This window comes from Bidens hawaiensis, unplaced genomic scaffold, assembly GCF_021521415.1.
Source record: "Bidens hawaiensis isolate Kalapana, Puna unplaced genomic scaffold, B.hawaiensis_p1.1 tig00016838_1, whole genome shotgun sequence".
In the NCBI taxonomy this organism is placed as follows: Eukaryota; Viridiplantae; Streptophyta; class Magnoliopsida; order Asterales; family Asteraceae; genus Bidens; species Bidens hawaiensis.
The window spans coordinates 138664-282842 of NW_027492554.1; the positions used below are offsets into that span (position 1 = coordinate 138664).

A 144179-nucleotide genomic window follows, 5' to 3' on the forward strand; every position below is an offset into this window, starting at 1 on the left:
AGCTGTCCACAGTAGCTGGTCCATGAAGTATTCGATGATACGCATCCTTATTGATGAGTAGGTGTTTGGTTGTGACTAATTGTTGATAATAGTACATTTTTAGTTCAATATATTGTTAGAATGTAATTACATTAAGTGGTTTTTATATTTTATAGGTTCTAAACATAAAATATGCTTAAACGATATAACTTAATTATTTATGAGATAATAATATTCAGGAAGTCACCAACACTTTAAATCTCTTAATAATTATCCAGACTTAGCAAATCCTCATAATTTTCATAAGTGTGCTTTTCTTTATTTTCCTTTAAACAGAAACATTGAACTTAGTATCAAAACACTTAGCATTGAATAACCTTTCTATCCAATTACAACCTTTAGCAAAAATTGGTTTGTGTTGGGCTATGAATGAGAGTGAAAATTTATATTAGATTGAGTTGTGTAGGTTGAAGTAGGGTTTTGCGCGATTTGGTTATTATCATTATCCAAACCGAACCGGTCGGTTAATTTCGGTTAATAACCAACCGATATCGAACATAGGCTAAAATTTTGCTTAAAAATACATAAAATGAATGCTTAAATACATGAAATGAAGGTATATATATGAAATTGAGATATTACTACATGGAATGGAGATATAAATACATGAAAATGATAGTACTAAACTATTATTACGTATAATACATTAAATGTAGGGAAAAAAGCTGGAAAATATGAAAAAAAATGAAGAGTTCGGTTCAGTTCGGTTAATTCGGTTCGTTCCCGTCGGTTTTCAATTCGGTTTCAGTTAACGATTCGATTATTACTCACCCCTAGATTGACAAAAAAAAATTAGTTTTTTATTAAAGGTTAAGTTGAATTAAGTTGTGAATAAAGATCGTCTAAGAGTTAAAATAATATGAAATTCTGTAATAACTTTTATCGTAAAATAATAAACCATCGATCATCCACCGCCTCTAACATTGACCCGGATCCATATAATAAAAATAATCCCACATATCCAAAAAGAAACCCAAAATCAAAATAAAGTCAAAATTAAAAATTAAAAAAATAATAATAAATCAGGCGTTCCGGCGATGGCAGACGACGGTGAGACGACGGTGGCGGTGGTGGTAGGGTTAATAGAGAAAGCAACCAACTCAACTGGACCCGACTTGGATCCGAGAATCCTCAAATCAATCAAATCCGTTGTCCGTGACTCGGATTCGGAGCTCCGGATAGCGGTTGAAAACCTAATGAGCCTCATGAAACGAGATCACTCTCAGGTCTGTATGTTATTATATGTTTTCATGTAATTTGTCAATTAGTTGTTAATTGCGTATACTCTGTTGATATAATATTTGAAGCTCATATATTTATATTGTTAACATATTAGACCTAAATATCTGTGACATAAGTTATTGAATAATTAGTTTGTAAGTTTAAGACTTAAGTTAGAAATATAGGTGTAGATGAAAGCTAATACCGGATGAACAAACGGTTCACGAACAGATAACACAACGAAATTTCTTGTTCTGTGTTTGTTTATTAAGGAAATGAACGGTTTACACGAACGAGTACAAATAATTTTTTTTTTTACTTGGCTAACCGAGAATGGTTCGTGCCAACGGTTCGCTTACTCTACCAAGTTTGCGTTGGTGTTTTTTTTGACATTTATATTCGTATTGTGATTTTGCATATTAATTAATCACGTAATACTCGTATATATTTGTTTTATAGTCTATAATTTGGCTTAAATATTTATAATGAGATTAGGAAAGTCATTAAAAAGTAGTAAAAGACCTTTAATGAACAATCATTAACGAACACAAACGGACGTAAACGAACACATTATCGAACGTTCACGAATGCAAATGAATGAACATAGTCTCTGTTCGTGTTCGTTCATTTAGTTAGGCGAACGAAGTTCCTCGTTCATGTCTGTTTACTTATTAAACGAACGAACTTCCCGCCAAACGGTTCATGAACAGTTTGCTGAACGTTTGGTTCATTTGCAGTCCTATGTATTAGGCGCAATCTACATTGACCTAAACTTCTGTGATGGTTCATTTGCTGAACGTTTTGAATAACTAGTTTGTAAGTTTTAAGTGTTTAGCAATGGTTATGCTTATGTGTCGATAATTTGTTACAGCAATGGTTAATGTTTAATGGTTAAATGCCAAGACATGTATTGCTTTTACTTTTGCAGGCATGAATGCAATGCTTCTTTGTTTTGTTAGCTCTCAAATAGTGGTTGTTTTCAAGATGAAATTCTGACATGCAGTTACATTACAGGTACGGTATCTCACACTAACTATAATCCATGAACTGTTCATGCGGTCAAAGCTTTTTAGAACCCTAATCGTTGAGAATTTGGACCAATTGTTGACTTTGAGTGTCGGGTTCAGAAGCAAACAGCCACTCCCTGCACCTCCAGCCATTGCATCCAAATTGCGGTGTAAAGCAATAGAGTTTTTAGAAAACTGGAACTTAACATATGGAATCCATTACAGACAGCTTAGATTAGGTTATGATTATCTAAAGAACACCCTTCGGTATCAGTTTCCAAATCTTCAAGCAAATGCAGCAAGAATTCAGCAGGAGAGAAGAGAAAGAGAGTTAAAAACGAAAGAGATTTTGTTAAAGAAGTATGAATTGTTAAAGTCCAATATCGCTTCGATTAAGGATGAAGTTAATTCAATAGTTGATGAAATTAGTGAATGCTTAGATATTATTATAAGTAATAAAGAAGAGAACGTAGCTTTAGATCCTATCGATGAAGACGAGTTGGAAGTGTTTCGTAACCGGGAACTGCGCACGATTCGTGAAAATGCGTTGACGGAAGCAGATAAAGTACAAGAAAACAGTGAAAATAAAGTGGTGTTCGATGCGTTAAGAGAACTTTACAAGGTTTTAGTGACTAAACATTTAGTTGCAGTTCAAGAATCGGTTTCGGTTCTCATAAGGGTAGAATTGTCAGATAACCGACTTAGAGATACCATGTTAAAAGAGTTTATCGATTTTAGAAATAATCTCAAATCAATAGAAAAGAAATGTGAAGAAGTCGGATGCGTTCTGTCAACTCCTGAAAATGATGACGAAGAAGATATATGGGAAGATGGTGCGAGTATATCGTTTAATATTCCAAATTCCGTTACACTCGCTAAACAAAACGATTCTCCCGAATGCAGTAAAAGTAGAGAAACAAATTCTAATTTGAAGGTGAAGGTGAATCCCAATTTGGATCCGGGAAAAAGAAAGCTTATGGATGAAGCTCCGGTGATGAAATGGGGTTCGTTTTTGGATAACTGGGGTTCGAACCGTGTTCATATGGCTAACCAAAGGGGGTTAGAGGTCGAAGCTCATTGGGGTCGGGTTGACCATGACGCGGTTATCCCAGCTAATAAGATCGCTGAATTAAACGTGCAAGCAACCTTATACGAAGAAGAACGTAAAGAAATTCAACAATGTCGCGCACCTTTAAGAAAGGGCGGGTTATGTGAGAGACGGGATTTGAAAGTATGCCCGTTTCACGGGCCCATTGTTGCTCGAGACGATAAAGGAATGATAATAAATCAAGAACCGGATATTACTAACTTCTCACAAGAGGATTTGTTAAAACAGGCGGTTAAGAACGTTAGAGAGAGAGATAAAGAGGTTATAAAGAAAAGAGAATATGATAAAAAGGAACTAAAGCGTGCTAAACTTGCTAAGGTTCGGGAGCATAATGATGCGGTGTTACGTGATGCAGCAATGGCTTCGACTCCGGTTTCGTCTGCTGCTGGAGAGTTAGATTTGGGTAGAGAAAAAGCGAGTCTTGCAAAGATGTTGAAGAAGAAAGTAACTGCAAAAGATAGATTGGCTTCGCGGTTGTTGAGTAGGAAGGCTATTGCAAGACAGGTGAATCTTGCAGGTGATGATTCAAAATACAGAGAAGCTTTTCCTAATCAATGGTAAAACTTTTTTTTATGTTACTTAACTTGTTTCTTGTGTTTTTTTTTTTACTTTTTTAAGTATGTTTTATGTAATAAGATATTTTGAAAATGTGTTGTATATAACAATGGGTACAAATAATAAACTTTAGTGATGATGTACGTTTCGACCAAATCGAACTATTTTTAAACTGGCTCGGTTTGAACTGTTACCGATCCAATCATTTACCAGGCCTAATTTGAAAGTTCTTAAATACGCTCCGGTGGATGATGTGTCAAGCCACATTAAGGTTTAAACCATGTTCGTACTAAACTCTGTAGAATGTCGCGACTTTACAGTTTTGAGATAAATACGCAGGTTCATGAAAATTCATTTTGAGGTTTACACTTTTATTTTGTAAATTTTGATCACTTAAACTTTTTACTAAAAGTCTAAAACGACCTGTTTTGACCGGAACCTGTTTAGTTATAACAGTGTTTGACCCGACCAAAAGTAAGCTACTTTTTAAGCGATCAGTTCTGACCCATATCCATACTAACCAACCACCCGCTCGACCTGACCCATCTATTTTACTAGGCTCAGTTTTATAGTACTTGATATCGTTTTCATATGTCGCTAAAAATTTCCGGTTTGTCGTTTGTGTCTGCATGATTGAGGATTTGACTCATCATATGATACATTGATACTACTGGTGATGTCTTTTCATAAGCCTACCACTTTTCATATGATACTTGTGGTGTCTTTTAAAACTTCAAAGTCTCATCACCAAACAATGTGACTATTTATGTATTTATGTGATGATAAATAAGTTTGCTCTAATTAGAATAGACAATTCTTTAAATGATGGTAGTTAAGGTACCTACTCTATTAGTTTCTTAACTGTTTGAAAGATCATATAATTAGTTTTTATCTTGTTATAATTTTCATGGATCTTAGGTTGATCAACTAACTAACTACCAACCAAGATGTCAGTGAGTGGTTTAGAAGATATCATAATTGTGCATGTTGAATATTATCATGCTGAAATTGCAACAAAGAAAAGTGTTTTTTTTCAACAGCCAACAAACAGATACTAGGTTAGGAATTTAGGACACTCTATGCCAATGTTCCAATTCATTTAGAGTGTGATTCATCTGTTAAAGTTTGCATGTAGCATGTCTTTCCATATCACGTGTCGTGTGTTATGCGGGCTTGGGTGAGAGAAAATATTTAAAGACGTGTAAACATTTTTTTTCTTACTCAAAATACCCAAAAGGGATGTAATGGAAGAGACTTGGTTAGTGATTAGATAATCATTATTCCCGACACAACCCAATGATTCACAAGTAAAGCGCTTAGATTTAATCTCTATCTGGTCAAAGATGGCCACCCTATTTACTGCCAGCCCCAATGGCCATGCCCCGTGCCCGTGTGTGACGGTGTAGTAAGGTGTTTGCTTATGTGGATGCTCTTCCGTGTCTTGGGCGTGATGATAACATATGCTCTAATATCATATGAGAGGAGATGCGTGCGTGCTTGATACGAGAGGACTCGGAATACCCAACAACTTCGTACGAATCTTCTATAGATTTTGTTACATGTAGTAGTTACCCTACGGGAACACCGGTTTGACTTACTATTTCATACGTAGTTGGTTGAAGTTACACAATTATGTTATACAAGATAAAATAAGAATCCGCTTAAAACCCGAAAATTAGTCCATATTATTTAAACTAACTACATATTTTCATATTATGAAAAAAAAATATATGACTATGAACCAAAATACCAAACATTGTTCTTGATGTGGATAAAAAATCATAATATCATATATTTCCTTCAAACTTGTAAATAAACATACACACACATTAAGATACTTTATATTATATAACTAAATATAAAAGAATTTAAAGATAGGAGAGGTTATAGAAGTGATTAGATGCGTGCATGTAGGGGACGAGGTTGGAAGTTTATAAATGCATAACATGCTTGAAATTAGGTATGTAAGATAAGAAGATATATGTTAGGCAGCCATCACAATCAAGATGGTTATGGGCGTTGTGACATTGCTCAATACATTTTCTCATTTTATTTATAACCAACTAAAATTAAATCCTTTTATTTTTCTATTTTTCTTATCCCTTTGAGAGAGAGGGGGGGGGGGGGGGGGTCGGTGTCTTCGAAAGATTTGCGCTAGGTTGGTTGGTTGGTTGGTTGGTTGTAAGTAGGTGGTTTTGGGTTTTGGTTGTCGTGAGTTTCTTGCTTGATTTTTCTTTTATTGAGGTTATTTTGTTGATAGTTTCAAATTTTTTTTTTTTTGAAAAAAGAAACTAACTCCCTTGACAAAGATAGAACAATAAACAAATCATTGACATGATGTAGTGATGTGTCCAACAGTGTTTTTCAATCATGTCATAATTTTCTATCCTTTGTATATCTTTAAAGTAAGTGAGATTGTTTAGCAGATCAGGTCATAGAAATAACTATGGGTGTAAATGTGTTGAGTTAAATTTGAGCTTGGTTTGTTTTAATTTAAAAGCGCTTGAGCACAAGCCCAGTTAGTTTAGAGTTTTATTTCTAAAATCCGAGCTCGATTTATGAGTAATTCGCCAAATTCATGCTCGTGTCTTTTATTATTTATATATTATAATAATAATTATATACATATTTAAATATACTTAAAACCTTTTTATCATATGTTTATGTATAAGAAAAGATATTATATAATTATATCAATAAAAATTTATGTAAATAAACAGCTCATTTAGTCTCGTGAGTCGGCTCACGCTAATATATGAAGCTTAGACTTGAGTCTGTCTTTAAATGAGCCTTAATAAAAGCTTAAGCCCGTTTAAGCTTAACTCGATTTGACCTTTTAACGAGAAGATCTTAACTAGCTCACAAGCTGCTCAACTCGTTTACACTCTTAAGAATAACAATAATGCAAGATACAAAAAGAGATAGATACATTACATTCAAAATAACATTATTTTTCTTCAAATAGAAATAATATAATACAAATTTACTTCCTTAAGAGTACCAAATTTGATAAGCCCATCTCAACCAACCACACACACACATATACATACATAATTCAATAATCCATTAATCCAACATTTTGTAATCTAGTTCACAATTTACAAATAATAATAATAATAATAATAATAATAATAATAATAATAATAATAATAAACCCTATCCACTGATCTCATTTCACAAAAAAAAAAAAAAAAAAAACTATCAAGAAAAGCAAAGCACATCCTGTTGCCCATTCTTGCCTTCATCTCCCTCCCCTGATTTCATCATCTTTAACCTCATTGGGGAGGGAAAAGCTTTCATCTTTACACCAACATCTTATTATTATTATTCAAATCCCACTATTATTATTATTCAAGATCCAATCTTTTTGCTTCAAGGGTGTTAATCTTTTTCCATTTCAAGATGGAAATTGATAACATTGAATGTGTTTCAACCTCTGATGGTGATGAAATCCCATATAATCACCATCATAATAATATTAATATTAATAATAATAATAATTACCACCACCATCATCAAAATAATACCCAATTTTCATCTTCCAAGAATCATCATCATCAACATAAAAATAATAATAATAATAATAATAATAATAATAATAATAATAATGTTGTTGTGCCTTCTATTAATCCCACAACTAGTGTTCATGAGCTTCTTGAATGCCCTGTTTGTACCAACTCAATGTACCCTCCTATTCATCAGGTTTGTTTTTTTTATTTTTATTAATTTTAATTTTATTTATCTTATTGATATGATTTGATTCAGGGATTTTAGGATTATGATATTGGTTTTGACTTTTTGGTCAAACATATTATTTTGTCAAATCATATTAATGTGAATTTTTATGATTTTATCACCAGTTTGCAGTGTTGTAGAAATTGCTAGACGCTAGTATGGCGGTGGGGTAGGGACTAGCGATTAATCAGGATTAGTTGGAATTAATCGGATTAAAATTTATATGTAAATTTTCAAATATACAATAATTTTGGCTGATTTTGGACAAATGGGGATTAATCGGCGACACGTCAGTGGGGTAGCGACTAGCGTTTAATCGGCACCTAGTCGGGATTTTTTACAACACTGCCAGTTTGTAATAATATATCATGACTTCAAGAAACAATCTTGAGTGTTGAAAACTTGAAATATCATGTTTGACTTTGAAAAGTCAATTTCATCTCTATGCAAAGTATGCAACACATTTGTGTAAAAAATTTATTTTTATGATTTTGTGCAGTGTCACAACGGGCACACGATATGCTCAACATGTAAGACACGGGTCCACAACAGGTGTCCAACGTGCCGTCAAGAACTCGGGGATATAAGGTGTCTTGCTTTGGAAAAAGTGGCGGAATCACTCGAGTTTCCTTGCAAATACAACTCCCACGGGTGCCCCGGATTCTTTCCGTATTACAGCAAGTTGAAACATGAATCTGTCTGTAATTTTAGGCCATACAGCTGTCCATATGCTGGATCAGAATGCTCGGTTGAAGGTGATATCTCGTATCTAGTTTCTCACTTGAGAGATGATCATAAAGTCGATATGCATTCAGGGTACACTTTTAATCACCGTTATGTGAAGTCTAATCCTCGTGAAGTTGAAAACGCCACATGGATGCTTACGGTTAGTATCATTCACATTCTTTTTGGGGTGTAAACGAGCCAAACCGCTTGTGAGCTACTTGAGATCAGCTTGCTAAAAGCTAGAATCAAGATGACACTTATTGAGCTCGAGTAGGCTCACAAGCCTAAATGAGTCCATTATCTTTATGACTTTTATTTAATGTATTAAATATATATTTACATAATAGTAATAATAACTATTATAGATGAAATTATGATCAAAGTAATTAAATAATATATCATGTTGAGAAAAGATGCAATACAATAATTGCTTAACGTACAAGAATACTTATATTTCATGAAATCATATCACAAGATCTCGAAATCGTCAATATATATCCAATTAATCATTGGTTCACCGAAATAAACAGTTTTGGATCGTTAATCGATCAATTTTTTACTTTTCTTCACCAAAACCGTTTTTGAGCGTTTTAGCTTTTGGCTGAGCGTTTTAGTATTTTTTTGCCTTTGAGCGTCTTGCGTACCTATCGTACGTTAAAGCATTATTGTACAGTATCTCGACACATATAATGTTATGTATAAATGTTTTAATTATAAACATAAATTTATATAAAACGTACAATAAATAGTAGACTAGCCAATCCGGCTCGAGCTTAAAAAACTACTTATGAGCTCAAGCACTAGAAATAGAGCTCCAAACGAGCCGAGCTCTTGTAGAGCTTGGCTTGGCTTGGCTCAGTTCGTTACACTCATAGGTAACGCAAAATTTTACTATTTTTTGATATGATATTGTTATTAACAAAAATTCTTAGATTTTCGAATAGTTTAATGTTGTTTCTTACCTACATATGTTTAATTTCTACTTGAGAGTTGTATGTTTGACTTAAAAATGGTCAAAACTTTACATATTCTAAACATTATTAATATTTACAAGATCTTTACATTTAAAAGTAAGTTCTTGTAACTTAAAGGTGGCTAGATGGACGACTTGCGTAGCATGTCAAAACGAGTTTGCGTTGAAATGGGTCATGTTTGTATGGCCTGAAATGGGCCGGGCCGGGTCGGGTCGGCCCATAAACCCTATGTTACAATTTTATTATTACACGCAGGTGTTCAACTGCTACGGCCAGTATTTTTGCCTCCACTTCGAGGCGTTCCAGCTCAGCATGGCGCCGGTCTACATGGCATTCCTCCGGTTCATGGGCGACGAAAACGATGCACGTAACTACCGATACAGTTTAGAAGTTGGCGGGAATGGCAGAAAGCTCATATGGGAGGGTACCCCTCGGAGCATAAGAGACGGTCACAGAAAAGTTCGGGACAGTCATGACGGGCTCATAATACAAAGAAACATGGCCTTGTTTTTCTCTGGAGGTGAAAAGAAAGAGCTCAAGTTGCGGGTCACGGGTCGGATATGGAAAGAACCACCTAACAATGATGGTACTACTGTTTACGTTCCAAATATGTGAGGTTAACTTGCTTGGTTTTGTTTTGTCGGTCCCGTTTGTAGACGGGACCATAAATGCATACGAAAGTAAACAGGAAACGGTGAATGGAGGCGCGTGTTTTTCTTTTTTTTTTGAATGTGTGGGAAATTTTATGGCAATGAGATTGTTTGTGCCTTTGTGTAAGTGATCTCTATGTAAAGCTAAAGCACATGACTTATGATGGAAATTTTTACATTATTTACATTGAATTACAAACCTCCGTTGCGACTGACAACACCAACACCAACACCAACACCACCACCGCCTTTACCACCGCTACGACTGACATCACCACCACCACCGCTACTGCCAACGCCACCCAGTTACAGTGATTCTCTTTTTCTTTTGTAACAAATACTACTCTACAGTTTATAACTTCAATACTAATTGGAAAATAAAATGGTCTAAACTTAACTTGATTAAAGTGTTAGCAAGTGAGCTTATTGCTTAGATAAGTATAGGGTAAAGTTATCGTACAATAATTGCGCGTACGATAGGTACGCGAATCACGCTCAAAGGCAAAAATACTAAAATGCTCAGCCAAAAACTAAAACGCCCAGCCAAAATATTAAAACGCTCAGCCAAAAATACTAAAACGCTCAAACACGGTTTTCGTGAAGATAGTAAAAAATTGATTGATTAACGATCCAAAACTGTTTATTTCGGTGAACAAATGATTAATTGGATATGTATTGACGATTTCGAGATCTTGTGATGTGATTTCATAGATCGATTTCATGAAAATAAGTATTCTTATACCTAATGTACGCTAAACAATTATTGTATTCTATGTTTTCTCAATAAGTATAATACTAATATTAATTAGATACAAATCTCCATTCCAAGCTATTTATAGAATTTAATCGGATTTTTGTATTAAGTTTACGAGAATGAAGAGGTAGGTCCCAGCAGAGCCCAGTTGGACCCGCAAGACTCACCTTCAACAGGGACGTCTGCGCAAAGGATAAACTCGCAACCCCTTGAAGAGGGACGTTTGCGCAGAAACCAACTGGGCCAGCAGGACCCACCATGCTCAGAGACGTGACGTCCTTACGCGCAGTACGCAAGCTTTTCCCGCAGGAAATGCCTCCCAATGGTGAAGTACTCCGCCTGTTCCCGCAGCTGCGGATACAAGCCATCAGGGAAGGCCACCCGCGCAGCAAGGGTACACGCACAAGGCACTTAACTCTCAAAATAATTCAGTAGTCACCTGAAGGAATGAGCAAAGCCGGGAACACTCCCGCACAAAGGCGGGAGGGGGAGTACTCCCGCCCAAAAGAGCCAGTCCGTACGATACGGGAGGATCTTTTGTACTGTACCTGACGAGGTATGGACAAAAGATCTGACCAAAGATACGACAGCTCACTGACAACAGTACAACAAGCAGCATGCTCTTGTACCTAATGTCACTATTAGCCGCTGCCTACTCACCAACTCCTGTCATACCACGTGCATAGCCTGCAGTTGCTGGAAAAGGAATAGTACACAGCCGGCCTGGTCACTATCAGCCGCTACCTACCCACCAACTACCAGCATGGCACGTGCGTAGGCTACAGTTGGTAGAACAGGAATACTATTCAGCCGGCTATACCTTCTTGGAAACCTACCTTCGGCTATAAATACCCCAAAAGGTATGATCATCTCATCTTATCTTGTATCTTATATCTTATATCGTATACCTGATATCTGCTCTAGCAATCTCTTAATATACATTTATATTCAAGAGCAATCTAGTCTGATTCTCACGCCGGAGGGTGGTCACAAGGAGGTACCCCCCCCCCCCTTCTCAGTGACGAGCTCACGGTGTCTGTTTTGCAGGTTATCAGAAGAACCATCTTTGCCGGATCTAACCCCTCGTGGGAAACATCTATTTAACCCCCCAGATTATCCGTAATCTGCCCGGGGTCAATTAGTGTTTCTTCATTGGCGCCATCCGTGCATAAAAGCTAGAACTTAATCTTTTTCAGTTTTCTCAAAACTTCTGGAAAGATGGTTAAAGAAACTCCGGTAACCACAACCCCAGCTACTGGGGGGAATACCGGCGACTACACAGTTTTTACGAACACTACCCCGGTTACCCAAGCCGGGGCAAGTGCAGTAAATTTTACGAACACTACCCCAGTTACCCAAGCTGGGGCAAGTGCAGTAAATAATCGCTCACTGGGATTCACCGATACCCAGTTAGAGAGACAACAAACGAGGCTCCCCCGCCAAACACTCGATGAAGTTAAAGCGTGGGCGGAAGCACGTCAAAAAGAATTCCAAGCTGAGTTGGATGAACGCTTACGTTCACTCCAACAGGCTGACGAATTCGTAGAGTACTTTGACGATGATTCGGAGGAATCCGATAGTGACGCAAACCCTCGTCATAGGGCGAAAGGGAAGCGTAAGGAAACGGACTCCCAACCGAGAAGGCATTTTGGAGAAACCTTCAAACCAAAAAACGCGGGTGGAAACCCACGTGACTTCTCCAAAGCATTTAGACCAACTGCGGCAAATGCGGGAACGTCCAAATTTGCAAGGGACATTGCGGAAACAATCGCCCCGAAAAGTGCCAAACAGATGTCCAACATCGGCACTTACGATGGTATATCTGATCCAGACGATCATTTGAACAGATTCATAGCGGGAGCAGCCGTCAGTAATTGGACGGAACCTACGTGGTGTTACATGTTCCAAATGACGCTTGTTGGGCCAGCTAGAGCGTGGTTCGATCGTCTACCGGTCAACCACATCTACGATTGGGCAGACTTCCAGCAGAAGTATAGCCAACACTTCAGCCAACAAAGAAAGTATACCGAAGAGCAATGGACAATCCTCAAATGCATTCGAGAGGAAGATGAATCTTTGCCAGACTTCATCACTCGCTTCAACTCAAAGAAGCTAAGTCTGGGTAATATTAGCGAAGATCTTGTTCGCGCTGCTTTTATCCAGGGCGCGAACGACCCAGAGCTCATCCGCACCTTAACGGGTAAAGATGGCATGCCATCCACATGGGATGCCATCATGACAGCAGCTAAACGCTTTGCGGAAACGGAGAAGCAACTGGGTAGAGATCTCCCCCAGAGCACAAACCTCTACACCCAGAAAACAAGAGAAGACAACGTCCTTACCGCCCGACTAAACAAAAAGCGGAAGCTAGGCATTTGGCAGTCAAGGGTAAACTTTGACACCTCATCCGGCTTGCAACATCGGTTAGGCGGAAGGGATAACGTACAGTAGAACCAGAACTCCAGATGGACGTCACTCACCAAAAGCGTCACCGAGATATTCGCCACTGAGGAGCTCCCATGGCCAAAGGCTCCAATAATCCGACATCGTCACAATGCTGATCGGAGCAAATACTGTGACTTTCACAGGACAAAAGGCCACAACACTGAAGAATGCACAGACGTGAAGGACATCGTCGAAGCATTTGTCAGAGATGGGACGCCCGCGCACCTCGTGGCGTAACGAACGCTGAGCAGGCTGATGCGTGTAGAACCCCAGTTGGGGAAAACACGAATAAAATTGCAGCTTCAATGTTGGAGACTACATACTGCGTAAACAACGAGATCCCGAACCATGTGCATATCGGCTCGATGGCACTCCCATCCCAACAACATGGAAGGGAGCTCAATCACACAGTTTGCATGTAGATCAATTCCAAACTTGTAAAGAAAAGGCCCAGAGCCACTTCTAATGGAAATGATTCTCCTTAGAACATTGATGCTGATGATCTTACATTTATACTAACTTTCCACACTGATATGCCGGTCTTCACCGCATACATAAGTGGGGAAGTCGTTGCTAGTGGAAGGCGGCAAAACCCGCATAAACACAAAAAACGGCAAACCTTCACGCAGGTCAGTCATAGGTAAAGTTTGGTGATCCCACTAAATGAAAGTGCCGGTCCTAACCGCACAAATCATGATAGAGGAAACCGAACTAACCTATTGACAACCGCGCGTCGAACGGTTAATTTATTCAAAACACTGATGCCGGTTTTCACCGCATAAATAAGTGTAAAGAAATCGTTGCTTGTGGAAGGCGGCAAAACCCGCATAAACACAAAAAACGGCAAACCTTCACGCAGGTCAGTCATAGGTAAAATTTGGTGATCCCACTAAATGAAAGTGCCTGTCCTAACCGCACAAATCATGATAGAAGAAACCGAACTAACCTATTGACAACCACACGTCGAACGGTTAAACTATTCAAAATACTTAGAAAATTCCTAACGGAAGGACGAGGAAAACCTCCACGCAGGTTAGATATAGGTGAAGTTTAACCATCCTACCAAGTGCAAGTGACGGTTTTACCCGCACAATCACGAAGGAGGAAGCAAAACTTCAACCTATTATCTACCACGTTCAAAGGTTAACTTATTCTAAAACCTTAGAAAATTTCTAACGAAAAGATGAGGAAAACCTCCACGCATGTCAGATATAGGTAAAGTTTAGCCATCCTACTAAGTGCAAGTGACGGTCTTACCCGCACAATCACGAAGGAGGAAGCAAAACTTCAACCTATTATCTACCACGTTCAAAGGTTAACTTATTCTAAACACTTGGAAAGTTGCTAATTTAAACTAAAGTATGCATGAGCAAGTCATATAACGTTTATAAAGCAAGTAATCCAGTGAAAAAAGATTTATATTTCATAATAATTCAAGTATTACAAGAATGGCCGGGTAACTACCCGCCTACAAGAATATAAATCTATACAATGTAAACCTATCCTAACAGTGGGAAGGGATCTTAAGGTTCAAGCTTCAGGACCACTCCCCCCAAACCCACTTGTACCCGCACCATCAGTTGGCTGTGGCGGTTCAAGGAAGGTCTTTAGAATGGCTAGCCCATCATCAGCAGCAGCAACTTCGTTCACCTTCTCCACCACCGGATGCGGGAATGCGGCATACTGATTCACTGCTTGGTCATATACAGCTTCAGTATCAACATCATATAAAGGGAAGTTGGAAGGCGGGATGCCTTTCTCAACGAACCCTAGACCAAGCAGGAAGCCGGCCTTTTCCCCATCCTCATGAGAAGCGTTGAGGGCTGCGCTCATAGCATTGTCATAAGATGTATCCGTGAAGACCCGATGCACAACCTACAAAAAGAAAATGTGTCAAAACCTTTTCTAAGTACAGAGAAAAGCGTAAAGACATTATGAAATTACGCATACCTGAGACAACGCTTCTCGAAGAAGCCATTCCTTGGCAACCAGAGCCTCCTGGAGGGCGGCTTGAGCTTGGTTACGGGCGCGTTCGGCTTCACTTTTATTAAGGTTGGCAAGCAACACTTCCTTTGCAGCAGCCTCTTCAACGCCCTTTAGCTTCCGCTCAGTGTGGTCAAGCACGCCCCTCTGGTCCAAGATCTCTTGGAGCTTCTTGGCGTCTTCCATAGCCAAGGCATCATGAGCCTGCTGGAGCCTCTCTAGCTTGGCTTTAAGCTCCTCGTTCTCAATGCGTAGAGGCTCAGCGACAGCTTCAGCCTTGGTGGCCCTCTCAGTTGCGTTCCGGGCAGTTTCCTTAGCCAGCCGAAGCTGTTCATTAACAGCTTGGGCAGCCTTGGAACGGGTCTCGAGACGGGCCTGAACTTCAACTTCAAGGGCCTGGAAGGCCTTCTCCTTTTCCGCAGCCACTGCGGCAAGCCTCTTGTTCTCCTCCCGGACAGCCCGCGCCTGAGCTACTTCTTGGATACGAGCTGCTTTTAACTTGTCGTTTTCACGACAAAGCAGCTCGACGCGCGGCTGCATCCGGGCCAGGAGAATCCGAAGCTCATTGGTTAGCCTACCCTCCTGGTTGCTAGCCATTGCTTCCCCCAACGCACCACTGGGAGCTGCGTGACGAGCCCACTCCACGCACTCCACAGACGTGCGAAGGGTTGTTCCTCGGCGGATGTTCCATCGTGGAACATACACTTCATTGGAATCCAACACTGCAAAAAACAAAAAGCAGTTAGGAAAAGATGATATAAAAAAAAGGCCAAAAGAACCCTACGCACCTGTAGGGTCGACAACAGGCCGATAGCCGCTAAACCCATCACCTGAACCCAAGGGAAATCCATCCAAGAGGTCAGGCAGATGGGAAGGAGGCAGAGGTTGGCGAGAAGCCCCAAGCATACCTGAGGGATCGGCCGTAGTTGCCGACGTCGGAGGAGGCATGGAGGCCGCCGCGGTAGAAACCAACGGAGGTGAACTCACCGGAGGTGAACTCACAACCGTGGTCGCCGCTGCGGAGGAGCCCGCAGAAATACTCACCGCCGGCTCAGTGAAAGATTCAGTAAATATGGAACTGACAGCCGGCGGAGATGTCATCACAGTTGGAACAGTTGGCTCAACTGGGTGAGCAACTGAACCAACTAAAGCAGGCGCAGCCGCCTGGGTCATCACCTCAGGTAGGTTGACCAAGCCTACCGTCATGGGTCCGGAGGTGCTCCTCCCCGCTCCACCCTGGAATGCGGTAGCATCCACGCCTGCACAAAGAACATATAAGTATAATGGCGGAAAGATATGAAGTTAAAAAGTAAAGGAAGTTTGTACTTACGGGTTTTCTTGAGCCTAAAAGTGCGAACAGGCGGGGACGAACCCGATGGAGCCGGCCTCTTCACGCCGCTCACCGTCGTTGTCCTGGGCTGCTCGGAGGTGAGAGTCGTCTCAGCCTCCGGAGCAGTGGTCTTATCACCACCAGGGTTCCCCGCCACCTCCTCGCTTTCGGTCTCTGAATCAGACCGATGCACCGGATCGGCTGTGGAGGCAACCTTCGCCTTACCCTTCCCGCCGGCAGCCTTCTTTTTCCGCACTAACGGAGGACCATCTGCGTATTCCTCATCAGAAGACAAGATTAGAGGAATTCCAGCAGAGGTTTCAGCATTGAGAGGTCGAGGGTTGAATAACGCCTTACCTGGCCGCGTGGCGCTCAGAATAGGGTGGCCTGGCGGGTAGACCTCCACAAACCGATCCCTCGTTTGCTCCAAGATGGGCAACTCGTTCTCATCGAGAGCACGAGTACCCATCCGAGCGGGACCATCAGCCTCCCGCGGCTGCAGGAGCGACTGCAAGTCATTCCCCTCTGAAATAGAAAAAAAAAATAAATAAACAGTTTGAAGAGAAACCTATATCAACAAAGAAGACAGAGCATACCGTAAGGGACAGAGTTCAAACCGTATTCGAGGACGATGGGAATCTGGGACGCCTCCTTCCACACCCGGCTCATCCCAAGCATCACCATCCCAGACTCCGCAAAGCGGTACACCGGAGTCTGGACCCGGGAGATCTTGGCGAACCTCTCCGCCTCCTGGTAGTTGAGGGCGTGAAGGGCTGGGAGTGGTCTCCCATTCTTAAACGTCATCGCAAGGGGGACGACGCGAGCGGAGATATAAAAAAACTCACGCTTCCACGACCGAAGACTGCGCTCGATGGCGCAAATCTTCAACCCCTTGATCCGATTGACCAAGGTGTACCACCCCTGGATGCACCTCTAAGAATAGAAGGTCATCAACCGGTCAACATGGGGCTCCACGCCCAGAATGAGGCACACCCACTCAAAGTGGCGAATCTTGGCGATCGCTATCGGGTGTACCTCCGTCAGATGCACACCGTGCCTCTCCAATACACGGTATACAAACTTCGTCAATGGGAATCTGAGATTCCCATAAACGAAGAATGCAGCGTACACCCCTATCTTGCCCTTGGGGGCATCGTACACCGTCTGGTGTGGCTCCGGAAACTCAGGCTCGTACGGCTCGAGCATGAACTTCCGGACGATGTACTGAAAAAGCTCGGCAGGAAGAGCGCACTGGCACTCGCCAGCAGTGCTCTTGTCGTCCTTATCGGAAGTGGACGACGGATTCTCGACGAACACGTCAGACTCCTCGGCAAAAGAAGACATGTTTGGATGTACAGAAAAACGATTTCAGAAGAATGCTCGACGGAATAGTGAGTATTCACCGGAAATCGTTTAGAAGATGAAGAGAGAAGTGAAAGTGTGGATTGCAAAGGACCCTCTCCCCCTTTATATACTCATCGCAATTAATGCGATGAATTTAATGCGGAAGAGAGAGAAATCGCAGGTGCAATGAAACTATGACACGTGGCAAAGAGCAAGCTGGCAACAGCTGTTGAAAGGACGCGTGCCATTAATTTCGCGGCCACGCGCCCGAAAAATCGCGCCCACGCGCCTGAAAAAGCGCCTGGAATGACCATATACTGTCACGTCGCCATAACTTCCTGCACGTCCTGACACTGTCAGAAGAAACCGTCGGACGACGTTTCAACAGTTTGGACTGTTCTTATCCTTTCACCAACTCTTCGAATTTCAAAATTTCAAAAAGATTCAAAAGTAAGCGGGAAAATACCCCTTACCTTGGCAACCAAGTAACTATAAGACAGGTGCGGGTACAGTGTTAAGGCAAAACCCTTCACATACTTAGCACCTGCAGGGAATTGAACCAAGAATACCTCGGCGACCAAGTAACTATAAGACGGGTGCGGGTACAGTGTCAAGGCAAAACCCTTCACATACTTCGCACCCGCAGGGAATTGTTGCCAGGAATACCTTGGAAGTAAAGTAACCATAAGATGAGTGCGGGTACAGTGTCAAGGCAAAACCCTTCACATATCTAGCACTCCGCAGGGAATTGAAACCAAGAAGGATCTTCTGGGCCATGCTTGCGGAAACGGGAATAACATCCCCGCATAGCGGGAACGTCGAGAACTATATTGTTTGAAGCTCCAAGATGGAATTGGTTGTTTTAACATAATTGATCACTATGTTCAAAACTACCAAAACCTCATGGAGAATCTACACAAGTGGGACTCAACGCTCCTGACTTGCGAGGAGGTTACAGACCTACCCGCATCATACCCAAAGATCAAGCAGGAAAGTCGGGAATTTCTGCACGTGACATTAGGACTTCCGCGGGAAGAATCCCCATGGAAAACCTAAAAACTAAACCCTTTTCAAAACACTTTGCTTAAGTCCAAAAGTTCACTTCACTTATTAAACATTCATGAAAAGAACATTGGACTGGGGGGACTTGAAGAGGTAGGTCCCAGCAGAGCCCAGTTGGACCCGCAAGACTCACCTTCAACAGGGACGTCTGCGCAAAGGATAAACTCGCAACCCCTTGAAGAGGGACGTTTGCGCAGAAACCAACTGGGCCAGCAGGACCCACCATGCTCAGAGACGTGACGTCCTTACGCGCAGTACGCAAGCTGTTCCCGCAGGAAATGCCTCCCATTGGTGAAGTACTCCGCCTGTTCCCGCAGCTGCGGATACAAGCCACCAGGGAAGGCCACCCGCGCAGCAAGGGTACACGCACAAGGCACTTAACTCTCAAAATAATTCAGTAGTCACCTGAAGGAATGAGCAAAGCCGGGAACACTCCCGCACAAAGGCGGGAGGGGGAATACTCCCGCCCAAAAGAGCCAGTCCGTACGATACGGGAGGATCTTTTGTACTGTACCTGACGAGGTATGGACAAAAGATCTGACCAAAGATACGACAGCTCACTGACAACAGTACAACAAGCAGCATGCTCTTGTACCTAATGTCACTATTAGCCGCTGCCTACTCACCAACTCCTGTCATACCACGTGCATAGCCTGCAGTTGGTGGAAAAGGAATAGTACACAGCCGGCCTGGTCACTATCAGCCGCTACCTACCCACCAACTACCAGCATGGCACGTGTGTAGGCTACAGTTGGTAGAACAGGAATACTATTCAGCCGGCTATACCTTCTTGGAAACCTACCTTCGGCTATAAATACTCCAAAAGGTATGATCATCTCATCTTATCTTGTATCTTATATCTTATATCATATACCTGATATCTGCTCTAGCAATCTCTTAATATACATTTATACAAGAGCAATCTAGTCTGATTCTCACGCCAGAGGGTGGTCACAAGGAGGTACCCCCCCTTCTCAGTGACGAGCTCACGGTGTCTGTTTTGCAGGTTATCAGAAGAACCATCTTTGCCGGATCTAATCCCTCGTGGGAAACATCTATTTAACCCCCCAGATTATCCGTAATCTGCCCGGGGTCAATTAGTGTTTCTTCAGAGAAGAAAGCGAAAAAAAAAAGTATTTGAAACATAGCAAATGAACAAATGAAGGTGAAACAGACCAAATGAAGTTTACCATAACTTGTTTTGAACCAAACCAAACTGTTACTTTTTTAGACCAACTTATTTCACCCTTGTTTTGACCCAAGCCAAACTGTTACTTTTTTAGACCAACTTATTTCACCCGAATTTGCTTAGAACCGATGTTACTTTTTTAGACCAACTTATTTCACCCGAATTTGCTTAGAACCCATCTTGACTCGTTATCCAACCGACCCAACCCGTTCATATTGCCAGGCTCAGTATCAACCAGTTGGGTTAAAGCGCTGGAATCTGTTTGATAACGTTGCAGTCATTCCCTGTAACACCGACGAACTTCCTTCTTAACTAGCAACACCACGATCGCCATGGCGATCACAAGAAACAAAGAACCATTTTGTCTATTTATTCATATCAACTGAATAAAACAAATGTCAAAATCACAAGATTGATCCTAAAGTTATACTCTTGGCTGTTATTAACACTTCATTTGTGCATACAAATTCTTCAAGAAGACTAAACTCCACTCAAACTCAAGCCAACCGACGAAAAACCCGACACCAAAATACAACAAACAAAAGAATAGTCAAATATAACCAACTTTTAACTGCTGAAGGTTTTGAAACATATGTGCCAAGAACATATGCACATAAGGTCTTGTACACACACAAATAAAAGAAACAAATTTTATATATGCTAGTTATTTATAAGTTCCATAAACCTTCGTATTAAACGATTAAATCTAGACGACGATCCATGACCTGAGAAACAGCTTCAACGAACGCAGCCTCGCTACAACCGGGAAGAACAAGATCTTCCGCCTCTTCAACAATTTCTTCAATCACGGATTTCTTATTAATATTCTCCCTGCACATAATATTTCCGATAATGAAAGGCGTGAATCCTTTCTCGACACCTTTCTTAAGTAACATAGTGGATATACGAAGAGTGCGTGCACATTCGGATGGTAAATTCCATCCGTAAAAGTTAAGTAACGCGATATCTTCCTCGGCATCTAGTGACTTGATGTAATCAACTGTTTCGGGATTAAACGGTTTGCGAGCTTGTGGCCAGTAGAGCCAGTCAAATGTGCAATCTTCAAACTGATGTTAAATTAAAAAATAAACAAAAACCATATTTTAAAAACTATTTAAACAAACATAAAATAATTTAGATTAGGGGTGTGCGTGGTGCGGTTTGGTTCGGTTTTTAGCTAAAACCAAACCGAAAACCAAAACTTCGGTTTTTGGAGTTTTTGAAACCGTTTGGTTTCGGTTTTGGTTTTAGTTTTTCGGTTTTCTTTCTGGATTCGGTTCGGTTCGGTTTTGTTTTTTTTTGGTTTTTGCCATTTGAGGTTGAAAATTTTAGACCGAAAAAAATTTGCAAAAGATAATGAATTTAGATATATATAAATTTGTTAATTGTAAAATAATAGACTGTTATATCTTTGACCAAAAATATTTGAGTAACATATTTATTAAATTCTTATAAATTAGTTAATATAAAATATAAAAAAAATTTAAAAAAATTTAGGAATTCGGTTCGGTTTTTTCGGTTTTTATTACATGCAAAACCAAAACCGAACCATTAGTTCGGTTTTTACAAAGACATAAAACCAAATCTTCGGTTTTTGTTTCGGTTCGGTTTTTTCGGTTTCGGATCGGTTTTTTCGTTTTCTTGCACACCCCTAAATTGTAAATAGCAAAGATATGAAAATTACACTGGTGGGAAGACAGTAACCATGGTCAATCGGAATAAGAACAAATTGACCATCTTGCCCTTTACTGACTAAAATATTTCCGGCATGTCTATCAGCATTCGCCATCCTAATATCCAACACAGAGATCTTATGCACCTCATCGACAGGAAACGCACCGGGACCCATATCCTCACAACTCCCATTATTCTCCATAAACATCTGCAACGAACCGATCTTCTCTTTCACACCGTCCGGATGGTTAAACCCTTTGTGCAAACACGCAGCCAAGAACGTCGGCGGGACCCCCGAAAACCCAACGTCCACACCGGATATACCCCTGCGTTCGCCTCTCGGGTGGTCCAAAAGATACGCAGCAACTTCCCGTAACGCACCCTCACCGACCGTCGTCCCTTTTTTTAAACCTTCGCCGTCCGTCGACACCGGTAACCCTCTCGGGTTATTTACCGCCTTCGGTTCCTCGTCAATCGGTTTGAAAACCGAAATATATTTACTTCCCGACGAATTCGTCATGAAGTAGGCCCCACCGGTACCTTCCGATGACCTTATCGGATAATTCCCGTTCATCAAACCGTCGTAAGTCGAGTTAATTAAATCCAAAACGACCGTCGGAAGACTCGCTTTCGGGTTAACAATAACCGGTTCTAACCATATAGATCTATTCAAAGCTTCTTTCGGAACCGACCCGTAATACTCTATACCATGAGCTCCATTCCTAAGTTCTCTAACCGCAAGATCGTCTTTTTTCGAGTCTTTAGACTGCGAAGCAACAATCGAGAGCTCGAAATTCTTATCTACCGGTTTAGGTCGAATCTTCGCAGACTTCCTAACGACTAAATGAATAACCGCGTCGTTATTATTCTTACAAATATCATTAATCAACCTCTCGTCCTCGAGCTTATGACCCTTGAACAAGATCTCTTGTTCATCAATATCCTCCGTTTTCTTCCCCTTAGAAAGCTTCCGTTTCACATACCCGACGTCATGATTCTTCTCCACATGGAACGTAAACTCTTTCCCGCACGACGTTTTCACATTAATCACTTGCAAATCCGAAAGCCGAACAACTAAATGCACAACATTCCCATCACCAACACCGTAATCCTTCACCAACGAGTTACTCCTCGACAATTCCCGGCCCCCACACACCAACTTCTGATTCTTAACAACAAACCCCTTATAACTCTGAATCCGAAGCTTCACCGACTCAATCGAATCCGACTCCAACACTCTCATCGGCACCACCGACCCCGGTATCGCCAAATGGATCATAATCTCTTCTTGGTTACAAACCGGCCCCAACGGCAACACCGAGTCATCACTAAACGGACTAATCGCAATCACACCAGCCGACGACATCTTTTCTGTTAATATTTACCCAAACCCAACAAAACCCGAATATATTTCACCGATTGGAACCCGAATACATCAAAACGCCCAAATTTTACCCATGATTAAGGTTCAATTTGTTACGGACCAACAAACCCTAGATATGTACAGGGGTGACTAAAATGAAATTAAAACCTACAGGACCAAGATCCAGAGACCCAGATCCTAAAACCAGTAACAAGTAACGAAATTGACGAATAACAACGATCAATTGAAACAAATTAGAGTGAGATGTGCATAGAACAAGAAGAGGAATAGATTCTTACCCAAGTGATGAAAATGGAATTGAGAAAATGGGTGCGAATAAGATGGAATTGAATTGAACGTGTGTGTGGTTTGACGGGTTCAAAGGTGAATGATGATCGTTGATTAATCGAAATTGGTGGTGGTTTACGATGGCTTGAAGGAAAAGAAAGAAATGAGAGAGAAGATAAGTGTTAGAATTTGGAATTAGAATACGCGTGTTGAATTTTGACTTTTTGTTCAAGACAAAGATACTTTGATGAATTTCAAAATGTGACAATTTTGCCCCTCGAGCTTCGGTTTTGAAAGATTGGTTAACTATAACTATAACTGAATGGTTGGCTAAGTATCGGTTATAGGTCATTTTCGGTAAAGTCAGGTAGATTGTTCAATGTATGTTTTTATATGTTTTCGGTTGAAAATGGTTTGGTTATGGTGTTTCAAGCTTTATAAAGTTTCAAATGCGGAACATGTCAGTTTCAAATTTGGTTTATGGTTTTTCAAACTCGGCTATGGATGCTAGAAAGATGAGTTTAAATGTTTGAATCTTGAAAAGGAGGTATATAATTTTGAATAACACAAACAAACCCGGTTTAGTTTGGTTTCAGTTAACGTTGGTTAATGAAGACACGTTGATTGTAACCAAAACTAAAATGTTCGGTTAATTAGATTCAATTAATTGTAACTGTTGGTTTTGCTCGGTTATGGTTAATTTGGGTTAACGATTCAGTTTTCGCTTATAGTTTGGTTATGACTAAGAGAAACAAGTGGAAATAAAACTCGAATATGAAACTTCTCCTAAAGATAATAAGATGGTTACCAGTGTTTTGTCTCTTGAACGTTTTATTTGAGATCTTAAGCTTATATATGTTAGTATTTTGAATTAAGTTTACTTTATTATAAATAATTTCACTGAGAGTTATTCAAACATATATATTCTTAAGTTATCCCGGCACATAAGTATTTTTTTCTCTTTATTTAGTCATTAATCTTTTTTGAGTTTAAATCAAGCGTGCTTTTAAAAGACATGCAATACTATGAGTCGAGATCGAACTTGGCCTAACACCATCACCATGCTAGATCATATCTACTCGTTTGCCAAGACTAGTTTAAACAAAGAGATAGAACAAGGAATGCATACATAAATATGATGAATTATATTACTTCCTTAACTATTAATATTACTAAGTTCCTATAAGAAACTTGTTTATAGTTAAAGTTGATGTGAGTTAACAAGAGAATCCAAATAATGACACCGTTATAGTTTAAAAACCCTATGGATCGAAAGTATATGCATATTAAGTAGAAGGTTGAAAATGAGATGTTCTTGAAACATTTAAAGAAAAAATATAAAGCATATTCCCCACCCGAAGTCCAACATAATTTCTTGCTTTTATTTTATTATTATTAGGAAACTTCCTATCTCTTTCCTAGTATTGCCAACCACGTTCAAATCTAAATAAATATAAATAAATAAATAAAATAGAAGCTTCTTTTGTGTCTTTATAACTAAACGTACTTAGTTTAAATAAAAATAAATAAATAAAATAGAAGCTTCTTTTGTGTCTTTATAACTAAACGTACTTCGTTTATTTTGCGTTTCCTACCCGTATATTGTTTTAGTTTTATTTTTTACGGTTATTTGAATCACTTGGATCATTGACTCATCCGATCATCTTCATTCTTCTCTTAGAAGTAAACCCATAATAATAAAAGGTGAAAAACCTCATGGTTAAATATGAAACACTATTTTATAGGATAGCAGTTATACATGCGATGTTATATGGAACAAGGAATGGGCATTTTCAGTACCGGTATTCCCGAATTTTGCATGAACTACCGCTATATCGGTATTGGTGCCATACCGAACATTTCAGTACCGGTACCAAATATTTTTAAATTTCGAGATCGGTACCAGCACCGTCCCGATATCATAAGTCATAACTATATGAAACAGATTGTTGGATCATCAAGAAATTACATACATATAAGCTGAAGGAAGCAGATATGAGAATGCTAAGGTGGATGTGTGGGCACACAAGGTTGGACTGAATAACAAACGAGGTTTTTCAAGAGAGATTATGGGTGACTAACATATCAGATTTGACAACTCAATTTATGACCGTAGAAAACATTACTATAGAGGGAATGAGGGGCAGAGAGCGACCCAAATTGACTTGGGATGACAGAATTACACGTGATTTGCCCGTCCTGCAACTTTCTAAGGATATGATTGAGAACAAAAATTATTGAAACATGGAATTATTATTAAACACCTATAGAAAGAATGTAGAGATTTTGATTAGAATTGTGTCTTAAGGACTTTCCTTTTCCTTATTTTTAGTGTCAAGATATATTATTTTAATATTTAATTACTTTCTTAATTTTTATTTTTCTATTTATTATTATGTTTCTTATATTTGATCTTACGTATGTGGTTTTGAAGTTGAGTGTCTTCTTGAAGGCAATATCTCTATTCTTCAGAATAAAAGTACGGTTTGTCTAATTATTACCTTTTTTAGACTATGCTAATATCTAGATTATTGATAAGTATCTTTTATAAAATATGATTGTTTGTTTTCATTACACAAGAGATTTAAATAGAAAACTTTCTCCTATTGTATTCAAATTAAAGTATTTGAATGACTCATCTCAATCATCAAAACTTTGAGATGATTAGCCTATATTGTTTTAGTTAATTGAAAATAATAGTAATCAATTTGGATATATAATTCATAGTGGCTTAGTTACTACCATTTTAAGATCCACACGTGTACACTTTTATGTATCATATTAACATATTCTTTTCTGTTTTAAAGTTTCTAATACAACATGCAACTTATTTAGTTTAGTCGGCTAATATGCCAATATTTATTTTAGTTAATTCATTCATCTTTTGTCGTCTGGTCTCAAAATATAATACTTTTGTTTTGCTTTCCACCTTCTCTTATTCATATTATTAATCTATATAAAGTTAGGTGACTAAATTCACTGTACAATTTTGAATGGCCATGGCTAGCTAACTAAAGTGTTCATTTGAAGCCTTCACAGTCAATTCTGAGTTTTCCAAATCTTAATATATTTTTAACCTATACATATATTAAAGTTGGGTTACATGTATCTTTTTTTTTTCTTACTTTGATTGGAATAAACGCTAGATACCACTAGCTTAAGAGACAATAGGCTCTTAATTAATTAATTAATTAATTTACATACAACTATACAAGGTGGGCTAGGTCAAACCTATGTTGCATTGCCGCAACCAACCTACTTGTAGGTGTCGCCGTATGAAAATATACCGTATCATTGAAAAATCCAGATACAAAAATATCACATAAAAAATCTATGAACACTAGTGTCTTGCAACACCGCATGTATAATGTATGTCCGCGACCCGCCCTTACATACATGTGTGTATTTACTCTTAAAAGAGACTTCCAAAATCAACATTTTTTATACATGTTTTGTCCATGACATGTAGTGGCTAACATTCAAGTGCCAAAGTAGAAGCATACAAAAGAATGAAACAGGACCAAATTATATCTTAAACGGCTCGGATAAAACGAAGAAAGCGAGGCTGTTTCACACTCGGATACATTTTTTACACGTTCAATCGCAAAGAGGAAGACGGTTTTAGCCGGTCGTGTATGTCTCCTCTACCTGAATGTTCATCACAAAGCTTGGAAACCTCAAAGTTATGTCCCTAAAAACCATCATTAACAAAAAGTTATATATAGTTAATATAATTATAATGTAACTATGCTAGTAATATGGCTTACATTTAATGAGGAAGAGTCATATTCTTCAATAACGACGAGTTTTTGTCTACGTATTCTTTCCATTCTTCTTGGTCGATCCTACCATCGCCTTTACTATCTGCTTCAGTAAACGTCTGATAAAAAATAAAAAAGTATACTCATTCATCACAATTAAAGCAATATGATTTAGGAGGTTATATGCATTAAAATTTCACTTTGTGCGACTTTCAACCTGTTTGACCCGTTAGAAATAAAATTTACAAAAAAAAAAACATAACCCAGACTAATCCAATTATAAGTAAACGGGTTGAACTTGCCACCTGTAACAATAACAAGCAAGCAATGCATACCTTTTCTACAATCGTTTCGATTATATCATTCGATAGTTCAAGATCAGATTCATTAAGAAGAGCCAAAACCATCTTCTTCAACTGCAAGCATGCAGCATTCAATATTATGAAAAAAGCGCAAAACAATTTTACATATATACGAAAAAACATGAGCGAAAACAAGAAACCGAACAAATTTACCTCCTCGCGTTCAATGAAGCCTGTTCGCCCGAGATCATATAACTTGAAAGCATCTGCCACAAATCATTTTTTATATTTAATACTTGTACAAATGACAATGAAATATGTTAAATGTATATCTTAATATCATTTCTTACACAGAACTTTGTCTACTTGAGGAGCTTTCGGATGAAATACGCCTAACGAACGAACAAACTCGCTGAAGTCGATATGCCCACTCCTATTCACATCAAAAAGATCAAATATCTGCAAAAGTAACATCATAAGTTGCTTCAATGTTTTAAATCATACAATATTAAAATATGTTAAGATTAAGAACATCACTTACTCGATCTGCAAACAAGTTTCGTTTATCATGATTTCTAAACAAGGCTAGAAGAAACTCATCCTGCAAAAGACATAAGATTATTATTTAACAAAGTTTTCAAAAAAAATAAATAAAATAAAATAATATGAGAACATTACTTTCCCTATAAGCCCATCATCAACCACAGAACTGCTTAATTTCCCGAACAGCTCGTATAAAGCCTCCACTTCATTAACAGTAACTGCAAGAATCGAAATTGTTTCGTGCCATCTATAAAACTATAACAAAATGATAATTTTTTTTTTTAAAATAAAACACTTAAACAACTTACAAGGGGTCTGAGCAGCAAGCTCAGCAGGATCAAAAGAAGGTAATCTTTTAAGACTCTTCGATGAAGTTGAACAAAAACAACCCATGGTTACACGACAACAATCCGTAAATCTTTAATGTTGCATGATCAAATACTTAGCTGAATTTGTCATTGTGATTATTAGAATAAAGAGAGTTGCATATGTGTAAACAACCCTCCAAAGTGACAGTAGCCTTTGATTATGCCTATAAATAACTGCAAAAAAAAAAACTGGTTTAATACAAATAACAAAAAGAAAACTTTAATATTCAGTTTAATATAAACTACACACAAGTACCTAAATATACTGGTTTAGTGGAGTTGCTAACAAATGACATAATTTCATTATTGAAATAATAACTTAATAAATTGAAAACACACATTAAATGACTATAAATGAATGATAATAATAAAATGAATAACATGATTTTTTAATCCACCTATGTTGTCAAAAGCCCTTCGGGCGTGCGCCTCTACTGAATGGCGATGCATCGAATATTGTGGCAAACTTATGTTTATGCTACACGCGCCTTGCTTATCTTGGGTACTGGCTTTTTTAAGCGCCTTACACCTTTGACAACTATGAGATCCAAACAGACATATGAATATGGATTCAGTGGAGATGCTAACATATTACCTAACCTCAAACTATTGAAATAACTTATTAAAGTAAATACCTACATTATTAAAGGTTGATGAGACAAAACCAATAACAAAAAGTAATCATAATTATATAATATTATAATCCACCTAAATCCACACAAACATATGAATACTAATTCAGTTTACATGCTAAATTGCTAACAAATAACCTAAATTTCAAAAAAATAAAAAATAAAAATAAAAATAAATCATTAAAATCACAATCAAACAAATAACCTTTTCACCAAAAATTGTATCTCTAATAACAAAAAAATTAATAGAACTACAAATATAATAATAATTTTTTCAATAAAAATGAATTAAAAGGAATATGTTAATAATTAACCTTGTGATCATCAATCAACGGATCCATGCATGTGCATGTGAATATTCTGAACAACGAAACGTGACATAAACTTACGTTTATTCGTTATGATTAATAATAATAATAATATTGATTTTGGTCGCAGAAATTAATTAGTTAACGTGTTCCTGCGCCAAGATCAGATCGATCCAAGGGTTTTGCTTGCCACTTTTTGAAAATAATGTTACCGGTAAGTCAAATGATGAAGCACATTTTCAGTGGCTAACAAACAAAATAAATAAATGAATTAATTAAAATTTATAGATTAGTTTTCACTTATTACCCATATCTATTTACTAAAAAGCAACATGTCTCCCTAACTTTGTAACAACTTTCACATATATCCGTTAGGGGGTGTATGAAATCGAAAAAAACGAACCGAAATGAAAATAGATGGTTTGGTTTTATGTTTGTTTAGAATTTGAAATTTTGGTTCGGTTTTGGTTTTGCATGTATTAAAAGATGAAAAACACTGAACCAAACTTGTAGATTTTGATTCGTATTTTGAATTTTAAGCAATTTATAAGAATTTTATAAATAGTGTGGTCCAAATACTTTAGCTCAAATATACAAAAATCAATTAATTGTTAACTAACAAAAATATTTAAACATAAATTCATTATTTTGGGTCAATTCTTGTTTCGGGCTAAAAGTTTCAAGCTCGACTAGCAAAATTGAAAAACCGAAACCGAAAGATTTCAAAAACTCAAAATACCGAAATTTCGGTTTTTGGTTAGATTTTAGCTGCAAACCGACCAATGCTCACCCCTTGTTGCCGATAGTTATGAGAACAATAGTTGGGTTAAGCTTACTTATATATGCGCCGATTTCAATTAATTTATCTATACAATCATGTTTTAATGGTCTAATTTGGTAGCTCAAAGCCTCAAACTTATAAGATGAGATTAACTACATTTTTATCTAAAACTAGCAATAAGCAAAGAAATATTTGTACATAACCATTAAATATTTAGGTTTTGGCTTTTGTTAACTACACCCCTAATTTCATTTTCTGGCATGAAATAATATGGACCCCAATTTTTTTGTCATATTAGTTTAGTGGTCTGAGTATTATATTAAGGTGAAGCTAATCAATCATTCATCATAAATGTGTTGTGTGTTTAGATAATCTAAAATATTGTTAATGCAAATCCAAAATATCGACGGATAGCTCACATTCTTAATTCTTAAATACATAATATAAAATTTAGCTGATGTTGTGATTTGGTTATAAAAGAAACTGTAAATTAATATGCAGTAATAATCTCTTTATGGTAAGTTGCTAACATAAGCTTATGGTCAATTACTAAGTACTTCAAATAATCAAGTAATTTCGTTTCAGTCAAAATAACAGTTATTTTTGTGTTTACTGAAAGAGCGAATTACGAAAACGCACGTTAAATTCATATGTGACACATCTTTATAATCATGGCATAGTGTGATTACACTTATAGCCAAGAGTTACAAGAAACCATATTCATAAGCATGTTTGCGTTCGTTAAGAGAACATGTTTGTGTTCGTACGTGAACAATATAAATGACCGGTTCATGAACATAAACATACATGATTGAATGAACATAAACGACGTAATTATATTAAAAACATAAACAGATACATCTAAATTAAAAGTCTAAAAGACTAAAACAAGTTTCAAAACACTTGCTTCAAATCACGAAACAAAACGAGAGAGACACGAAAACACATCATTTTTATATGTGATACATCTTTATAAGTGTAATTACATTTATAGCCAGAAGTTACACGAAACCATATTCATAGGCTGGAACAAAAGGACCACACACGGGTCATGTTTCTTGTTCTTTCATTTAACTTTAACGAACAGACAATCAAACACGAACGGATGTTCCTGTGTGTGCCCATTTGACGTGCTTATTTATGTTTATTCGTTAACAATATGCATGAAAGAACAGTTACGTTGTACATAACTAAATGAACAAAATTAAAATTTAAAATTACACAAATGCATCTAAAACAAGTTTCAAAACACTTACATCAAATCACCAAATTAATCATCATGATCAACAAATCACATCTTCAAGCACGATATGGAAATGAAACGAAAATAAGAAATCAAGTTGATGTGTTATGGCTGCCACAAACAAGAAAGCTCAGTCAACTAAACCACCCTAAATCAATGGTGAGTTATGACTCAGTAGTCGGTAGTATTTGCGTTGGTTTGATTTATTGTTTGAACAAGCATGAGTAAATGGATTAGGCTGCTATAAGTGTAAACATGAAAATAATCAAATACTATGGGCTTATCATGGGCTAAACAACAAATAAATTTGAATAATATTAGCACTATACGGAAAACATGTAGGTTTAAAGATTAAACTTAGCGAACATAAATGAAAATAAACAAAGAACGTAAATAAATGAACGAAACATTTGTATGTTGGTTCGTTTATCTAACCGAAAAAAATTTGTTCGTTTTAGTCAAATGATTACTGAACATTTGGTTCGTGCACATGCCTACATATCCACTTTAGCTTGTGTATCTCACTTTATTCAATCCATGTCCACTAAAAAGATGTTGTGCATAGGTAAATAATTTCTTGCATATATATCAACTTCTGTTAGCGTATCATCAACAAAACATACATTAATTATATAAAGTTTATGCAACAAACGTTTGGTTCACTTAGGGCCAACTGTTCTTAGCGTTGGATGTCAATTTGTAACTTAATAACTTGTTTAAACACATTCATGGAAAGAACTTTGTTACGTGTGGGTTGTTTTCTATTTTTGATGAAGATCATATGCCATTAAGTAGGGGTGTGCAAGAAACTAGAAAAATCGTAGTTTCATAGTACCAGTTCCAAACTTCCAATACAGGTCATATGACTACCATACGATTCATACACGTTAGGTGACATGACTTTTGTGACAGGCCGGGGTGATGGTGTATCGGCTTTGTCAGAGCCGTGTGACCCATATTAACTGACAATGTATCTACTTCTAAGTTCGAAGGATGGTGATAATAACATCACCCTATTAATTTAGAAACTAATATTAATGTAATACACCACAAGTAGTCCACAAGGCTTGTTTGAAATACTGTTTTTCCTAGTCTAAATATGTTAATTTAGATGCAAATTTATTGCATATGTAATATATTAATATTACTTTCATTTGTGGGTGGATAAGAGAATGATCAAAATGGTACACTAATGGTAGAAATGATTGTTAGGATAATGAGTTGAATATAATTATATAACTAGATGTCTAGATCAGTATGTAATCAAATGGATTGTGAGTTTGTGACCAACAAGTAGGCTGTTAATGGGCTGTGCAAGTGGGCCGCCAATAGAAAAATAGAAGATTTTTGCTTTTATAATTCAACCATCAACTATACGTGATGATCATGTTGTGCACCTCTAACGTGATCTGTGGTTGAGCTAAATTATAAAGTGAACATGTTGGCTTAAACTTGATTTTATATTCAGTCACAAACAAAACTATATCCGGGAAAGCAACTTCACATTGAGGACTAAAAGAGATGGTATAAACTATAAAAAACAAGTTTTCAGTATCTCAAAGAACATATGGGGAATCGAGACATAGTATCATATACCGTCTTTTAGTTATTGAAGGAACACATTAGAGACTAAAAAAATGTTATACATTCAAGACTTGAATGACATGATATTTGAAGTTATTTTTAGTCCATAAAGAAATATATTAAGGACTAAACAATGTGGTAATAGAGATTACTTCCAGTCTCTGAAACAAAATATTTAAGACTAACCGACACAGAATTGCAAACACAATGAACATATTGGGGGATGAAAGATATGGTTTAAAGGACCGAAATATCATATTGAGAATTGAAACTTTCTTTCTTCGCTAAGTCGCTTGACAGCTATAAAGAAGTTATACTTTCTAACTACAAAGTTAACAAGAGTACGTGTTGTCGCATTAAAGAGCGTACATACATACTTTGCTAAGGCCATAAGAAGTCGTCTCATTATCCCAACAAGTCACATCAACATTTTTTCTTGTTTGCCTAGTTTTTCATTTGTTTTCCCCTTTTATGGAGGAAAGGTTTTCTGTTTTGTCCGTTCTTCCCACATGCATCAATTTCAGTTTTTTTTAAACATGAATTTTAAATTTGAATTAATTGTAAACCAACATAAAAAACTAAAAATAAAATTTCAGTAATGATTAATATTAAATTTCTTATTAATCTTGAGATCGATGAATAAATAGATAAATTTAAAATATAAAATAAAAAAGTGAATTCATATTGAAACAACGGCCTTTGTAAAGCATGTATGTACTATGTGCGTTCCTTGATATAACAACACGTACTCTTGTTAAGTTTGTAGTTAGAAAATATAACTGATTTCTTGCTGTCAAGCAAGGAAAAAAGAAAGTTAACATGCTCCAAATTTACCAATACAATACAAAACTAAGTGTCGATTGAAGTTAATAAATATAACCGGTAAGTTGAAACAACTCTCAGTAAATACTTTTTTAGAAAAATGGGCGTGCTTAATAGGGTTTCCGATGAATTTTACTAATGTATGTGAGAAAAATTAAAAAAGTGTCGTTTTTACGGATCGATAGCTGATGGACTTTGAAAAACAAAATTTTTAAAAATAGTTTGCTTTACAAAAATCGAGTTTCATTTTCAGATTACAAATAGATTCAATGTGAATTGATAACTCAAAAAAAAAAAAAACAAACGAAATCAATATAAGACAAATAAAAATGATGTGAATCAACATAAATCAATATCCGGATTCAATATGTTAGGATGGAAAAATCAATTCAATATGTTTAACTGTTGGATGCAATCAATGTTTTAAAACCGGTATTTTACTTATACTGGATTAAGCTAAAAAATGGTACAACTGGTTGAACCGGGTTATACCGGAAGGTTCAATCGGTTGAATAGTTTACCTTATAATTTCCTATAAATGTAACTTAAATCCAAAAATAACCCAAAAGTAAATGATTCCATAACAAAAAATAATCCAAAAGTTAATTCATATTAAAAAAGTAATGCAAAACCTCTAAATTTTTAAGAAAATAGTCATAAAGTTTACACGTTCGAATTTTAATTGTTGGAATAAAAGTAATTTAAAAAAAATATGGACCGCAAATATAAAAAATTTCTCGGACATAAAACCGGTTTGCCGGTAAAAACCGGTATTTTAGACAAAAACTGGTACGATGTTCTCGCAAACCGGCCAAAAATACCGGACTCAAAATATCGGTCTACTGTGCGAAATCCGGTTTAACTAGCCGGTTTCAACCGGTTTTTAAACACTGGATGTAATATAAAAAATATATGTATATTTCAATATATTTTAATTATCTGTTAAAACATAAAAAATATAAGTGCAATAAAACCGAGTTGAAAAAAAAAAACTAACACCCCAAACCTAAGGAAGGTGTTCCCATCCGAAGATCGATTTTTTCACAAAACAACTTGTGAGAGAAATAATCATGAATGCTGATGGATATACACGAACCACCCTATTTAATTTAGTGGCTCCTAAACATTAAAAACATCACTGTTATACATTAGTTTCGGTTCATTAAGTGGGTTAAATTGGTAACATATTTACCTGAATCTTAAGACCCGCAATGATCCGACCCATCACTAGAAAATGGAGCCACATTTTATTCTCTATTCCATTTCTAGTTTTTATAATCTAGATGTGTTTTTTAATTCTACATTTTTATTTCAAGTATGTGGTAGTAATCAAAGGCAGTTTTCATGTTTTTAGTAACATTTTATTTTGTTTTCTCTATGTAACCCGTGAGGAACAAAGAATAAACGCAGATGATTGATTTGAGTTTTGAAAATTATGTTTTCTCCGTTTGAGTAAACGCGTTATCCACTGCCAATTCGGATTTGGCAAATTCGAAAGGTGTTCTTTGGAATCAAGAATTGAATCGAGTGGTGTCTTATGTATCTTGATTCAAGTTTACTTGCTCTACGTGTTTGTTTGGTGTTGATTTTTGTATCCAAACGACCCGTAGACCTATCCGTTTCTAACAGTTAAATTCAACTTTACTACTAAAAAATTGACCTAACGCAACCTTTATTTTGAAAATGTTGTATTTGAGAGAAACAATTGCATTATGTAAAAAAAATGTTGTATTAGGTCTAATACAATTTTAACTAATACAACTGTTTTGTAAAATAAAAGTTACATTAGACCAACTAAAGCAGTGATTCTACACGTTTCATATTCGTTTACCGATTGATTTCCTATAAATCACCATCTTATTATATATTTTCCTTCCTTTTAGAGGGACCACAATGGGCATATTATATGATATTTGGATTAGTTAAGATCTAGCAATAACATGTATAAACACGATTAAGATTCGTAGTTGGCATTCTGATTTAATGACATGAGGTGATGATTAAGGCTCGCTATATTAAGGTCTTAAGTTTAAAGCTTAACTTAAAAGGGGAGAAGGGGGGGTTACGTTGATGGATTTCCTACTTGATGATGTCATTGGGCGAGTCAGACATAAAACATCAAAATTAATATTGACAGTTTCATCACATCTCATAATACTTATAGATGCCTGGTTTTGAACGCTGTTTAAAGAACGTTAAACACTATTAAATTTTGAAAGGGAGAGATTGTATCACGTGTCCAAGATTGCATCGCATGTTAGTAAGATAAAATCAACCCCCTTTACTGATGGAGATGTGCACGTGAGACATGATGTTTATATTAAATAAAATTATAAATAAATGGCTTTTTCCTTGTCCCTCACAATAAATAACACAAAACTTTAGGGTAAGACTTTTTCTTTTTTTAGACCAATACATTTAGAAAAAAACGGGACTACTCATAAATAGCAAGCAAACCAAAAATACAAGAAAGTCAAAGAAGTTTAACAAAACAACAATCTAAAAGGCACCTGACAAGAAAAAGTCAACAAAATTAAATCTACATCATTTGTCGTCTTAATACCATCGAGAAGGGCTTGTTGAAACTCATGTCATATATTGATTTCCAAATTATCTAACAAGTTACCGTAGAAATTTCTTGTACCGCCGACACTAATTTCACAGAGAAAGATTTTTTTTTCTTTTTCTTTTCAGTCATGCATTTAGTATATTTATTTTAACGACCAATGATTCCTTTAAATGTGCACTTGCTAAATTCACCACATCAGGATACACTCGTATTTTGATTCGGGAAAAACCTCACCTAAGGCCAACGTCTGTGAACACTCGCACGAAGGCATGCCAGTGCAGTGAGATAAAACTCGTTCATTCAAGAATCCAACTAGTGAATATCACATACTCGCTTAGTCTCGCATCATCACTTGAGGCTGCGGAAACTAAATTATTGGGACATGAATCGAACATATGCAACATCAAACACAAAGTCTCTTCCTTACTACCGCGTCACTAGCTTATCGACACATTTAATATATTGAAAATTAGTTTGGAAAATGGAAACTAAATTTAACATTAATTTTTCTCTTTCTTTTTCATATTTTTTTTGGGAAAATTCCTATATTGTCCCTAGAATAGAAAGAGATTCTAAGTTTGTCCAATTGTCCATCATATTCAAGTTTTTAGATTTATCCATCACCTATCTCGTCACCGACAATGTGCTTGTTATTCCCGTTGACGTGTTAGTAAACCAATAAGAGAAAGACGTGTGATCAAAACTAGGCGTCCATGTGTGTTATTCAGGCCATCTCGTCGTCAGCGATACGTTAGGCACGTGCATGTTCTGGTCGTCAACGCCGGGTTGCCATATCTGACACTCATGTTCTTGTCGCTGACGACACGTTAGTCAGGCCATCTCGTCGTTGGCGACACGCTATTCACCTTCATTAACGTCGCCGGAGACTTGTTTTGTTAATAGGTCGTTCACTCGTTCTGTGATTGGTTTGCTAACATGTTGTCAGGAATATCAAATTGATCACCGGCGACGCGATATGTTTGGGACAAACCTAGAAACACAAATTAGAGGGCACAATTTTGTACTAACTTTCTATAAAGTGACTATTTTGAGATTTCTCATATTTCTTTTGTTGAAAACGGACAATGAAATAAAGGGCAGTAAATACTAAAATAGATTGAAAATGAGGTTGGAAATGGAAGCTATAACCCTATAAGTCTTTGTTGAGCCCCAAGGCCCCCAACAATGAAGGTAAAATGCACTAAATAGACTGAATATTTCGGTTGGAGGATGGGAATTTAAGATTATTTCTTATTTTGTATTTTTAGAATTATACAAAATTGCTAGTCGTGTTTTCAAGACAACGCTTAAAACTTTTTACGTAAAAAAAGAATAATTAGATTTTAATAATTCAAACTATTAGCTATTTTTTTTTCCATAGAAACATCCAAACGATTTACAATGAAGTGGCAGGTAAGCGGACAACAAGCTGCGCTGCAACCCCCTTAATCGATACTAATTCATATTCTCCGAGTACTCGCTCCAAGGTATGGTGCCGAGAGTATTTTTTTTAATTCCGTCTAGTTACTAAAAATTGTTCAAAGGTGGTCAACATCAGCCAGAAATACATCTAGTCGGTTAACTTGGGTCTATTTTGACTTAAAAATACAACATAATTCGTATTTCTATAATATTAAAGAACGAATATCCTTTTTTTTAATTAGTGATTAACATTTTATTCTTAATAATTTTGTATTTAAAAATGTATTTATCTTATTTATATTGATATTCACTTATTTTGTTATAAATATTAGTAAACTTATGATATTTGAAATATATATATTACCCAAAAAATTAATTTTCTTTATATTTATCATGTCCGAGTACTCCCTCCAAGGGGGTCGGTCGCCTAGGGACCGCCTAGCGACTTTTGCAACAAGCAGTTTGATCAATAACGTTCTTAAATTTCACTTTTTTTGTCACCGAGTGGTGAACTCAGAAGAAAAGCTAAGAGGTAACGCTTGTTAAAAGCTTTTTTGTTCAAAGATTGTGGACACATAAGAATAAGAAGAAAAAAAATGTCCACTAAAAATGTACTTTTATAAAAAAATGAGGAATAGTCTTCACAACCTATGCTAGGCTGTCCCTACCAAGTACCAATCACGCGTGATCATCAAATGATCAAAGATTTATAGTTGGCTTTCACTCGATGATGTACAAAAAAATGGCGTGAAATGATCAGGATATCGAAATTGGCATTCTACCATTCTAAAACATTCGTCAATGTAAAGCTAACTCAGTTGATAGATATCTTGTCTCTTAGGCCATATGTAATGGGCGAAATCCGGCGAAATTGGACGCCAACACCGCCCCCGGCGATCGGGGTATTTGTCGCCGGCGTTGTATTGAAATACCCGATCGTTTATTTCGTCGTTTATTTGAGACAGATGTATTGAAAACTGACCACTCATTAAGCCAATTGTTTTATCGGTTTTTGGTTGGATTATATTTAAAAATATTTGTGCTATAAATCATGAAATAATGTCATTTTCATTTGATAGTCTTTCTAGTATTCGAATTGAATAGGAAACTTTTGTTTTGTGAAAAAGAAAAGATAAGGGGTAGGTTGTCTAATAGGGTTCTTCCTTCATTAATTGATACTTCTAATAGGTTTTACCTAGAATAAAAGAACAAAAATGAATTAATGAAGGTTTAATTACTGAATCGCTTCCCAACGGCATGTTCCAGGTTCGTTTAGATAATGAAGATATGATTCCAGGTTATGTTTCAGGAAAGTTCCGACATAGTTTTTATAAGAATTATAAGAATATTGCAAGGAGATAGAGTCAAAATTGAAGTAAGTCATTATATGATTCAACTACAGGTCGTATCAGTGGCGAAGCTTGGACGAAGATACAAGGGGGGGACTCAAAATGTATTATAAAGTTTCACAAACGAGGGGGGCCGGGCTGAAATTTTCGATCGAAAACGGCTAAATTTACACTACATATAAAAATTTTCGGGCGAAAACGGGTAAATTTACACTATTGCGCAAGGGGTCGGGCCACCCCGGGCCCTAAGTATACTTCACCTGTGGGTCGTTTAATTTATCGACTCCGCAACAAAGATTCGAAAGATGAGGTGTTTTCACTATTTATTTCACGGAAATATGATTTGAAATCGAAAATGTGATAAAGTGGTAGAAAACATGAGTTATTCAATGGAATCCCTACAAGGCCACTTTAGGGAGGACATGCGTGGCTCAATGAAAGAAGACATATATCTTTGTGATCTCATGTACCATCCTGATGACGTTCGGGTTTTAGCTAGCGGTGGCCTTTTTCCAAATACCTAGACAACTCTCTATTTGTTGACTGTTAAAAAAAATAAGGGATGTGTTATTCATACACCCTTTATAGGGTGTATATAGAGATAATATGTGTGTTAAGAGGGTGTGTAAAAATCCAAAAAGGGTGTGTGAATAACCATTGCCAAAAATAAATCATGAAATAATCAAACAGATTTGTGGTTTCTAATTAAACTAGTTATCCAGTCAGGTTTTTATGACATTTTACAAACCCGTACCAAGAAATAAGAAATTGATGATCAATAAGGGGTGTGCCTTCTCCTGTATTCACCTTATTCCCAATATTCACAACCCAAAGTATTTTAGAAATTTGGTTGTGTGATTCTCCCTATTATTTAAATTTCCCTGTGATTTTCAACCTTGTAAAACATCAAGAGTTTGAGTTATGGTAGGGCTTCAAATTGTGTAAACCTTCTCGGTCAAGTCATGCAGGCAACATTGCTCGGCACCAATCTATGTAATAATATGCTCGACACCAATTCGGGTTTCATTATGCAATGGATCAGATGCGTTCCTAACTTCCTATAAAGGTAAATGTATGTATTTGTTGTAAAGGAGAGTATTTAGACCATGGACGCTCTAGGCAGAAGAAATGTGCCGGTTAACTCAGATTGATTGTATGCCCTCTATGTGAGGGTTCCTTGTATATACTCAACTCTTGTGGCACGACAACATTGCTCCAACAGTTTGTTTTCCACTGGTGTAATATAGCATTGGTGATTTGTTGTGCATGCATTCATCAAAATATGTGTAGGTCCCGAAACCGGATCAAACAACAAAACAAACTAAGTACTAGTCGTTCTTGGATCAACCTCACAACTAGTTGGCGGAAACAACTAGTCGGACTGAGATCTCGGATCTTGTGTGTGTGGGTAAGGGAGGCCGAAAGTGAGAGTAGGGTTAGGGGTTAGAGAGAGTCTTGAGAGTTTGTATGTTACTTGGAAGAATGAAAATGCAAAAAGGTTAGTTGGTGTATTCCATACACACACATTATATAGTGTGGGTATGTTATACACCATTTCATTAATAACTAGCCCAATGGGCATCAATTACACAAGGCCTCGGACCCAATACATATAAGCGTAACCGAACATAAACGAAAACTAAAAAGATACAAATACGAAAGACTTAATTAAACAAAATTAGGCCTTACAATCTCCCTCTAGTCTTTGGTATTTGCTTTATTTCCATCCCACCACTCGCATTCGGACTCATAGTCAAATACACCGTCTGGATCTTCTTCAAAAGGTTTCTTCTCAACAAGTAATCTGACAAACTTGTTGAACTTTCCAACAATGGCGTCCGTGTTGTCACGACGGACATCTTCGACTGTACAGAGAGGCGACCCAACAAGCTTCCTGAGGTCGCGGAGTCCAAATCCAGCCAGCTCATGCTCATCAAAGAATCTGAGCTCGTGACTGCGAGTGCAATGCATGATGACCTCACCGTGTTCGTTGTCGAATTCCCAAGCAATAAAGTCATGAAGAAAGTTTTCCTCAAAAGGCATTCCATGACAGACCGCCGGACTGTGGTTGTCAGGCATCCTATATACTCTTTCTTTTGACGGCTTGTTGTTGTTGAATGGATTGATCTTCTTCACTTTGAATGACGTACCCGGATTGAGTTTGAGCGACGGGTAGTCATTTCTCCATTCCTTCTTCAGAAAAGTTGTCTTAAACCATGATTCAAGAGTGTCCTTGCTATCATCACGAGCTACAATTTTTCGAAAGTAGTTCATGTCAAATATCGATAGCGAGTGTATATCTCGGTAGGAGAGATATGTGAGATCTCCATTTGCACGTCTAATAACCCATCTTTGGCTATCTTTGTGGAATCTGGCGTACAAAATGGGATCTGAATCATGATAAGGCTTCGACCTCAAACGCATGCTACACATCCTGCTCACTCTATAGTACTTGATTCCTTTTCTTGATATTCTTCGAGTGGGAGAAGCAACTAGAGCGACAACGTGCTTGTCAACGGTTGTCTCAACATTCTTCCCAGTTGGTGGTGTGTTGGGGTTGGGAGAATAGTTGATACTGTCATCCTCATTTTTATTTTCTTTCACGGCTTCTTGAACAGAAGGAACGACACCTACAAAAGAATAAACGTTAAATAAATTGTCGAGCTCATCCTCCACCGTAGCCTCCGTTTCCCTCGTCTTCTCAGCCTATTTTGACTTGTCAACATCAGAAGTCTTATTTTCAGTGGCATCACCAATACCACTACCACTTCCACCACCATTACCACTATTATCACCATCACCATCATCATTTCCACCATCACGAGGTTCATCATAATTATCGTGCTCGTGATCATCATCCTCGTCATCGTCCCCTTCATCATCTTCCTCATCATCACCATTTGACTCGTCATCATCATCCTTATCACCACTATCATCATCACCATTTGACTCGTCATCATCATCCTCATCATCACCACCTGGTGCTACAGGTTGAACATCGGAACCAGTAATCATTGCGGTGGTGACTGTGGCACTTACTTGTGCACTAGTGGTGGGTGCAACAAGTGTTGAACTTGTAGTACTAACCTGCTCAGAAGAAACCGCAGTAGTAACAACAAGTCCAGTGCCAGTGATGGTCCCAACAACTACTTCGGGCTCGTCAGCTGTCTTCGAGCCTGATCCACCTTCTCCTCTAACCTGACCTGTTTCTTCCGTGTAATGGAAGCTCTGAAAGTTTTCTTGAGCTCTGATCCTTTCGGCATCAGAGTCTAAGTGAGCAAGTACAATGTTTCGCCGGTTAACCTGCTCAGCCCTTGGCTCTGTTGCACGAAAAAACCGTCTGAATGATCTCATCAAATGAACCCTTAGGTTCTCAACATCCTCATCTGTCATACGCATCAGTTCCAAGATTGCAAGGTATCGATTTATGAGTGATTCATTTTCTCATCCCCGCTCAACATGTTCTGTCTCGATCTGTTCTTGCAATCTGTCACTAAAATCCCTCAACCTGTCACTTTCACCCCTTAACCTCCTAACCTCCATGTTCTCAGAATTCTCCAACCCACCAACTCTCGATTCAAGGCGTTCAAAGTTTGACCAGGCACGATTAAGATAAGAGTCAAGTTCCTTTCTAAACTCATCAACAACTTGAGAAGTGGAAGAATTATCAGTCTCTATTTGAGTGACCTTATCAGTTAGCTTTCCCAAATCAACAAGATGTTCAGCACTCTGTGAAGCAGTTTTGTTCATTAATTCTTGCTGATTGTTGATCCTTTGTTGCAATGTGTTGATTAGGTCCCTTTGTCTTGCAATTTCTGCTTGATCCAAGTCAAGTTGTTGTTGCATGGTAGTCAACTTGTTAGCCATTTCATCTCTTTGTTTGGTGACTTCTAAGTGGTTGGCTTGTTGATCTTTAAGGAATTTTATCAACTTGAGCTCCCGTTGGGCACGACTCTCATTTGCCTCTTCCAGTGCTGCGAGGAAACCTGCAAGTGCATGGAGTCCTAGAGACCGCTCCTCCGATTCTGACACGTCCCATAACTTCATAAACAAAAATGAGAAAAGGACATTTGATCCTCCCGAGACAACTAAGTCTCGGGAACCTGTATCTAATTAAACTGTTAATGTGTGAAGGGTTAGTCAAGACATTCTGTAAATAGTATTTGGTGCTTGGATAGTGGCTGTACCCGACACATGACAGGAGACGAATCCTTACTATTTGACATTAAAACCGTTCGATGGCGGATACGTTTCTTTTGCTGGTGATATGGGTGGGAATATTTCTAAACAAGGTAAAGTGTCAAATGGAGTCCTGACGTTTGAAGACGTCAACTTGGTGGAACAACTAAACCACAACTTGCTTAGCATCTCTCAAATCTGAACCGAAAGCTTCTCATAATAGAACGGGTTGATACTGATGACAACTATGCAGACCTGTTTACTAAAACCTTTGATTGTGCCCGATTTTTGTTTCTCGTTGAGTCACTTGGCATGATCTCTTTTGAACAAAATTAAGTTTTATTTTTTATTTTTACTTTACTTTTATTTTAAAATTATTTAAAATTTTAACTTGTTTTATTTTATTTTATTTTTGTTTCACTTAATTTTTTTCTTAGTTTATTTGTTATTTTATTTTAAATTTTCCTTTATTTTAACTTTTAAACTTTAAACTTTAGTTTTTTTTTTAATTTTCTTTTTTAATTTTCATCTCATTTATTTCAAATTTCTTTTATCTTTTTGTATATAAAATTTGTAAATATTTTTTAAATATGTCACAATTTTAGAGGGAAAAAATGAGTCTTAACTCATCAAAAAGATTTTACTTTTGTTAAGAAAATCAAAAATTAAGTCACTTGAAAATGAGTCTTAACTCATCAAAAAGATTTTACTGTTGTTAAGAAAATCAAAAATTAAGTCACTTGACTTTCAAAAATAAAATTTGTAAATATTTTCCAAATATGTCATAATTTTAGAGGGAGAAAACGAGTCTTAACTCACCAAAAAGATTTTACTTTTGTTAAGAAAATTAAAAATTAAGTCACTTGACTTTCAAAAATAAAATTTGTAAATATTTTTCAAATATGTCAAAATTTTAGAGGGAGAAAATGAGTCTTAACTCACCAAAAAGATTTTACTTTTGTTAAGAAAATCAAAAATTAAGTCACTTGAAAATGAGTCTTAACTCACCAAAAAGATTTTACTTTTGTTAAGAAAATCAAAAATTAAGTCACTTGACTTTCAAAAATATTTTATATGTTATTTATTTTATTTAAGAACATCTGAAAAAGTCTTAAAAGTATATTCTCTCGTTTAGAGGGAGCTCCTGTTTAGAGGGAGTCGGATAATATTAAAATATTAGAAAATTTTGAGAAATCGATCCGACCTTTGGAAGATGATAAGAAATTGTCTTAGGTGAACCTAGCACATGAAAAGAGTATATCAAAAGCCAACAAGATCATTGCTTGATGTGTAGATAGGCTTGACAAATGAGTAAATATCACAGTAATATAAACTTAAATATCTGTCTATGCTAGTGGTTACACTCTTATGAAGCGGTTGCCGACTCCAAATAAGTCATATTGATGAAGGCAAAAATCCTAATAGTCAGTCATACACGAGCCCGTTAGGATTAGTCACAATGAAAATTATTTCTTGCTTTAGCTTCAAATATTGAAAAACATCAAGATCACCGAAATGTCTGACAATGAAAGCAGTAAGAGGCCAGATAAGAGAATCATCCCAAACTACTCCTCTGAGTCAAGGATTCCCAAAATCAATCGTGGAAGCACATCAAAAAGGAACTTGGAGTCGAGCTCAAAGGCGATGATTGCTAGGAATGTCGAGTCAAATGTACCTGATTGGGAAGAGGATCAATTTGAAGAATTAAAAAATCCTCTAAACTTTGCTGGGATGGCATTCGTTGATCAAGCTGGCACTTCCTCAAGCACCTCCAATGGGATTCCTAATCCTGCCTCGCTCATTCCGAGGTACACAAACTTTGCACTCAAGAATGTATTGATAAAGTTCTTCATTATGAAAACCACAATGCTAAAATTCTTGAACAAATTCGTAGCATTCAAGTTCAGAATGATGATCTTAAGAAAGATGCAAAGATTTATACCACTAGGATTAACACTCATGGTAACGATATGGCAAAACTTAGGGAAAAGGTCACTATAGCTACATATTTAGCTCAACATCATGAAAAACATATAGATGAACTAAATGCTAAAATTTCCAAGTTAGAAATTGAATTATCTTAAAAGAAAATTGCCATAGAGAACTTTGAGTTAGCATCTGAAAAGCTGAACAAACTAATTGGGTCACAAATGGAATTAAGATTAAAGACTGGTTTAGGCTATGATAGTTCTGTACCTCCACCGTTTAACAATAACTATACTAGTGTTCCTCACCTTGATTTTAATTCTCCTCCTGTGGAAGAGATGGTCTATGGTATTGGTCATGTACCCTTATCAAAGACATTTGTTCCTGCTGCTCTTAAGAATGTTAATTCAGCTAATTCTTCAGTTAATCCTAATAGTGATTCATCTTCTGTAGCAGGTTGTGTAGAAGAAAATGGGTGTATGGAAACAAACACGGGTTATGGAGATAAAAATTTGCTTTTTGGTTCATCTATTATCAAACCCTTCTGTAATAATTTTGTTTCCAAAAACATTTTGAACAATGATGTATGTGACGAGTATGTTCATGTTGGCACCTCTATTGAAAATGAAAATGATGTTTCTATTTCCGAAAGTGATTGTGAAACTGTTTTTGATGAAACCATTGTTGATAGAACTGTGCATGAAACCGTATATATGAATATTAACTTACCTAGTTGTTCATCATATGATTGTAAAGTGGAGGAACCTAAATCTAATGAAAATCGTTTTGAAAAGGAAAAGGCAAGTACTTCTAGTAAATATGTGCCACCTCAAAGAAACAATTTTTATCAATCCACAAATCAATATTATCAACCTCAACTGTACAATCAATTTGATAATAGCTACTATGGTTACTATCCACAAGATCATGTTAATTCTTTCTATACAAATGTTTTTGATGATCGGGGTCATAGATCTGATAGCCTGTTTGTTCCCGTACAACCATCTCCTTACTTGCCACAACCCATGTATTATCATTCTGACGGTTTCTATAGGGAAGATAGAAGAAAGTTGTGTTTTATGTGTGATAATCCTTCTCACCTTGCAAGACATTGCAAGAACTGGCATGATATGAAAAGGAAAATGAACAGTCGGTTTAATCAATTCAGATTCAGAGCTAAACCAAGCTCAAGGAATAGAAATGATCAACCTGACAGTTCTGCCAGTGAAATGGACGTGAGATCCAAAAATAAAAGAAATGACAAACCTCCTCTTTGGATAACCAAGAGGAAGAGAGCAAAAAGAAATTCAAAGACTGAAAAGTCTGAGAATTCATCAAAAAGGAAGCAGAAAAGACATCCAAAGATTGAAAGATCTGAGGATGTTGTTTTAAAACCAAGAAGGAGACAATCTCGAAAATCGTTTAAAAACGGGAAACCTGCTCGTGCATGGAATCCTAAAAACTGTTCTTCCGATTCTGACACGCCCCACAACTTCATAAACAACAATGAGAAAAGGACATTTGACCCTCCCGAGACAACTAAGTCTTGGGAACCTGTATCTAATTAAATTGCTAATGTGTAGAGTCAGCCAAGAAAGTCTATAAATAGTATATGGTATTTGGATAGTGGCTGTACCCGACACATGACAGAAGACGAATCCTTGCTATTTGACATTAAACCGTTCGATGGCGGATACGTTTCTTTTGCTGGAGATATTGGTGGAAATATTTCAAAACAAGGAAAAGTGTCAAATGGAGTCCTGACATTTGAAGATGTCAACTTGGTGGAACAATTGAACCACAATCTTCTCAGCGTTTCTCAAATCTGCGACAAACAGTACTCCACACTGTTCACCAAAAATGAATGCTTGATTCTCAAACCAGGTTTTAAGGTCCCAGAAGAATGGATTATGATGCGTACTCCGAGGCACAATGACTCTTATGTAATAGACATGAATAGTTCTTACTCACGTAAGGCTGCCTCTTGTTTGTTATCTAAGGCCTCAGAGAACGACTCATCTCTATGGCACCGTCGTCTAGGTCATGTTAATTTTAAGAATCTAAACAAATTGGTTAAAGGGGAACATGTGAGGGGATTGCCTGTTAAATCTTTATCTTGCATTGAAAATTGTATTTCATGTGCTAAATGCAAGCAACACAAGCTCCCTCACAAACCCAAGACGATAAGTTCCATAGATTCCATTCTTCAACTGTTACACATGGATTTGTTTGGTCCTATTACTCCTATGGCAATCGGCCGAAAAGCCCATTGCCTTGTGATTACTGATGACTTTTCCCGTTTCAGTTGGACTTTCCTTTTGGGGCATAAGGATGAAACCGCACAGTTTTTGATCAAGTTCATCACTTTGGTGGAGAGACAAACAGACAAGAAGGTGAAATGTATACGAAGCGACAACGGAACTGAGTTTTGCAACCGATCTATAGATGACTTTTGTAGCTCAAATGGAATATAACGCCACTTCAGTGCACCCTATACTCCTCAGCAAAATTGCTGAAAGACGAAACCGAACACTGATTGAAGGTGCACGAACAATGTTGTCTGATTCCAAACTACCTCTGTTATTTTGGGTGTTTAGAAATAAGAAAGATGATAAAGGGGTTATCACAAGAAATAAGGCAAGATTGGTAGTTCAAGGTTTCTCTCATCGTGAAGGCCTTGATTATGATGAAACTTATGCACCGGTGGCTAGGTTGGAAGCAATTCGTCTGTTTCTAGCCTATGCCTCGTACATGAATTTCAAGGTCTATCAGATGGATGTAAAGACTGCATTTTTGTATGGAAAGGTCAAAGAGGAGATATATGTGAAGCAACCACCAGGTTTTGAGGATCCTGATCATGTTTACCGTCTTGACAAAGCTCTGTATGGCCTACACCAAGCACCTCGTGCATGGTACGCAACATTAGCAAACCACTTGCTTAAGAATGGCTACGGAAGGGGTGTAATCGATCAAACACTCTTCATCAAGAAGGTAAAGGACGATCAGATCCTCGTCCAAGTCTATGTTGATGACATTATCTTTGGATCTACGTCTGATAAACTGTGTAGAGAGTTCGCCGAGGTTATGCAGAATCGGTTTGAGATGAGTTCGTTGGGAGAAATGAGTTTCTTCTTGGGTCTTCAGGTTGAACAAAATGATGATGGTATATTGATTCATCAAGAGAAATATGTTCGGGACATCGTTCCAGAAATTTGGGTTCAAAGACTCATCTCCCTTTCTCACTCCGATCGCTACCCGACCTGTGCTTGCTCCAGATCCATCAGGATCTCCTGTTGATCAGCATCTATATAGATCTATGATCGGCTCCTTGATGTATCTCACTGCCAGCAGACCGGACGTCATGTTCCCTGTCTGTCAGTGTGCCAGATATCAAAGTAATCCAAAAGAGTCCCACTTAATTGCTGTTAAGCGCATCTTCCGGTACCTCAAGGGAAAGCCTTGCTTAGGTCTTTGGTATCCCAGAGACTCTCCGTTGGTACTTCACGCTTACACCGATAGCGATTATGCGGGATGCAATTTGGATCGAAAGTCAACATCGGGTGGATGTCAGTTCCTGGGTGACAGATTGATTTCCTGGCAATGCAAGAAACAAGTCACCGTGTCCACCTCCACTGCTGAAGCGGAATACATTGCTGCCTCTGCTTGCTGTTCTCAAGTCATTTGGATCCAACATCAGCTGTTGGATTACGGTTTGAATTTCTTTAACACCCCAATTAAGTGTGACAATAATGCAGCTGTGTGTATTGTGAAAAACCCGTTTCAACACTCTAAGACAAAGCAAATTGACATCCGAATTCATTTTATTCGTGATTGTTATGACCGGAAGCTTGTCACAGTAAAACATGTCAATACTGATTACAACTTTGCCGACCTATTTACCAAAGCTTTTGATCGTGCCCGATTTTTGTTTCTCGTTGAGTCACTTGGCATGATCTCCTTTGAACAAACTTGAGTTTTTAAAATTAGTTTATTTTCAGTTTACTTTGTTTTAATTTACTTTATTTTTACTTTTATCTTATTTTTACTAAATTTTAATCTCAAAATTATTTTAATTTTATTTTGTTTATCTTTCTTTTATGTATTTGCATTAAAAAAAGATTATTTTTTTTTTTAATTTTTCAAGCTTAACTTTTCTTTTGTTCTAAGTTTTATAACTTTTTTATTTTTTTAAATCTTCTTTTTGAATTTCATTTTAATTTTATTTTTATTTTATCTTTTTGTATATAAAATTGTAAATATTTTTCAAATATGTCAAAATTTTAGAAGGAGATTGTAAGGCCCGGTTTTGGTTATTGAGTCTTTCGTATTTGTAATTAGTTTAGTTACGATTTTAGATTGTTACGTTTATATGTAAAAAAAATAAAAATTGTAAGTGTAAGTGTAAGTGTAAGTGTAAGTGTAAGTGTAAGTGAACAGGAAGGATTGTAAGCTAGTTTAATCAAAGTAATCTAGTTCCACCACCCAATTTCATGTATTCGAAAATTTTAGACCAAAAGGGTAAGTTACCAACTTACTTTCATATCACCATTCTCAAACATGTCCAAATGCATGTTTATCACTACTTTTCAAGAATACTTTCACAAACATCAATACCTACACCAACTTTGAAGAATTAAACACCAAACAACATCAACTTTTACACATTTTGAACAACTTCTTGAATCATGAACAACTTAAATATCTCAAGAACTTCAAGAACACAAGAACTCGAAAACCAATTATTTTCTCGAAAAATCCGTCTTTTCACACACAAGACCAAAATCCAAGGTTGTGACCCAATATCTACAACTAGTCGAGCCCGAAAGCTCTGATACCAATTGTAGGTCCCAAAACGACCACCGAACGGTTTTGCTCTCGATAAACGTGTCGAGACGGGTGCGATAAATCAAACGATCGAACAAAAATATAAAGATAATAAGTATAGTGAACGACTCCATAATCGGTTAAAAGACTGATATATTAAACCAAAGAACCGACCCACCCAATGTGAGCTCCCCTTGGGTGGTGATTTACACTAAACAAAACACACACTAAAATGAAATACATAAGGCATATATATAGCCAAATAAAAACATTCTAGAAGCCTAATCCCGTTGAAGCTAAACGCGCGTCCCCAAAGCTCTCGTTTCGTGTCCGGTTTTCTTGTCGGCTTTAACTATTTTTTTGACCATAATATAATTAACAGTTTTCGTAATTTGATATCACAAGCCACACTTTTTGGCCTTACAATTGTAAGTGTAAGTGAACAGGAAGGATTGTAAGCTAGTTTAATCAAAGTAATCTAGTTCCACCACCCAATTTCATGTATTCGAAAATTTTAGACCAAAAGGGTAAGTTACTAACTTACTTTCATATCACCATTCTCAAACATGTCCAAATGCATGTTTATCACTATTTTTCAAGAATACTTTCAGAAACATCAATACCTACACCAACTTTGAAGAATTAAACACCAAACAACATCAACTTTTACACATTTTGAACAACTTCTTGAATCATGAACAACTTAAATATCTCAAGAACTTCAAGAACACAAGAACTCGAAAATCAATTAGTTTCTCGAAAAATCCGTCTTTTCACACACAAGACCAAAATCCAAGGTTGTGACCCAATATCTACAACTAGTCGAGCCCGAAAGCTCTGATACCAATTGTAGGTCCCAAAACGACCACGAACGGTTTTGCTCTCGATAAACGTGTCGAGACGGGTGCGATAAATCAAACGATCGAACAAAAATATAAAATAATAAGTATAGTGAACGACTCCATAATCGGTTAAAAGACTGACATATTAAACCAAAGAACCGACCCACCCAAGGTGAGCTCCCCTTGGGTGGTGATTTATACTAAATAAAACACACACTAAAATGAAATACATAAGACATATATATAGCCAAATAAAAACATTCTAGAAGCCTAATCCCGTTGAAGCTAACCGCGCGTCCCCAAAGCTCTCGTTTCGTGTCCGGTTTTCTCGTCGACTTTAATTATTTTCTTGACCATAATATAATTAACGGTTTTCGTAATTTGATATCGCAAACCACACTTTTTGGCCTTACAATCACCCCCTTGGCTTGTGATATCAAAACATCGAAAACTGTTAATTATATTATGGTCAAGAAAATAGTTAAAGCCAACAAGAAAACCGGACACGAAACGAGAGCTTTGGCAATGCGCGTTTAGCTTCAACGGGATTAGGCTTCTAGAATGTTTGTATTTGGCTATATATATGCCTTATGTATTTCATTTTAGTGTGTGTTTTGTAAGATGTAAATCACCACCCAAGGGGAGCTCACCTTGGGTGGGTCGGTTCTAGTTTAATGTTATTATCTTTTACTGATTACGGAGTCGTTCACTATACTTATTATTTTTATATTTTTGTTCGATCGTTTGATTTACCGCACCCGTCTCGATAAACCCCGTCTCGACACGTTTATCGAGAGCAAAACCGTTCGGTGGTTGTTTTGGGACCTACTATATGTTGTGGCAGTTCATGCAGTTGTCCTACCGGTCTGTATGTGCATTTGGAAAACCCATAAGAAAACAATTTTCAATAGGAATAAGCAACTCATTAATCACATTGTTGAGGAGATCAAGAATATTAGTTTCTTCTAAGTATATAGAGCCGAGGTTGTCTCTTATGATAGTGTGAACAATGTTGTTTCAATTTGTAGTTTTGTATTTTGTCTTGTTGTTGTGGTTGTACAATTATAACTTGCGATCCTTTCATATGAATCTTGTTAATTTTTTCAGTATTGTTTCAATTTTATAATACCCCCAAGAACGGTGCAATAATTTGCCTTAGGAAAAAAAATCATTGTTCTAGTTCATAAATTAAACATTATACAGTTGACCACCCCATATGAGTCTATGACCTCTCTTTTTCTATGCTAGAAATTAACGCCTATGTGTTTCCACTTTCCACCATACACAATTTCTTGTCGGCGTTGAACAAATTAATATTGGCTAATTCATCCAATTATATGCGGAAACTAACAAATAAACAAACTAGATCAAAACTATGTAGCTTAGAGTGACATATTATGGGTAATGTATTTCTAGCTCTTTGCTAGATTAGGTGTTTTCGTATAATGGTACTTAGCCCCCGTACTATATACACACACACATATATGTATATATATACACTAGTTTTTATCCCCCGTGTTACGAGGGTTGTTTTATATTGTTTGTTCTAATATTTATTTATTTTTTGAATTTATATTTTTTTTATTGTACGAAAGTTAATAATATACTTATAGTTTGATGATAAATTGTTTCACAAATAAATGAGATATTATAACCCGGTTTAAAAGCTACATGGTTTTGATGAGACCCAAGACCCGTTTATTTTTTTACTATAAAATTGGTTTTTTTAATTATAAATAATATTTATGAAAATTAATAATATACTTATGGTTTGATGAGATCCAAGACCCGCTTATTTTTTTACTATAAAATTGGTTTTTAATTTAATATTATATTTAAAATAATTAAGATATTAATTTTTAGTATATCCTATTTTATAGGATTTTTACATCAATAATTTGATGAGAATAATTTTTAATTTAATGAGATGTTATAACCCGTTTAAGGAATATCTGGGTTTGGTAAGACCCATACCCATGAATTTGGGTCAAAATGCATGAGAAGCCTCCATTTAAAAATCAAGCAAATTTGGTGACTCCAAAAAAAAAGGGGAGCGACCACATCGCTACACGTAGGATTTTTATGTTTTCGTTTATATATATTTTATATATATATATATATATATAGAGTAGGATCCTACGAGAACCTTTTGCAAATTGAGAACTTTGAGAACCATTTTAGACCACTAAAAACACTTTAAAAAAATAATTGAAAAAATCATAAACCAAAAATTAATAAAAATTTTAAAAAAGTAAAAAAACCAAAATTCTTATATTTCATTCCGGTTTCATTAAAAAAATAAAAATAAAAAAAAAACTAAAAATAACGTCGTATTATACACATATGTATAATTTTATATAATCTTTAGTTACGTAATATACACATATGTAAAGTATCATTTATCTTAAATTATACAAATATGTACAAAAAAACATGTAAATGTACATATATGTATATATTATACATATGTGTATATAATTTAGCTAAACCGAGGTTTTTTTTAATGAAACCGGGATGATAAACTAAGAATTTTGGTTTTTTTTATTTTTTTGATTTTTGTGTTTTTTTTATTTAATGATTTTCTTATTTTTGGGTTTTTAATGGTGCAAAATGGTTCTTATAGTTCTCAATTTTAAAATAGATCTCTCATGATCCTGATTATATATATATATACATATATATATATATATATATATATAAAACCTAAACTCTAAACCCGTATATATAACCGGTTCCAAGGGTGGGGTACTGCCCATCTTTCGCTCTCCAATCATTCTCGAACTCTCTCTTATTCTTATCAACGACGCATTATATTTTCTCCGTCTCTACTCTAACCATCATTAAATTCATGATATCCATATATTTATATCCATACCATTTTTTTAACTAAGTACTTAAATAACTAGAACCTACTCAATATTATTCAACTTGTAAATAATATATTAATTCGTTAAATAAAATTAGTTTCATAATGCAAAGAATTAAAAAACCAATATTTCATTATCTTTCTCAGAGTATCCATAATATATGTTTTTGGGGTGTTTTTAAGGAGAAAGAAGGTGATTGAATCTATAGTTTCGAAATGGTTTTTAGTTTTAATCGGATTGACATTTTTTTAAGATTTTGGTGTATTTTGGTGCAAATCAAAATTTCCATGTTTGTTGATTTTTTGGTTCAAACTTTTAAATGCTCTTAGTTGACTATAGAAGACGTGAACCAAAGTTGTGATGCTAAATTAATCCCAAAAATCAAGCTGATCGGTTCTGGCTCTAGACTTGGCAACATAGACAATGAAAGATCTTTCTATTCACTATGTTTAATTTGTCCATAACACAAATGTTTGAACTCAGATTAATTTCTTTTTACAAGCTTTGACCAGCTTTTTAATCTGTTATTTAAAATAAAAGAACTACAGGTTAAAGAAATCACTATTTGTTGTCAATGTATTAATGGATTTGATGAAACACGAAGCTATTTAATTGTCCGACGTATTAGGATGCATCTCATGACAGATTAGGATGTGTCTTCCAAGGAAACATCTCATCTTCTACATCTGAAACCCTCAACCTCAATTGCCAACCTCCATCTCTACCTTTTTTAGTTCTTCACATAATCAAACACATCCATAGTATGATCACTTAGGTGTTATTTTTTAACATATGTCTGCCTATTCCTAAAAAACCATATCAATCTAACATTATCAAAACCAAAGAACAACACAATCAATCTAGCATTAACAAACCAAACAACAACATAAACCAGGATAAAAAACAGATCTATCTATCATTAACAAAACCAAACAACATAAAAAAAAACCAGATCAATCTCCCATTAACAAAGTTACAAAACCAAGCATATAGCACAAAAGTACAAAGATAATCAATTGGAAACATGCCTGGTGGTGGAGGGCTGTAGAGGGTCGACGGGGGTGGCGGGGGTTCGGGGTCGTAGGAGGGGTTGACGGGGTGGACGGTCGACGAGGTGGAGAGGGGTGGAGTGCTGCCAACGGTGGAGAGGTGTGAGAGAGATCAATGGAGTGGAGAGGTGTGAAAGAGATGATAATTAATGCGATTGTTAGGGTTTTGAAAAAAAAATATATTATGAAAGAGCTGATGGTATGAAAGATGTTAGAAGATTTGAGAAGTGGGTGGTCCATGTCTGCGTGAGGAAGATGGTGCGCATACCTTTTTTATTGAATTCTTACGAAACACAAACAATCGACTAACCTCAACGCCTACTCGTGGTCTGCACGACGCAGACAAAAAAGGTCAGGAAGATCTTTTATGAAAAAACAAACACCCTCTTAGTTTTTTGAGAACACATTTGTTTTCCACGAATCACATTTGTTGTTGAGAAATCTGCGTAAGAAAGTGACGAACCCTAGAGTTCATAGTGTAAAAATCCGACGGGAAGGTGAAACCATCGGACCCAACGGAAACAGACTTTGCACCATCAGAGTCGACAATTTAATCTTCCGTCAGAGCCTTAACCGTTCTGTCAGACCTTCCACTCTTCCGTTGGATCCAAAGGAACACTTATACACATGACGAGTTGTTATAGGCTCAACTGATCCTCAGAGAGTTCCGTTGGATTCGACAAATAAAAATGTTATTATAGGTAATTTTTTAAAACTGTAACTGAAGTCAGAAAATGTTGGGTCAAAATGGCTATTTTGAGGGTTTCTTCCTCACTAATTACAAAACATCCAAAGAAGTCAACAACAATCTGTAAGGCCCCGAACCGGTAGCCCTACTTTAGCGTCGGATTTACTCATAAACACAGTTCTTGCAATCAGAGTTAATTAAAACTTTCGCGGAAACGTTTACTTGAAGCATTCGTTACAAAACATTCAATCTCTTCTTTGATACTATAAAACAAATCATTATATTTAAAACATCTTTTCTTCCATCCTAAGATGCCAGCCGTTCAATCCATGCCATGTGCCATCCTCATGCTAGTTCTTTGGTCTGATCACCTGCGTGCATACTAAAAGTCAGCTACGCTGAGTGAGTTCTAGTTAATCAAGCAACTTATCATACAACCACTACATGCATCATATGCGTATCCGAAGACACGTAGTCCACTATCTAACCTGCTTACCTTACCACTTAGCCTCTTATTTACACCTACCACCTTACCACTTTGCCACTTTAATAACGTATAGTGTTATGCCACTTTGCCGCTTTAATAACGTATAACGTTATGCCACTTTCCCACTTTAATAACGTAGTCACGTATAGGCTTACCCTACCACGTACTATCGTCATGCCACTAACACTCTTACTACACTCTTGCCACTTCTAACACGCTCTACCTCTACTTGTCTACAACACGCTTCATATCATTTACATAATAAGCAAGTCACATCATAGCATTCATACACACTAATAACCACTTGGCAATCACTATCCTTGGCGATGCGTGCAATATCCGAAGATCGTTCACGCACCAACAAGTATTATATAATAGCTACCTCGTATAACATCTATAGCATACACTTACCATTTAAGGTAAGTGTATTCACACTTCACATCGAGTATGCACACAGCCCCGAAAACATAACAAGGAAATGGGGCTAGAAACTCACCTGAACTCTGCTTCTTCCTCCGATAGTTGTAAATCCCTTCTTTAACTGAGCTCGGCTGACTGTATAAGTTACACGTATCAATACTCGCCTGATCTAATCTGGTGGCCTAGTATTAGCTTACTTTTACTTATCGTTTTTAATCTATTTTCTAATCGAACTTGACTTTAGGCGAAGTTAAACCTTAGGCGAACTTAGCTTTAGGCGAAGTTAAACCTTAGGCGAACTTAGCTTTAGGCGAAATTAAACCTTAGGCGAACTTAGCTTTAGGCGAAGTTAAACCTTAGGGGAACTTAGCTTTAGGCGAAGTTGTCATCAGGCGAACTTAGCTTTGCTGCAAAGTTGTCATCAGGCGAACTTAGCTTTAGGCGAAGTTGTCATCAGGCGAACTTAGCTTTGCAGGCGAAGTTCATCAGGCGAACTTAGCTTGCAGGCGAAGTTGTCCAGCTGCAGGTACTGTTCGCTCTTAAATCCTTCGTTTCTTAACCAAATAACTCGATTTAGGTATCCACGGAATCGTCTGACCAGCGCCTACAAACCCCAACCATCAAATCGACCTAACATCGATGTTTAAAGGGTGCGATTTAGGCATATAGGTTACGGGTTCTTTTATCAATCGATTAACCCATCAAATCATAACCATTTTCAGTAAGTTTAGCTTTGTTGGATTCGTTTTTTTACCATACAAACACAGATCTATCATTTCTATACTAATCCAAACCTAAACGAACAAGTTATCGATATAAACGTACCGTAAATGAGTCGAACTACGAACACGAGCTGGTCTTGTTGCTTTGGTTCGTCACGACGATCTAGCACCAACAAGCTCGGGTCCTCGCCTTTGGATCTTGGTTCGGGTTGTGTGTGTTTTTGAGTGTGTAGAGATTAGGATGGATAAATGGATGGAATGAAAAGGATTGGGGTTTAAGGGGGTATTTATACTCTCTTATGCCCATGGACCGAAGGCCCATATTTCCTTTTGGTCCATATCTAATCCCATCTAATTATCCTACTAAGTCTTCATATTTAGCTATTATTATTATTATTATCATTCCACTAACTCGTTTATTTCACCCGACAAAATAATATATTAAATATTACTTTAGAAATTTCGGGATGTTACACAATCACATCATGTCGGTGGATTGCAATGTGGATTTGGGCACTTGGCACTTGAACATCATATCAAATATCCTTTTCTCTGTTGGAAATGAAAGCCTATGTGTTTCTAGTGTTCACCACACACACCTCTTACTCGATGTTGAATAAATTAACGAGGTTGTTGCGAAGATAACCCATTAATTTCATCCCAATAATTTGGTGCATAAACTTATAATAAAAAATAAAACAAAATACTATTCCTTTTATATGTCCATGCATTATGAGCACCTATCCTTTCCTTTGTTCATTAATTACACCACCTTTGCTCACCCTATATTAATCAAGAGACCAGCCTCTCTAATAGTCATATTATTAACATTCAACTATTACATTGATCAATGGAGTCGCTAACAAAAGGGTTAAAATGGAGACAATCATCTCTAAAACCTATTCAAATCACCAAGAAGCACACCAATAAAAACGACGATGGTATTGATGATGATGGTGCATATATGATAGCAACCTGTGAGGAACAACCGTTGAGCCCAGCGGCACGTCTGTTCCATGAACCAGATTTTAACATCTATGTCGTAGCGATTATGGGTTCCAAGTACCCTATTAACCCTCGTGTTGCATACGAGAAGCTGCCACAAACTTTACTTAAACATCCTCGCTTCTCAAGCGTGCAGGTAATTTGTAAGTTAATAGTCACTACTAGAAAAAGAGATGTTTTTCTACAACTGAGTTCTTATGAAATTTGTTGCAAAATCCAGTTTTTAACAGTTTTCCAACAAAAAGTTACGTTGGAAAAACACATGTTTGAAAATCGTTTTCAACTGTTTTCCATCAACTTTTCTTACAAAATTGCTATAGAATCATGTTGTTGTAAACTTGCTACAACTTTCATATAAAAACTATTTTGACTTAACATAATGTTTATTACATAATATTGTAACAAAGTTGAAGCTTATTTTTTTTGTTAGAAATCTGTTGGAACTACTTGTCCTAGGAAATTTGTGAGAAAATGACTTGTTTTCTAGTAGTGAGTTTTAACTTCTTAAGATCAATCAACATGTTTATAAGAGACTTGGTTTTGTAATCTAAAAGAAGCTAACAACACAACTTTATTGCCTGTTTACCTTCTGTTTAATATTTATAATTTATCTTCTACTTTTAAGCAACTATATATGTAGCTAATTTTTAAACCTTCATGCATAACTGCAGGTTGTAGACAAGAATAGTGGAATAATGAAATGGGTTCCTACAACTGTGAATTTAAACAATCATATTATCATCCCTAATATCCCACAAACCCTAGACTCCCCTGATAAGTTCCTTGAAGATTATGTATACAATCTCAGTAAAACATCCATCGAATCTTCGATTCCCATGTGGGATATCCACCTCCTCAACCTCAAGACATCCGACGCCGAGGGTGTTGGAATAATTAGAATTCACCACTCCCTCGGCGACGGCACCTCCCTTATGTCCTTGTTACTTGCTTGCACACGCCAAGTCAACAATCCTGACGCAGTTCCTACCGTCCCAAGGAAAAAAGATTCGAATTCAGGATGGTTTTCGTCCTTAAGCAATGATGGTGGAGGGCCATGGTGGAAGCGGTGGTTCATGGCGGTTTACATGGTATTCTGGTTGATTTGGAATACGTTGGTAGATGTTGGATATATTATGGCGACGGCCTTGTTTCTTAAGGACACGAATACGCCGATAACTCCTCAGGCGGGAGTTGAGCATAATCCGAAGAGATTTGTTTACCGGACAATTAGCCTAGATGATATGAAGCTCATCAAGAATGCCATGAATATGGTGAGTGATTTAGAAAATGGAAACATGCAACTCATTCTTCAGGCTCATTATTTTCACATTATCACTACTTTAATGCTCTTTGATGCCTATTTAAAATAAAAAGAAAATATCATAAAATAGTAAACAAATTTCAAAGTGTTTTAATTAAATCACTCATACAATTTTATTTCAAATCGGGTCACTAAATTTTCAAATAAAGTTTCGCTGGATTTTTTGTACGTCAAGAAAACAATGAAGGATAAGATGTCTGGGTTATGATTTGCAATTTATGTATTTGTATTTTATTAATTAAAAAACATTAATTATATTAAAATTTAAAATAAAAAATAAAATTCATATCATCACTTCACGTAATCACAAGCGGGCTAACTGTGTCTGGTTGAAATCTTTCCAAACTGAAGAGAGCCCGGCCTCCGACTATTTTTTATGTTTTAACTTTTAATTTAATTTTAAAAAAATATAAAGTAAAAACTAAACAATACAAAAATAGTGGGAATTGGACAGGGTCGTTTCCGAGAATTTAAATACCTCAGCCGAGCCAAAATAAAAAGACCCGTAGGCCTTAACGAAAATTTTTTATTCGCTAGTGTACATGAATAAAACTTTTATCGGCCGATTTATTATAAGTAGAAACAATTCTGAGAATGTAATTATCTCATAAACCATTACAAATAACATTATTTTTAACAACAAATACACCTATATATGTAATACGTATAAAAAAAAGTTTGTGCCCCCGAAACTTATGTGCCCCGGCCGATGGTGCGGCTTGCACACCCTCCAAGCCTCCCCTGGATTTGGACTCTCATATTTTACGAAGAGGTTTGCTCAAATACATAACAAGTCCTATAACACACTTTATTTTAATTTTGTTTTTAACCTTGTAGACTATAAACGACGTCGCAGTTGGAATGACCCAAGCTGGATTATCACAGTACCTCAACCGAAGATATGGTGAGTTAGACAAGAATTTAGTTATGGCTCTAACCCTATATCAAACCACGTTAAAACGCTTGGGCTCTCAGTTTCTTTTCACAAATTTCTGTTTATGTTAGAATGGGAATACTTTGTTCATATAATATTTGTCATTAGGTGAGGGGAAAAAAGATTTAGGTGCAAGTGAGAAGAAAAATAACCTTCCAAATAAGAAGATACGATTGCGGTCAAATCTTTTAGTCAACATAAGGCCATCTCCAGGCATTCAAGTAATGATCTTCATAGAAAAAGAATAAAATGTTTTGTAACGTTTGATAAATTTGTGGAATATACATATATATTATAGGCGTTAGCTGATATGATGGAGAAGAATACAGAAGCAAAATGGGGAAATTGGATTGGTTACGTGATCCTTCCGCTCACCATTGGTATAAGAGATGATCCGCTAGACTATGTTAGAGAAGCCAATGCAACGATCAATCGTAAAAAGCATTCGCTAGAGGCATTATGTTCCTTTTCGGTAGCAGCCTTGGTTTTCAAATTGTTTGGCGTTAAGGTGATTTCTCAATATTAATAATATCATTTGTGCATCATGTATTAGTGGCACAATCCACAAGCAATGATTCAAGTTACTGACTATATTATTTTGTCTAATAATAGGCAGCAAACACAATGTCACACATGGCCATCGGCCATACAACCTTGGGCTTCTCAAACTTGGTTGGACCTCAAGAAGAAATCAAATTTTATGGTCATGACATGGAATTTTTGGCTCCTAGTTGTTATGGCCACCCACATGTAAGTACACATGCGGTTTTATGTTTATGCTTATGTTTATGTTTATCGGTTACAACACAACGGCTATTGATAGAGCTAACTTCTACCATTGTTTGTTTATGTGATATTATACTAGAGTTTGATGATTAATTTCCAAAGCTATGTGAACAAGATGACAATAGTCCTTTCGGTTGATGAAACCGCCATCCTGGATCCTCATAAACTGTTAGATGATTTTGAAACCTCGCTAAAACTCATCAAAGAAGCCGTTTATGTGAAGGGACTTGCTGAGGAGGACATGTCTAAGGCTGCATCCACATGAGCATTTAATTTTAGTTTGCATTATAAAAATGTGTGTTGGTAGGTATGTTCAATATATAAAACAGCAATTATGCTCAGACTTGTGTGTGCCTCCGTGCCTACATGCTCACTATAAATGATTTGTTTTGACAAATATTAATATGTATGTTATATGCTATTATAATATATCTATCTATTTATTCTAATAAAAGCCTACTATTTTTGTTACTTGTCAATACCATAGCCTTTCTCACCTTTTTTTCTACCAATTTTCATATATGGTCATTATCTTTTAAGTCTTTTCAATATATGACATTAAAATTATAAGTTTATTCCAACTAAATCCATTACTACATATAATAAGTATTCTTCATATGGATTGACAAGAGACTATTAGTGAATTTTGAATTGTTAATTAAAGTGTTTATTATGGTTTATATTCAAAATAATAAACAATAAATATTCGATTCATACTATGTAGAATAAGAACAATCGACTTGGACTAAATCCTGATAACGTCAGCGGTTAAGGCTTAGCCCTTAATACCTAAAAATACATATGATTATAAAAGTAAAAGTTTTCTGGTTGACCTGAAACCTAGAATTCGGACCCAGGAACCAACCCGAATTACTTCGGTTCAGGTTCGGTTTAGTATTTTCTTGGGTTCCAGTTTCTCGGGTCGGGTTAGTTTGGGTTCAAGTACGGGTTTTCTTGGGTTGGGTTTCATGTTACGGGTAAAAGTGACAGCCCTACTTTCAACAATTATAAATAAGAATCACTACATTCAATTTATGCAACTTTAAATCTTCTAATATTATTCAAACTCGGAATAATCACTATTTTTTTAACATGATTTTAATGTTAGCATGTATTTTTCATTTTCCTAGCAATTACATTCATATGAAATAAACAAATCATTTTATTATATTTAAATTTTCGGTTTTTATGTTGCTTGATTATACATTTTTTAATTGTAAAATATGAAGTCAATTAAAAATTTGTCATACACTGAATATTAATATATATTTATTATATTTTTTTGTCTGTGATTTGTCTGTCATTCATGTAAAGCCCCGTTACCGGTGCCCTACATTTGGTGTTGGATTTACTCATAAACGCAGTTCTAAATATCAGAGTTAATTAAAACTTTCACGGAATATAAAACATCAACCATTCATTACAATTATCCATAAATTGTCTTTTAAAACATAGCATAAATTATATCATTCAAAACATCATGACAATATTCAGATGCCAGCATCTTCAATCCTGCCATGTGTCCCTCTCAAACCAGCTGTCTCAATTTGTTAACCTGCATGCATACTAAAAGTCAACTACGCTGAGTGAGTTCTAGTTAATCACACATTAAACCATACATACACTTACCTCCGATTATGCATCCAAGACACATAATCGTTACTTTACTAATTTACTTCCATTACATAAGTTCATACATACGTTCATACTTTATTACTTTCGTACAATATAAATTACTGTCCTTTTCTATCTCAGATATTATTAGGGTCCGATCCCTTCCTTTTCCTATCTCAGATATTATTATGGTCTTCCCTCTTTCCTTTTTCTATCTCAGATATTTTAGGGTCTGATCCCTTTCTTGTCTATCTCAGATATTATTAGGGCATGATCCCTTTTTACTTCTCTATCTCAGATATTATTAGGGTCTGATCCATTTCTTCTCTATCTCAGATATTATCAGGGTCTGATCCCTCTTTCTTCATCTCCGTACATACTGTTTATACATGCCCTTAACACACATACTTTCTTTAATCATTCACACATATTCATATGTTGTACATATTTCTATCATAAACATTCATCTATCATAAACATACCTCCCTTGTCAACACGTGCAATATCCGAAGATCGTTCACGTACCGACAAGCTTTCATTCATATTTAAGATATACATTCATAACATATAAATCATACATGGCATACACTTACCATTTACGCTAAGTGTATTAACTATCACATCGAGTATGCACACATCCCCGAAACATAACAAGGAAATGGGGCTAGAAACTCACCTGAATGCGGTTACGTTCACCGTTTATGGTAATCCCTTTCTTGAGCTGTGCTCGACTAACTGTATAACAATTACACGTATCAATTATCTATCGTTACTCATATCGTATTTCTATCTTTATATAACCCACAACGAACGGGGGTCCGGGGGCAGAGCCCCTGGCAGCAGGGTTTTAGGGGCGGCAGCCCCTAGCGGGGTCCAAGGGGCAGAGCCCCTGGCTGGGGTTAAATTATTTTCCACTAGGATTTTAAATTATTTTCTAAATCGCTAACTCATTCTCTATAACGAGTTAAGCCTAATTTGTTGGCTAATTTGTTATCCTTTGTTCTGATTCGTTATGTTTTCCTCCTTAATTCGTTACCTTGATTCTTCCTCTTATCCTCTGATTCGTTATTCCAATTCGCCATCTGGACATGACTTGATTCGTGGTCTAATTCGTTATTGGAGCTTAGCGAACTGGTGAGTAACGAGTCACCTGATTCGTTACGTGGTTCGCTATCCTAGTTCGTTAGTCTACTTCGTTAACTTGAGGTAACGAACTGGGTGAGCTGATTCGCTACTTGGACACAACGAATTGCACCATTCTTAACGAATCATTCCTGTTCTTATCCAGACTTTGACTTAGGGTCAAAGTTAAAATTACCAAGAACACAGAATAGTCAACATTCATCAGATTCTGCAATTAAACCCTCGTTTCTTAACCAAATATCATGATTTAGGTATCAACGGATTCGGAATTACAACGCCTACAAACCCCAACCATCAAATCGGCCAAACATCAATGTTTAAGGGGTGCGATTTAGGCATATAGGTTACGGGTTCTTAGGTTAACAATTAACCTATCAGATGCTAACCAATTTCTGTGATATTTGTTTGGTTAGATTCGTTTTCAACACACTAAAACAGATTTGTGATTATCTAAATGAATCCGGACCTAAATGAACGATTCCTAGTTATAAACGTACCTTAAACGAGTCGAAATACGAACACGGTTAAGCCTTGACGTTGCTTTGGTTCTTCACGACGATCTAGCACCAACAATCTCGGGTTTTCAACTTCGGATCTAGGCTCGGGTTAAGGATGGTCTTGTGTGTGTTTTTGATAGTGTAGGCTATGGTGTAGAGATGGATAAGAATGGAAAGGTTTAGGGTTTAAGGGGTATTTATACTCCCTTAAGCCCATGGACCTAAGGCACATTCCATTTTATATTCCATCTTCTAAAGTCCAAGCCCAACCGTGTATAGTTTATTATCTAAACCAATAACGACACAATATAAAATAAACGAAATTTATTTTATTATTATAACCAAAAGTAGGATGTTACAATTCAGCAATCCCAAAGTTGCTTTTTATTTGATCAAATAAACTAAGGAAAAAAGAAATTTTTTTTTCGCTCCATAACATAAATAGAAATATTGTTAAGTGACCTTTGCTGTGAAAAACGTTTGTGACGCTGAACTGGACTTCCAAAATAAGAAAATAGGAAATACGTTTTTATCATATTACTCTCTCGATACATAAGCTAATGTTGTGAAAACAAAAAAAAATTATATCGAATTCAAAGTGCCATGCTATTATTACTTAATATTCATATGGCGAAGGCATAGTCTTCCTTTTTCTCTCAAATAAATAAAAAGCCTCATTGACGCCAAACGTGAGGGAATGCTAGACGTTTGGTAATTTCTCCTCCGACGAGGATAAAAGATGACAACAAATTGATCATGATTAATCAATTTCAAATTGTAAAGATTCTAAGAATGATTATATCATCAAAGTTCAGGTATATAGTTTTTGGGATAAACATGTTTTTTTCGGATAATCATGAACATATGTTCTTAAATAACATCATATTAATTGATTAAAAGCTATGATATTTTATGTATATGTAGATGTATATTTTTTATTAGTATCATGGATATATATTATCATTTATCTAAAGTTGGTATGTATTTGGAGAACCTTTTTTGTCACACGTGGGGACAACTATATATGGCTATATCAAGAGTTATAAGCCGGCCTACATGTTATTTTATTAAGAGTTACAAGCAGACATGAACTAAAATTTGTGTTTTTTGATAAACAATATATACCTGCTAATACAATCACAAACGTAGTGTAAAATGAAGTTTTTACCTATTTGTAACATATTTGTGTAATCTTTCTTAGTTATGTAATTTCTGTAATTTTAATTTAATTGTAATTATATTAACAATATATGATCAATCTGCTAACTGTATTTCACTTAATGGTCAAAGGTTAAAATTTTCAACAATTACCCGTGTAATACACGGGCTTCAAACTAGTACTTTATATATTATATGCTTCCCATTCAAACTAGGCATGATAAGAAACTGACACGTCCTTATCTAAACGTCGGGATCTAATAAAAAATAAACTAATTATGAATTTTCAATCACCTATACGAATATGGGTAATTAAGGTCGCTTAAACAGAGAATTGGTGGAAAATAATAAGTTTATAAACTAGGTTAAATATATACTAAAGCAAATTGTATATATTAAATGGTTTTGATAATAAAGCAAAGCGAACTTGATTATGATTTAAAATTCAGTTTAAAGAAAACGTAACATACTCTGAAGTTCTAGTTCAATGATTCACTCAAACCTGTTGAACTAGATAGATCCCAATAAACATGGTATGGTTAATTTAAGTATTAATTAGACACAATTTTTTAATACTAACTCGTGCAATTCAATTACCAAATTATAAATGCCTATCTCTCCCCCCCCCCCCCCCCCCCCCCCCCCCCCCCCCCCCCCCAAACCTCTAAAACCCCAACTTCTTCCAATTTCATCCATACACATCCAATAACACACCTACACCATCATTTCCTTTGGAATTTCAGATCTTGCAAGTAAATATCTGAAGCTCATTATTAGGGATTGATTCACATCTAAACAAAGAAGGTTCATCAAGGATCTAGCTCGATTTAAGAACAACCTCAAACCTAGGCATTTTAAGCTACGTTTTACAAATAAAGGTGGCTCATTAGATGCCTATTGCCTTGAAATTTAGACAGTTGGTTTTACAGATAAAGGTGGGTCCTTAAGTTTAATAAAAATATTAACTTGGTCTTGAATGTAAACCTTATGAGCTGGTTTAGTTTTAGCTCGATTAAAGAAAAACATTTTGGGAAGTAAACCACTAGCCTCCATTACATTATTTGTGCATGTGTCTTGAATGTGAAGAAATAAAGTTATCATCAGTGGATTTTTGTTGTTCTTTTTATTTTAATCTTATCCTATATAAGATATAGGCGGGCCATGATTTTAATAGTAATAGTAATAATAAAGGTTTGCGGATGGGGATGAGCCGATGAGGCATCCGCCAAAAAACAATTTTGGTGGGGAATTGACACTCGCAAAAACAAGTGGGTGGCCTTGTCGACTTTTTGTGCATGAATGCCCAAATTTCAAATGCTAAAATAAGTTTAGCCCCACTATTAGAAATAACGATTGGATCTTAGTCCCATGAGTTAATACAAGCCCAGGAGTTTTAAAACGGGCCTCAAATGGATAGCATAAATTGGGCTTAGCTCATGTGGATGGTCCAACGCGGATACTCATCCACGTGGACATGCCGTTATGCAGATGGAAAAAGCCCGTCTTTGCGAATGCGAATGTGGGATGGGTCTAGCTCGTGCGAATGCGAGTGGGTTGGACCATGCGAATGCGAGTGTACTAGCCATGCGGTTGCGGATGAGTTAATTCATGCGAATGTTGGGTTGATTTAAACAACAAAAGCCCTAGACCGATTTATATCTAGTTGCCGTTTTAGTGGGCCATACCTATGTTTTAAGTTCATCTAGCTAAAATATTAACCTACTTAAACTAACTTAACCACCTTACCGGATATGCCTGGCTCTAAAAGAATAAAATTATTAAAAAAAATATAAGCTTGATAAGTAGTATTTATTTGTAGTACTAGTTATGTTTTTTATATTATTTATTTTAATGTATTGTTTTAATTTTAATGTATTTTTTTTTAATTTATTTTGTTTAATGAATTTATTTACATTATTTTTAATAAACAGATAAAAAATAATAGTAATTAGGTAACGATCGGAAGAAACTCTATCCACTACACAATTTTTTTTTGTAATAAGCTCTTATGATGACACGTCGCCACATGACTTAAAACGCTATATTAAGAGCTACATCCATTACAAAATATCTAAAAAAATGAACAGCAATTAAAAGGATACGGTCATTAATAAGCCAACTGACCAACTGTACATCCTTTGAATTGTTACAAAAATTTAAAGAGTTGTGTATGCATCTTCACTCTTCACTTTATCTTCTCTATTATTTCTATTTTACAATCATCATCCATATACATGAGAGTTGAGGCTCAAAATACTTATTTGAGTAAAGTCTAAAACCCTGTTTCAAAATACATGAAATTAAAAGAATTGTGACATAGCCCCTCCTTTAAGCTACCTATTGACTTTTTGAGTTTGAGGGTGACTTATTTGAGTAAAGTCTAAAACTAAGAAGAAATTAATTGATGTCCATAGGGGTAAAAATTAAATAACGCTGCGAGGAAATGACACTAAAAGCCTTTGATGAAACCCTGCATTAATGAAATTAGGTTGGAAAATGGAAATTAATAACTGATCTGGATTTATTTTGGAAACTTTAAGATTGATTTTTTTTTTTCAGAAGTGATTCGCCTAATCTTCTGTTTTTCCATTTCAAATAAAATGATCCAATTATAACAAAGAGATAGGTAAGCGGGCAACAAGTTGCGCCGCCACCCCCCTTTTGAATGGCAAAACCGATCCTACTGAAAATTAAATTATCGTTATTTGACGTCGTTGAGTTACTGTGCACGACCCGCTGAACTCTTTTTAGAAACGTAGCAGCATCGAGAGCAAGAGACCCAAATGTATTAAAATCAAAAGAAATGAAGGCGTGTTGATTCTCCACACACGCTTTCTCGTGTTTAGCAATTTTTCCTACTTCTGCCATTAAAGAATTGTTTACTGTGTGTCAATTTTTCCTGCTTCTCCACACACGATTGAAACGGATTTTCTTTAATGACATTAAAGGATTGTTTTTTTCCTTAAAAAATTAATAACATTTCATTATCATCCCAATACAGATAATTGCTTTTTTTCCTTAAAAGCAAATACATAATAACATTTCATTATCATCCCAATATTGCAATACTTCGCCGTAAATGATCCTATGGCTTTAGTAACTGTTCTACACATATTCACTTGTTGTATCAAGCATCTCCTTTGCAAGGTCCGTACCCGACTTGAAGCTAGGCGGACAAGAGCCAACCATACCTTCTGCGTTGTGAATATCTAGTGATCCTGCTTGGATACATACATACATACATACATACATACATGCATACATACGCGTGCGCGCACACACACATACATACACACACAATTTTATTATTTTAATGTATTATGCATTCATACCAACACCTTGGCTCAAGACCCTATATATATAATTAGCTAATCAACTTAATTATCCATCAATGCAGTCTCTTTTAACATGGAGAAAACCAGCTCTAAAAGCTCTTCAAATCACCACCATTACAAACCACAATGATGACCATATGATCATAGCAACCGGTGAGGAACAACCCTTGAGCCCAGCATCACGTTTGTTCCACCAACCAAATTTCAATGTCTACATCATAGCGATTATCGGTTTCAAGAACCCTCTTAATACTTATGTTGTGCACGAAAAGCTTCCGCTAACTGAAGAGGTATGTACCCGCCTCAACACCGAGCGAGGCGGGTCAACCCACAAGATATAGACAAGAGGCTTGAAATCAAGACATTATGAAGGCACAAAGCCAAAACCTATGCGCATGGCGCATATCACATATGCTTACGCATATCACATATGCTCATGCATCACATGCTCAGGCATCACATATGCTCACGCATCACATATGCTCACGCATATCACATATGCGTGTGGCGCATCCGCGCGTGGCGCATATCACATGCTTGTGCATATCACATCTGCGCATGAAACATCTGCGCGTGAGAATAAAGAGAAGACATCGCGCATCCTCAGGATTGGCGCATATCACACATGCACATAATCAACCTCGTCCTTATCCAAATTAGGGTAAGGACAACCTTGATTATGCACGTCAGACAACCTTCCAGAAGGTATCTTTTTAAGGAATAAGAATATGCTGATGTTGACAGCTGCCAATGAAAGGTGGACAACTCAGCAAAACCCATGTGCAACTAACCAATGAAAAAGCACCAGGTGTCCCAAGGACACGTGGCGCGAAGCTGTAGGAGGAGGCCAAAAAGGCCCTAATTGGGTCTGAGCCCAATCATTGGAAACCCTAGCACTATAAATACCACATCAACTCCACAAGGAGAGACACACCCCTATTACACAGTATTCAGCTGTATTAAGCAATACACTCCAATTTCCTTACTCTCATATTATTATCTTCTCTTACAAACTCTTATTCTCACACCTGAGGGTTACCCCAAAGAGGACCCCTCTGTCCCTTTCTGAGGGGTAAGTTTACGGTGCTGTTCATTTTGTAGGTGGAAGAATCCAGATCCCAGAGAACCATCGGTGAAATAGCATAATCACACCCGAGGAAAGTAGATCGTCTACCAGTGAGTCGATCCACGTTTCTTCATTGGCGCCATCACCTGTTACAACGGCAACAAAATCTCCAGTTCTCTAAAAAAAATTTCTCACCATGGTTTCTGGTGTTCGTAACGTCGATCAAGTTCTGGAGGATATTGAGCGTGAGGATGTTAATGGGGGACAGCAGTTTCTGAGGGTGCCGCGTGATTCTACGCGCACCACCAGTAACCATCCCTTCATCACAACTCCTCATAGCCAGACTGAAACTCCTCCAGACGATCTCACGTTCCAAAATCTTGCCGGCGGGAAACAAAAAGGACCAATGGGTCCAGAAGATGAAACAAATGACCCTAAAGAATGGCTCATAAACTAGCAACGACGTCTAATGGACAAGTACAATGAAATGGTCAAACACAAAAAGTCAGCCGACTTAACACAAAGGCTAGCGTTTGACAAGCAAACCGTTCATGGAACAAGAAGAGCGCGCGCGCCGGAAGAGGGTCACTCTGTTCACACTGAACATGCTGAGTTTAGTGATGAAGAAGTGCACAGCATAAGGAAGACGCGAGATACTCATGCAGGAGGCTCACAGCTCCGCGCGCACATGAACGTGACGCTTGGAACCAAAGCCGACATGGATCTGCACACGCCGTACAGCCCACCAGTGAGAGGGCAAGTGGACGTAACCACACCGTACAGGCCAGCCATCTTGGTGAAACATTCAAAATTCACTGAGCGCATCGCGAAGGCTCCCATTCAGCACAAAACCAAGATGCCAAGTGGTTTGGGCAAATATGACGGCACAACAGATCCAGACGATTTCTTACAAGGTTTTTACAACACTGGAAACCTAGAAAGCTGGACGATGCCAACATGGTGTCACATGTTTGCTCGCTGCCTCACGGGCGCGGCGCGTGTCTGGTTCGAGAGTTTGCCGACTGGGCAGATCGATGGGTTCGAGGAACTATTGGAAAAGTTCCAAGCTCACTTCGTACAGCAGCGCAGACACACGCGCGACCCTGATGACATCATGCACTGCGTGCGCAGGAATGATGAAACGATTGAAGACTACATAACTCGTTTCAATCAGGAGTCTCTGGCAATCGGAGGTATCACTGAGCAACTCTTGCGCGTGACCTTTATACAAGGCGCGCGCAGTGATCAACTCCGCCGAGCTCTCGTAAGCAGAGATGGCATGCCAACCACTTGGGCCAAGCTAATGGAAGCATCGCGAGTCTTCGCGAGAAATGAAAAACAAATTGCCCAAGATAGGGCAAGAGAAAGAGGGCATCAAGCTGAGACACCGCGCAGCAACGAAAGAAGGGGCAAACAGAACTCTGTATGGTCCAGGTTGCAACCAAACAGTTTTTCTTCCGCAGAAAAGCAGGCGCAACCAAGCTCACCCCAGCCCCAAAAAGACGTTCGTAATCGCGGGGAGGGTGACAAGAAGGAAGGCGGCAGAGATCCTAACAGACCTCTGCCAAGAATATGGACTCCCCTCACTAAAACACCTTCACAAGTGTTAAGCACTGAGAATGTCCAGTTCAAAAGCCCCAAGCCATTACACTACAAGGGACCATCAAACAGTGGCAAGTACTGTGAGTTTCACAAGTCCACAGGACACAACACTGATGCATGCCATCACTTGAAGGATGCAATTGAAAAAGATGTGAAATCAGGCAAGCTGGCTCACCTGGTGAAAAACTCAAGACCAGAAGATGAACAACCAGAAGGAGCCTCTGCCAGCAAAAGGTTCAAAAGAATCTGTGTAGCCGAGGGAGGAAGGCAAGGGCAAAATTCAAGAAAGAGAAGCACGCAAGTCCAAGGAGATTGGCGCGAGCAACAAGTAATCTTCCCAAGAATCAGGGGAGGCCCTTCTATCAGCAGTCCTCTTGTCATCACTACACACATTGCTCATTATGAAGTGTCAAAAGTCCTGGTGGACACTGGCAGCGAATCAGACATCATGTATGAGCAATGTTTCAGGAAACTGGATCCGGCAGACCAAGCAAGGCTTGAAATTGTGAATGCACCAATCTCTGGTGTTTCAAATGAAATCATTCATCCCCTAGGTCAAATACAATTTGAGCTAACTATGGGGGATGAGAAACACAAGCGAGCCGAAGTTGTCAACTTCTTGGTCTTGCCCACCACTTCATGCCACAATATGATCTTGGGTAGAAGAACGATTGCCCAATTCAACGCCATACCGTCGCCAGCGCACGGCGCGTTGGGGTTCCCAACACCAACAGGTGTAACTTTTGTATACCGAGATCATTTGTGTGCAGTGGCAAGTAATCCGCGGGAAGGGAGAATGAAACTTCCAATGGCAGACAACGCGCCAGAGGAATGGATTCTCAACCCAAAATTCCCGGAGCAGACAATCACAATTGGCGCTACGATATCAGACGACACGAGGTTGAGAATGAAAAGATTGCTCACAGCATATATGTCGGTCTTCGCGTGGCAACACTCTGATATGACTGGGGTTCCGCGAGACCTGGCGCAACATTCTCTCAACACGTTCAAGTCTGTAGAGCCAATTGCTCAAAAGAAGAGAGTCGTGGGGGATGAGAAGGCGAGGGCCATGAATGAGCAAGTTGAGGATCTATTGCGCGCAAACATCATCCGCCCAATACGATACCAAACATGGGTAGCCAATCCTGTGATGGTAAAGAAAAGTAACGGGTCGTGGAGGATGTGCATTGACTTCAAGGACCTCAACAAAACATGCCCAAAAGATTGTTACCCCCTCCCAAACATCGACGCAAAGGTGGACTCCGTGGCGCCATTCAAGCTCAAATGTTTCCTGGATGCCTACAAGGGCTATCACCAGATTCAAATGGCACCACAAGACGAGGACAAGACTGCCTTCAGAACCGACAAGGGTGTTTTTTGTTACACAAAAATGCCCTTTGGTCTGAAGAATGCGGGAGCCACCTACCAAAGACTTATGGATGCGGTTTTCAACGAGCAAATTGGAAGAAACCTAGAAGTCTACGTTGATGATTTGGTGATCAAAAGCAGGGAGGAAAAACAAATGCTCAAAGACATCGAAGAAACCCTTGGGCGCCTAAAGGAAGTTAACATGAAGCTCAATCCGAGCAAATGCACTTTCGGCGTACAAGAGGGAAAATTTCTAGGTGTAATGGTCACCAAGGATGGTTTCAAGGTGAACCCAGAAAAGGTGGAGGCCATCCTTGACATGCCCTCGCCATCCACCATGAAAGAAGTCCAGAAGCTGAATGGTAGATTGGTTTCAATCAACAGGTTCCTAGCGAACCATGCAAGCAAATCTACCCCATTTGTCAACACATTGAGAAATTGCTTAAAGAAAAGCCAATTCAAATGGACTCCTGAGGCCGAGCAAGCTTTCAGTGAGATAAAAGAATGTTTGATAAATCTGCCCGCGCTCACAGCTCCACTTCCTGGTGAAACTTTGACATTGTACCTATCAGCAGGAGAGCGCGCAATCGGCGCAGTATTGTTGGTGGATCGCAAGGGAATCCAAACGCCAATATACTATGTGAGTCGGGTGCTGACAGATCCTGAGACGCGCTACTCCATCATGGAAAAGTTAGTTTTGTCACTAACACACGCGTCGCGCAAGCTTCATAGATATTTCAATGGTCATCCCATTGAAGTTCTGACTGGTTACAACATCCAGCAAGTCTTGCGACGTCCAGCGCTCTCAGGAAGGCTGACAAAATGGGCGCTGGAATTAGGAGAACACACGATCGCCTATAAGCCCCGTCCAGCAATCAAGGGACAAGTCCTAGCTGATTTCATCGCAGAAATCCCAGAAGAAAAAATTGAAGAGGCTCAGCGCGAGGTAGACCCTCCGCGAGCCAATGATGAAGAAAATGTTTGGAGTTTGTTCACTGACGGAGCTTCAAACAATGAAGGGTCTGGCGCAGGCCTCAAGCTGGTGGATCCAGAGAATCATGAGTATACTTATGCCATCAGGTTGGACTTCAAGAGTACCAACAATGAAGCTGAGTATGAAGCCCTGCTGGCCGGCCTGCGCATCGCGCACAAATTCGGAGTTAAAAAGCTAGAGGCCCATGTTGATTCATACTTGGTAGCAGCACAGGTCAATGGCCTTTATGATGCCAAGGAGAACACCATGCCTCTGTATCTAGAGCAGGCGAAAAAGCTCATCGAGCAATTTGACTGCTTCAGAATCATTCATATTCCGCGCAGTGAAAACAAATCTGCCGACGCGCTGAGCAAGATGGCATCAACCAGCTTCGATCACTTTGGCAAAGATATCAGGGTAGAAGTAATGAGCAACCCGTCGGTGGGAGCGAAGTCTGTCCTGGTAACTCATACAACACCTTCATCATGGATAACTCCAATAATGGAATTCTTGATGGAGGGAAAGGTACCAGACAATCGCGCACAGGCGAGGAAGATAAGACACAAGTCGCAGAACTATGAATTGCTTGATGGTACGTTATATCGACGCTCCTATCTTGGACCGCTCATGAAATGCCTAGATGCTGAGGAAGCAAGCTATGTGATCAGAGAGATACACGAAGGAATCTGTGAAATACATGCTGGCCCGCGCATGGTGGTTGCCAAGGCAATGAGCGCAGGTTACTATTGGCCAGGCATGTACTTGGACGCTTTAAAAGAGATCCAAAAATGCAAAGCATGTCAGAGCTATGCGCCAAACACCATGCGGCCAAAGAACAACTTGATTCCGGTGACCTCTGCATGGCCTTTCCACAAATGGGCAATCGATATTGTGGGTCCCCTACAGCAAGCGCAAGGGCGAGTAAAATTTTTGGTAGTGGCAGTAGACTATTTCACAAAATGGGTCGAAGCCAAGCCACTAGCAAAAATCACAGCCGAGGCGATGAAGCAGTTCATTTGGAGCCACATCATATGCCGTTTTGGCTTGCCCATGGAAATTGTGAGCGATAATGGTAAACAATTCACTGACAGAAAGATATCCAGCTGGCTCAAGGAATTGCGCATCAACCAAATCTTCACTTCAGTATACCACCCTTAGGGGAATGGCCAAGTGGAGCGCGCGAACCAAAGCTTGCTAAATGGGCTGAAGAAAAGGTTGGAGGGAGAATCCCATTCTTGGGTCAAAGAGCTACCTAATGTCCTGTGGGCGCACAGGACATTAAGCAAAACCAGCAATGGCGAATCCCCGTTCAGCCTAACCTATGGAACGGAGGCAATGATTCCAGCAGAAATTGGATGCCCATCTCATAGAGTGCTCATGATGAACAAGATTGATAACGAGCGCGAAAGGAGGTTGGATCTCAACTTGCTAGAAGGGCGCAGAGAGGCGGCTATCATCAATGAAGCCAAATACAAGAAAAAACTGGAAAAATATTACAATCAGCGCGTGAAAGAATGCCACTTCAAGAAAAATGATTTTGTCCTTCGAAACAATGAAGCTAGCCGCGCGATACCCCCGGGAAAGATGTCCCCCAATTGGGAGGGACCTTATCAAGTCTCGGAAGAATTGGGAAAAGGCGCATACGCCTTAAAAGATTTGAATGGAAAGAAGATCCCGCGCGCATGGAACGCGGCACAGCTTAGAAAATGTTTCATGTAAAAATTGTCAAGTTTGTAATCAAGGCTTTTTAAGCCATTATGAATAACGATACGCGCTATCTTCTCTTAATGTGGATTCTACTACCTTTTGCATACATGTTTCACACTTCCCTTTATTAATTTTGAGCAATATGACAACATTGTATTGACATCAAAACAAAATAAAACGAAGTAAAACATACATGCGCGAGCTTCAAGCTCAAACGCGTTAATGAGTCTTAACTCTAAAACGTCAGGGCCTTAGCCCAATAATATGAGCCTTAGCTCAGGGCCTTAGCCTAATAATGTGAGCCTTAGCTCAAATCACTCAACATCTATCCTACATGCTGCGCAGCCTGACCATAAAAATACCTAAGCACAACTAAGGCAAAGCACATGCCAAAACATAGTTGTTAAGGTCTCAGGTCGAGGTCGCGCATGAAATTGTAATGGATATCTGAGTAACACATACTGACACGTAAAGGCTAAAAAACTCATAATTCCCTATAATAAATGCGCGATAACGTCGCGCAAAAGAGGAATAATGAAACGCCAAAACACGTGTCAACATAGTCAGGATATTGCAAAATCACTTACAATATGACAAGGATTAAGTAAAATAATTTCATTACAACCTTGTTCTTATTTCAACGTGCAAGCATATCTTATATTTAACAAGCAAACATGCAATATAAAGAGATGATTCGGGAATGCGCAAGATGCGAATAAGGGAAAAACATAATTTCATTCCAAAGCATTGAAATTTACAAGTTTACAAGATGACGAGATACAAACTACAAATAAAAAAAAAACATGAAGGGCTTCTCAAGTCTCCACGTCGACGTCAGCCTCTTCATCGTCCTCATCACCGCCCTCAGCATCTGGCGCAGCCCGCTCCTCGTCATCTCCAAACTGACCATAGTCAAGTTGTTCATCCTGAATGGAGTCTTCTATCACAATAGTGTCAGGAGCGGGCCCTTTGGCCACGCCAGAGCCGCTAGCAGGGGCAACATTCCCCGCGCCATCATCGCCGCCACCAGCCCCTTCGCATTCGTCAAGTAATTTCTTTAGCGCGCCGAGATCGGGCTGGTCAGCAAGCGCAGATATCTGCAAATCATAAGGAAAAATATGAGTACAAAAAGACTTGGAAAATAAGTCAAGGTAATCTCATTAAGGTCAAAATACCTGCGCAAGGATGGGAATGGGAGTATTCAAATACTTCTCCCCCATCTCGGCCATGTCCGCGCAGGCAACGTCGAGCTGATAAGGGTAGTCGGATGGGTTCTTCTTCAGCATGCTATATTCACAGCCATCCTTAAACCCTTCAGCTCGACCCACCAAGCGCGCGGCAGCGTTGCAATCCATCACAAGGGCCTGAAACTCGTCTGAATATTTCATCGCGTAAGCACAACGAGTCATACCCTGTGAGATTAGCCATTGGCGATCCTGCGCGAGGGAAGAAACAGACGTCTCAAGAGCAGGAATCTGAGAGTTTAACAACTCAACAGTTTCCTTAGTCTGTTTTAGCTCCTCTTTGTCGGAAGCTGCTGCCGCTAAGGCTTCTTCCTTTTCCCCTCGCGCAATATCGAGGGCTTCCAGGCTAGACGCTGTCGTCGCCAAGGCTTCATCTTTCTCGGCCCGCGCGACCGCCAGCTCCTTCTTCAGGCGCGCAACCTCACTCTCCAATGATGATTTGTCAGTTATAGACTGGACAAGAGCTTGGTCACGCTCCTCCGCCTCCAGCTCTAAGTCGCGCACTCTACGCGCGTACTTGGCTGAGTCCGCCTCGGCCGCCTGTAGCTTCTCCCGCGCAGCCTGTAGCTCATGACCGCGCTTCACGAAGGCGGTGTTGGCACTTGCTCTGTTCTCGCTGAGCTCTGCTTGGAGCTTCTCAGCTCTCTCTCGAGCATCAGAAAGATGCCAAGCAGACACTTTAGCCTCTTGCTTGGCTTCCGCAAGAGCATCACGTACCTTTACGTAATCATAGCGAAGCTCTTGGGAGGCAGCAAAGAAAGCCGACCCAGCAAACAGATGGTCGTTGAGCAAGTTATCGCGAGCGCGGCCCTCCTGAAACCTCCTTTCAGCTGGAGGCACAGAATGAGCCCAGAAGTCCTCACATACACCCATGGACTGAAATGAGCTGTCCTCAGTAATATTCCATCTCGGGCGGTAAATGTGATCGGCTTCCTGCAAACACAAAGTAATGATCTAAGTCATCAAAACACTAATATGGAAGTCCGCGCAGCGGAGCAAAAACAAGCCTATACCTGCGGGGATGAAGCAGAAAAGTCAGCGCCAGCCCCACGAGAAGACTGCGCCGCGAAATCTCGTGGCGCTGCAGGGCTGGCGCGGCCGCTGTCGGAGCCTTCAACTTGGACCTCCTCAACCTCTGAAACAGGCCTTTTCTCCTGCGACCTAGAAGAAACAAAATCAGTCTCACGAGGAGGGCTGCGCGCAGGAGGAGGTGAGGGAGGTCTCGACGCCGCCAGATCGGCGCGTAAAACGGCCTCCTGCTCCTTAGTAATCCCGATGAGGGGAGATTCAGCGCTTGTAGGAGCAGGAGCAGAACCAACGGCGCTGGCACCGGCGCCAGCAGTGCCGCCAGCAGCTTGAACGCCAGCTATGACTCCTATGAAAAATCAACAAAAACAAATGGTTCATGACTTGATCTAAAAGAAAAAAGTCAGAAAATAAAAGCGCAATACATACCTTGGCGCAACGCCGTTCGAGAGTCAAACATCGCCATGAAGTCCATTCTCCCCTTTTTTGAGGGTAAAACAGGGGACTTCGAAGCGACCTCCGGCGCGGCCTCGGCACCTTGTTGCGCCTGAGGTTGATCCACCAACGTCGCCGGCTCAACAAACATTTGAGTGAGCAAAGATTCATTAGTAATTCTATCAGAATCGCGCTCATAGAACCATAAAGGATAAGCAAAGTATACCTGTCGAAGAGGAAACGGCAGGCGCAACGCTGCTTCCCTTTTCCGCCGCGCGAACGGAGGAGGTAGCGGCACCATACCTCGTGTGGACAGGAGGTCTGCCCACTTTTTGAGGCAGGGAAGAAAGGAAAACTTGGAGGTAAACTCCTGGGTTTTCTCAAGTTCTCTCGCCTGAGTAGGAGGATCCTGAGCAACAGGGGCAACATCTTTCTTCTGTTTCTTACTGGCCCCTGCGCCAGTTTTCCCCTTAGCTTTACGCTTTAGTTGGGGCAACTCAGCCTCCTCCTCCTCCTCCTCCTCTTCCGCGAGCTCCAGCTCGTAGTTCTCAAGCGCGTCTACAATACGTGCAACACAAGTGTTAGCCAAATTTGGTATTATAAAGGCAAATGCATAAGTACAAAGGCTTACCAGGCGCATCGCTGTCAAACAGAAATCCCAGATCAACAGGGATGAACATGTCATCGAAGCGATCGGGGAAGCCAACCTCCCCAGCGCCCAGCGCGACGGAGCCACCCTCCATATGCTCATCATAGTTGGCGTGGACATACTCCTTGCTGACTGCACAAAACAAGTCAAATGATATCAGCAAAACGAATTATATTCGCGCAGAATGAATGCAATGAGTTAACTTACACAAGCCGTCAACTTGGATAACGGGCTCAGTCGCGCTGTCGGCCCACCTCCTGCTCATACCAACCCCCACCAGCGCCTCCTCACAAATGTTCTTGGCGGGGGATGGTTCAGCAGTCAACTTTTTTACCCAGGCGCCAGTTGGGTTCTTGAAGACACCCACATCCGCAGGCGCAGAAGAGAACGCGCGCATGGTCATGCGGATGGGGATCACACCAGCCCTGATGTAGAAAAACCTCTCAGACCAGTCATGAAGGCTCTTGAATGAAACAGTGCAGCACTTGACCTTCTGACTGCGAGGAATAAATGAGAACCAAGAATCTTGGATCTTGGGCTTATAAAAAAACTGAAAGCGCCGAGGGGTGGGCTCCTCGCGCTGAGATTTGCACATGAACTCAAAATGAGTCATGCGCACGAGTCCAAACGGATGGACTTGGGATATATGAATCCCATAAAACTTAAGCAGCGCACCCACAAACCTTGTCATCGGGAGACGAAGGTTGCAGTGGGTGAAAAAATGGCAATACAGGGATATATAGCCGGTGGGCGGGTCCGCCGCCGTTTGCCCGGCCGCCGGCAGCATGCAGCCATACTCAGGGAGAAAACCCTGAGAGGCGATAAGGCTGTCAAAATCGGACTGCCTCAGCTTACAGGGGATCTCATCCCACTTCTTCACTGCCTTGGTTTTCCCTACCTCCTCCGATGAGGCCTCAGCAGCCCTCTTCCCCTTGCCGGTCTTCTTCAACGTAGACATTACTAACGATTTCACACGGTGATGGCTGGGGGAGATTGTGTTGTCTGAGCTATCAGACATACAACTGTAAAATCGGACAAAGGATGCTTCTGAAGAACAGAGATCTGGAAGCAGAAGACAGGCAATCGGAATAGAATGAAAGAAAAAAGCTCTGAATAAACAACAAAGAAGATGAAGGATAAAAAACTCAAAAGGGCTTGCTTTTATAGGCCCAGGAGAGAGAAAAATTGATACTGATCGGACTTCACGCGCCTCCACTCGCAGGTGTAAGCCAACGCGAGCGCGACACGTGTCCCTGACACTGTGTGAGGGGACACGAAAAGAAACTATACAGGTGCTGCCAGAGTTCACGCGCCACCACTCGCAGGTACGGACCAACGCGAGCTCGACACGTGTTCCTGACACTATGTGAGGGGACATGAAAAGCAACTGTAACACCTCGAGCACAAGAAAGGTCTGACACGTCTCCATCACTGACGCATGTCAGCAACAACCAACCACGTACAGGGACGATTCGTTTTCAACAAAAAGGATAGAATTTCGCGCAACGATGAGTAATAAGAAGAAAAAGACAAACCACTACTAAAAGAGGAAACTATTAAGTCTAATATCTATCTTACCTCGCTCGCGCGAGACAAGACACACATTAGACTGGGGGGGCTTGAAGAGGCATGTACCCGCCTCAACACCGAGCGAGGCGGGTCAACCCACAAGATATAGACAAGAGGCTTGAAATCAAGACATTATGAAGGCACAAAGCCAAAACCTATGCGCATGGCGCATATCACATATGCTTACGCATATCACATATGCTCATGCATCACATGCTCAGGCATCACATATGCTCACGCATCACATATGCTCACGCATATCACATATGCGCGTGGCGCATCCGCGCGTGGCGCATATCACATGCTTGTGCATATCACATCTGCGCATGAAACATCTGCGCGTGAGAATAAAGAGAAGACATCGCGCATCCTCAGGATTGGCGCATATCACACATGCACATAATCAACCTCGTCCTTATCCAAATTAGGGTAAGGACAACCTTGATTTTGCACGTCAGACAACCTTCCAGAAGGTATCTTTTTAAGGAATAAGAATATGCTGATGTTGACAGCTGCCAATGAAAGGTGGACAACTCAGCAAAACCCATGTGCAACTAACCAATGAAAAAGCACCAGGTGTCCCAAGGACACGTGGCGCGAAGCTATAGGAGGAGGCCAAAAAGGCCCTAATTGGGTCTGAGCCCAATCATTGGAAACCCTAGCACTATAAATACCACATCAACTCCACAAGGAGAGACACACCCTATTACACAGTATTCAGCTGTATTAAGCAATACACTCCAATTTCCTTACTCTCATATTATTATCTTCTCCTACAAACTCTTATTCTCACACCGGAGGGTTACCCCAAAGAGGACCCCTCTGTCCCTTTCTGAGGGGTAAGTTTACGGTGCTGTTCATTTTGTAGGTGGAAGAATCCAGATCCCAGAGAACCATCGGTGAAATAGCATAATCACACCCGAGGAAAGTAGATCGTCTACCAGTGAGTCGATCCACGTTTCTTCACTAACTTTGGTTAAACATCCTCGCTTCTCTAGTGTTCAGGTAACTAATTAATTTATTACGTTTGGTTTGATATATATCTTGAAGTTAATAGTTACTGTAGGTCCCCAAACCGACCACACGAATGGTTTTACTGTTGACACAAAGTGTCGAGACGGGTGTGGTAAATCAAATGACCGAACATAAATATAAAGATAAAGATAAGATATGAATGATCTTGTTGTCGGTTGAAAGATTTGATATATTAATCAAATGACCGACCCACCCAAGGTGAGCTCCCCTCGGGTGGATGATTCACACCTTACAAAACACATACAAATGATAAATAAAGTCATGTATATAACCAAATACAAACATTCTAGAAGCTTTCTCCCCGTTGAAGCTAAACGCGCGTCCCGAAGCTTTCGTTTTGTGTCTGGTTTTCTCGTCGGCTTAAAAATTTTCACTTGACTATTAAAATATAACGGGTTTCGTAATTTGATATCGTAAGTCACAAATATTGGTCTTACAGTCACATGAAGCTAGTTTTCAAGCATTTATGCATCAATGCAGGTTGTAGACCACAAGAATGGTGGAATAATGAAATGGGTTCCTACGACTGTTAATTTAAACAACCACATTATCATCCCTAACATCCCACAAACCCTAGACTCCCCTAATAAGTTCCTAGAAGATTATGTCTACAATCTCAGTAAAACCTCCATCGACTCTTCGATACCAATGTGGGATCTCCACCTCCTCAATCTCAAAACTTCTGATGCCGAGGCGGTTGGAATATTCCGAATCCATCACTCTTTGGGCGACGGCGCCTCCCTTATCTCCTTGCTACTCGCTTGCACTCGCAAGATAGACAATCCTGACGCAGTTCCCACCGTCCCAAGGAAAAAAGATTCTAATTCGGGGTGGTTTTCGTTCTTAAGCTATGACCGTGGAGGGCCATGGTGGAAGTGGTGCTTCGTGGTTGCTTGCATGGTTTACTGGTTGATTTGGAATACGTTGGTAGATATTGGATATATTCTGGCGACGGGCTTCTTTTTGAAGGATACCGAAACGCCTATAAAAGCTCCTAAGGGAGTTAACCTTACTCCAAAGAGATTCGTTTATCGAATAGTCAGCCTTGACGATATGAAGCTCATCAAGAATGTCATGAATACAATGAGAGTGATTTCTAAAAATATATCTATGTATGTATGTTTTGTATATAAAATAACAAAATGTAATTTGTTTATTAATCTTGTAGACTATAAACGATGTGGCAATAGGAGTAACCCAAGCTGGATTATCAAAGTACCTCAACCGAAGATATGGTGAGTCAAAACAATTTAAACATGTTTATATGATGTTTCTTTATGTGGTTTGTTGTTGTAAAAGAAAAGCCTTGTACGTTAAGGTTTTGTACAAATTTGTCAGGTGAGGGAAAAAACGACGAGGGTGCAACCAAGAAGAAAAACAACCTACCGAAGAAAAATATATGAATGCGGTCAACGCTTGTAGTCAACATGCGACCATCTTCAGGCATTCAAGTAAGTGTCCCGATGAAAAACTTTTGGGTTAATTAAACAAATGATTGACATGTGAAGTAAATATACAGGGAAAGCTAGCGTATAAACTAAATTAACGTGTTAACTGTAAAAATCAAATAATGTAATTATATTTAAAAGTAGTTTAATTATGTAATTACACTATGTTGTATATGTAATTACACTTTCAGGTTAATTAAACAAATGATTAAACTGTGAAGTAAATATATGTATACAGGAATTGGCGGATATGATGGAGAAGAATAGTGAACAAAATGGGGAAATTTGTTTGGTTATGTGATACTTCCATTCACCATTGGTATAAGAGATGATCCACTAGACTATATTAGAGAAGCCAAGGCAACAATCGATCGGAAAAAACACTCGCTCGAGGCATTGTTCTCCACTTCGGTATCCGCTTTGGTGTTTAAATTGTTCGGCATCAAGGTATTTTTATCACTATAAATAAATTAAACCATTTTTGGCATATGTTTGCCGTTTGTGACATCTCTACTAACACGTACAAGATGTTGAGGACCATATTTTTACAGGCAGCGAACAAAATTTCAGACATGGCCTTTACTCATACAACCTTGACCTTCTCAAATGTGGTTGGACCTCAAGAAGAAATAGGGTTTTATGGTCATGATATGGAATTCATTGCTCCAAGTTGTTATGGCCACCCACATGTACGTATGTTAATTATATATATGTTTAATTATCTATAAGAACATGAATCTAACATTCTATTGTTTCCTTTATTTGATTAAAGGGTTTGATGATTCATTTCCAAAGCTATGTGAACAAGATGACAATAGTCCTTTCGGTTGATGAAACCGCCATCCCGGATCCTCATAAACTGTTAGATGATCTTGAATCGTCACTAAAACTTATCAAAGAAGCTGTTTACGTGACGGGACTTGTTGAGGAGTGCATGTCTAAGGCTTGATTCACCTAAATTGAAATGATCTTAATATGTTTGATTCGATTGTGTCGGTTTCTTTTGTGGTTTCCGTCTCGTAATTGTAACTTTCATTTGAATTGAATAACGTGGCTTAAGTTACTTATTATGTAACTTTGGTTTTGTCCATGGCTAGAATTTTCTAATCGGGCGTGTTATTTTTTATTCAAGCTTGCCTTTCAAAATAAAAAGATATATATCAAGGTCTCCAATTATCCATTCATCCGTTACATATGTGTGTGTTCAAGAACTTTTACATAAAGTTTTGCGAAATCTAATTTAAAGAATTGAGGATGATACTTATGATGTTAAATGATTTTCGTGTATTAGATAACTCATAGGAACGTTATCTCTCTTTATTTATGGAGTTAATACAAGATCAGCATCATCATCGTACTCAGTAAATTTCATCAATAGCAAAACTATGGTAGGATTCAAGGAGAGTAAAATGTAGACAGTCTTACCTTTACCCCTAGAGGCTGCTTCCGTTGAGACCCCGACTCGAATGACTACCTATACAATTGATTCTAGAATGATAATATTATCACACCTAAACAAATAAAAGGATAACTAGACTAATTTATTTCCAAACAATAAGTGCTCGGTGATCCTCACTACAAATGGCTATAGTGACGACTTTTGTCGTTGCCATAGCTTTTTATGGCCACATGTCATCATAGAGGTGGCCGACAAGCGTTTGATGCAATAACTCAAAAAATTTGTCGCTAGTTGAATCTTATCTCGAGGACATGTCATTGAGATATGTTGTTGTGTGGTGGTAGACTCTGCTGGGCATATGAAGTCTTGATTGGGCTTGTTTAAGTGAAGAGATATATGGTGATATTGAGAGTAAGCCAGATTCTATCAATAACTCAAGCCTTTGTTGTATCTTTTGGACGTAAGCCAATTTAAACCAAACCATGTTAATATTATACAATTTGATATTTATGTACAACTCGTCATCATTAACATTCTATCAATTTTATGAGGTATTAATTATCAGACGATATTCATTCGGTTTTACTAATTATGATCTCATTAATATTAGACATATTAATTTGATATTTAATATTTTAGTTATTTTATTTCCTTAGATTACAACTAATGTCTTCAAATAAATCATCGATCAATTACATAATTAATCACATGTATGTGACTTATTAATGATGAACTTTGTAGCAGTTGACTTATAGCCATTAGTTATTTTATGCAATAGCATAAAAGAATAAACTAGATTTATAGGATTAGGATGTAGATAGCTTGATGGCGAGTGGTGAGAATTGATTTATGTATGTGTGACAGTTAAACAGGCAATAATAAATTCCAGATTAATAAATTAAGAACTCTTATCAGGACGGTTGGGGGTGGTCAGCCGGTGCACATAATAGACAATTTTTTAATTTAAATTATATATATATAGAGCTATATGGGGATCAATACGCCTTGCGTATATGAGTTTTTTTTAGAAAAAATGGTGAGTGTCCCTAGAATATTCTAATTGGAAATGGTTTTTCATATAAGTGTGCGTGGTGCGATTCGGTGCGGTTTTCGACCAAAATCGAACCGAAAACCAAACTTTAGGTTTATGATTTTTTAAACCGTTTGCTTTTGATTTTTCGGTTTATGGTTTTGGGTTCGGTTCGGTTTTGGATGTGATTTTCCGGTTTGCTAATCAAGCCAAAACTTTTTGGGCAAAAGAAAACCTGACTTAAGATATTGAAATTGGACATGATATATTTTTTTCCTTTAAACTATTTATTAATAAAATATTGAATATGTGGAACATATTAAAAGCTAATAAAAGACAGATTTAAAATCAAAACTAAAAATACCAATATTATTAGTTATTAATCATATGAAAACCAAATATATATTTGTTAATAATCATATGTCAAAAATAAACAAATAATCATCGAAAGATTTTGTTTTAGTGGTTACGGTTAAGATGTTATGGTTCTTTCAATTTTTTTGTTATTTCGGTTCGGTTTTTTCGGTTCTTAACAAAATACAAAACCGAACCAAAACCAATATTTTGATTTTTGCTAAAGTTCAAAATAAAATCGCCGGTTTTAAAATCCGTTTGGTTTTTCGCTTCGGTTTTTTTGATTTTCCGGTTTCAATTTGATTTTTTCTGTTTTGTACACACCCTTAGTTTTTCGAGTCAAATAAATGAATGGCAGGATAACACAACATTGTGTATGGCACGTGGATATGTATTTATGACTCCTATCAACATTCACCTGTTATCATTTATCAACAATATAATGGAAAAAAAAAGAACATTGGCGTTCAAATATCTTGAAGAACTCCAAAAAAATCAGAAATGAAAGTTAATCTGACGTGAATTTGTAATTCTTATCCTGTACATGCGCCATGAGTTGAGTAGTACATGCTTAGTTAAAACGTCACGAACACTATCATATATATAGAAAGTATTATGGATTTATGGGTTAATTAGCTAGCTTTCTCTAGCATTAAAAGGTTATCTTATATTTATATACTTATTTTATACAACAAACAATACAAAAAGATATATATAAATATAAAAGTGATTAAAATAAAATAAAAATAAAAAACATATAAACCATAATTTGAAGGTTAATTGCTTTTCCATATATAATTTGAATTATGATCCATTCTTCAAAAAAATTAACTCTTTCTAAAAGTAAATTTATTTCCATCTAAAACGATGATGGCCTAGCATTTGAAATGATTTAAACCCAACGCATTCATTTTGGAAGAATGAACACCATAGCATTAGAACATGTAAGGCCAAAAATATGACTTGCAATATCAAAGTACGAACCCCGTTATATATTTACGGTCAAGTTAATAATTAATGAGGTCAAGAATTCCGGATCCGAGACGAGAGCTTCGACACGTGTTTAAACTTCAACGGGAAAATTTCTAGAATGTTGTTAGGCTATAAATATGTTGTTTATCATCTTTGTATGTGTGTGTTTGTAAGGTGTAAATCATCCACCCAAGGGAGCTCACCTTGGGTGGATCGGTTCTTTATCAATATATCAAATCGTTTAACCGACAACGAGATCGTTCTTTTATATCTTATCTTTGTATTTATATTTATGTTCAGTCGTTTAATTTACCGCACCCGTCTAGAAACTTTGTATTAAGAGCAAAACCGTTCGTATGATCGTTTTGAGACCTCTACATAACATTCAATAAAATTAACTGAATTCAGACCGAGCCATTTAATCTATCTAACCTATACAACATATTAATATAAGTTTCTTTTTTTTTTTGAACGACCATTGAGCGATCGAACAGTTAACGGCAAGTTCATGAGTACTATTTATATATTTTAAATATAGGTATTAATAAAGAAATATAATGCGAAATTGATAACTTTAGGCTTCGCTCACCCTATCTATAAACAGTTTGGAAGTACAACCACAATTCCACATGATTAAATATTATCATTGTTATCCTCAAATTAATGTACACTATATAAACGAACCAACTTCATATCTCATGTTAGCTTACAACTTATCCATCAATGGAGTCATTTACAAAAGGGTTAAAAGGGAGGAAATCAGCTCTAAAACCTGTTCAAATCCCTACTCGTGACGACAACGACATGATAGAAAGCGATGGAGAACCATTGAGCCCAACAGCACAAATGTTTCACGAACCAAATTTCAATATTTACGTCATAGCGATTATTGGTCTCAAGAATCATATTAACCCTCGTGTCGTGTATGACAAGTTGCCGCAATCTTTGCTTAAACATCCTCGCTTCTCTAGTTTGCAGGTAATTAGCGTGTTTGGTTCAATACCTAGAAGTTATTAGTACTTGAGAGTAGTGACGGATTCAAGATTTTTTATAGTTTTTAATACGCATAATAAATCAGGATTACTCTTTGTAGATTACACATAAAAAGCTAAAAATTATGTCTACAATCCTGTATGAAAATTTTGTTCCGATCACTTGACTCATTACCCGACACCCTAAACGTTAATTAGGAAGCTGTTGTAGATGCATCACTTTATTCGTTATGCAAATTATATAAAACTATACATGTGGTATAACTTCTGACACAATATACCACTGTCACATCAATTACGTTTTAGTAAATTTACACACATCGTATATGATTATATTGCGTGTAGTATTACTTTTGCGGACTGTCTTACATGATTCGTAAAATAACTCGTTATTTTTTTTTAATTTTATGTGGGCTCATATAAATATTTTTCACACATCCTATGATCCTATCACCTATGAGCAGTATAACTTCACACAATTCGTATGACATGTGAAAAATATTATATGACCCGCATAAGATTGTGCAGATATAATAGTGCCCTTAATTAAAGTTTTTGTGAAAGTGTTAATTTCTAAAAATAGAAGGTATCTAACAATCTACCATCCAAATTATAACTAAAAGTTTTCTAGCACATGAAAATGATGAATTAAAACTAAAAGCTTCGAAAGATATATGTAGTTCTCAAACATTCATGCATCAATACAGGTTGTAGATGACAAGAATGATGGAATAATGAAATGGGTTCCTACAACTGTGAATCTAAACAATCACATTATCATCCCAAACATCCCACAAACCCTAGACTCATCTGATAAGTTCCTTGAAGATTATGCTTACAATCTCAGTAAAACCTCCATCGACTCTTCGATACCCATGTGGGATCTCCACCTCCTCAACCTCAAAACCTCCCAGGCCGAGGCAATTGGAATATTCCGCATTCATCACTCCATTGGTGACGGAACCTCCCTTATGTCCTTGCTACTCGCTTGCACTCGACAAATCAACAATCCGGACCTAGTTCCCACCGTCCCCACTAAAAAGGATTCTGAATCTGGATGGTCTTCGTCCTACAGTTCCCGTTGTGGAGGGCCGTGGTGGAAGCGGTGGTTCGTGGTGGTTTCCATGGTTTTCTGGTTGGTTTGGAATACTTTGGTAGACGTTGGATATATTATGGCGACGGCTTTGTTTTTGAAGGATACGGAGACCCCAATAACATCTCACGCGGGAGTTGAACTTAATCCTAGGAGATTCGTTTACCGGACGGTTAGCCTAGACGATATGAAGCTCATCAAGAATGCCATGAATATGGTGAGTTAAAACTTAAAAGGAAAGATGGGTATCTATGTTAATTTTCAAAATGTAATTAATTTTTTTTTATTATAGACGATTAATGACGTCGCAGTAGGAGTTACCCAAGCTGGATTATCACAGTACCTCAACCGGAGATATGGTGAGTTCTTATACTTTTCGCATTCGGAGTAATCCAAGCAGGTTTTGCCTCTTTCGGTATTGTACTTATACATAGAATACTTGTTCATATTTGTAAGGTGAGGGGATAAAAGATGAAGGCGCAACAGAGGAGAAAAACAACCTCCCTAAGAAGATACGGCTGCGATCAACGCTTTTAATCAACATAAGACCGTCTTCAGGCATTCAAGTAATGATCTTAATCACAAAAACTATAGATTTTTGGTATTTGGAGTTCCAAGTAAACTGAAAAATACAATTGAATTTATAATTTTTTTAAGACGAGTTATCTTTGTCGTAAAAACTGTTTCATCTCGTCATATTATTAATTAAACAATAGGCTTTCGGTTTGGGATGAATCGTTTTCCTAGGAATCGTGTTTAGAGTTCTTTTTTTTTTCACCAGAAAACAGTACACATTTTTTTTTTTCTTGGAAGTATTTCCAGCAAACATTCGGGTTTTGTATGATTGAACTATGGAGTAAACATTACAGGCATTGGCTGACATGATGGAGAAAAATACGGATGCAAAATGGGGGAACTGGATTGGTCACGTGATCCTTTCGTTTGCGATTGGTATAAAAGATGATCCGCTAGACTATGTTAGAGAAGCCAAGGCAACCATCGATAGAAAAAAGAACTCGCTCGAGGCCATATGCACCTTTTCACTAGCCTCCTTGGTTCTTAAATTGTTCGGTATCAAGGTGATTTCTCAAAAATCATTTTTTTTGGCATATGTTTTTCTTGCACACTAGACTAATGTCGGACAAATTTCGTATATAAATAGGCAGCAAACACAATTTCACACAAGGCAGCCGCCCGTACAACCTTGGGCTTCTCGAACTTGGTTGGACCTCAAGAAGAAATTGGCTTTTATGGTCACGCCATAGAATTCCTCGCTCCTAGTTGTTATGGCCACCCACATGTAAGGTTATGCTTAGGTTAATCGGTCACGCACAACGTTATTGTAGCTAGTATAATTGTTTAGCAAACATCTAACATTCTAATGTTCTTTGCTTATGTAACGAATACTAGGGGTTGATGATTAATTTCCAGAGCTATGTGAACAAGATGACAATAGTCCTCTCGGTCGATGAAAACACCATCCCGGATCCTCAGAAATTGTTAGATGATATTGAAGCATCACTAAAACTCATTAAAGAAGCAGTTTATGCAAAGGGGCTTGTTAAGGATGACGAGGGGGGCCTGCCACAGGCTGCATTCACCTGAGCATTTATTTACAGTTTGCACATGTATATTTTAGACTAGTGATCTGCATAAATCATTCAAATTGGAAGAATAAGAATAAAGAAAAACTAAAGATCATAACAAGATATTATTATAAATTGCTTTTATTGTTAGTATCAACTACAGAACATTAACTTTTGCATGGTCCACCTAGAAGTTTATAATATATGCACTTGTGTCAATAAATCAAATCTCAGGTTCAACGATATATAATAAAAGAAAACAGGTTCTACACATGTCACCACCGATAATAAAGTCTAATTTGCAGCTTTATGTGCAAGATTCCTGCTTTATGAGTTGGAATTGATAAAGTGTCTGCAAAAAAAAAAACTAGTAAGTCCTTTCTCTGTTATTATATACTCATTTTGGTTATTATTATTGTTTAATTAATTAAGTTTTGGTTTGGATTCAGGCAACACAAGTTGTTTCTCAAATACCTTTGACCAAAAGTGAAGAGTTTAAATATGTTGTTTCAGCACCCAAAAAGGCTTTCCAGCATGGGGAAACACACCATTCACTAGCATCATGTTAATAGGTGTTTCATATAATTCTTTATTTAGGTGTTTAAATAGGTTGTTTGTTCATCATCAATTCACAACGCTTAATTTTTGTTCCAAGTATGGCCGTCACCAGAAGCGAGACACAGGCAGTGGAGGCTGGAGTTCTTTCTTTTGCAAGTAAGTCATGATCATATTTTAATTCAATTTTTGTGTGTTTTTGTTCTTTTATTTTAATCTAATTTAGGTATACTTACTGATTTTCGATTTACATATCTACTGATTCGTGTATCCAACTTTTAGGTAACACATTTTGGCCATTTTTTTTTTTTTTTTTGGCAATGGTCAAAATTGAATATAAGTAAAAGGTTATCAAAGGGGCATGATTGTTCAAGTAAAATTGTTATGTGTATATGTATATTCTGCTGAAACGGGGAGCAAAATTTGTAGCTTGGCTCAATTAATTCAAAGGTACCATTATCTTGCCTCCGCTTTAATTTTTATTTTCTTTTTCTGAATCATGTTTTTCATTAATCTTATTGTGACTATTGACATGTGAAAGTGGTGTTTATTCTTGGAACAAAGGCTGATACATGTGGGCGGTGTAATGGAGCGCATGGTTCGTATTATATAATTTTATCATATATTTTGCATTTGTATTATTTTTAATAATTATGTAGGCTTATATGTGTTTGTTACCTTTTTGTAGACACAGTCAAAATGGTTCATTTAGGATTAACTGGTTCATTTAGAATCCTGGTCACTTGCACTTGGTCGGATGGAAATGGTAGATATGTCAAGGTATCATGTTTTTATTTACTTTTCAAATATATATGTTTTTAAGAGATTATTTTATGTATAAATTATGATAGTAAATTAAAATGCATATTAAATAATTAATAAATAATAAATGAGCCGGACTCGATTTTGAAAATTAATCACGAGCTGAGCTCGAGCTGTATTTTGTTTGATCATATTTTGTTTAATTCAACGAAGGGGACAATAGGGGAATTTGGAATTTGTAGGTTAAGATTCAAAGGTTTGTGTTCATTGAGATTCACAAATTGATAGTTTGATTTAGATAAGAGTCAAAAGGTATTAGTAAGGGCGAAGATCTTGGTTTTTGTTACGAATTACATACGGGGCAAGAATTAAAGTGGGAAAACTGATTTGGTGTTAAGACGAATTTTTGTTAACAGGTCACAAAGAATGGGTTGCAGAAATTCATGGGTAACAAATGCCACAAATGTTGTTTCGGTCAAAGGCCATTTAGGTTTGACTAAATGAATGTCAAAGTAAATGCAAATTTTAAGTCTTAATAGCTAAATTAAAGCATGCATTCGAGCACACGTATTCTTAACTTTTAAGTTAGAAGTTGTTTTGTTTATTTGCACTTTAATTTAAGTTAGAAGCGATTTTGTTTATTTGCACTTTAATTTATATATTTCTGGTTTATAAATTTAGCAAAGATTTGTGTTTGCTTCTTAGAACATGACTTTTGGTTTGACTTGCAATTGTGTTTGGACTATGTTTGAATTAGTCGACTAGGACTTTGTTTAGTCAGTAGTCACTATTTCCATTTACTGTATATATTAATAGTATTATTCTTGAGTAACTCGATTTTCAAAATCAAAACCGAACCGTTGAAATTTAAAACCGAACCAAACCGAACCGTTACGAACGGTTTGGTTTGGCAGTATAAGCTTTATTGGACGACTTTTCAAAAGTGCACAGTACAACAAAAAAAATTAAAATAATCTGTTCAAAAATATATAAAACCTACTAAAAACAAGAATTTAATATGAAATTATCTTAGAAATATTGCTTTGAAATGAAAACAAAAGTCAATAAACTAATAGGTTGATAAAACCATCAATAACTAGATTATTTTTTTTAACACTCGCACAATATTGTCAAAAGAAAAAAAAACGTTACAGTGTGCACAGTTTACTGTCAAAACAAAATGTGACAGTGGCCCATGTTCACCGGTTTTGGAAGATCAGGATTTTACCTTCATCTTACTAATATGAGTTCAAGTAACCCTAATGCTTAATAAATATATAACTAATGATGTCTATTGAAGTGTCTAAAATATAAATATACAAACGGTTCAGTCCGATTTATACGGTTGGTTTTCAGTGTAAACCAAAAACCAAACCGTTCGATGCGGTTTGAAACTTTTGAAACCGACCGACCACAAGTGGACGACAAAAACCAACCATGAAACCAAATTGATGGTCGGTTTGGACGGTTTCACGGTTTCAAACCGAATCGTGAACACCCCGATTGAAAACAACTTAATTCAAAATATACAAATAATCAGTAGTTTATTTCGGCTTTTAGAACACGCAATAAATACTTATAACTCTGTAATTGATATTCTTTTGAAATTGCAGTGCAGAAATGCTTGTCAATTTGGGTGTCCCATGGGTCATCACTGGTCACATAAGTATAGTTGTATTAAGTGAAACTAACAAAGTGATCTGTTTATATAAATTGTTTCATTTCCATTTGTTATTGAAGATGTTACTTAATGTGGAAATTTAGAATCTTGTAAATATTTTATTGCAGACAAAATCTCAAGCTGGGATCATGTAATCCTTGCATACGAGTCCGTTTGGGCTACTGGAACCAGGAAGGCACGAATTTCATCTCAAGCTCAAGAAGTAAGTTGAATATTAGTGTCTGCTTCTTAGTATAATATCATGTGTGAACATAAGCTTAAGGAAAAATAATTTTGATTCTTAGGTGCATGCTGAGTTAAGGAAATGGGTGGAAACAAATATCAAGGCTGGTGTGGCAGTTTAAACCAGGATCATCTCTGGAGGTCTGTCAATATATTTATTAAGTTTCTGTTTGAAAATTTAAATCATAAAATATAATGTTTATGTTTGTTGGATCTGTGAATGGTTTATACAACAAGGAATTGGGAGGAGGACAAGATGTTGATGGTTTTTTTCAGTTGGTGGTGCTTCTCTCAAGGTAAATTATATTATTTTCAAATTTTTATCTTAGCTTATTATCATTTACTTACTAACTTGCAACGGTTTGACTCATGGTTTTGCATAAAAAACCGTCAAAATAGCATATTTCGATATCTTTATGCCTAATATTCACGTAGTTGAATGCCATGCGACCCATTTGACCCGTTATAGAGTCAAAATAACCTATTGACCTGTTTTGACAACAATCTGAACATTATTATGTCATAATTTATCCCCTGGACATGTTTACCGAAATATGTTATTAAAACGAAATATGTTATTAAAACTTGACCGTGAACATGTCGGGTGACTGGTGGCTGCAATACGGATCGGTTCTTGCATATTTCTACTTTTTTATTCTTTATTTTCCTTTCAATGGCTAACTGTTTTATTTACCTTTCAATTTGCACAGTTTTTGCTTTTCTTCATTTAAATGCAGATTGCCGTCAATTAGAAACGCTTGAATTGTTGAACATCCAAATTTACAAGGTCAATAATCCATACTTTATTTGTAGTAGATACAAACTTATAGCTACTTATAATAAACATACTTTATTTTTCTAATAGGGGTATTTTGGTCATAATTGCATATTCATTATAATATGTAGTTGTCACAAACAAATCTTATTTCAAGGTCAACATATGGCAGAATGCTTTCAGTTAAGTAAAGGGTAATTTATGGAATAAGGATATGAAAAAAAATTGCAGAAACTTTCAACTTGTAATAGATTACGGGTCAAAATTTCAGCACAAAGGATATAATCAGAAATTTGGAGGAAGTTAATTTGTGAAGATCAGTTATAAAAGGGTTTCAAAGTTCAAGGGTATTTTGGGGAATTCTTAGTTGATTTGAGTTTAGTGGTAGTTCTCTCTCGATTATAAAGGATGCCCAAATAGTATCAACTTGTAATAAATGGGAAGCTATATTCTTTTTTCATCTTTTATGTCATCTGCTATATTTTGTTTAATGTGTTAAATTTTATTTTAAATGCTCATTAAATTGTTAAACATGCATATTAGTTTGGTTGGGTGATTTAAGATCAAGGTTTGTTTCATATTTATTGTTTTTAATGTTAGATTTTATTTCATATTATTAATCTTTGAAAAATTATTTTTTCAACCCGTGTGTAACACGGGAATATAAGCTAGTGGTACCATATACAAATATACAATTAGTCCAATTAAAATATCACCAACTATAACCCAATACAGTCTTCTAAGAATGTGAACCAAGATAATAACTTTTTAGCATAGATATAAAAGGTTGTTTCTCTTGTAACAAACCTTCCTGAGATAATAAAAAAATTGTGTTGTTTAAAAATATATATAATTAGAAAATAAATATTTTAAAAATAAATAAAGAACAAATTGAAACATTTCGTTTACTTTAAATTTTATTGAATTGGACTAATGTATTCCATCAAGCAAAAACAAATAAACAATCTAATGTATTTCATCAGTCAATAAAAAAGATTGTAGCGTCTAAAGTATCTGATTAATACTTTGCTAAAGGTATTCCTTTTTGTTTAGTATTTACGAATTATAACCGAACCACCCTATCGCATGGACTATTTATTTAGATACACTACCATTGATGAGGTAAATAATTTACAGGCAAATTACTAAAATAGATATTTATTGATGAGGTAAATAATTTACAGGCAAATTACTAAAATAGATATTTTTGACCAAAAAATTTCAAAAATAAACATATCTAGTTTAGTCTACATCTTTCCAATTATTATTATTTGAACTAATTAACAAGCGCCATGTCAACCGACTTTATTGGGCACGGAAAATTGTAAAAAGTATATGTACCCACTTTCAACCAATCCAAATACGACACGTGTCAAACACGGCTAAACTTAGCCTACAACTTTAGTTTTTTAGCCGACATGCCTGAATCTTAGCGGGCAACGGGATCCGTGTTTTTTCACTTAGCTGGCTCATTTTTCCTCTTAGCCGGCTCCAACTCGGCTTGCAGACTAAAAAAGTTACTCAACCGTCTTCTTTTCTTCCTTTTAGCCAAATACTTAGCTGTTTTTCATTTTATTATCCAAGTGGCTGGTGTGTGTGTGTATTTAACCTATTGAACTGTCCAGGGCGCAGGTTCGAGCCCCCTGGACGCGGTTTTGTTATTTTTTTGAAAGGGTTTTAAAGTTTTAAATGATTATTATAATTAACGTTTGATATAAAATAAACGATATTTTATTAAACCGACACTTTTAATTCACGTTGCCTCGTCGTTGAACGTCTTTACATACCCGTCATATATATATATATATATATATATATATAGAGAGAGAGAGAGAGAGAGAGAGAAAATGGTTCAAATAAAAACAATTGTTTTATGAGAAGCGTGAGAAGACTTTAAAATAAAATACACCACCTAAATAGGACACTATACCATGTAAATAGGAAACTATATCAATCTCAACCACTAGTTCCTAGATCCAAGGGTCTACATCTATTTTTATACTTCTCACAAAACTATTGTTTTTTACGTTAACCCTACCCATATATATATATATATATATATATATATATATATATATATATATATATATATATATATATATATATATAGAAAATGGTTCAAATAAAAAGCAATTATTTTGTGAGAAATGTGAGAAGGCTTTAAAATCAAACACACCATTTAAATAGAACACTATACCATGTAAATAGGAAACTATATAGCATTTAGAAACTACTAATCTCAACCACTAGATCCTAGATCCAAGGGCCAAGATCTATCCTTATGCTTCTCACAAAACTATTGTTTTTTTACGTTAACCCTACCCTATATATATATATATATATATATATGGGGGTTAAAATAAAAAGTAGAGTGTGTCTAAGAAGTGTAAAAAGTAATTTGATGCGTTAAATATGCTGATCTGACGGTGGATATTGAAAGTGTATTTATTGTGCGGTGTGTTTTATTAGATCTAATGGTGAAAACACACTTTCTACAAGTTTAGGAAAAATCTACTTCTTATTATAACCTTGCTCTCTCTCTCTATATATATATACACACACACATATAGGGTGGAGTTAAAATAAGAAGTGGAGTGTGTCTAAGAAGTGTAAGAAGTAATCTGGTGCGATAGATATGTTGATCTGATGATGGATATGAAAAATGTGTTTATTGTGCGGTGTGTTTTATTAGATCTAATGGTGAAAACACATTTTATATACTTCTTAGGAAAAATCTACTTATTATAACCTTTCTCTCTCTCTATATATATATATGGGGATGGATCTTGCGAGAAGTGATTTTACAACGAGAAGTGCGAGAAGTGAATGTGTAACTTCATTAATTCCTAATTTCACTCCATTTCTTATGATGTTACCTACATGTATGTAGGTTGGTTGTATTTATGTCTAGCTACACATATTCAGACCTACCTACACACATACAAACGTACCAAGCCACATTCAAACCTACATACCTACACACATGCAAACATACATACACATATATAAACACACGACTTAAGTGCCATTTTAGTACATGTGGTTTGATCAACTACGCAACTTTAGTACATATTTTTTATTTTGTGCAAATGGTTACCTTAGTTTCAAAAAACTTGCATTTTTAGTACTTTTTTTCTAACCCCGACTATTTTTTCCATTAAGTCTGGGATAATTTGGTAACTTCGTTATTTTCTTTGTTTTTTTCTTTTCTTTAAACGTTTATAGCTTATAAACCCTAAATCCCCAAATCAAAACATTAAAATCCAAATCCTAAATCCCAAAATATCGTAAAACTTCAAACCCTATGATGATATGGAGAAAGGGTGTGGGGATTTAGGATTTGGATTTTGATGTTATGATTGTGGATTTGGGGTTTACAACATATAAGCGTTTAAAAAAAAGGAAAAAACAAAGAAAATAACGAAGTTAGCAAATTATCTCTGACTTAACGGAAAAAATAGACGGGGTTAGAAAAAAAGTACTAAAAATGCAAGTTTTTTGAAACTGAGGTAGCCATTTGCACAAAATAAAAAATAAGTACCAAACTTGCGTAGTTGAACAAACCACAGGTACTAAAATGACACTTAACTCTAAACATACGTACCTACACACGTACATATATACGCACCTACACAATAAGAAAGGGAGTGAAAATAGGGATTAATGGAGTTACACCTTCACTTCTCGTTGTAAAAAAACTTCTGAAATGATTCAATACATATATATATGTGTGTGTGTGTGTGTGTATGTATATGTATATGTATATGTATATGTATATGTATATGTATATGTATATGTTATATAAATGTATCATTTGTTAAACGAAAATATAACAAACGTAATTAAAACGTGTTAGATATATTTTTTATCATTAAACTTCGTGAACGATTCAAAATGCATATTTATTTAGATATTATTTATTTCAAAATGTTTGTGTTATAATTATTTATTTAATGTCTTTATATACATTTATAACATATTTACTCAAATACTATATCTCAATTTATATTTAATAAAATCATTTTATTAAATTTGTATATTTAATAATTCTTTTAAATATTATTAGTATAATACATATCATATCTAATTATATAAAATATTTATATATATTTGCCATGTATTTATTCCATATTACAAATGTATCTCATATTTAATTAAATTATTTTATCTTATTTATCTATGTAATTATATATCTATATTCACATTATCATAATTATATCTCAAATTATATCTAAACAAATTAATTATAAGTTCGATTACATATTATTTATATCAAGTATAACTAATGATTTTCAATAATAATAACAATAGAAATTACTCGTTTAATCAATAATATTTTAATCACAATCGTAACTCAAATCACATCGAAATCTCAAATTCATTTTACATGTTATTTCGTTAATAAATAACTCATAATATTATATTATATAACTAGGAATCTTTGACGGTGAATCCCGAAAGGGTTAATCATTCTCACATCATCGCTTGTACTTCGTTTATCTAATACGGTGCGTAATCACTCCCCCTATTTTACTTCTTTTCAATGTTTTGGGGACTTATGCTTACCTTCTATCAAACCTCAATTTTTACATTGTACTATCGAATGCAAACTGTTAATATTTGTGTTGTGTATCAATTGACTAACTACTTGCTACTTTTTATTTGCTTTTGTGTTTATCTATCGCATTCGTTGAGGTCCATCATTATAATCACATCATGTCGTAGTGGCTGGCGTCCGATTGCATGATAATGGTTTCACCAACAACTCAACTATGGTAACCAACGCCCGATTCGCATGGCAATGGTTTAGCCCACATATCATTATTTGTTTGAAATGCTTATATGATATGGTTTGATTAGTTATACTCACAGATAACAGTTTTGCGGTTTTCTATTATATATTATAATATTGACATTAAAACTGGTGATTTTTTCACTCAACCTCGTGTTGACAAAAATATATATTTTGTACGTATTTGTAGGTTGGATTGTTTATCAAGATGAAGATCACTTAGAGAAGGCTTTTAGGATATAAAATTAATACAAGAATTATTTGATATCATTTTGTAATTTCTTTATATTTGATGTACTTAAATATAAATTGTTTATTTAAATAAATTAAGTAGATATTGTTACAAATGCATGATAGTACCTTATGAGCTGTGAACAATCAGTTTGCGTCCCAACATTTCCGCCTTAAATTGGAGTGTGACATCTTAGTCGCGATATTAAATATTTGTACCTAAAATACTTACTCGGGTTCCCTTTTATTTTTCTCTTAGTTGTCTTTTTTTTTCTATTAAAACAACATGTTTTAGCCTTAATATTAAATGTCTTTACATCAATACATTATTTCAGTCTTGACAAGTTTTGTAAGTAAAAAAAATTAACAATAAAAATGTTAGGTAAAAATTAAACTTGGTAAGCAAACACATTTATAAGTTTAATAAGAAAGAATGTATCGCGGCCAAACCACATTTAATATCACTGCTAAAACATGTTAGCTATGAGAGGAGAAAAAAATGGAATCCGACAAAGTATTCAATTAGGTAGGTCAAAGATTTAAGATTGTCGGCTAAACTTATGCGACTAAGAGAAAAACAGAAGCCGGCAAAGTATAAAGAGGGTAAATAAAAGTATTTAATTATTTTGTGGCTAAATTTTTGCGGCTAAAAACAAAAGAAGACGACTAAGAGAAAAAAATAGAAGTCAGATAAGTATTTAATTGGGTAAGTAAATTATTTAATTTTAGTGGCTAAATTTACGCGGCTAAAAGGAAGAAAGAAGACAGCTAAGTAAAGTTTTAGTTTGCAAGCCAATTTAGAGTCGGCTAAGAGGGAAAAAATGAGTCGGCTAAGTATACGGATCATGAAGTCGGCTAAGATTCAGGCATGCCCGCTAAGAAACTAAAGTTCTAGGCTAAATTTAGTCGTGTTTGACACGTGTCGCATTTGTATTAGCTGAAAGTGGGTCCCGTATACTTTTTACAATATTTAGTGTCCAAAAGTGTCGGCTAAGGCTTAGCCGCCTTAGCCGGCTTCCCTAATGTGGCGCTTGTTAATTGGTTCAAATAGCAAAGATTGAGTAGATGTAGGCTAAAAACCGAATATATTGAAACCGAATTCAAATGAAACAACCAAAATCGAACCGAACCTAAAAACCGATTAATGGTGATCATTTTCTCCAAGGTCAGAAACCTTTTTGTTCCTTTCATTGGTGCATAGTGCAGGCATGCTAAGTTAAGGAGTGTTTACTCTTTAGGGGTAAATGTGTCAATTTAGTATACTTTCTTCTAAAAGGTGAATGTGCAAGCTTCAAACTCTTTTAGTTAAAAAAGAAACACGTTGCACTTGAAATGTATTCAAAAGTGTATAAGAATGCCTAGGCATCTTAAATGTATTTTATTTAACAAAAGCCATTATTGTAGCATATAATTTTTTATGTTTCGACTTATGCTTATTTATTTGTAGTACAAAAATGGGAGGTCGGATTACTTGAAGAACACATGGAATGTGATGAACTGAAAATGCATAAGAGAAATATACAAGAAAGAGTGCTCTTAAAAAGTTGTGTGTTTTCCAAATTTATGTGAACAATTTTCCTTTTTGGTAAAATAAATGGTTGTTCACCGGCTCATTTACAATGTTGCTTTGAAACTTGTTATATCTAACGAGTTTTATTCGTGTAGTTTATTTACATTTAAGGTTGCTACATATCTGAGTGTATACCTTTGTCAGGTGAATTTGTTTTTGGTTTTGAATTGAATAAATGGTATTCGTGATTTAATCGAACTTGTTTTGACCGTTGACAATTGGTCTTTTATATAGTATCATTTTGGGTTATATATGACCACATTGTCATTTTGCAAGCCGTTTTTGGATTCCGCTGTATCGCGTGGGTTTCCACTAGTATATATATATATAGAGAGAGAGAGAGAGAGAGAGCAAGGTTATAATAAGAAGTAGATTTTTCCTAAGAAGTGTAGAAAGTGTGTTTTCACCATTAGATCTAATAAAACATACCGCACAATAAGCACACCTCAACTAAAATTAAACACACCGCACAATAAACACACTTTCTATGTCCACCATCAGATAAACATATATAGCGCACCAGATTACTTCTTACACTTCTTAGACACACTTCACTTTTTATTTTAACCTCACCATATGAAAATGGTTAAAATAAAAAGAAATAGTTTCCTAAAAATAGTAAGAAGGGCTTAAAATTTGAAGTTTGGAAACTTTATACCCTAAATCCTAGATCCTAGGACACTATTGGACATTATGGAAACTAACAATTTCAACCACTAGATTTTAAATCCAATGGCCTAGATCTATTCTTACTCTTCCTAGAAAACTATCTTTTTTTATTTTAACTTACCCCTATATATATATATATATATATATATATATATACTAGGTTAGTTACCCGTGTAGAACACGGGTTAAAATAACTAATTTTTTTAAATAATAACATAATATAAAATACAAAAAAATGTATCACATATATAAAGATAATATTATACGGTAAAAAAGTTACACATTACGCAATTTGAAAATAAAAAGTTGTTAGAAATTCATAAATCATAAATTATTTCTTTGTAATTTTCTATATCAAAATTTAGTTGAAAATGACTACTTTTTTAAACCAACTCGTGGACCAAAAGTCATTCTAATCTTAAACTGTTTTGGCATGAACAATGTTTGATACTTTAATCGGTTAAAAAACTCAACCGTTTCGTATTGGTTACTTATAAAAATTTAATATTAATAAATAATGCAATATATTTTATATTAAACAAATTAACATATTTATGATGGTATTAGTTCTTTTAAATTAAGATGTGATTATTAAAAATTGAAAATGAAATATTAAAAAGAGAAATGTATTTAATATGATAGAGGGGAGGAAAAATTTTGTAAGGATTAACATGGTGATAACATGTGGCATAAGAAAATCTTTATTTATTAATTAGTATAGATATGGGTGAGATCTAGAGAGAATTCCTCTTAAAGAGACAACTATTGGTCACACGCTTAGGCCATATGTTAGGGTGTGACAATTTGACATATATATAGTATCCATAATTTAATTTTCTTTATATTTACCATGTCCACCTACTCCCTGAGCATTTCAAGTACACCCAACACCCTGGTCGCCTAGGGCCCGTCTAGCGACTTTTTCAACCTTGATTAAGATTCCTCCTTGGCCCATTCGTTATTTGCGAAAGCTGAACAAAACTTGAACAATGACCGGCTCAACCGACCACCACCACTGTTCCACTATATATTGACAACCATGCTCCACCAACGCTGACCAAGCCTGCCACTAAGGACCAAAATATGTTTTTTTCTTTTCAATAGTACCGGTAAATCTAATTTATAATTGTGAATTTAGCCTCATATTGTTATATTGTATTTGATTTCTAGCAATAAATTAATCAAGTATGTCTCCTTATATATAACCATCCGGTGCTAAAAAACGTTTGATGTCAAAAATGAAATCTTAGATAATACAAGCCGCGGAGAGGTGATCAAACCATTTGTTGTCAAGATTGCGAGGAGAGCTTCAGGAATCATCTATCGATTGTTAGCTATAACAATATTTGATTTTAATAATGTATATATTTTGCTATGTTTATTGTTATAACGTTAATCGTCATTTAAAAAAAATAGCTTATTTATTTCATTACTCGTTAAGGTATACGGACCTTTTTATTTTAACTTGGTTGAGGTAATTAAATTCTCGGACACATAAGTAGAAAATAAAACACTAATGGAAAAAATAAGTATTACTATGATATTACGAGCGCCTATCCCTTTCCTCCATTCATTATGTCCGCCAAATTCACTCACCCTATATTTAGGGACCAACCTCTCTATGAATCGTCATTAAATTTTGTTTTAATGTTATATATTATTGTATTTTGACATCGAACCCGTAGAAATATCAACATCTAACCCGTAGAAACCCAATTCAAAGCGATAAACAATTGGTCGACCGTTCCTCAAAATTTTCCGAACCCGTAGGAAAACATTTCTGGCTACATCACTGGGTATACTATGACTATTACGAGCACCTATCCCTTTCCTCCATTCATTATGTCCGCCACCTTCACTCACCCTATATTAAGGGACCAACCGTTCTATGAATCGTCATTTTAGCTTTACTATTTTTCCACTTATCAATGGAATCACTAACAAAAGCGTTAAGATGGAGACAATCATCTCTAAAACCTATTCAAATCACCAACAGAAGCAGCATTGCAAATCACGATGCTACTGATGAGGAACAACGTCCATTGAGTCCAGCAGCCCGTTTGTTCCACCAACCAAATTTCAATATCTACATCATAGCGATTATCGGTTTCAAAAACCCTATTAATCCTCGTGTTGCATACGAGAAGCTGCCACAATCTTTGCTTAAGCATCCTCGTTTCTCTAGTTTGCAGGTAATTAGTAGTTTAGTACGTTTCATTCGATATCTTGAAGCTAATAGCTAGTCAGGGCCACAAAGGTATACAAGGCTCGGCTGCCTTCTATAACCCGTCTCTCTATCATGTGTTCGGTTCATTGGAACACCTTTTAAATGCGTCATACGAAAAAGTTTCAAAAAGATAATGTAAAAATGAATTTTATACTATTTATCAAAACCTTTTTTTGTTGAAAAAATCGACTTGTCATATACTATTCTCAGAGAATCGACAACGTTTACGTTACTCAAATATTACAAACTTTACTATTCATCTCAGAGTGTAAACGTTTGTCACACGTATATTACATTACATGCAAAAAAAAAGGAGCTGCTATTCATTCACCCATCAGGGTTTTAGAGAGAGTATGTTTAAAAGAGAAATTATATGTAAAAATGGTGTACGAATAGCAAAAAAGGTGTTTGAATAGACAATGGCTTTTAATAAACGTTTACTATACAAGATGAATTGTATGTTTGGTTCACTATCTTGATGTTTAGGTTTTAAGCATCCATGTCATTAACCACAGGTTGTAGATGACAAGAATGGTGGAATAATGGAATGGGTTCCTACAACTGTGAATTTAAACAACCACATTATCATTCCTAACATCCCACAAACCCTAGACTCTCATGATAAGTTCCTTGAAGATTATGTCTACAATCTTAGTAAAACATCCATTGACTCTTCAAAGCCTATGTGGGATCTCCACCTCCTCAACCTCAAAACCTTGGACGCCGAGGCGGTGGGGATATTCCGAATCCACCATTCCCTTGGCGACGGCACCTCCCTTATGTCCTTTCTACTGGCTTGCACTCGCCAGATCGACAATCCTGACTTAGTTCCCACCATCCCAAAGAAAAAAGATTCGAATTTGGGTTGGTTTTCGTCCTTAAGATCCGGCCATGAAGGACCGTGGTGGAAGCGGTGCTTCATGGCAGTTTGCATGGTTTTCTGGTTGGTTTGGAATACGTTGGTAGACGTTGGATATATTGTGGCGACAGGATTGTTTTTGAAGGATACCGAAACGCCTATGAAGGCTCCGGCGGGAGTTGAGCTTAATCCGAAGAAAATCGTTTACCGGACAGTTAGCCTAGATGATATGAAGCTCATCAAGAATGCCATGAATACGGTGAGCAATTTAAAAAAGATATGTTTGTAAGAAATAACAAAATATGTCATTTATTTTGGGGTGAATTTTATATATTGTCACATTTAACGTTCTATACCTTTTTTTTAAATGATCATTTTGGCAGTACTACAATTAAAAGACGAAATATGTAATTTTCATAATTTGTTTACTTTCCATTTTTTTTTTTGTATGGACGTTCTTTTTATCACGGTTACTTTATAAAATCTTATAAAAGTAAATTCAGAGTTGGTTTATGTGGTTTGTGACAAATTTGAGTAAATTGTCAATTTTCATTCTTGTAATTTGCTCAGTTTTGTCATATCCGTCCAAGAGGTTTTCTTAGCGTGGTCGTCTACATAGTTTTATTTTTTTGTAATTACACTAAACGTACTTATTGAAGCTAAAAGATAGAATCAACAAGTGAGCCTAAACATAATGGACGGAATATGTAATTTACCCTTAATATTATGTACAGACGATAAACGACGTCGCAATGGGTGTGACCCAAGCTGGATTATCACAATACCTCAACCGTAGATATGGTAAGTTATAAAAGCAATTATGTATGGTTCTAAGCATTTATCAAATCATTTTAAACATTTTGGTTCTCAATTGCTACTTCCAAATTTTGCTTATGTCTGATTTTGTGCAAGTCTTATTGTGTTGTACAAATTTGTAAGGTGAGGGAAAAAATAGCAAAGGTGCAACGGAGAAGAAAAACAACCTACCGAAGAAGAAGATACAGTTACGGTCCATGCTTGTAGTCAACGTAAGACCATCTTCGGGCATTCAGGTGAGTCGAGCTCAATGACAAGGAAAAAAAAACATAACCAAACATTCTGGATTAAAGTTTCATTGATATGTCAATTACGTATATATTATAGGAATTGGCCGATATGATGGAGAAGAATAGCGAAGCAAAATGGGGGAATTGGTTTGGTTATGTGATATTTCCATTTACTATTGGTATAAGGGATAATCCGCTAGACTATGTTAGAGAAGCTAAGGCAACCATCGATCGGAAAAGGCACTCCCTCGAGGCATTAGTTTCCTTTTCGATAACTGCTATAGTTGTTAAGTTGTTCGGCATCAAGGTGATTTATCTATATAAATAAAATATATCCGGCATAAGCTTGTCACATGTGATATCTCTTGTATTACTAACACAAGCTATGGTCGGCTATATTTTTATAGGCATTAAACACAATTACAAGAACGACCTTCTTTCATTCAATCTTGATCTTCTCAAACTTGGTTGGGCCTCAAGAAGAAATTGAATTTTATGGTCATGACATGGAATTCATTGCTCCTACTAGTTATGGCCACCCACATGTATGTAGCATATATATATATATATATATAGCAAGGTTAGAATAAGAAGTAAACTTTTCCTAAAAAGTGTAGAAAATGTGTTTTCATCAATATATCTAATAAAGCACACCACACAATAAACACACCACAATATCTAACGCACCAGATTACTTCTTACACTTCTTAGACACACTCTACTTCTTATTTTAACCCCACCTATATATATATATAATTATTTCATTATTTGTACCCACAAGGAGCTAACACTCTACTCTTTTCTTCATGTGATAAAGGGTATGATGATTAATTTCCAAAGCTATGTGAACAAGAAGACAATAGTCCTCTCGGTTGATGAAAACACGATCCCGGATCCTCAGAAATTGTTGGATGATATTGAAGCATCACTAAAACTCATCAAAGAAGCTGTTTATTCGAAAGGACTCGTTGAGGAGGGCATCTCTAAGGCTACATTCACCTAAACTGAAATTATTGAATGAATGATATTAAACTTCGCATTATAACGTTATTATTCCTATTATTATATCTGTAATCGTATGTTAGTATAAGTGTTTGGTGGTTGAAGCGGTTAAATAACGAACTCCTAGCCTAACCATTGCAAGGGCTGAAAACATCACCGTTAACCATCACCAAACACTGTATGTATGTGTATCCATTGTACTCGGACACCAAGTCACCAAGTTATGCAATAATTTCGTTGTTTGTTTGTTTAACCATTCACTGCAAATCACACACACACAGAGTTAGACACATAAAAGAGTGTAGAAGAATTGTATTAAAAAATAAGATATGACAAGATACGTAACATCACCTCACATTGTATAGTTAATTTACTATAATAAACACTTAAAACTTAATCAAAAGGTTATTCTAATACGATAAAATATGTATCCTAAATACAATTCTGCTTAAAAAGAATCTGTTCTTGTTAATTTGAGTATTCATCAATTCAGGTCAAGGGAATATACTGGTATAGTCAAGGTGGTCACGTTTTGGGTAACGGGTGGGCAAAGGCAGTGGCAGATCCAGACATTTAACTCAGTGGGGGTAAAAAATAATCAATAAAATAAATTACACGAAATTATAAAAACGAACTACATTAGATATAGCAAAACAAAATACATCTTCATTGCTTAAAAAACATTTCACCATTGCGGTTCCAACGGGTAAAACTAATTATCCAAATGAACTTGATATTCATGAATCATCTGCATGTTTGTCTTCTTCATTTAACAGTTAACATCTTTTTAATCGATCATTAAAAAAAAAGAATAAGTTTGTTTATCACTTTATAGGATCGGAAAAAATATAAAATATTGGGCTAACTAAAAAACAAAAGCCATAAGAGGTCTTAATTGATTTATTTTTTATTTTTTTTTTTATCAAAATTACCACTATAAAACTTAATGTAGTCTCATAAAATTAAATCTTAGTGGGTGACTGACCCCCACTGGGCTTGCCTTCGATCCGCCTATGGGCAAAGGGTTGAAACATTAAATCACTTGACCCACAAACAATTTTTGTATGTACTATGTACGTAATACATGTATAAGAAAACAACATTAATAAAATAAAATATGAATCTTTGAATAAAACAATTTAGAAGGTTGTATAAAATAGACTATTGGCAACTTTCAACCCGGTACAACCTTGTCTTATTTCTTTATTAAATCGTCCATCTTGAACTCGATAACACCACTACGTCAACACCAATAACTAACTATTTCCACAACCACCATCCAACATTCTTTAATATTACCATTGTTATTACTCAAATGTACACTGTATAAACAAACCAACCTGCATCTGATCATATATATTCTCTTACAACTTATATTACTTATCCTTAAATGGAGCCAGGGTTGAAATGGAGAAAATCATCTCTAAAACCAATTCAAATAACCAAGACTGGCGGTCTTAGTCAGGATGCCGATATGATAGCAAGCGGCGAAGAACAAGCGTTGAGCCCAGCAGCATATTTGTTCCACCAACCAAATTTCAATCTCTACATCATAGCGATTATCGGTTTCAAGAACACTATTAACCCTCGTGTCATGCACGAAAAGCTGCCGCAATCTTTGCTTAAACATCCTCGGTTCTCTAGTTTGCAGGTAACTATATTCTGTTCCTTATCTTGAAGTTAATAATTTGAAGCTAGTCTTGTTTTTTTTGTTTTGTATGAGGGTCGTTATCCTGAATCAGTTTGTAATTGTGTCTCGTTCTGTCTAGTTTCTTACTAGATCGACTGGTTTTTTAATACAAGCTTGGCCGTTCAAACGAAAATAAGCTAGTTTACAAATTACAAACATTCATGCAATTAAACACAGGTTGTAGATGACAAGAATGGTGGAACTATGAAATGGGTTCCTACAAATGTGAATCTAAACAACCACATTATCATCCCAAACATCCCACAAACCCTAGACTCCCCTGATAAGTTCCTGGAAGATTATGTCTACAATCTCAGTAAAACCTCCATTGACGCTTCGATACCCATGTGGGATCTCCACCTCCTCAACCTCAAAACCTCTGACGCCAAGGCAATCGGAATATTGCACATGCATCACTCCCTCGGCGATGGTACCTCCCTTATGTCCTTGCTACTCGCTTGCACCCGCCAGATCAACAATCCTGATGCAGTTCCCACCGTCCCAAGGAATAAGGATTCGAATTCGGGGTAGTTTTCATCCTTAAGCTATGACCATGGAGGGCCGTGGTGGAAGCAGTGGTTTACAGCGGTTTGCGTGGTTTTTTGAATGGGTTGGAATACGTTGGTTGATGTTGGGCATATTATGGTGACCGCGCTGTTTTTGAAGGATACAGAAACGCCGATAAAAGCTATCGCAGGAGTTGAGCTTAAACCAAAGAGAATCGTTTACAGGACGGTTAGCCTAGACGATATGAAGCTCATCAAGAATGCCATGAATATGGTGAGTGATTTGAACCAAAAAAAAAAGATAAAGTATGAATATGTATAAATAAGGGGGGGAAAGTTAATGCACAAATTAAATTAATGTGCTAACCATGAGACTCAACTAGTGTAATAATATATACAAATAGTGTAATCACACTATACGGTAATTGCACTATACTATAATTACACTATTTTGTATATAGAATTATACACTACTTGATTCTTACGGTTATCACGTTAATTTAATTTGTATTTGATCCAAACCGTATAAATAATAATAACAAAATGTAATTTCGTTTTTTTAATCTTGTAGACAATCAACGACGTTGCAATAGGTGTGACACAAGCTGGATTATCAAAGTACCTCAACCGGAGATATGGTGAGCTAGAAAACAAATTATTTTGGTCCGGTTTTGTACATGTTTTACTCTCTTTTGAACTTAAAAATGGAAATACTTGTTCTTATTTGTAAGGTGAAAGGAAGCAAGATGAAGGTGCAACCGAGACGAAAAACAACCTCCCAAAGAAGATACGGATGCGATCAACGCTTGTAGTAAACATAAGGCCATCTTCAGGCATTCAGGTGAGTGTTTCAACGACACAAAAAAAAACAACAAAACATTCAGGATTAAGTTTGATTGATTTGCTAAGTAAATATACATATTATAGGCATTGGCCGATATGATGGAGAAGATTTCTGAAGCAAAATGGGGGAATTGGTTTGGTTACGTGATCCTTCCACTCACCATTGGTATAAGAGATGATCCGCTAGACTATGTTAGAGAAGCCAAGGCAACCATCGATCGGAAAAAGCACTCGCTCGAGGCATTATATTCGTTTTCGATAACCGCCTTGGTTTTTAAGTTGTTAGGCATCAAGGTGATTTCTCAATATGTATTAGATCTTTATTGACAGATGGTTGCATTTGGGGCATCTTTTGTAATACTAACACAAGTTATTGCCAACTATATTTTTGTAGGCAGCAAACATTATTGCAAACATGGCCTTCACTCGTACAACCTTAACGTTCTCTAATTTGGTTGGACCTTTAGAGGAAACCGAGTTTTATGGTCATAACATGGAATTCATTGCTCCTAGTTGTTATAGCCGACCACATGTACGTAAGGTCAGGGGTGTGCACGAAACCAAAGAAACCAAAATATTGGTTTTGGTAATTTGGTCTTGTGTGTTGTGAAGAACCGAAAAAACAGGACATAACCGAAATAACAAAAAACCGAAAAACCAAACCTACCGATGAATAAACGTTATTGAGTTTATGACTTTTTATATTTAACTTTGAATGTAAGTATAATTCATTGGCTCATAATATTCTAAGTCGAAATATTCAATATTTTATCAACCATTAATTTATATTTTTAAAATTATTAGGCCCAATATTGATATCTTGGGTCAATTTTTTACCCCGAGAACCAACACCAGAACGTAACAAGTTTGGGAGAATCAAAAAACTGCAAATATTGTTCACGGTTCGGTTTTAGCCTAAAACTGCACAGCGCACACCCTTGCGTAAGGATATATATGTTTAGTTATCTATAAGGATAGGGAGCTAACATTCTATTGTTTTCTTTTCTTCATTGATGAAAGGGTTTGCTGATTAATTTCCAAAGTTACGTGAACAAGATGACAATAGTCGTCTCGGTCGATGAAAATTCTATCCCGGATCCTGAGAAACTGTTAGATGATTTTGAAACCTCCCTAAAACTCATCAAAGAAGCAGTTTATGCGAAGGGACTTGTTGAGGACATGTCTAAGGCTGCATCCATGTGAATTTATGTCAAGAATGTAAACCTAAAATAATAAAAAACAATAAATTTGTTATCATTGAAATTAAACGTTTGAACACTATTAAAATTGATAGTGGTGAAGTTAAAAAACTTATTTAATAAGACTTGATGTTATTGCTATTGTTTCTCTCGTTATTGAGCAATTTTTTCTAAAGGTTGTGTTTCGCTTGTTGTCGCAACATGTACTCAAGAAAATCGTGGGAATGCGTAACGAGAGTAGTTAACCTATTAGAATGTGGAAGACGAGTATAAATTAATAAATACTTTATTTATGAAATTCTACCCTTATATATAGTTTTAAATAAAATATCAAACATGATTTAATCTAGCATTTTGGACAATGATAATTTAGCATGTTCCAAAATGAAAGGGTCAGACACAATGCAGCCTATTTTAATAATAATAAAAAGTCATAAATGTTATAAATATAGATATTTAGGTCCATCTTATTGTTTATGGCATTTAGGTGTTTCTATTATATCGTTACACTGGTTTTTATCCCTTGTATTACGGGACTGTTTTACATTATTCGTTTCAATATTTATATACTTTTTTGGATTTTAATTTTGCTTACTGTAAATGAGATTCTATAATTCGGTTTAAAAGTTATTTGATTTTAGTAAGACCCATGACCCGCTTAGTTTTTTTACTACAAAATTATTTACTAATTATAAATTATTATCTCTTTTAAAAAAAACAAAACAAATATTAATTACTTTTAGTATATCCTTATTTTATAAGATTTTCATATTAAATATTTGGTGAAAATAATTTTTAATTTAATAAGATTTTATAACCCGTTTAAGGCTATCTGAGTTTGGTAAACGAGGTTGTTTTACATTATTCGTTTATAATATTTATATATTTTTTGAATTTTAATCTTATTTATTATAAGGACATTAATAATATACTTTGAATTTGATGATGAAAATGTTTCACAAATAAATGAGATATAACCCGATTAATTTAAAAGCTATTTGGGTTGTGAGACCCATGACTCGCTTAGTTTTTTTACTATAAAATTTTTCTTAATTATAAATAATATCTTTTTTTTAAATAGGATACTAATTTTAAGTATATTCCTATTTTATAGGATTTTATATCAAATATTTAATGAGATAAATTTTTAATTTAATGAAATATTATAACCCGTTTAAAGACTATCTAGGTTTGGTGAGACCTATACCTGTGAATTCGAGTCAAATTCATGAGAAACCTCTATTTACAAATAAAACAAATCTACTAGCTTGAGATAATATAGATAATCTGTGTATGTATGAGACAATGACATGCATGAATGCAATTCTAATTTTAATTCTTTAACATGTTATCAGCAAATAGTTAATGGTAATTGTGATTAATTTGATTTATAATTTGTGGGTTTGTCGCCTCCTTTGTGAGAGGTTCACAACAAACTTAACCGTGTTCAATATTTATTTTACATTATATTTGTTTTGTAAAAGATGTTGTACCATCAAGTTTCATACAAATAACGATAATATGGTCAATGGAGTAGTCAAAAAAATTTTCCAACGGGTTCCGAAATTTTCAGTGGACGACAACCGATAGTCTATCATTTAAGTTTGGGTTTTCTACGGGTTCAATTTCAAAATTTTACGGATGCGATGTCAACATAAATGAATATATAACATTTAAACAAATTTATACGGGTTCGACCGAACCCGTTCTCCAAAAACTGCCTACCCCTGATATGGTTATCTATTTTAAGCGATAAACTTACGTATTTTTATAGAAATGGCGTCGTAAATGTGTGAGATCGTCTTCCCATGATTTTGAATATATTTGGATATTATTATTATAAATACAAGATATTCTGAAAATATGGTCGAGAGAAATCGTTCTCAATCGTTCAAATGCTTATCAGAAAAAAAAAAACAAGAAAGGATTTTGTCGTCTCCCCCAAAATAACAATAATAACAATTCATAAAATTTGTCACTTTTCTCATATTTTATCTTTAGATGTCTATATAATAATAATAATAGTAATCAAGGATTGGGAAGGGAGTTCCCAAGTTCTCGATTTTTGTGGAGTTCCCCAACACACACACGCTACATTGTATTAATCCAGGTGCTTAATTACCGGGAAGCTTGTAAATTATAAATTACAATATGAGACATTTGAGTTTTTGTACAACTTATATTTGCGTGAGACAAATGCTTTTCCAATACTGTCATGATGATTTTTTAACTTATTATATAAACACATGACAGATAGACCAAATGATTTTAAAATATTTTCAAAAGGTCTTAATTACCTTACACTGATTAAGCCTCTGTAGACAATAAGTAATATGGTCACACTCACAGATACGGTCAAGTTACAAGTACCTTTTGGTAATTTATAAATAGACATGTGTAAAAACATCTTAATGCTCTAATTGTAATAAATGTCATTTATAAAATGAATATGTTCACCGGTACTTTCTGCTGACCAAATATTTTTAAACATATTTCATGTGATTTGTTAAAGACACATGATTGATGCATGCGAGCCTTTCAGATTAAATAAGTGGCTTGTTACCGGAATAAAGAAATGTGTTTGTAAATTAGGGTTTACCCCTATAAAATTTATGTTTGTATAATAATGGGTTTTCACACTTTGATATTTTTTTTCTAACTACAGTTCTAATGAATTACTTCGCTGCCAAATATGTTATTAATAGACATTGATACCACCGTTCATGTTCACGGCTCTCCTCCAGGGGATAGGGTCGGGGGTTGAACCTAAGACCTTATGTTTCAAACTAACGATGCTTGTCAACTACACTTAAATGGTAAATGTGTTAGAGTACATTTTTGACTTAACATATATAACTATATATGTCTTCTCTTAAAATATAAAACCATAATTATATTTAATTACACTACTAGAAAAGAGTAATGTTTCCTACAAAAATTTCCAACACATTTCATACGAACCCTATTTCCTACACACTTCCAACGAAATTCCTACGACAGAAGAGAACCCTAAATTTGCAACGGAATTGTGACGAGATAGCAACAAAAAGAAATTGTGTTGGAAATGCGTAATAAATGTTCCAACGCATTTCCAACAAAAAGATAGTTAGGCTCTTTTATTTAACTTTTTAGTGAGAAATGTGTAACAAAAAACAAAACAAATTAATAGATAACAAATTTCGTCACAAATGCGTAGGAAATGTTTAAACGCAATTTTTATGATGTTTATTTTTAACAATGCAGGTTTTGATTTTTTTAAGAAATTTATTGTTGAAAAACTCATGATTTTTTTTTGGTAATATTTTTCATCATAAACGTGTAAGGAAAAATAGCAAAAAACAAATAATATTTTTTTTGTTGGAATTGTGTTGGAAACTTGACAATATATGTTTATAACTATTATTTAAAAATGTCGAGTATAAGTTATGCAATGGTGGTGGAAGAAGAACAAATTGTCTTTGTATGCCGCGAGTATGGGATCGTGAGCGCCGCCATAGTCTAGTGTTAGTGAAGCCCGCGTGTTTATGTTAAAACTCTAAGGTGTAGCAAAGTCATAACCAAGGGAATGTCGGTGTCACCAAGTCATTTACGACGACATATTTAACAAGCACGACTAAAGATCATTGTTGTTGAGCTATTAGGCTGTAGGGCCATGATTATTAGACTCATGTAATAAGTTTGCATTTATGTCGTTTCCATGTACGTATTTGTCGTTTGTTTTTTATTGGCCCAAGGCCAAGCCCATTGGACCATTATATGAAAGAGTAGAGCCTAGGGGTCACATCAACCCCTAGACAACTCTTGACACTCTTGAAGGTAATTTCCAATCTTTTACTCGTTCTTGCTCATTTTACCAAACTGATCCGAGTGATGTCATTGCATTATGTGTTATTGTCCAATAATTTGATCTTAATTTGTTAGTTTGATACTTGTACCAGCAGATGTTAGTTACGGGCTTAGATATTGAAGGTACATTAGGGAAGACCGAGCCACCAGTGGTAGATTCTATGTCTATGCTGCTGACAACTAAAGGGAGGGGGTTGAGGAAGTGGCAGATGATTCATAGGGAATTCGGTTGTGGTGAAGTAGAATGAACACGTTGGTGTACAACTCATATAATGAGGATGTAATCAAGGTTTAGGGTTTGATAAAAAGGGGAAAGGGTTAAGGAGGTGAAATAACCCAAGGAAATTGAAGCTAAAACGGGTCAAACGAAGGAGAGCTCATCTCAATTGAAGAAAATTAGTGGGGCGGGGGGGGGGGGGGGGTGTTTGGCTAGAGTGACACGTAGCATTTTTTAGCAGTAAATCATATATAGTGTATATATATATATATATTAAATTTGTTTTAAATTTAGATAATCAAAGTATTATGTAACAACTTAGGATACTTTGTAGTGGACTAGCATGTATAGGATCATACCCAAAAAGAGAATAAAACGATTACCAACAGGAGGACCACCACCTGGGGTGACAAGGCTGAGAAAAAAAAGGAATAAAGAATTCCCCACCAATGCAAAAGAGTTGATCTCTATCAACTCCTTACAAGGTGGACTAACAAAGTATTTTGTTCGCCTAGTATAAATACGTTTGTACTTGGATAGAATGTGGCATGACGAGAGAAGGGATTTTATGGTTTGATTGAGTGAGAAATCATATGTACAATGCATTACCATTCAATATAAGATTATTCTTCTATATATCTACTTCGTTGAGCTTTACCAGTTCTTCATTGGCCATCCATACTAGAACCACACATTTTAAAACCATCAATCAAAGGAAGTGGAAGTGGTCGAGGTGGAGGTGGCGCTCCCGTTTCAACTCCATCAACGTTGATCACTATTTCTACTACCACATCCAGCTAATTTAAATCTCATGTTGTTCCCAAAGCGGAATCATCATGTCGTTAATGGTATTGCGATCATCTGTAGCTACAACACAACCACACTAGATGCCATAAAGAAAAAGCTTTTAAACATCTGACTTTGAGGGGGAGGGGGGTTGACTTAGGTTAAAGTCTCACATACTACAAAGGAAAACAATACTCGACAACGTACATCTCAGCTCACACATCGATGAAGAACGTAGTAAAATGCGATACTTTGTGTGAATATCAGAATCCCGTAAACCATGAGTTTTTAAACGCAAGTTGAACCGAAGCCTTTAGGCTGAGAGCACGCCACACCACACATCATGTTAGCCCCACCAACGATCCCTTCTCGGGGCACGTTGGAAGGATTAAAAAAAAGAATTAAATTAAATTGAATTTTAATTAAATGTATTTGATCAAAATTAAACTTTTAAACCCAAATTTATACATCTCCCACTCAATTTTCACTTTCCCTCGTCCAAAATAATTTCTAATCCCACCAAAATCACATCCCTCCCAATTTTCCCTCCCCTCGTCCCTAAAATTTTCAACTCCTCACAGCCAATTAACCATCACCACCACCACCACCCAATTCGTGTCTCAAAATGGCTAAATATCGGAAACAAGGTGCGATATTGCAAACCTCATCTTGGCTATAACCTTCTTTCCTCACTGAACTGTGCAGCACCGCCGCTCGCCGACGCATTTTAGCCCTCCGTCACCACTCTGGCAGCCCTCATCTACCGTCATCTGTGTAGGTTAATCTTTGCACTTACATACATACTTTATTTGCTTTAGTTTATGCTTTTTCAACCACCGTTTGCTAATTGGTACGAGTAAACTGCGGTTTTCGTCCCTGTGTTTTTTCCAAATCTACAGTTTTAGTCCAATAGTTTCAAATTTGCGATTTTCGTCTCTGTGGTTTCATTTCACTTGCAATTAAACCAAATTCATTAACCCCGTTAAGTCTGGTCGTTAAACTCATCAGCGTGCCCTTCATGTGAGGGCAGTTTTGTTTATGTTTTTATCCAAATACACCCCAGCCCCTAACGTGAGGGGCTTGCGAACTAGGATTGGGGTTTATTTGGGGAGAAAAATGACAAAACTGCCCTTCACGTGAAGGGCACGCTGATGAGTTTAACGACCAGACTTAATGGGGTTAATGAATTCGGGTTTAATTGCAAGTGAAATGAAACCACTGGGACGAAAATCACAAATTTGAAACTATTGGACTAAAACTGCAGATTTGGACAAACCACATGGACGAAAACCGCAGTTTACTCAATTGGTACTTATGCGTCTCAAATTAATCGATTTGTGTGGTAAATTTAGGTTATAATATGTCTATGCCTGTTAAAAGGAGAACTTATAGTTGCTATTATCTATTGCTTTTTAAAATTCATCATGCTTGTCTATAATCTAAGATTATATATTGTAATATTCATGTTACAATTAGTGTGTTTAAGTTGTTTAGAATCCACTATTGTGTGTTTATACGAAAGATCTGATTATATGCTGCAAAAGCACTTAAATTAGAGGATATATTTAATGGGATGTTGGCTTAATGTTAATAAGGTGTGCATAGTTATCTTTTAAAAGCTGGTTTATATATTCATTGTGTAATTATCTGTTTGTTTACTTGAATGCAGAGACATAAAAAGCGTTTAATAATCATAAGCTCTAATGATGAGTGTGAGTAATTTATAACTATAAGTTATTTTTAGATTGATAATGGTAAGCTTTTTGTTGTATATCCGTGCTCATTTGTTTACATCATATATAGGTTATATAACATGTTTGGTTAAACAAAAATAAAGTCATTAACCTTTCTAATCCTGTTGTTGATCAGTTAATGATATAAGACTTGCTGCAAGACCTTGTGCTGTGTAAAAAATCACATGAGAACGCCTAATCGATGCCGGTGCGAATGTACAAGGGTTACTTATTATTTGTACCTGTGACAATTCTAATATTTTAACAACTTTTAGATTGAAAAAGTTTGAGCCGTAATGGAAATACAGCTACAAGGATAGAGAAACGAGCTGGAAGAACGAGTGCAACCAGTGGCGGCCTAAGGTTTTTAGAGGCCTCAAGCTAGCAATCAAGTTGGGGGCTTTTTTTCGAACTTTTTGAATATAAACCCTCCTCTTTTTTCCGGGCTTGGGACCGGCAATGATAAACCAAAACGTTTATAGTTGGCTGAGTTAAATTTGCTTTTTTAAGTTAAATCGTGCCGGTGGAAAATAATGATTGCATGAAATTTATTTTTCTAGCTTTCTTAGATGCAAATTGTTTAATGAAATAATCATAATCAATTTCTGCCAAAAAGTTCTTCTCAATCGACAAAAAAGCTAAACCGTTTAACCTTCTTGTGACATTGTAGATCTTAAATAATTTTTTATCAACTTTAATTTGGAAAAACTACGCTCCGCGGAAGCAACAGTTACGGGAATAGTTAACACAATTCTATAGGCAATATAGGCATTCGATTCGTAAAAGCCTCCCTTTTGTGATTCAATTAAAACCTCCCCTTTAATTTTTTGTTGCTTTTTTGCATAACCAGAGTCGTAAGTTCGGTTTCAATGTGACATTGAAACAAGTAGCAAATAACAATGGGCAAGGATTCAATTAGGCAGTTTCTAAATTTCTAAACTCTAACACAAATGGGCAAAAAAACCAATTAGGGCAAATTCTAAATTTCTAATATAATTGGGCAAGAATTCAATTTGGGCAAATTATAAACTGTCAATTTAGTATATAAACAAACAAATAAACCGACACGATAGACTAACCTCAGATTGGTAGAGTTTGATAGCAATTTAGTAAATCCACGGACCACTTGAACCGGCAATCCAAAAAAAATTGCACACTTGATTACTTGAACCAGATGCTTATAACACTCAGCCTCAGAACCAAAAATTGAAACCAAAATTTGCAACTGCCAGTTCAATCAGACAATCACTGATTAAAAATAGAAGAATATAAGAACCATAGAATGTTATAAACAGAGAATATGAAACTTACCTGGTATTTAAAGATGAGCATGAAGAAAATAGATGATTGATATTAGAGTGCCGTTAGCGATTAATGATGATTTACACTTTCCATTCAATAATTTGTGCGTTTGTGCGTGGAAAGAACCAAAATAGTCGCTTCAGTTCCTCCAATCTAGCTTCCATTCTTCTTACTGCCGTTCTTCGGCAGCGATAGAAAACCTTTTTTTTAAATTTGGGGGCCTCTTTGTTTTTGGGTCCTAAAGCCCCAGCTTGGCCCAAGATAGCTATTAGGCCGGCCCTGAGTGCAACGAATGGAAAAGGAATGTAATAATTGAAGAGAGGAGGAAAAAACAATTTGATGAGTTTATGAGAAAGCTTCAGCCTCATGGTGGTAATTAGTAATAGTTTTTTTTTCAATATATGAGGGTTATAAGTTAAAAATGGTAATTTTGTAATGGCATTATGTTTTGAAGGTGCAAGCACCAAGAGGTCGTAGGGGCTGGATATCCAGGATAAGCACTTCGGCTCCCCATTTCGTGGTGACATGGACATTATTTATATCTTGTGGGTCTGGATTACATTTTGATGCTTGAAAGTCGCGAGAAGAGGTATTGTTGTTATTATAAATATATATATATATATATAAGTGTGTGTGTGTGTGTGTTTAATTTCATTTTGCAACTTTCGCAAACAATTGCCTGAGATTGATTTCCTTCAGCAACTTTATAATACAAGTATTTAGGGTATTAGATTCATATTAAGAATTTACTTTTCTGGATGGAAGATATGTTAGATACTATTTGGATATCAAGTTCATGATAAGAAAATGCTATAGATTAATCAAAACTATGATAACACATTACACACATAATGAAGTTGGTGGTAGAGCATCAGTTATGCACTATGAATCTATAATACTTTGATTGGCACTAAATATCATGTGGTTCTGTTGTCTTAAACAATGACTTGTATTGAACAGAACGACATTCTTAATTTAATAAAATGTTAACACTTGTTTAGGTACAAGTAATTCAAGCACAGATGAAAGGAATAGAAGACGAGAGAAGTACTGGAACAACGAACAAAACAAATGGAAAACGAGCGTATGGAAAATGAATAAATGATGCAAAAATGTGAAGAGTTGTTAGAAAGTTTCACTCTCTTTTAAATTAGTATGACATTCTTAAGATTAGTGGTATATTGTGAAACTATTTATTTAAGTTATTGTATTTATAGTTTATTTGTAAACGTGTTTTGAAATATATTTAACAATTTTTTGCACTAATTTAAGTTATTGTATTTATGATTTATTTGTTTGGAATTTGATTTTTTTGCATAAAAAAACTATATTAAATCGAAGCGTTGAAAATAAATATAAAATAAATTAAAAATAAAAAAACAAATATATTTAGATGTGTCAGAATTGTGTAGGAAATTATTTGAAAATTAAAAAAAATAAAATTTGTTTTTGTTGGAAATCCGTAAGAAAATATATTAATATGCGTTGGAAAAGCGTAAGAAGATGAAAACAATTTCATTAATTATTTGTGTTGGAAATGTGTTGGAAACTTCTAACGACGTATTTTTATAGGTAATGCGTTGGAAAATGTGTTGGAAATGCGTAAGAAAATATTTCCCACCAGGCTTTTTCTCACATACCTGTTTTTGTTGAAAATGTGTTGGAAACAATGATTTCCTACGCATTTCCAACGGAAAATGATGTAGGAAGTTGGACAATTTTCTAGTAGTGTTATTGACATTTCCATAATTCACAATATACAAATTGTATAATATTCAAACGATTGATATCTTTTATTCTTATTCTTATTGACTAAAATCAAATAACTATTATGTTTTAATTATATTTAATTATGAAAATTACCCGTTCTTATAAATATGACATTTACAATTCATTAAAATATATAACATACACATATATATTACGATTTCTTTATTTTTCGCCCATACGTAACACGGATAACTAAACTAGTATATAATATAAGGTTAGTTAGAGAAGAACAAATGGTACCGGTATCGTACCGGGTTTATACTTTTAGTACCCACTTTTTGAAGTTTACAGGATCGGCACTTTTGGTACTTATATTTTACTAACTTCTCCTTTCAAATACCATACCGTCATGATACCAAACCTTACCTTAATTTTCAATATCGGTGTTTTGAATAATCAAATATACTATCAATATAATTATCATTATTATAGCCGTCACAACAATGTAAAGTTTCCGTACAAATCTCAAAGGTCGTTCACCCCCATGCACTATATATATTCATGTTTCACACGTCTCAATTGAAAGTTAAAACTTAAGTTAAAACTTTCCCTAGCAGCAGCAATCGATCGCTAGTTCTCGTAATTCACAGGTACGTTTCTTTTGACTTAAGTTTTTTAACAATTGCTTATGGATCACTTCATACTTAGATTCTTCATACATGTTACATATTTTAATGGATAAACTATTAGTCTATTAGAGACAAGAATTACTTAGTCATCTATAAAAAACAATTTCATATCTGCAAAATAATTTGATTTCAAATGTTGTTTCAGTTTAAGTTTTTGTATGTTGATCACTTATCGTGTCATTCATGTTAATGAATAGGTCCGTTTTAGGTAATTGACATGTGTCTACTGTTTGTATTATGAAACATTGAAACCACAAATTATTCAATTACAATGAGATATATAAATACAATACGATGACTAATATCTAGGGATACTATTATATACAAATTATTATATATAACAATTGTAAGGTTTGGTGCCGCTGGATCCTGATTGGTCCATGTAGCACCAATCATGTGTGGCCAATTCAGTTTTTTATTATTAAGTTCTGGTTCGTAACGAACGTAACAAAAATTGACCAAATGCCACTTTATTTTTGTTTTGGTTTCGTTACCGTAACGGGTGTGACGGAAACTGATCGAATATGCGTAGATTCACATTGACAATGGTCAGGTTTAACCGCCCGACGCTACACCATTGGTCCACCTCAAATTTTATAAATTTTTGTTTTAGTTCCGGTACAATAATGCACGAAACGGAACCAACTGAATTTTTTTTTACTTACCGCCTCAATCCTTGGAACCGACAATGCTTGGGTTTTATCCCTGCCCGGCGCGGCGCCGGGTAAAACACTAGTTATATTACAAATTATATGCAAGCTAATTGTTTGGGTTTTACCCCTTCCCGGTTGCTCTTTCATAATCAATTGATCTGATCACACTCCTTGATATCTACTGCCTAGACATTTTGCTAGTAATCAGATCGATGGTATTGATCGAGTATCATTAACTAAAATATTTTTACGTTTCTCTCAGAGTCAGCTATGTCAGAATCAGATCTCTCAAAGCATTTTACGAGGATGACATTGAAGGATAGGAAGTTCAAGATGGAGAATTTTAATGAGAGGAAGTATTTCGGTGTCAGGAAGACGAAGTTTAGCGAGTTGTATAAGAGAAGGAAAGAAAGTGAAGGCCAGAGACCGTATAGGAATGTAATGTCAAAGGCACCGTATGTCGCTGAGATAGCATATCCGGAAGGTAGTTTGGTAAACCTGGGGGTTTATACCAGACCGTGGCGCGCAGCTGTTGCTTATGATCAAGCAGCTTTTAAGATTTATGGGTCGGAAGCTATGCTTAATTACCCTCACCTAGCCAAGGATTGGTCATGCATGACACCGCCTCCGTCGTCATCTGATCGAGGACAAATTAGAATTTTGAATGATATGTAATTTATGCTACCGAAACATGTTTTAACAGACTGATATTGGTTTAAGGATTATGAATTGGAAGAAGAATGAAAAACACAAATCATTATAAATGGCTTCTATTTTAGTAGCAACACTTGCATATAAGAAATTTAATTATTATGCACTCGTGTCCATGAATCAAATCTCAGTTTCAACAAAAATGGTACCATATTATTTTTGTTTTTCGTTTTTTAAGCTCTTGTACCGTAATGAATGTAATTAAAACCGATCGAATTCGTGTCGAGTTATCACCTCAATACCCGAGACCAACAACACTTAGTTTTGGTAGTAAAAAAGTTTTTCGGTTTTTAAGCTCTTGTACCGTAATGAATGTAATTAAATATTTGTTTTTATATATGTGAAATTGTGAATTTGACAAATTATTTTTTTAATGCTCAAATTTTACCAGTGGTGTCTATACTGTAACCAGAGGTGGCAATGTGAGTGGCTTGGGTTGGATTTGGGTGATGGGTCAGGATGAGTATGAGTCAGGATGGATATTGGGTCAGGATGGATTTTTAAATTAGAGGGTTAAGATGGATATGGGTCAAGATGGGTAAAGCTAACCCAACTTGACCCAAGTTAAAGATTGACATACAAAGGGTTTTTAAAAACCCCTCAAAAAATATTCAAAAAAACTATTAAAAAAATAATAACTCAAAATATAAATAAAAAATGCAAAATGTAAAATAACTAAAACGTTTCCCCCGTCATCCTTGTTCAGTAAAAAAAAAGTTTTGTACCGGTTCAGGTTCGCGTTTTTCGGGGTTTTTTTCGGTTCGGTTTTGTTTTTTTTCATTTCGGTTCGGTTTTGTTTTTTCATTTCAGTCGGTTTTGGTATTTTTTCGGTTTCGATTTCTCAGTTTTTTCGCTTTCAGTCTTGTTTTGTTTTAGTCAGTTTTTTCGGTTTCATTTCGTTTCGATTCATTTTGTTTTATTTTGGTCGTTTACGTTTCAGTTTTTTTTTGTTTCGTTTTGGTAAGCTTTTTGATTGCATTTCACTTTTCTTTGTTTCGTTTTGGTCAGTTTTTCGGTGTCATATCGGTTTTTTGGATCGTTTTGGTCGTTTTTCTATTTCGGTTGAGTTTCGTTTCAGTTTTTTTGTTTCGTGTTGGTCGGTTCGGTGTTTTTGATTCGTTTTGATCCGGTTTTTAAATTGCATTTAGTTTTTTTATGTTTCCTTTTGGTCAGTTTTTTAGTTTCAATTCAATTTTTTTTGTTTCGTTTCGGTCGTTTTTCTATTTCAGTTCAGTTTCGTTCGGTCGTTTTTCTACTTCAGTTTAGTTTCGTTTCAGTTTTTTTGGTTTCGTTTTGTCGGTTCAGTGTTTTTGTTTTGTTTTGGTCAGCTTTTCAGTTGCATTTAGCTTTTTTTTTTGTTTCGTTTTGGTGGTTTTTCTATTCCGGTTAAGTTTCGTTTTGGTTTTTTTATTTCGTTTTGGTCGTTTTTCTATTTTAGTTCAGTTTCGTTTCGGTTTTTTTGTTTCGATTTGGTTGGTTCGGTGTTTTTGTTTTGTTTTGGTCAGCTTTTCATTTGCATTTCGCTTTTTTTTTGTTTCGTTTTGGTCAACTTTTCAGTTTCATATCGGTTTTTTTGTTTCGTTTTGTTCGTTTTTCTCTTTCGATTCAGTTTTGTTTCGGTTCGGTCGATTCGGTGTTTTTGTTTAGTTTTGGTTAGCTTTTCTTTGTTTCGTTTTGGTCAGTTTTTCGGTTTCATTCCGGTTTTTTGTGTTTCGTTTTGGTCGTTTTTCTATTTCGGTTCTGTTTTCTTTTTGTTTTTTTGTTTCGTTTTATTCGGTTCGGGGGTTTTGTTTCGTTTTGATCGTTTTTTGGATTTCAGATGAGTTTTGTTTCACACGTGATAGTTTGGGTATTTTGAATTAGATAAATTTTGGATAACTTGGATATTTTGTTTTGACCCATTTTAACCTATAAATGAAACTCACTTAACCCATCCTGACCCACTTGAAGAATTTTTGTGATCCATCCTAACCCATTTTACTTTTAAAGTTTATCCATCTTAACCCAAAACAATTCATTTGGGTTGGGTTTGCCACCCTTAACCGTAACAGACTAACCGATACTGACCGAACTTGTGCCCACTCATCGTCTTAACGCTCGAGTTTTACCAATGTCAAGTTTTCAACAATGGGGTTTGCCAACTGCCCCGGCGCAACGCGCCAAGTAAAAGAACTAGTTAAAAGTAAAAGTAATTATAATATAATATTCACTTGAAAATTTTGGAAGTTTTTCACAAATTGAGTTACAAACCGTCGGAGACGTCATTTTTTGATTTGTAAATCCGACAGGTTTAGTTCAAATATTTTCGGAGGCAACGAACTTGGATCAAAAACTGTCGAGGACCTTGAGTTGGAACATGTGTCAGTTTATTATTGACTTGCAAATCCTGTCAAAACGCTTACCAAAGTGACGTCCGTGTCCAAATTCCATGTGATATTTCTGGAATAATGGAAATTTAAGGGCCATTTTGTGTTTTCCTCTCTAAAAAAGTGTCATTTTGGAATTTTCCCTTTTTTTAATATAAGAATTCAGCGGTTAAGATATCGTGTTGTAATGAACCCAAATAGATATTGATCGAGTGCGTGGTTGGACGTTGATGAATATTTTTTGGGTTTAGTTTCAGTGTCATTAATTTGTTTGATTTACTGTTGGGTTTAAATCCAGTACCGTAATGTAACATCACGTAAATATCGGGCCAAAAATGTCAAATTTCAAAGTCAAGGGACTAATTCTGCCAATTTCAAAATTCAAGGGGCTAAAATGAAAATTCTAAATTTCCTGACCCATCGCGCTACGCGATGGATAAGAGGAGAGCCCCATCGCGTACCGCGATGGGGTGTCTGACACACTGTGACACGTGTGCCACGTGGCACACGGTGGCAACGCCTGCCGCCACGTGGCAACACGTCCGCCACGTGGCGCGGTGCCTGCCACGTGTCACACGTGGCAGGTCTACTAGGTGAGTCACCAGGCCTACGTCGCGGTACGCGACTGGCTAGCCAAGAGACCCATCGCGTACCGGGATGGGGTCCAAAATGGGCTCTATAAATAGCAGCTACGGGTTCATGCCATCCTCACACCAAAACACACATAACTTTCTCTCTCTAGCTTCTCTCTAAAATCCCGAGACCCGATCCTCGATCCACCTTGTTTTGCGTACCCAATTTCACATAATTCGTGTTATATCTTGATAATCGTGCCACTCCCCGACGACGTTCCAAACAAGAAGAAGGTGTTGCCCCGACATCCCGACGATTAACTCGAAGTACGTGCTATAAAGGGTTGATGTCTCGATAAGCGTGCCAAGGAGAATGTGTTGATTAGGAAAGATTGATAAGGAAGATAGAGTCGAAGTGCTACCCAAGTGTGAAGGGTATTTCTAAGCCAAACAAGGTAGGCATAATGTCCGACCAATATAATAATAAAATATTATAAGGGCTTAATACCCTAAGTCGAAATTATTCTCGATAAACAAAGAAAGAAATAACAAAGAAAATAAAGAAAGAGAAATAATATATATAATATATATATGAGTATATATATGTATATAAATATTCTTTGTTATGAAATATATTATTTAAGTGTAATGAGTATACTTAAATAATAAAGAAAGAAAAATACGTTTCTTATTGAAGAAGAAACGTCGGGTTTTATAAATAAACTAAAGGTTTATTAATATTACTTTTCAACTAAAGGTTTTAAAGTAAAAAGAGATTATGAACTAAAGGTTCATCGAGATAAATAAGACTAAAGGTCTTAAGCCGGATCGTGTATCCGACTAACAAAGGTTATACTCGTACTATAGGTGCGAGATAGCAAGGAAAAATTCACGAACGGTGTTGGAAGCCGATCCCATTGAAAAGGTAAATACGCCCCACTTTTACAAACTTGTTTTCAAACAAACAAACGTGTCATGTGTAAAACTTTACATGAGGCTTCGTGTCTCTAAAAACATTGTAAATAAGAGTATAAACCTAAGCCCCAGGCTGTGGTATACGTTTGTCTGGATCCTTACATATGTGGTATGCGGTGGCACATCGCACCACGCCTGGTCACGACCTCCAGCCACGATGGGCCGAACCAAAGTATGTTCGAGTGAGAATGACCTTGTGTATATTTATGGTACCTAAGTACGTCGAAACGCTGCGGTGTTTTGCTGAGGTGACCTAGTGTAGAGACTCGAGTTTATAATGATTGTTTAACTTGATTATTCCTAAGCCAAGATGGGCCGAGGCTTACGTGGTCTCGAGGGGTGATTAAGTAAAGAAAATATTTTAGCGTCAGCATATTCACCAGCATTCGCTGCTAGCGTATTTTTATAATATTTTGCAGGTAATCAAGATTAGAGCTTGAAGAACGAAGAAGCTCAAGAATCCGATGGATCGGATAATTTTGTTTAAGTATTAAAATATAATCTTTTTGTAAAACTTATAAACAAGTAAATACTAAACGAGACTTTTGTCTCGTTCTTTTGTAATGTAAATATTTATAATATCGATCCTTATGTTTTATAAAGTTTTCCTCTAATAACTGCAACTCTGATTTATTTACAAATGTGGTACCAACTATTGATCATACCCCTAGGCCTAGAATGGGGGTGTGACACGTAATATGTTTATCTGAACCTAATTGATACAGATCAAATTCACGTCGACTCATCACCACCACACCCAGGGTTTGCCAGCCATTTAGTTCGTTACGGTAACGAACATAACCAATACAGATTGAAACAAGCGTATCTGATATCGACAGAATTTGCGTCTACTTTCCGCCACAATGCCTGGGTTGTACCGATCAAATAAACTTCGCTTTGAATATGTTATTTTTTGGTATCGTAAACTATACGAGTTTCACTACTATTCTTTGGTTTAGCTAATTTATTTTTTAGGTTTAGTGTCGGTAACGTAACAAACCTAACCCATAATGACCGAACTGGTTTAGAACCGATTATGTAGAAACTGGTTTGGAACTGATTGAAACCGTAGATTCGAAACCGGTTTGTATTTTCTCCACCAAAACCGGTTTCAAATCGGTTAACCAAACCGAAACCGGCCAAAACCGGACGAAAACCGGTCAAAACCTAAACCGAACTGGTTTCAACCTAAACCGGTTTTGAGTTTTAAACCGGTTTGTGCACCTCTATAGTGTGCAAGGGGTAATATAAAGTTTCCATATATATAAATCTTAAAGCCCATTCACGACCTATATATATTCAGGTTTCATGACGCCTCTCTCATTCGTTCACTCTCTTGAAAGTTGAAACCCCTAGCAGTGTAAATCGTACGTCCATTAATTTCATATATATAAATCACTTCATACTTAGATTGTTCATACATGTATAACTAGGCAATAATCAATTAGTCATCCATAAACAATTTCATATATGCAAAAGAATTTGATTTTCAACCACACTAGGATTTCAATATTGTTCTTCTAGCAAAACTATTTGATTGTGTCATTCGTGTTAATGAACAGGCTAGTGTTCATGTTTAGGTCATTCCTGTTTAACACGTTTAGTCATATCATTAACTTAAATTCTTTTACGTTTCTCGTAGAGTCACCCATGTCAGAATCTCATGTCCTAAACCTTTTTACGGCAATGACGTTGGGGGAAACGTCACGAAAGCTGAACAAGGAGGCGCCGATGGAGGAGAAAAAGAAAAATACGAAGTTGTACGGTGTCAAGAAGTCGAATAACAAAAAGAAACCGATGGAAGAGTGGAGGAGGTTTTGCGAGGTTTGGAAGAGAAGGAAAGAAAGCGATAACAGATGGTATTACGGTGTCAAGAAGTCGGTGTCGGGGGCAATGTTTTTTTGCTGAGATAGTTTATCTGGATGGTCGGTTGGTATGCCTGGGGACTTATAAGAAACCGAAGCTTGCGGCTGTTGCTTATGATAAAGTAGCGTTTAAGCTTTACGGGTCTGAAGCTATGCTTAATTTCCCGCAGCTTGTCCGCCCCAAGCCAGTGATGATGGACATGTCGACACTGCCTCCGTCGTCGTTTGAGAACAATTAGGATTTTAAACAATGCATAGTTTATGATTATGCTACCGAAACTCGCTTTAACTGACTGGTATTGAGCTAATATTCTACTGGTTTTTGATCTTATGCTAGAGTTTACCAAAGTCTTACCCGGACCTGATTATACATAAAAGAGTGAACTGCGGTTTCCGTCCCTGTGGTTTGTCCAAATTTGCGGTTTTAGTCCAATAGTTTCAAATTTGCGATTTCTGTCCTGTGGTTTCATTTCACTTGCAATTAAACCCAAATTCACTAATCCCGTTAAGTCTGGTCGTGAAACCCATCAGCGTGCCATTCATGTGAGAGACAGTTTGTCCTTTTTTTCCCAAATAAACCCCGGTCCTAATTCACAAGTCCCCTCACGTGAAGGGCCGGGGTGTATTTGGGGAAAAAAAGGACAAAACTGTCTCTCACGTGAATGACACGCTGATAGGTTTAACGACCAAACTTAACGGGGTTAGTGAATTCGGATTTAATTGCAAGTGAAATCAAATCACTGGGACGAAAATCGCAAATTTGGACAAACTACAGGGACGAAAACCATAGTTTACTCTACATAAAAAGCTACCGAACCCGACCTGACGAAGCCCGATACCTGATTAAACATCAATTGAAACGGAAGCGCTGACCTAAGAAAACGGAAACCCGAGAACAGAAATTTTATTTTTATTTTTATTTAAACCCGGTATTGTTTTTAACCCTAACCGGTTACAGAAACTGACCCAAACTCGATTGCCAAAACTCTGATCCAAAACTGGCTGACCAGGTTTTCCATCCCAAATCGTAAACGGCTCTGATTGTAGTGAAAGTTTATTTAATAGTTAATTAACGAAAGACGCAGCCCGTTTGAAACATCAAATTTTTATTATAGTGAAGGAATTAAGTTTGTTATCCTATATCTAAACAGAGAAATTGTCGGTCTTGCTTGCTCACATGTAAGTTTGCTTGGGTTCAATAATGTACATATACCTGCATAAATGTACATATACTATAGTGAAGCAACTAAGTTTATAACTATTTCTATAAATTTATATAAGATTCAACAATAATGGGTATGTTTGGCAGGAAGCTTTTAAGAGCTTCAAGCTTTTAAGAAAAAACTCATACTCAATTAAAAGCTTTGTTTGGTTCAAGGAGCTTGAAGCTTTTAGGTCTGGAGAAAAAGCTTAAAGCTCCTACTAGTAGCGTTTAGAAAGAGCTACAAGCTTTTAGTATATTAATTTACTTAAATAACCTTCCAAAATAAATACATTTACTATTATTGTTTTTAGTTATGCCTATTTTAGTAATTTTATACGTGTTATTAAAAGCTCCAGCTACTCTGTCAAACATCTAAATATATCTAAAAAGCTACAGCTTCCAGCCACCAGCTATCAGCTAAAAGCTTCCAGCTACAGCTACCAGCTAGTTTTGCTAAACATACCCGACGTATATATACAATTTTTATTGTAAGTCATGCTCATGGTCAGATCTGGAGGTAATGCCATCATCAGTTTCAACATTAGGCTGCAAAATAATTCCCACAGTTTAAATAAATGTTTAATAACATATAAAAATACCTACATCAAATATTAAAGGGAATAATCTAAGCCATGGGCCAGAAACTCATGCAATAAAACAAATGTAAAGCAAGCGTTGCCTATGGGTGTGCACAGTTTAGTTCAGTTCGGTTAATTTCGGTTAATAACCAATATTAAATCTGGGCTAAAATTTTGTTTAAAAATACATGAAATGAATGCTTAAATACATGAAATGAATGTATAAATACATGAAAAAAAGGTATAAATATATGAAATTGGGATATTACTAATATCATATTAGTACATGAGATAAAGATATAAATACATATAAATGATAATATTAAACTATTAATATATATAATACATGAAATAGAGGAATAAAAGGCTTAAAAATATTTAAAAAAATTATGAGTTCGGTGTGGTTCGGTTAATTCGGTTCGGTTTCGTCAGTTTTCGGTACGGTTTTGGTTATTGCCCACCCCTACCGCTACCATATGCAACGGAAAATTCCCGCTACCATAAGAATCGTCGAACACGAAAAACCCCCACTACTAATGAAGCTCAAAATAAACATTACTGGTCTAAAACTACAATAAGGGTTTCTCAAGACTTTTCACAAACACCTGGCGTGCACCCACTAAAAAATTTAAAAAACTGTTTAGAAAACCACAAATTAAAGTTTAATTTCAACACAGCATAACCAGCTAGCTGCTATCAGTGAAGCATACAACAGTAAAGATTAATTACTAAGAAGAAAAATGTAATTACTAGCAGATATGATAATAACAATACATATAAATATGAAATTGGTGAAAAGGGGGAAGTCAAACACTATGCACCTTTTGGTCAATTTTGTTGTAACAATAACATTTTTTGGTATTAGAAAACCTTGATTTTTAAATACAAGAATTAGCAACATGTATCCTTAACTAAAATTCGAAATATAGTTAGATATATAAAACTGTAAACGTTCAAAATGTCATATCTTCATCATCACATTTGTTTATTATATATAAACTTCTTTCTTAGCAGTTATCTTTTCATGTATTTTTCATGTTTTTAAGTTGATTTTTCGGTAAATAGCAAATGAATATATATCTTTCTCTCTCTATGTATATATATATATGTTGGTATGTACATATCTTTATACATCGCTCTTGTCTACACTTGCTTGAAAAATTAACTTAACATGAGGTACTTAATATTTATAGTGTTGTTTTTAAATTTCACCCAAATAATCCAAGCCCGTCGTCTTATATTTGAATTTGAATATCCCAATTGTTACCTTGATGGTAACTTAATGGTATTAGAGAGAGAGATACATATTCATATGCTACCTGCCGAGGAAAAATTTAAAAAACATGAAAAACACATGGAGATATGATCTTTCTTCTACTCATTTGCTACCTATCGTTGAAACAACTTAAATGTTTACATTTTATATATGTGCATATAACTAGTATTGTTATATTTCGAATTTTAGTTAATGTACTCAATACCTGCTAAATACATTTCTAAATATATTCCTTTCCATTTAGGCTATGTGTAGTGGAGGGGCTACAATTGGGGGCGAATTGTGACACGTGGCGCCCAGTCAGCATGGAGTAGAAATTTGTTTTTAAGGTGTAATGGTGTAGGGGCTACAATTTGGGCTCACAGTGTCTTTTTTTATTATTTTCTTTTTATAATTAAACTAATTAAATAAAAACCAATTTATTTAAATAATTAAATAAAAATGCATTAAAATTAAAAAAAATAAAAAAAACATACCTAAAAGAAATACATAACTAAAAATATTAAAAAACATAACTAAAGAAAAAAATAAAAAAAAAAACATAACTAAAAAAAAGAAACTAATACTTGTAATGTTCTCGCATTTTTTCACGTCGACGTTGCATCAATAATGCGGCATCCTCGTGAAACCCCTCCGCTTTGAGGGATTCGCAGTCTTCTTTCATTTGTTTTAAATCGAATGTCTGGTTCAGCTTTTCTTGTTGTTTGTTGGATGCTCGAATGTCGGCTCCAATTAAGGTGGCATTTGTTTCCAAAATACCGACCAACTCGTTTATTTCAACGGGCTCCGTATTGAATCGTGTTGACGACGAACATTCCCCATTATTTTTCCTCGATCTCCCGCGTGGTCGAGGCAACTCCTCTACCTCTTCGTCGTCGGGGGTATCAACATCGTCGGCTAAATTGACCGTGTCGTCGAGGAAGAAGCTACAAGCATCGGAGGGTGTGTTTGGTGTGCTCGGATTTGTCGACGACGATGTCTTCGACCTTTTTGAAGGCCGGGATGAGCCGGCTCGTCGGGCGGCCGGAACGGTTGGTACCACATTCCATTTCGAGCAACGACGTAGCTTTTCCCAAGAACTCGAATACTTGAACGGTTTCCCGGGCCGCTCAACAGTGTGACCCTGAGCTCAAAAGTCGCTCAAGGCTTGACCTATAATGTCGGCGTCGTTATTTCCGCTACGCCAGCCGGACCCCTTCAACCGGTTAATTATCCCGGCAAATTTCTGACAATCGGCGTTAAGCCCCTTCCAGTGGGCTTGAACCGCTTCTTTTCCTCGGTAGTCTTCGGGTTTACCGGTTATCGCGAGCCAAACTTCAAATATTTTCTTCCAAAACACCTCGGTGGCTTGAAAGTTAGCTACAAATTAAATTTATTTGTAACAATTAGTATATATTTTAATAAACACTAAATACATTTTTAATAAATACTTAATATTAAAAAACTTACCGACGTCGGGATCCTCCGAAATGTTAATCCAAGCCCTTGCAAGGGCCACCTCCTCCTCCTCGTTCCAATGCTTGTATGGATCACGTTGCGCCATCGTCTCCCCCGGTTGTTTTTTTTTGTGTTTACGGGTCGGCTTTTTCTTGAACCGGAGGCCTGTGACGTTTGCGTATCCAGTACCGTCACCGGCTCCGACTCCGGTGGTGTAGACCCGAACGCCGGCAATGTGTTTTGGGGGCTGAGAAAGTTGGCGTACAAGTGTAGGTTCGGGTCGGAAAATTGATACGTATAGCTCGGTTGGTTCGGTTGGCTCGGTTGGTTCCATTGTAAGTTCGGTTGGTTCGGTTGGCTTGATTGCGACCATACGTTTGACCGAAAGCAGGGAATTGGTAGTTCGGTTGGTTCGGTTGGCTCGGTTGTGAACCATACGTTTGACCAAAACCAGGGAATTGGTAGTTCGGTTGGTTCGGTTGGCTCGATTGCGAACCATACGCTTGACCGAAAGCAGGGAGTTGGTAGTTCGGTTGGTTCGGGTTGTTTCTAGGATTCATTTTGTTTATTTTTTGTAAGAAATTGGGTATGATTTATGTATAAAATGGATATAAAATGGAGAAGAAGGGTGTATGTTTATATATATAAATATATATATATATATATATATATATATATTGTTTAATTTTTTTTTAAATTTGACCGTTTCACAACGGTCCATTTATTAATTTATTATTATTTTCAAACACCCACAGGCGACAAATATATGCCGCCCCCGCCCATTTTCGCCCATTATCGCCGGGGAGGGGGGGGGGGGGGACGGTGTTCCTCCAAAAAATCGCCCCAAAACTTCCACTTTTCTCGCCCACTACGTTTAGCCTAAGTAATGAATTGGACTATTTTTAAATATGTTACCACTTACTACTGACAACTAATGTAGTAATGCATGAAATGTATTGAAAAAACAAACATATTACTTCTTGTTTGTAAGTTAGCGTTGCTAAAGTATACAAGTTTGAATTCTTTAAAATCATCTCAATATACTTATAGGTAACACATTTGTTGCTAGTGCCATTTTTTACACCATCAGAAGTCCAAAATCATTGATGATAATTCAATATATAGATAGAAGAATGAAAAACACAGAAAAATCATAACCTGTATTAAAAATGGCTTCTATCATTATTAGTATGAGTAGCAATAGCCAGCATTTTTGCGTAAGAAATTTATTATGCGCTCGTGTCCATGAATCAAATCTCAGTTTCAACAAAAATGGTACCATATACATGACTAATCCAATTAAAATATCACCAACTATAACCCACTCCAGTCTTCTAATGATCATATGAACCAAGAATCCAAAAAACCGTGTTCTTGCCAATATTCGACGTCCTGTTAACCCTCTGGTTTTGAACCTGAAAGCCAAAAAGTTTTGAGTCTAAGTTATTCTTCTATGACCGGAACTGAAAACCTCATTACGTTTATCAAATAAAAATATAAAGTTTAATACTTGTTAATTTGTTTTAATTTATGTTCGTCTAAGACTCTTATGTAATTCAGTCTTCTAATGTTTATTTTTGTTTGTTTATGTATTAATAAAAAATAATTAAATATTATTTGGATGAGTCACTACTTAAAGTTTTATACTTGTTAATTTGTTTTCATTTATGTTTGTTTGTGTTCATATATGTTCATTTATCTTTGTTCAGTTATATTCGTTTAGATTTAAAAAAATGAACATAAACGAACACAAATGATCATTTTTTAAATAAATGAACATGAACATAAATATTTTTTCGATTAAGTGTTCGTGTACGTTTAAAGTTAAATGAACGAACACGAACATGCCCTTGTTCGTGTTCGTTCAATTCGTTTACACGCTTTCATTATTCACATTGATGAATACATCGGTCTCAATCTCTAGGCTCTGCTGTTTTTATTTGTGTTCATTTGTGTTCGTGAACACATTAATTTCCTTAATGAACGAACACAAACATAAAATCTCGTTCGGTAAGTGTTCGTGAACACATTATTTCCTTAACGAACGAACACGAACAAGGCCTTGTTCGTGTTCCTTCGGTTCGTTTACAGCCCTACAAATACTCAAATTTTTGACCCACCCGTGAGTCGGTCACCATGTAAGTTAAATAGACCAGTCAAAACATGAAATGGGTTGAAAGATGAAATCACACCCATAAACACTTTTTGCCCATTTCTAAAAAGATTATACATTTATAAGAAAACAACAATAAAATCTAAACCTTTGAATTAGAAGGTTGCATGCACTAAAACAAATCTTTGGCGACTTTCAACCCAGTTCAAGCAAATATTTTCATAATCATGCAAGAAAATAACAATCTATGAAGCACTAAAGCTAACCTGTAAGTTCTCGTGAACTGATGACTGGAGACCCATGTAACTTCATACCTAAAAACTGCATTTGACTGCAGGTCAAAATTATAAAACTGCACTTCAGTTAGTTGCTCCATTTCCTTCAGAAGAAAAACTAGTAGACTTTGGACCTTCACTTCCTCTAATCACTCTGCTACACACAACTTTAAAAGACTGAGAATTATACGGTTTGTTCAACAAACTAATCGGCATTCTCAACGTCTGCTTCCGGTTTCTTCTCCCCCTAATCAAAATATTAAACGTCTTCTCGTTCTCAACCTTTTGAGGCGGCTTAATCACATGATTCTCACCACTGCTTCCCAAATTCCAGTTCTCGGGTTTAATACCAACAATTTCATTAATAACTTTTGTCCCTTCAATATTGATGTCTTCCTTAGTTTCGACCTCCACCTGTTTTGGGTCAGAAATGGGCCGTACTGATGGTGGTGAGACGGAGAATTCCATTGGATGCCCGTTGGGCCAAACGGGACCCGTAACATACTGCAGTCCGTTAGCACCCATATTACACTGCCATGCAAAATGATTGGGATGGAAGGGACCGGTGGTTATAGGTAATGATGGAGCTTGTGTATAAGGCGGGCCAGTAGGGGAGTACATAAGAGGCAACGGGTGGATTATATTTGGCGTGCCTGGAGGTGTAGGGAAAGGTTGGTGAGGAGACGAACACATTGGATTTACTCCAGGTAAGACATTGGTGGGCCTCGGGTGAAGATTCATGTTCATTTGCCATGGGGTGGGACCAGGTGGAAGAGCTATGGGAATCGGTGCAACACGTACAGTAGGTGATGTTGGGTTAAACGGTGTAGCTGATGCAGATAGCTTCTTGTTTGGGAGTTCTTGAGTGTAATTTGGAGAAATAACTGGCGTTTTATCATCCTCGGGGATCAGATTAGTAGAAGAATCTTTCTCGGATAGATCTGAAACTAATGGAATGTGTATGTCTATGACACTTTTGTCAACTATTTTATCACCCTCGACATTTTCAGGAACGGTTTCAGTATGTTCATTGACTACTAACTCGTTCAAATGAGTTTCTTCGGTTTCTTCTGTTTCATCTTTCAAATTTTCTACCTCAACTTTCTCTTCCTTAACTTCAGACTCGGAAATCGCTTCGTTTTTACCATCATCAATTTCCTTGTCATCAGGAGTATCACTTTGTGACTCAAACTGCAACAAAGAGATGGTACCCGGTGGGGCCAGAGCTACTTCTTTGTACGAAGGTGATCTCCCGATACTAACTAAAGAACTTCTTTGTGGTGCATGAAGTGCTTCTTTTGTCGTTTGTATGGGGCCGGCTTCAAGTGAAGAATTAGATTCTTCTTTGCCAGTTGTGCTAATTTCTTCTGGTGCAGATACTGACGCTGACTTAACTCTATAAGTCAACGCCTTGACGATTCTCCTTCCAAATTTATGATTAGGAGAGGGAACTTTTGCAGTGTGGTAATCGGCATAACTTGCACGTTTCTTTATAAAGTGATACTTACCATTTTGAAAGGTGTTCTTCAATTTCTCTTCAGAATCATGAAGTAATTCTTTCTTTTGATAATTATAAACCTTGTTGAAAGCTGCTTTCTTCTGTCTTAACCGCCTTCCATGTGAGCCTGCTGATCTAGGTCTTTGAACGGATTGCCATCCTTCTTCTCCTTCAGGAAAGACATCATTGGCAATAACAGAACTTTGTGCAGCAGGTTTCTCCAATGCTGGAATTGGATTTTCGAAAATCGGTTCTTCCTTGGTAGGTGGGCCCGAGTCAACGGGAGTAGACTCGACAGGTTCTTCATTCACCTTTATGTCCTGTTCATGTTCAAGGGCTGGATCTTGTTGCTCTTCATCTGAAACTTCTTTCACGGGATCTTTTGATAACGAGTCATCAGAATTCGCCACCTCCATGTTTTGGTAAGATTTCCCCTTTAACTGGAAATAAAACATATAGCATGTTCAGAATTTAGAAACAGTTGCATTAGTTTTTATCAATATTATATATAAGTAAACATTAAAGTATTAAACATACCTTCTGGATGTATGTTTTCCTTCTTAAACCTGCGCCATCAGTCCCTTGGCCATCATGACTTGGATTAATATAATCAAGCAAATCCGACACACTGCACGTCATCATCATAATAATAATAATAAAGCTATATCCTTCATTTATTTAAATCAATGTTTGATATAAAGAATTTGGAATTGAAGACACACCTAAGATGGCCTTTGCTAGCTATGGATGCATCTGGTTTCCGAGTCCCGTTTCTTGCAGCTTCTTGCTGTTCAAGTGCCTTGGATTCAAAGTACTCAAGCCATGCAGCAGCATCCTGAACCAATTAATTATTTACTTGGAGTTAGAATACCTTGAATTTTGATACAAATTAAGGACATATAAAAGTAAAAATCGTGTAATAGATATTACCTGTGTGCGTAGATCATCTGGGCCCAGTTTTGCACGTAGAATCTGCAATGTGGTTTGTTCATGCTGAACACTAAGAGGGTAAGCTTCCATTAAAGAGAGTGCAATGGCTATTGCATGGTAACTAGCAGCAGTCTGTAAAACGAAAAGCATAAAGGGTAGGGTTAATATTGTCTTTCTACATACACCATCAGGAGTCATGGTTTTTAAGAAGTAAGAAACCTGGATATGGTCTGGACCAAGTAACTTTTGGTTGCACTTGAGAGCTTTATGAAGATATCTGAGGGCAACATGGCCATTTCCCAGGCCTTCTTCCATCATAGCTACATTGATGTATGTTGCAGCAGTATTTGGATGTGATGCTCCACAAGTTAGGTGTAGCAAATACAATGCGCGTTTTACATACCTGATGTTATTGATCAAATTCGTAAGGTCATATTCTTCCAAACAAAGATGTGATCTGAATTAGAATATATAAAATATGAAGAAAAAAAAATTACTTGAGAGCCAACTCTGTATGTTGAAGGCGATAATAGAAGACAGCAAGATCTCCATAACTTTTCATGGTATCTGGATGATCCAATCCTAGTGCTCTCTCATTGATGTCCAAAGCTTTTTGTTGGTAGATTGTGGCCTTCATTTAATTGGAGAACATAAGAGACATAAAATAAGTAATCAAATATATAAATCTAACACTCTCTAGTTAATAAATAAATACCTGATTGAAGTCCCCAGTGTGATACAAAACAACAGCGAGGAGGCTGTAAGCTCCTGCTGTTATTCGGTGATAGGGACCACACACTGCTACTAGCTTTGCAAAAGCCTGAAGCAAGGGATAAGCAGTAACATGTCAACTATTGCATTATTCTATCAAAGCTTCTAAAACCCAAGGTTGGTTCATTTTTTAAACTTTGGTACCTTTGTTCCATAGCTAACTGCATCTTCAAGTTTTCCCTTATCCAGAGCTGTTTTTGATGATTCCAGAAGCTGGCGCCCATCCGCAGATGAGCATGCTGCTTGCTGAAATAAAATAAAAAATATTGATATATGGACATTAGCCAACAAAGTACAATAAAATTAGCTATGTTGCTGTTATGCAATGGTGTGATTCATCACCTTATGCACTGGTACTAAGCTGATGATATCCTCCTTTTTGAAAGGGTTAGGAGTATTCATATCAAAATCTCTTGGAACCAGCTCAACTCCAACCTGGAATACATATAAAAAATTTATTTACAGCTAATACCTCATAAGTTTAAAAGCACGGAAAACAGTTAATGCTTTTACTAAGCTAATATAGATCAGCAATATTAATGATCCTTAAGAGAGGGTAATAAGTGATTTAACTACCTTATGACATAAGCCACGTAATATAGCAATCTTTCTGAGTTCTGTGTAGTTAAAGCTGGAAAGATCCCAGTCATATCTCTTCTTCAAGAAAACATCAAGCCATGTTCTTGTTAGAGGATCAACAGGTTGCTCACTTTCAGGAACCCCAAGCATAAGATTTAGTGCAGCTGCAATTGCATCAGCCATTTCCTCTGGTTTAGAAACAGCAGCAATCACCGCTTGTAGAATGTGCTTAAAGGCTCGTACTATCATTTCATGTATGCACAGAGATTGCACATGTGATAATTTTTCTGAAAGCTTAACCTGATCAAAGAGAGTAATAGCAACATAAAGTCAGTTCAAGGATTTTAAGTTTCAAATACCAAAAAATAAAAAATGAAACTCAATATAAAAAGAGAGATCCTTGCCAAGACCAAAGATTACAAGCAAAAAAGGTACCCATATAAAGAGTCAAAGAGCATAGAAAAAAATAAAAAACTTCATGAACCAAAAAGATTTTCTTGATTTCCTATTGAAGGTGTATGAAGGCACTAACCACTTGTCCTAAAGAACGCATGCGGAGACCTCGTGTGTGCATAAAATCAGTTAAAGTTCGTCCATCAACTGGTGATAGTTCCAATGAACCAAAATCTGCAACCTGCATAAAATGAAGTGTTATAACTTGTCAGATATGAAACTTGCATGAAGATCACTTGTGATAAGAATCATATGATAATTGTGGCTTAGAATTACCAATTTTGTTAAAGCAACTTCATTGTAATACTTTTGAGATTGGTCTATCAGCTCCAGCAAAGACTACACATGACAAGCAGTCAGTTATATTATCGATTACTATGATAGGAATATTAATCATATAGCACATCTCTTATTTCAAGCATACCTTGCGATGGAGTCCTGTATCTGACTCTTTAAGACGAGTAAAAGCAGCATCAGATAACAATTTTTTTAAAGCAGCCTCATTTTCAGTTGCGCTGGCCTCCAGTTGGGATTCTGCAAAATCTAACACAGAATTCTCTACTTCCCCATTAACAACATCAACAACTTTTGATTCTATATTGCTTCCCTCTAAATCCTTTTTCTTGTTCTTGAGGGATCTAAGAGGTGTCCCGAGCCCTTCAACTTTCATCTCATTCTTCCCCTTTTTAGTGGAAACTTTCTTGTCTTTTTCAGTTTTCTTTTGGTCTTGTAAATGCTGTATCCAACAAGCTCCAAGTTCCCATCTTGTAAAGTTGTCGGTTCCTACACACTCTTCTTGGAGCTTACTTAGACTGTCCTTTAGAAGCTTCTTAACAAAACCTTGGGAAGTGTTGAGCTCTTCACTTTCGGATCTTTTTAAATTAGGGAGAACATTATTGTGTTGTGAAGTTTTTTTGTGTAGCAGCAACCTCAAACTGCAACAAAAATAAAAATAAAATAAGGTATTGATAACATAAGGATGTTATAAACATATGTTACTTGGGGAGAATGAACCTGTTGATATTGAGGGCACAGGCTCCACCATCAGGTTGATCTAAAAGCTCAATGTATGGCAGTGGAGATTTCTTGTCATCTTCTCTCTCTTCAACTTTCACAACAGCAGTATAACCACAATACCTTACATTGACTACACCTAGAGTAGCAACATCCTGTTTTCAAACATAAAAGGTCAAACACCAGCGCTAAGGACTTCATTCTCACTAATCGAAAATATGAAATAAAAACAATATTTGACACATTTGAAATACTTTCTTACATGAGCAGCAGTGTTCTCATCAGCAGTGATCCCTTTAAGTAGGTTTCTCTCCACCAAACTCTCTTTCTCCACCCCAGTAGCCTGGGGTCCATCAATCTTTGTGTCCACTTTGCAGCTAGCATCAGGGAAATCTTTAAAGACGGTGATTCTCAAGTCCCCAATACTCTCTGTATGTATAGCATCACCACTTAAATCAGAACAATTTGAATTGAGGTTTTCCATTATGTGTTTAATGGCGGAAATCGCTTTGAAAATGGCAACATCAACAAACAAGCTATGCAATAGGAAAGCTTTTCTGTCTCGAATCTGTCTTTCTTCGGCTGTCTTGCAAGGCATAGATGCAACATACATGAACTCACTAACCCATGGATGCAAGTCACTTTTTCCGTCTCTTCCTAAACCGCCCCCATTTCCTCCCCAACTCTCGTCCTCGGCAGGAAGAGGTGGGAAAACTGAAGGCACTTGGGCTGCAACAGGAGGTATGAGCCATGTGTTGGCTCTGAAACCATAAGGAAGATTTCCAAACTGCATATGGTCATCAAATTCTTAGCATTTTTACTTTGAATATTAAAAAATTATATATTATACTTCTGAATGATTATATCCAGAATCATACCTTGTTCCTTTCAATGAATGCCTTGATGAGATCTTCATAAGCCTGAAATTGGATACCACTTGTTTAGATAGACAGTAATTGAAATGTGACCTAGAAAATGTTCATTTACCAACTTACATTATCAAAGGCTCTACTAACTCGCCGCAACAAATCAACAAGGTTGTGACATAGTATTTGATGCTTTCCATTGCTCCAGAATCCATTTTTACAAACTTCAACATGGACAGGCTTTCCATGGCACAATTTCACCTTTATCATAAAGTTTTAAGAAATAAGCAATCCAGCAAACTTTTTACAGGTTACAAAAACTTTAAAATGTTATATGATTTTCTTACCTCAAGTGAGAACAGATAATTATCAATTACACTGGCATCTTCTGGTTGCCTTGTTACCTTCCTGATATCTGCAAAGGTTTTTGAAGATGTGAATAACAAACAAAATCAACATCATATTCATGGAAACTTGATCTATTAAACGAGCTAATTAGAAACTCGAATCGACCCGAGCTTAAACGAGCTCGAGCGTGAACTTCACATCTTGAGCTCGAGCCGGCTCACAAACCTAAACCAGCTTTTTATTTATGTAGTTTTATTTATATTATAACTATTACAATATATAAACATATGATAAAGAAATATTAAATAATATGCATTATATTATATATAAAATGTAAAACAGTAATATATATGTAATTACTATAAAAATATACAAATAGAACAATTTAAATAACAAACGGTCCGAGATCGAGCTTAATAAGCTACTCATGAGCCGAGCTCAAGCTCTAAAAATATACAAATAAAACAATTTAAATAACAAATGGTTCGAGATCAAGCTTAACAAACTACTCACGAGACGAGCTCAAGCTCTAAAAATACAACTCTAAACACGCCGAGCTCAAGATCGAGCCCTCATAAACTAAAACAAACCGATAGCGAGCCTAAACGAGCTACTCAAGATCGGCCATTCAAAACTCGAATTGATCCGAACCAATAAGAGCCTTTTATTTATGTAATTTTATATATAATAATAATTTAATAAATCATATATATTATATTATATATCAAATGTAAAATTGTAATACACTATATAAATGTAAACTTGTAATAAAAATATATAAATAACAAATCAAACAATTAAATAACTAATAAAAAAACAAGCCGAGCTCTAGCTTTAATAAATTATTCATGAGCCAAACTCGAGCTCTCTTAAACTAAGACAAGTTGAGCTCAAGAGCTCTCTTAAATTAAATTAACACAACCCAAACTCGAGCTCCTTTAAACTAAAACGAGCTGAGCTCCTAAACAAGTTCAGACTCGGCTCGTTTACACAATCCGATAATAACATAACATAATTCGCGGTGTGTAATGTGTATATGTTTCTACTTACACTGTATCGGAGGCGTAAGGTGCGACAGCGAGAAAAACTCGTAAAAGCTTCCAAGCTTCGGACTCGAATTACTTAGCTCTCCATCTCCGTCAACGTTAACATCTTTCGCCGGCGATTGTTGCGGTATCGGATCCGGTGTAATTTGCACCGTCGACGACCGTTTATTATTATTATTATTATTATTATTATTATTATTATTATTATTATTATGCGCTTTGCTCGTCTTCTTCGCTGCTTTACTTTCCGGCACACTCTTGCCGGAATCCTCCTTGACCACCGGCGACGGTCCGAACGACGTCGTGCACGCGACGATGTCCAACAACCTTCTCACGTGCGCTGTGGCAGTTACAGCGTCGTAGTCCTCTGTTGTGAATAAAGAATAGATGTGAGGGTAATGTGTCATTTGATAGTGACAGCGTGGATAGAGGATTTTGTCCACGTGGCAGTGTTAATATATTATTATTATTATTATTATTATTATTATTATGTTTGAATCATATAAATTAAATTAACGTAACGTGCTACAAATCAAGTAGTGTAATTATATATACACAGCATATGTAATTATGTTGTACTGTAATTACACTACGATATAATTACATAATTACAATACTTAATTCGCACAATTAACACTTTAATTTAATTTGTACGTTAACTTTCTCATTGTTATTATTATTATTACCATGGAAAAGTTATGTATAAATTACATTAACATGTTAGTTGTGCGAATTAAATAGTAGTTTAATTATATATGTAAGTGGTGTAATTATGTAATTGTATGTATAAATACACTATTTGATTCGTAATTAGCATGTTAATTGAATTTATATATAGTTAAAACCCTTAATTATTATTATTATTATTATTATTATTATTATACCTTCTATGAGATTGAGGGTGCAAGGCTTCAATGCGGCAACGTCCACGGTATCTTTCAGTCGTGGCCCTCGTACCTGTTTAAACGAGAAGGGTAAAATGGGAAATGTAAGTAGGCTTTCTGTTATTGGGCCAAATGATCCAGTTGAGTTGAATAGATAAGGTGGCCCATATCTAGATTTTGTAATTATGTTAATAAATTAATATTTAATCCAATAAATTGTTGTTTTTTTCAGAATTTTTTTTTTTAACTTTTAACAAATTATCTCGAACCATATTTTTAATTTCTTAAAGTTGAAATAAAAATGAGATGTGTTTAGCTAAAACTTTTTATCATAGCTATAAAAGATTGTCTATGTAGCACAGGCCTCTTAAGTCTTA

The 144179-nt window shown here is 36.4% G+C and overlaps 8 protein-coding genes, 2 long non-coding RNA genes and 2 pseudogenes across 16 annotated transcripts in view; 9 read left to right on the forward strand and 3 right to left on the reverse strand.

The window, feature by feature from the left end:
* The first annotated feature begins 1037 nt into the window (after window positions 1-1037).
* Window positions 1038-4145, forward strand: LOC143552312 (UV-stimulated scaffold protein A homolog). Of its 2 annotated transcripts, none has more exons than XM_077042567.1 (2): window positions 1038-1265; window positions 2275-4144. In XM_077042567.1, the coding sequence occupies exons 1-2, from the start codon at window positions 1077-1079 to the stop codon at window positions 3934-3936; spliced, it is 1851 nt and encodes a 616-aa protein (XP_076898682.1). In that variant the 5' UTR covers window positions 1038-1076; the 3' UTR covers window positions 3937-4144. The 2 variants fall into 2 exon arrangements, with proteins under 2 accessions (XP_076898682.1, XP_076898683.1); XM_077042568.1 differs by lacking the exon at window positions 1038-1265 and adding an exon at window positions 2091-2274 and having other exon boundaries at window positions 2388-4145.
* Window positions 4146-7121: 2976 nt separating this feature from the next.
* Window positions 7122-10200, forward strand: LOC143552313 (E3 ubiquitin-protein ligase SINAT5-like). Its single transcript, XM_077042569.1, has 3 exons — window positions 7122-7632; window positions 8165-8551; window positions 9621-10200. Exons 1-3 carry the CDS (start codon window positions 7333-7335, stop codon window positions 9978-9980), a joined length of 1047 nt encoding a protein of 348 aa, XP_076898684.1. The 5' UTR covers window positions 7122-7332; the 3' UTR covers window positions 9981-10200.
* Window positions 10201-20669: 10469 nt separating this feature from the next.
* On the reverse strand, window positions 20670-23966 carry LOC143552314 (phosphatidylinositol 4-kinase gamma 4-like). The gene is made up of 2 exons (XM_077042570.1): window positions 21807-23966; window positions 20670-21189 (listed from the first exon to the last, which is right to left on the reverse strand). Exons 1-2 carry the CDS (start codon window positions 23160-23162, stop codon window positions 20815-20817), a joined length of 1731 nt encoding a protein of 576 aa, XP_076898685.1. The 5' UTR covers window positions 23163-23966; the 3' UTR covers window positions 20670-20814.
* Window positions 23967-26797: 2831 nt separating this feature from the next.
* Window positions 26798-29493, reverse strand: LOC143552296 (calcineurin B-like protein 4). The gene is made up of 9 exons (XM_077042557.1): window positions 29368-29493; window positions 28362-28595; window positions 28189-28271; window positions 28052-28111; window positions 27861-27969; window positions 27724-27776; window positions 27544-27624; window positions 27215-27327; window positions 26798-27138 (listed from the first exon to the last, which is right to left on the reverse strand). The coding sequence occupies exons 2-8, from the start codon at window positions 28444-28446 to the stop codon at window positions 27217-27219; spliced, it is 582 nt and encodes a 193-aa protein (XP_076898672.1). The 5' UTR covers window positions 28447-28595; window positions 29368-29493; the 3' UTR covers window positions 26798-27138; window positions 27215-27216.
* Window positions 29494-57914: 28421 nt separating this feature from the next.
* On the forward strand, window positions 57915-61603 carry LOC143552315 (wax ester synthase/diacylglycerol acyltransferase 11-like). Its single transcript, XM_077042571.1, has 7 exons — window positions 57915-58276; window positions 58812-59411; window positions 60299-60365; window positions 60504-60616; window positions 60694-60903; window positions 61008-61145; window positions 61261-61603. Exons 1-7 carry the CDS (start codon window positions 57986-57988, stop codon window positions 61444-61446), a joined length of 1605 nt encoding a protein of 534 aa, XP_076898686.1. The 5' UTR covers window positions 57915-57985; the 3' UTR covers window positions 61447-61603.
* A 7371-nt stretch (window positions 61604-68974) lies between these two features.
* Window positions 68975-84217, forward strand: LOC143552297 (wax ester synthase/diacylglycerol acyltransferase 11-like; annotated as a pseudogene). The gene is made up of 8 exons (XR_013138627.1): window positions 68975-69205; window positions 81512-81572; window positions 82083-82691; window positions 82771-82837; window positions 82941-83053; window positions 83289-83497; window positions 83602-83739; window positions 83823-84217. The product of XR_013138627.1 is annotated as a wax ester synthase/diacylglycerol acyltransferase 11-like (transcript).
* Window positions 84218-87502: 3285 nt separating this feature from the next.
* LOC143552316 (wax ester synthase/diacylglycerol acyltransferase 5-like) lies at window positions 87503-90579 on the forward strand. Its single transcript, XM_077042572.1, has 7 exons — window positions 87503-87783; window positions 88505-89107; window positions 89183-89249; window positions 89347-89456; window positions 89760-89969; window positions 90053-90190; window positions 90301-90579. The coding sequence occupies exons 1-7, from the start codon at window positions 87529-87531 to the stop codon at window positions 90493-90495; spliced, it is 1578 nt and encodes a 525-aa protein (XP_076898687.1). The 5' UTR covers window positions 87503-87528; the 3' UTR covers window positions 90496-90579.
* A 192-nt stretch (window positions 90580-90771) lies between these two features.
* LOC143552317 (uncharacterized) lies at window positions 90772-95125 on the forward strand. 4 transcript variants are annotated; one of them, XR_013138634.1, is made up of 4 exons: window positions 90772-91190; window positions 93582-93676; window positions 93759-93841; window positions 93934-95125. It is a non-coding gene; the product is annotated as an uncharacterized LOC143552317 (long non-coding RNA). The 4 variants fall into 4 exon arrangements; XR_013138633.1 differs by having other exon boundaries at window positions 93582-94483; window positions 94562-95125; XR_013138631.1 differs by having other exon boundaries at window positions 93759-95125.
* Window positions 95126-103661: 8536 nt separating this feature from the next.
* LOC143552323 (wax ester synthase/diacylglycerol acyltransferase 5-like) lies at window positions 103662-106868 on the forward strand. Its single transcript, XM_077042582.1, has 7 exons — window positions 103662-103925; window positions 104476-105078; window positions 105554-105620; window positions 105759-105871; window positions 105963-106172; window positions 106273-106410; window positions 106683-106868. Exons 1-7 carry the CDS (start codon window positions 103662-103664, stop codon window positions 106866-106868), a joined length of 1581 nt encoding a protein of 526 aa, XP_076898697.1.
* A 1273-nt stretch (window positions 106869-108141) lies between these two features.
* Window positions 108142-110480, forward strand: LOC143552298 (wax ester synthase/diacylglycerol acyltransferase 4-like; annotated as a pseudogene). Its single transcript, XR_013138628.1, has 3 exons — window positions 108142-108518; window positions 108735-109337; window positions 109635-110480. The product of XR_013138628.1 is annotated as a wax ester synthase/diacylglycerol acyltransferase 4-like (transcript).
* Window positions 110481-119270: 8790 nt separating this feature from the next.
* LOC143552299 (uncharacterized) lies at window positions 119271-120141 on the forward strand. The gene is made up of 3 exons (XR_013138629.1): window positions 119271-119361; window positions 119444-119578; window positions 119991-120141. It is a non-coding gene; the product is annotated as an uncharacterized LOC143552299 (long non-coding RNA).
* Window positions 120142-134179: 14038 nt separating this feature from the next.
* The window catches only part of LOC143552319 (protein REDUCED CHLOROPLAST COVERAGE 1-like), a 12163-nt gene continuing 2163 nt past the window's right edge, over window positions 134180-144179 (reverse strand). Inside the window, exons 5-25 of the mRNA XM_077042573.1 lie at window positions 143803-143875; window positions 142923-143285; window positions 141872-141939; window positions 141654-141785; window positions 141537-141578; window positions 140921-141445; window positions 140659-140813; window positions 140069-140579; window positions 139921-139983; window positions 139724-139825; window positions 139189-139491; window positions 138955-139047; window positions 138757-138858; window positions 138557-138661; window positions 138339-138472; window positions 138061-138244; window positions 137842-137973; window positions 137634-137746; window positions 137449-137539; window positions 135405-137351; window positions 134180-134440 (exon numbers count right to left, since the gene is read on the reverse strand). Coding sequence (XP_076898688.1) covers window positions 135498-137351; window positions 137449-137539; window positions 137634-137746; window positions 137842-137973; window positions 138061-138244; window positions 138339-138472; window positions 138557-138661; window positions 138757-138858; window positions 138955-139047; window positions 139189-139491; window positions 139724-139825; window positions 139921-139983; window positions 140069-140579; window positions 140659-140813; window positions 140921-141445; window positions 141537-141578; window positions 141654-141785; window positions 141872-141939; window positions 142923-143285; window positions 143803-143875 — 5145 coding nt within the window. The 3' untranslated portion in view covers window positions 134180-134440; window positions 135405-135497. The remainder of the gene's footprint in view (window positions 134441-135404; window positions 137352-137448; window positions 137540-137633; window positions 137747-137841; window positions 137974-138060; window positions 138245-138338; window positions 138473-138556; window positions 138662-138756; window positions 138859-138954; window positions 139048-139188; window positions 139492-139723; window positions 139826-139920; window positions 139984-140068; window positions 140580-140658; window positions 140814-140920; window positions 141446-141536; window positions 141579-141653; window positions 141786-141871; window positions 141940-142922; window positions 143286-143802; window positions 143876-144179) is intronic.

What these genes read in the sequence shown, in the direction of transcription:
- LOC143552312 (XM_077042567.1), top strand. Translation starts at nt 1,077, where the DNA reads ATGGCAGACGACGGTGAGACGACGGTGGCGGTGGTGGTAGGGTTAATA. An exon ending in TGAAACGAGATCACTCTCAG is followed by an intron (nt 1,266 to 2,274) that starts GTCTGTATGTTA and finishes GTTACATTACAG; the next exon opens with GTACGGTATCTCACACTAAC.
- LOC143552313 (XM_077042569.1), top strand. Translation starts at nt 7,333, where the DNA reads ATGGAAATTGATAACATTGAATGTGTTTCAACCTCTGATGGTGATGAA. An exon ending in TGTACCCTCCTATTCATCAG is followed by an intron (nt 7,633 to 8,164) that starts GTTTGTTTTTTT and finishes GATTTTGTGCAG; the next exon opens with TGTCACAACGGGCACACGAT. An exon ending in ACGCCACATGGATGCTTACG is followed by an intron (nt 8,552 to 9,620) that starts GTTAGTATCATT and finishes TATTACACGCAG; the next exon opens with GTGTTCAACTGCTACGGCCA.
- LOC143552314 (XM_077042570.1), bottom strand. Translation starts at nt 23,162, where the DNA reads ATGTCGTCGGCTGGTGTGATTGCGATTAGTCCGTTTAGTGATGACTCG. An exon ending in GTTACTGTCTTCCCACCAGT is followed by an intron (nt 21,190 to 21,806) that starts GTAATTTTCATA and finishes ATTTAACATCAG; the next exon opens with TTTGAAGATTGCACATTTGA.
- LOC143552296 (XM_077042557.1), bottom strand. Translation starts at nt 28,446, where the DNA reads ATGGGTTGTTTTTGTTCAACTTCATCGAAGAGTCTTAAAAGATTACCT. An exon ending in ATGATGGGCTTATAGGGAAA is followed by an intron (nt 28,112 to 28,188) that starts GTAATGTTCTCA and finishes TGTCTTTTGCAG; the next exon opens with GATGAGTTTCTTCTAGCCTT. An exon ending in GAAACTTGTTTGCAGATCGA is followed by an intron (nt 27,970 to 28,051) that starts GTAAGTGATGTT and finishes TTACTTTTGCAG; the next exon opens with ATATTTGATCTTTTTGATGT.
- LOC143552315 (XM_077042571.1), top strand. Translation starts at nt 57,986, where the DNA reads ATGGAGTCGCTAACAAAAGGGTTAAAATGGAGACAATCATCTCTAAAA. An exon ending in TCAAGAATGCCATGAATATG is followed by an intron (nt 59,412 to 60,298) that starts GTGAGTGATTTA and finishes TTAACCTTGTAG; the next exon opens with ACTATAAACGACGTCGCAGT. An exon ending in GTACCTCAACCGAAGATATG is followed by an intron (nt 60,366 to 60,503) that starts GTGAGTTAGACA and finishes ATTTGTCATTAG; the next exon opens with GTGAGGGGAAAAAAGATTTA.
- LOC143552316 (XM_077042572.1), top strand. Translation starts at nt 87,529, where the DNA reads ATGGAGTCATTTACAAAAGGGTTAAAAGGGAGGAAATCAGCTCTAAAA. An exon ending in GACCGTCTTCAGGCATTCAA is followed by an intron (nt 89,457 to 89,759) that starts GTAATGATCTTA and finishes TAAACATTACAG; the next exon opens with GCATTGGCTGACATGATGGA. An exon ending in GTTGTTATGGCCACCCACAT is followed by an intron (nt 90,191 to 90,300) that starts GTAAGGTTATGC and finishes AACGAATACTAG; the next exon opens with GGGTTGATGATTAATTTCCA.
- LOC143552323 (XM_077042582.1), top strand. Translation starts at nt 103,662, where the DNA reads ATGGAATCACTAACAAAAGCGTTAAGATGGAGACAATCATCTCTAAAA. An exon ending in CTCGTTTCTCTAGTTTGCAG is followed by an intron (nt 103,926 to 104,475) that starts GTAATTAGTAGT and finishes CATTAACCACAG; the next exon opens with GTTGTAGATGACAAGAATGG. An exon ending in TTAAGTTGTTCGGCATCAAG is followed by an intron (nt 106,173 to 106,272) that starts GTGATTTATCTA and finishes ATATTTTTATAG; the next exon opens with GCATTAAACACAATTACAAG.